At 44.1% G+C, this 144,179-nt stretch overlaps 1 protein-coding gene across 14 annotated transcripts; it reads left to right on the top strand.

Moving 5' to 3' along the window:
• Positions 1-4,373: 4,373 nt before the first annotated feature.
• Positions 4,374-117,889, top strand: ZNF462 (zinc finger protein 462). 14 transcript variants are annotated; one of them, XM_042861038.2, is made up of 14 exons: positions 6,097-6,327; positions 6,500-6,740; positions 53,862-54,113; positions 54,584-60,060; positions 61,703-61,867; positions 63,513-63,784; positions 66,734-66,852; positions 71,231-71,422; positions 90,975-91,242; positions 94,008-94,144; positions 100,470-100,693; positions 103,237-103,369; positions 112,432-112,546; positions 115,425-117,889. In XM_042861038.2, the coding sequence occupies exons 3-14, from the start codon at positions 53,894-53,896 to the stop codon at positions 115,624-115,626; spliced, it is 7,524 nt and encodes a 2,507-aa protein (XP_042716972.2). In that variant the 5' UTR covers positions 6,097-6,327; positions 6,500-6,740; positions 53,862-53,893; the 3' UTR covers positions 115,627-117,889. The 14 variants fall into 14 exon arrangements, 11 of the variants coding, with proteins under 11 accessions (XP_005283546.2, XP_005283539.2, XP_008170118.2 ...); XM_005283489.5 differs by lacking the exons at positions 6,097-6,327; positions 6,500-6,740 and adding an exon at positions 4,374-5,089; XM_005283482.4 differs by lacking the exons at positions 6,097-6,327; positions 6,500-6,740 and adding an exon at positions 5,371-5,623.
• The last annotated feature ends 26,290 nt before the right edge of the window (positions 117,890-144,179 follow it).

Below are 144,179 nucleotides of genomic sequence, written 5' to 3' on the forward strand. Positions count from 1 at the left end.
TCAAGGGAATTATGATATTTCTGGAATTACAAGTTCTAAAATGTCATTCCACTTTCTTGACTGGGATACATTACTATGGATTCAGAGATAGTGGCAATATTCCTTCTTTGTCTTCCACTCAGTTCCCTCCTGTTACTTGTTTAAAAGGTTTTTGGAATGTCTCTGTGCTCCCAGATGGTCTTTCATCTGTAGATTTGTCTCTTCTATAAAGTTCCTGGGCTTGGAGTACCAAGCAGACTAATGGAACATCCTAATACTTGTTTTGCTTCTACTGCATAGCAAGATGAGTGGGTCATATTGGTATGTTACTGTAGTTTTACATATGTATTACCTTACGTAAATAGATCAATAATCCCAATCTATCCTGTCTACAACAGTAGCCAGCACCAGACATTTCAGAGGAAAATGTAAAACATCTCATATGGACACCTATGCCATAAAAGGCCTTGGGAGATCTGTGTCCCAAAGCAGGAATGTTTATTTTATCCTATTGATGAAAGTACTGACATTCTTGTAAATGTCTAATCCTTTCTAAAATTCAACCAAACCCTTTGCATTGATGATATCTTGTGGCAGTGAATTCCACAGATTGACTATGCACTAGGTTTTGAAATGCCCTTTTCTCAGTTTCAAATGTGTTGTCTTCTAACTGAATGCCCCTTTCCTTCCTATTATGAGAGAGGAAAATAGACAGTCACCATTCATTAACAGTCACCGTTCATTACTCAACTCCTCCAAATGTAATAGTCCTAAACGTTTTAAGATCTCTTTACTATGAAAGTTTTTGTAAGAATCTAAATACTTTTTTTTGTCCTTTCCTTGACTTCTCCCATTTCTGCTCCAATAATGTTGAGATGGGGTAATGAGAAATAAACATAGCATTGAAGGTGATGGTGTATCGTGGATTTATATATGTGTAATTCCAATATCATCCTTTACCCCTTTCTTAATATCCCCATACATCTTATTTGCACATTTGTTGTTGTTTACTGGTTCTCATGAGCCATTACAGTTAATTTAGAAAAAAGAACAGGAGTAATTGTGGCACCTTAGAGACTAACAAATCAGTGGCTAAGGTGCCACAAATACTCCTGTTCTTTTTGCAGATACAGACTAACACGGCTGCTACTCTGAAACCAGTTAATTTAGACTTCATCAACGTGCATGAGTGGTTGAAAAACTGGAAGAACAATGTATGGTACCTTGAATTTCCTCTGGTGTTGTGCTTCTTAGCCACCTATCTTGGCCAGGTCTTTGTAGTTCTCATTATTCCTTTATACCAAAAATGAAAAGTTTATTATTTTAATCGGACCTGAACCAATTCCCATCATAGTCCACAGGAAAACTTCCATTGGCTTCAAGAGGAACAAGAGTAATGCTGTAGTGTTAGATAGTAACCGTTCTGGTGAAACAAGATTTCCATTTTAAAAACAAACAAAAACTGAACTAGGTCTGAGCTCCTATGTGGAATGATGGGACAACAAAAATATTACAGGGACAGAAGATGCACATCTACAGAGGATTTAGGTTCTTGTAATAGATTTTGCTGGTTTCCTACAGATTCAGTGCTTTCATTTTTAAAAATTATGCTTCTAGGCCCTTTGGTTGTGAAGGTAACCTTCAGAATGTAAACAAAGCATTGTTGTCTTGGTGAGTCATCAGAGACCGAAATGCCAGCACCAAGAGAAGTGCAAACTTTCCTCCTTCCTCTTAATGGGCTGATAATTTGAGAGGCTAATTAGGATCACTTACGTGTCAACACAGTTAACCTTTTTATTGCTGATCACCATACCTGAGACTCTCCGTTTATGTGGTCATCTCGGGTGGATGGACCCACCTGTCACATCTTGACACTTCATCCCTTTTACATTCCTAAGAAGAGGGCTGTAAGTTTTGACAGTCAGACACACTTTCATTTACTGTATTGGGCTAGTTGATGAACTTGCTATTTTCCTTCTGTAGGTAAACTGCTGCCTCATTAGCTAAAATCTTGGGTCTCCTGACTGCAGTTTGTGTAATTGTGTAATTGTGTACATTTCCTATAGAGCAGCAGTGGAGAGAGCTCACTTGAACAGTCAATATTTGTGTAATAAGGCTAAGCAGAACAGATAATAGAAACACAGATATCTGTAGATAACTAAAAATTTGGGGGCATGGCAGTACCTACAGATGTTTATAAAATTCCTCCAGATTTCTATTTTTCATGATTCATTGTTTTCAGGAACATAGGAATTGTCATACAGAACCAGACCAGTGGGTCCATCTAGTCCAGGAGCCTCTCTCCGCAAGTGGCCAGCACCAGTTGCTTCAAAGAAAGATGGGAAGAAACTCTGCAGAAGGAAGTTATGGATTAACCTGTCCACAGGGACAATGTCTTCCTAACCCCCATTAGCCAGGGTTTAGTTTGTGCCTTGAAGCAGGAGGGTTTTATATCCCTTCCACCTCAAGAAACCTTCTGCTAAACTTGACTTCCATTAGTACACGTGTCATCTCTTGTCTTAAAGGGGAACTGATGGGTGGCTCATTCATTTATTTGAGAGGGGATATTTTAGCAAACGCTTCCCCTTTTTAGTCCCCTGAGACATCTGAGGGGGAAACAGCTGCATCTTCCTTGTGTCTTATAGTCAAGACTCGTGCTCTTTGTGGGGAGAGGCCACAAGAAAATGACGGCAGCCCTCTGCCCTGGCGATTGAACTGGATTCTAGGACCGAGAGGCCAGATCCGTTCAAGGACTGAGATTTTGAGGGGCACCCCAGTGAAAAGAAGCAATCGAGAAACTACCTCACTGAAGATTTTTGTCCCAGGCTTGATGCCGAGCCTCCATCCTGATGTACGGTTGTTATTTTCCTGGAGTGGAGCCTGACAGAGGAGTCAGGGGTTCTTTTCAACCCATTAAAGACAAAGAGGTACATTATCCGCTCCGCCGCCGAAGGGACGTCAAAGATCCTGGAAAAGTCCCGGCGTTCTCTTCAAGCCGAGGGCTGATTTATAGAAACTTGCTGCCAGAACACATGCACATCCTGGCAGCCGGAAAGCCAGTCCCTCCCTTCCCTAATGTTCTTTTATCAGCTTCCTAGGAGGTGTCCGCTTCATTTGTCTGCGTGAAACCACCAGAGTCCGTGTGAATTCCCATGGGTTTTTCAGAAAGCGGCTGAGTCCCACAGCGCTCCTTCTGCCCAGCAATTCTCCTTCCTCCCATTTCTACAGCACTTGGTGGGAATTCTCGCTTTCGTGGTTTAAGTGGGAGGAAGAGTTAATGGGAGAATTCTGCTTTTTGCTTTAACTGAGAACGCTGTGAGGGATGAATGAGCTCATGGGAGACGCTATCTTGTTTTCTTATCGGATGGTTACATGGCATGATCTGATTAGCCTTTGTCTCCATTTCTCGCTTGTTCTTTAGCTGTTGAGTTGGGATATTAAAGAGGACGGAGCTGTAATAAACCACCTCCATATCTCGAATAAAACCCTGGCACCTTTAAGATCCTCTCCGTCCCGCCCTCCAACCACAAAAGGGTTCTTCCTGTTCGCCCAAACTAAAGCCCGATCAAAAGAACCTTTAATTACAGTTCTACTTCCTCTCCTAGCCATAGGAAGCACAACACAGCTTGAGGACTAGAGAAATGCCAATGATGAATGGTCATGTCCTTGCACTTAGATTGCTGTGGCATCACTACAATGTATTGATTTTGCGAGACGGTACCCCTCCCAGCCCTAGATTACAGCCGGAGGGGTTTCTGATTTGGAATGGAAAGAAGGAGTGGGGGTGGGGTTGGAATTATTTGCAAAAGAGGTGGCTCGGAACGATTTTTTGGAAAATTACACTAAACAAAAAATCAGGGTATAGCAACTTCATCTTCGCTTTCATGCCTTCAACATCATGACACCTGATCATTATGAACCTTGATTGTTACTTTCCAAGGTTTAAAATGTTCAGCGACAGACGTGCAGACAACTTGGGGTTGGAAGGTGTAAAAGTTATTTTAAGTAGGGGATTTTTCCCAGTCAAAACATTTCAGATCTAGAAAGTAATGTTGGTGCTCGGTATTACAAGCTCTCTTTTTCCTACATGCTTATGAGTAATGAAAAACTAGCAATGGCAGAGTCTTTATTTCCGGGAGAAGACTTCAAAATACGTGCCAGCAATGGACAATTCGAGTCTCTTTCCTCCACATCAAATGCAGGCTGGAAGGGGGATTAAAAACCAACCACGTGGTGAATCTGGTTTTATACTTTGCAACCTCCAGCTCCATTATGTTCTTTACCCAGCTCAGGAAAGATTAGCCTCTAGATGGATGTGTCTGAGGGAATCAGCTCAGGGGCACATCTGCATGCAGGAACCGGTTTTTGCCAGGGCTGGTAGAAAGCTATGACCCAGCAGGCGAGATCCATGCGAGCGGGCTGTCTCAGCACCGCCAGGGCTAATGAGCGCTTCTGTGCAGGAGGCGGTGTGAAGGCACCAGCTTGGAATGGGAAGCTCTTTAGATCGCTTCTCCCCCCCTCCACGTCCTCGCGCTGGCCTCTCAGTGACTCCATGTCCCAAACCTTAACTTTGTAACCACCTTCCCTCCTCTTAATCTCCTCCAGCTTCACCACCTCCTCTATCAGCATCATCTTCTCCTCCTCCTCCATCTCTTTCTTTTCCTCTCTCCTCCCTCCCTTTCCCCCCTCTTCTTGCCTTTTCCTCCTCTCTCTTTCTCCTTCTCTTTTTTCCTCCTCTTCCCCTCCACGTTGTTGTTGTTGTTAGAAAGGCTTCGTGCACCCCCTGGTGCTCTTGCGTTTTGTGTGGTAGGAGAGGAGATTGTCTTCTTTCTCTCTCTCCCTCTGGTTGCTCATTATTCAGAGAGAGACACAGAGGGTGAGAGAGAGAGGGAGAGAGAGACGGATATCTCAGGTCATCTGCAGCTGCGGCAGCAAGCCAGTGAAGGAGAGGGGGAAAAAGCAGGGAAAGATGGCGATCCTCCATTGCTGAGACCTGGCAAGGAGCACATGAGACTCACATAACAACTTCCACAACAAACACAAGAAGAAGAGCTAGACACAGAGGAGGAGGAGAAGAAGAAAGCAGCAGCAGCAGCTTCGGGACGCTACTGTAAGTTCTTGCAATTAAAATCCATCTCCGGTTTGGCTTTGGAGAGATCATCTCTCTCTCTCTCGCCCGTATTTTTCTTTCTTTCTTTCTTTCTACCACCCCTTCTTCCTCTGAAATCCATTCATTCGACCAAGGGAGGAAGGCGAGGAGGAAAAGAAAAAAAGGGGGGGTGTTTTGTTGGAAAGAGAGAGAGAAGTCTCCTGCATGGAGAAGGAGGAGGAGGTGCTGGTGGTGGTGGGAGGAGGAAGGCGGTTAATTAATTTTTTGTTGTTGTTGTTGTTGCATTAAGGGGGGGGGATATGGGGCGATAAGTGAGAGATCAGCAGAGCTGGGGGGATGGATGGATGTGTGTGTGTGTTAGGACTGGATGGTGCCTGGGTGTGTGGACTTGGATCAGAGACGGGAGAGACACAGAGGAGAGAAAAGCTCCGTGCTGGCACGACCCAGGCAATCGGGTGACCTCTTTCTTTTTCTTTCTCTCCTTCCTTCTCTCCTCTTCCTCCTCCCCTGGTGCAACGCTGGTCCCTCGCCCAGGTATTTGCCTCGCCCCCCCTTCCCTCCGCCTCTCCTGAAGTTGGGATGTGGGGGTCTCCGGCTGGGTCTCCGGGGGGGCTGGTGGTTTCTGAAGGGGGTTGCTTGGAGGAGGACAGCGTTAGCTGGAGAGGAGAAGCCATTACACACGCTCCTGCTCTCCTCTGAGAGGGAGAGAGAGAAAGGAGGAGGAAAGAGCCTCACTTCTTGCTCAGTTCCCCGGGTGTCTCTGTCTTCCAGTCACACAGGGAAGAAAGAGCCTCCCCCCGGCAGCTTTCCCTCCTCTCCCTTTCCCTTCCTTTATCTCCCTGTCCTCCATTTGCAAGCTGTCTGCTTTGGTCCCAGTCCAGACTCCACAACACAAAGCTCCCCCCCCCCCCCCCCCATGCAGACACAGTCTCCAAGCTTTTTATGTCTCCTGGAGTAACCTTTCTTTTCCTCTTAGCATTGTAGTTTCTACCCTACACAGAGTGAGATCCTCCTGAAGCTCCCTATAGATGAGATATGATAGGATCCCTCCCTCCTCTCCTCCTTTTTAAACAAAACAAAAAAAAAGTTTCATTTGTTTTAATGTCAGCAACTGGAAAGACCTTCAAGTTTGGGGGCTTTCTGCTGCTGCTTTTCGTGTGTGTCTGTTTGTCTCATGAAGCGGCTTGCATGTCTAAGAGGAAGTGACTAGTTTGGCAGAGAGCTGTGATCTGAGTCAGGTAAGCCATGTCATGTTCTGTAGCTCCACCAGAAAATGGAGGAGAGAGAGAGAGAGAGCAGGCTCCCAGTAGACAAAGCTGAGATGGGAAGTGCTCATTATGGATGTCTCTCCATTTTTTGAAGCTTTGCTGGCAATGGCTGGCTTAATCCTAGTTTATTTTTTCCCTTAAGGGTTCTTCAGTTTTTCAGTGTGCAACATTTTGATGGTTCTTCTCTGTGACTTCATTCTATAAGGAAATGGAAGAAATTTCTTAGGCTCTCACCCACACAGAGAAACACATCCTGAGGTTTTTTTCTCTCCAATTTTTCATATTGAAGTCAACCTTTTAGATTTTTCTTCTGGTTGAACTTCATGGGATTTGAGATGTTGATTCAGTTGGCCAAAGACCTAATTTTTCTTAAGTATTTGGAGGTAAGTGTCTATCACTTGAGGCTGATCAGGTTCTTCTGCAGAACACCATGAAATGTCAGTCATTAAGGTGCTAAGGGGATGTTGGTAGCCTTGTATTGAGCATTTTCACTTCTGAGGCTCACCAACATTCCTTCTTTTGGATACATTATACATTAAAATGAAACATTTTTGCCAACTAATTTGGTTACATGTTTACAATGTCACAAGCCTTGGGGCAGGCTAGGAAGGTGAAGGTTCTTAAGGTACCATAAAAGATACGGTTTCTCATTGAGGTTTCTCTTTTTCTTCATGTTGTCTGACTTAAAAACATCCAACAACTTTAATGTTTTCAGTGTCTTAAAAATGCTTATTTCTGAAACTGTCTAGCAACATTGGTGTTCTGGTTTATTTTTAATGTCATTATGGAAACCTAAGATCTTAAAAAAATATGATGGCATATTTCCTCAAAGCTTATTTCTTTTCACCTTTTTATATGGAATAGTTTAGGATAGCCTTAAAAAGAGGATGGCAGGTGTCCCATCACCCTCTGCCCACCAACCTCTGCAGATTGGTTGCAGAGTTTATGCAGTTCTTCAAAAGTGCAAACTGGAATCCTAAAACATTGCAGCATTTAAAGGAGCTACAATATACAGTTTGAAAGCATGGGTCAGTAGAGAGGTGTGAGTAATGTGCTTTGTACTGCGTTCAGAATATTTGGAAGAGCTCAAGAAAGCAATATGGTGGTCGTAGGATAAAATACACACAAAAGTAGAAATACTTGGAGATGGTAGTTGTTGGAGTAGAACTTGGTGATTGTAGCTGCTAGAAGGTTTTAAAAAACATGTTCCTGATCACTTCCAATTTTTTTGACATGGTAGTACCCGTGCAATATGTTCTACATGTAACATTTTAGGTGGTGTGGTTCCAGAGTTTTGGTTGCCAGTGTGTCTGGTTCAGTTTCTGAAAGGCTGCAAACATGTGTGTCTTTCTTTGAAACACCATTTTTGTGGGATGAACTTTGGAACACTAATTTCAGATGTGTTTAAGGTTACACTGAAACTGAATAAAAAACAAGGAAAATCCATTTACTGTCTGAACAGTGGTATGGGCCTGAATCAGTGACCACTGAAGTAAATGAAAAGGCCCTCATTTAATTCCATAAGTTTGGTTTTGGTTCTCATTGTCCTTCTTCCATCCCTATAACTGTGAAACTATTTTTAGATAGATACATTCCATAGCCAAAAAAGCAGTGAATTTCTAAAATGAGAGAAACCAAAGGGTTTGTTCTGAGCTTAAGTTCATTGCTATAGAATAGTAGTTCTCAAACTTTTGTACTGGTGACCCCTTTCACATAGCAAGCCTCTGAGTGCGACCCCCCCTTATAAATTAAAAACACTTTGCCTCCAGCATTTATAATGGTATTAAAGTGGAGTTTGGGGTGGAGGCTGACAACTCATGACCCCCCATGTAATAACCTCGTGACCCCGAGTTTGAGAACCATTGCTATAGAACATGAAAAGTGTTATCCTGCAGTAGATATGAGATTTAAGATGAAGTACCTTAAGGGAGGGCTGACTATACATGTTGTAGAGAGGGCAATGTAGAAAATCCTAAATTAGTCACTATGAATGTAAAATACCACACAACACTTCATGTTTGGAGGGACATGGCCTTATTCTCACAAGAATGTTCCTTCTAGTGAAGATACTTACCTTGGATATTTCCAAGCAGGAACTGAAATTCACATCACAATAAATGGACTTGATAAGTATTGAAAAGGTGGTAAACCTTAAAGTAACTTCAGAAAGAATGTCTTATTTTCTAATAGGGGTAGAAAATACACAGTTGTTCTCTTGACTTTGATGCTCTGTTCCTTGGTTTACACAATAATTAATTACAAACCTAATAAAAGCACATATCACCATGAGCTGTGCTGTTGAAGAACATGGAATGTAAAAAAAGCACTATTGAATATTTCAAGTTGGTAGAGAGAAGAGATGCTGTTTCACTATCCAGAAAAAATGGAAAAGTATTAATGTGTATATATAATGAGTTCAGAATGTGAACAATCTGATGTGAGTTGGTTGGTTGATATGGAAACTAGAACAATCACAAGCAGAAGTGTAAGATTTTTGGGGGGTGGATTTATTGTTGTAACTCAATAAAGCTAAAAAGAGATTTAATCATGTTACTGCATTGGTTTGTGACTTAAAGGAAGACTGGTATTTGGAAGCCATTAACTGATTGTGAGGATGGCTGATAAGTATTAGGAGAAAATGCTCCACATAGATACTTAGACATCTGGCAGATGTTATGCTGGGCCCTAAGGAATGGACAGTTTAATTTTAGCTCTAGAAAGGAAATAGGAAGTACTAAAATCTTATTATAGGTCAAGCTACAGTTTGAGGAAGGTTATTCCAAAAAACAAAGATACTTCTTGAAATGCCGAACTCTCAGAAACAGAGTAGTGAGCAAAAAGCTACTCCCATGATAGTTGTGTGGACTTTCTATAAGCGCATGTAGGTTTACAATAAGAATTAAGATTGTTCTATTCTGCTCTAATACTATCTATGTATGTTGTTGCAGGTAATTTCTCAAATTAAGCTAAAGAACACTGCTTTGTAGTTTTTAAACTGTGAAAGAAGGACGTAATCTGTAAAATTGGTAAATAACTATGTAATATTCCTTAACCAGCTTTGTCCTATTATAAAACTATAATTGACCAAACTCAGGGAAGAAAAATACACACCTAGTTGTATACTAACCAAGAATAACAACACTTTGTTAAGCTAAAATGCTGCAAAGAGTAATTTGGGGAGGTGGACTAGTTGTAGGGAAGAAAAGTTTGTAGAGCGCATCAAGTTTTTGTGTAATTTTAAGTTAATTTGTTTTAGTGAACTTGTGCTATCATTCTGTCACACCAGGGAGGAAGCCTTATAGCAATATTTATCTGGAAGGTTCCAGTAGTCTCTCTTGGACTGAAAGAATACATTTTATAAACTGTTCCAAGTCTTCTACCAGTGACAGAATTCTATAATTTTCATTAATAATGAAGAGAGTGGATTTGTTCTGAACTTCTAGTTGGTGGCTTCCAAAAAGATATCTGTTCCCATTAGTCTAAACATCAGTGTTTCTTCAAACACAGTGGAGTATTGAACTATCCTGCTGGTGACAGGAAATGATTCTTATGGAAATCTTTCAGATAATAGTAAATGTAATATGAGCCCCTGGGATTTGAAGACCAAACCTTGAAAGTATTAACTAAAGAATGTTGGGGGGGGGAGAGAGGGGAGCCCACTTTACACTTCAATCTGCTAAAGTAATTCTGAAGAAAAAACAGGGCTGAGATAGGAGTTAAGACTGTTTAAATGTTCTAAAATGTTTAAGACCAAGGAACACAAATTCTTTAATCTAAGAGGGTCTGAAGAAGGTGGTGTGATGCAAGTCTTCAGTTGCTGGCAGAGACATAGTTAACATTGTAAACGGTTGAACTTCAGCATGGCACTTCTCCAAACGAGTTGACTGTTGAAAATAAAATGTTCCAGAAGAACTGGGAGAACAGGAAAGAAGTTAAAATAGCATGGTTTGTATGCCAGTGCTGAAAGAAGAAAAAGGGGGAGGAAGGGAGATAGCTTGACTTATGATAATTATCTTGTTGGTTGTAGTGAAAAGGGTTTAGTAGAAGCTTCCAAATGAGGAGACTTGATTTATAAGAATTCAGACTTCCTTTATGCCTTGTATTTTGGAAGCATTCTTTTGTCTACTCAGCTTATTTTTGGGAGGTTGAAAACACTGGGGGGGAAAAGTCAAATGAGGTTCTTTTTTCTTTTTCTTTTTTTTCTTTTAACTTTGGAAAGAAGACCACAAGATTTAACATTTTGCCATTGTTGTCTTAGAGTTCTGTGAAGCTTCGTGTTGCAGTACAAACACAGCATTAGAGAAGCTTTGAGATACGGCAAAAGTGGATCTTCATTTTCCAGGTACTTGCAAGTACCCAGGCTCATTTGTGGTTTTTATTTTTACTGTATTCTATCTTCAGCAAGAATACTTTCATTGGTAGAATTGCTTTGTTCAGCTTGGGGCACTGTCTTATTATTGCAATATTCTCAAACCATTCTTGACTAATTGCTAATTGAAGAAACTTTTCTTAAGCTATATTTGGAAAGAACTCTCCCCCCCCCCCCCCCCCATGGTCATGGTGGAAGGTCAGGACCACTTGGTATTTATTCTCTAGACATAACCCACTCTCTTTTTTCAATTAATTGAATGTCAATGCCGGATAGAGCAACAAAAAGCTGTGTCTTCTGACCTCCCTTTTTCTCCTTGTGCTGAAAACCCCAATGTTTTTGGACAATCTGCATGCAGTTGGTGAAACCATGGAAGATGAACATGCACAGTTGGCCCCTGAAGGGGGTTCATGATGTAACTGGGTGAGGCTGGTGTTGTAAAGGCTTAGTATTTTGTGATAAGGGTGGGCTAGGAAGATCCCTCAAGGAAGCCGAGCTGTTGGGACTATTTTGTGCTAAAAGAGAGTACAGGCAAGAGATCCTGAGGCACATAGCTATTCTCTCAGATGGGGAGTCACATACTTTCCTTCTAAGAATAAAAGCTTGATGATGGAGTCTGGGCAAAGAGCTGTCGTCACAGCAACAATGTCATCCGTGATTAGAAAGGACTTACAGAAAACTTAACTGGGTAATGACTGAGGGTACGTCTTCACTTACCAGAGGGTCCGGCGGCAGGCAATCGATGTTCTGGGATCGATTCCGGAAGTGCTTGCCGTCGACGCCGGTACTCCAGCTCGCCGAGAGGAGTACGCGGCATCGACGGGGGAGCCTTCCTGCCGCGTCTGGACCCGCGGTAAGTTTGGACTAAGGTACTTCGAATTCAGCTACGTTATTAACGTAGCTGAATTTGCGTATCTTAGTCCGAAGTAGGGGCTTAGTGGGGACCAGGCCTATTTCAAGGCTAATGTAGTGAAAGCCAAATAACTCTAGAAGCACTTGATTGACCTGCGTCACCACAAGGGAGTAGGCCTGTCAATTTAAGAATCCAGTTTTCACTGTGGATGATGCTTATATTTTTAATTGGGAAGAAGATAAAACTGAATTGTTAGGTTTGTGCTGAAGTCTATGGGACTCTCCCAGGATCTTGTGGGTATGGGGAACAATTAACCTTCACCCCATACATTGTGGGTCTGCCTTTTCCCTTCTCCGATGAATGCTATATGTTTGCAGTTTAATAATTTACCAATTGTTAAGAAAAGGAATGGGTACCAGCATAATATGGCATGTTTGCAAGAGATCTTACAAGCACATCTTCGATCTTGATCTGAAGATTAAGAAATAGGATATTTAAACCATTGCATTGCTATTGCTAATGAAAAGCTTTGGAAGGGACCTGAGAATTAGAATCCCAGCTGCTGTCAAGGTAGAGGAAATAAGGCCTTCAAAGGATGCAAGGATTAGAGTGTCAGGAAAAGCAAACAGTAGCATAAGCACAAGTAGAAAATAGGCAGGGCTGTGCAGCCAACAGAAAGGTAGGCTAAGGCATGCCGTAATTATGTGTAGTGGAAACTTGCTGGTAATAGAGCAATTGCGTGGGGTAGAGAGGCATTAAAATGATTTGTGAGACAAAACAAAGCAGATGTTAAGAGGCAGAATGATATAGGAAGACTGAGAGAAATCTGTGCTCATGATAAATGAGGGAGAAGACTTTACTGAAATATACTAAAAATGGAATTTTCTAATATATATATATATATATATATAGAGAGAGAGAGAGAGAGAGAATCTCTTTCCATGATCTACTGGACAATAAGGGCTTCACTGCACCAGCTGAACGAGCAAACTCTCCTCTCCCCCTCCCCTGGTGTCTTTTCGGGTCAAACTGTGTTACTTTGGGATGACATCACTGGTCGTCGGATGAATTACCTTCCGGAACATTCTGGATGGAGATTAAATGGGCCAAAACTGCTGGACTACAACAAAGTGGACATTGATTGCAATGCTAATGGATTCAAACCATGATGGTTTGTTGTAGGAGGCCCATAAAAGACTTCCCTTCCACATATTGCCAAAATGTCTCTGATTATTGGCTAAGATAGAAGTGTGTGCGTATTGGAGGTGGGGGGTCTGGGGAAATGGGAAGAAAAATCCTGTACTTTTGTTGCAAATGAAATTTTTTGAATTATTGCTTAAAAAGGGAAACAAAATAGCTAAGATGCAAGAGTTCATGTGCTTGGAGATTCAGATCAAGAGGGCAGTGCCATTTTACTCGTAGAGCATGGTATATTTACCTTTTAACTACTTGAAAGTTAGTTATCTGTTGAAGACTTTAATTTAGTGTTTAGTTGGGAAAGGGATCATTAATAAAGGGCTCACTGCAGTCTGAATGTCAGAGTTCAGCTGTCTGGTGATGAAACTAAAAGAAAAATAAACATTTTTTTCCCTTTCTGCCTCCTTCCTCCTGTAGTTAATTTAAAATTGACAGCTCCAAGAATTCCACATTTCCTAACTTGGGCTAAACAAAAGTTCTAGAATAACTCATGAAGTTGATTAATTCACTGAAGGTTTCTGCTAACCAGTATATGAAGTGGACATTCCAATGTCTGTTTTTTTTTTTTAAAAGTAGATCAGAAACAGGAATCAAATAATCAGTGGGGTCATTGATGATCAAGGTGTTAAAGGAGCACTCACAGAAGACAAGGCCATTGCGGAGAAGCTAAATGAATTCTTTGCATCAGTCCTCACTGCTGAGGAACTGTGCCAGATTAAGGTGTCAAAGGAGGAGGTTTTGGAACAAACTGATAAATTAAACAGTAGTAAGTTCTGAGGTCTGAGGTACTCACCCAAGAGTTCTGAAGGAACTCAAATATGAAATTGCAGAACTACTAACTGTGGTATGTAACCTATCGCTTAAATTACTTCTGTACCAGATGACTGGAGGATAGCTAATGTAACGCCAATTTTTAAAAAAGGCTCCAGAGATGATCCTGGCAATTATAGGCCAGTAAACCTAACTTCAGTACCAGGCAAACTGGTTGAAACTATAGTAAAGAACAGAATTATCAGATACATAGATGAATACAATATGTTGGGAAAGAGTCAACAAGCCTTTTGTAAAGGGAAATCATGCCTCACCAATCAGAGTTCTTTGAGGGGGTCAACAAAGGGTGAACAAGGGTGGATAAAGTGTACTTGGACTTTGAGAAAGCCTTTGACAAGGTTCCTCACCAAAGGATAAGAAGGAAGGTGCTCTCCTGGATCAGTAACTGGTTAAAAGACAGGAAACAAAGAGTTTCCTTTGTCAGTGGTCAGTTTTCACAGTGGAGAGAGTTAATAGCAGGGTCCCCCAAGGTCTGTTCTGGGACCAGTGCTGTTCAACATATTCATAAATGACCTGGGAAAAGGGGTAAACAGTATTGTGTTAAAGTTTGCAGATGATACAAAATTATTCAATACAGTTAAGTCCAAAGCTGACTGTAAAGTGTTACAAAAGGCTCTCACTAAACTGGGTGATAGGGTGACAAAATGGCAGATGAAATTCAATGTTGATATATGGAAAGTAATGCACATCAGAAAACATAGTCTCAACTATACATACAAAGTGATAGGTTCTAAATTATCTGTTACACTCAAGAAAGAAATTTTGGAGTCATTGTGGATAGTTCTCGGAAAACATCTGCCCAATGTGGAGCAGCAATCAAAAAAGTAAACAAAGTTAGGAACCGTTAGGAAATATCATAATGCCATTATATAAATCCATGTTACACCCACATCTTGAATACTGTGTGCAGTTCTGTTTGCCCCATTTCAAAAAAGATATGTTAGAATTGGAAAAAGTATAGGGAAAGGCAACAAAAATGATTAGGGGTATGGAGCAGCTTCCATATGAGGAGAGATTATAAAAACTGGGACTGTTCAGCGCAGAAAAGAGACAACTGAAGGGATATATATTAGAGATCTATAAAAATCATGAATGGTGTGGAGAAAGTGAATAAGGAAGTGTTATTGATCTCATCACATAACACAAGAACCCCAGGGGTCAGCTAATGGAATTAATAGCCAGTAGGTTTAAAGCAAACCAAAGGAGGTCCTTCTTCACACAACACAGTCAACCAGCGGAACTCTGCCATGCGATGTTGTGAAGGCCAGAACTATACCAGGGTTCAAAAAAGAACTGGATAAGTTCATGGAGGCTAGGTCCATCAATGGCTACCAGCCAAGATGTTCGGGGATGCGACTGCATGCTCTGGGTGTCCCTAGGCCTCTGACTGACAGGTCCTGGGACTGGATGACAGGGAATGGATCACTTGGTGTTGCCTGTTCTGTTCATTCCCTTTGAAGCATCTGGGCATTGGCCACTGTCGGAAGACACGATACTGGGCTGGCTGGACCATTGGTCTGATCCTGTATGGCCATTCTTATGTTTTTATAAACTTCTAAGATCGTACGGAGGAATGATGGTTAAGGCACAGAGCAATAAGTCAAACATGAGTTTTTGTTCCCGGCTCTGCCAGACGCTTCCTGTGTGAAGCTGGACAAATCATTTGTGACCAAAATATCAAAAGTAGCCAGACTTTTTTTTTTTTGGTTGAGTGCCTAACTTGAGACCTTTTGGGCCTGGTTTCTTCAGAGGTGCTGAACACTCCTAGCTCTCATCAGCTTCAGCTGGAGTTGTGGTTGCTCAATGCTTCTGAAAATTGGGTTGAAGTGATCTCTGGTGGAACTGAGGAATCCAGTATTAGTGGTTGTTTCTGGAAATTTTGTCCCTAATCACTCTAAAAAACAGGGATAAATAACACTTATCCATGTCAGAAGGGATATTGAGAGGCTAAACTCACAGGGCCAGATTCTGCCATTTTTACTCAGTTTGAAATAGAAATAGTTAGCATCCCCTTCAGAGTAAGGAACTATTCACTGTGTGCAAGAGGAGCAGAATCGGGACCATTGCTTGTGAAGCTCTCTGAGACCCTGGGATGGAAGGGGCTATAGAAGCCCACAAGTTTCATTATTTATCATTTAGCACCACTGGGCTACCACGCAAGTACTCATCCAGTGAACCTTTAGTTGTGCTGACTGATCATCTGTTTTCAGATGTGTATTACTAGCTAGGGTTTGTAAGGAAGAGGAGACTAAAAATATACACACTGTGTCTATGTAACTCTTTATTTGGTAGTGGCTTGGTAGGGCTGAGCAGCTCAGGAAGGGAGCAGCAACAAAGGGGTAGGTGTCAGTAGTCTGCTGTTCTACTAGAATCAGTATTTTCCTCTGTGTTTATTTTGTTTTGCGAAAAGCATGGGGGGAAAATGACAGAGAATTGAAAAACAGAAATACTGATACTGTCTCGTTCTGGTGAACAGAAAGTTCTCATCTTTGCATTTCAGTTTTTCTCTTGCTTGTCTTTGTTTTGGTAATTTGCTCTGGCTACAGGATATAGAGGTACCACTATTGGCAGGTTCTGAAACCCACATGTGTAGTAGGACCAGTTCAGATATTTTGGACAGTCCTCCATTCAGTTTAAGGAAATTAGCGAGTGTTAAATATTACAAGAGTATCCAGAGAATTCTCAGTCTAATTAATTAGCTCCTGACTGCTAAATGGTTGCTATCCTCTTAGTACAGTTCCAAAGGCCAGAGCTTACAATGAAGCAAGGAAGTGCTTCAGTTCCTGGTCAGAAGTGCATCTGAAAGTTAAATCATGTAATATCAAGTCTACTTGTATCAATTCCTTTTGGTCTATTGATCTTTTATCTTCTGTTGGGGGGAGGAAATGGGGAGAAAGGATATCAGCTTTCAGCTTTGTCAGGTCATAGAGAGGTCAAGTTCCCTTGTCTACGATGAAGCATATTGTGTGAAACAGCATTGTGTATGATAGTAGTTATGTAGAGAGACTATAACTTTATCAGGCCCCCTGGAGGTAAATATTACTTACAGCCATTAAGTGAATCAACATATACAGTGCCTCTTCTGGCCTCTTGGCCCAGTGGTTGTAGGATAGGAAAAATAAAAAGCATGCCTCTTTGGAGGTTATAGCTGACTAGCTAAGCAATTTACTGGACACTTTCCGTTAGATAAAGAAAAAGTTCCTTCTCGGAAGTATGTGGACTCTGCCATCAGATGGTCTATTATCAGGTAAGATCTGGTAGACGTTTCATTCAAGGACAGAATATTATTACTTGCTGAAACTGTTGGGAGGAATGAGTCAATATATTGGGGTCTTCCAACTGCATGAATAAATAAGTACACCTGAAATGTTCTTTTAAATTAATGTATCAGATCATAGATTACAGAGCAATAACACAAGTGTTAGCATACCATACACCTTTCTTTCCACTCCCCCTTCCTCAATGTACTCCATAGCTCTCAACAAGGAGGAATATAAGGCTTTCAATGTGCTATGCTATCAGGAGGTCACAAGGAATCATGTTAAAACTGTTAATATTTTAATTATGGTTTCACAACTAGAAAATGCAATCCAACCTAAAGCCTTGAATCAGAAGTTGCAGTGGCAGGGTGGCACTTGACTTGAAATGAGCAAACCAAATCTTATATGCAAATGAACATGACACTTTTTCTGCTTTTTACTTGCACCATTTAAACACTTGGCTGTCCTCCCCTGTTTTCCAGTGCTAAATGGCTCTCCATAGGTTTATTCATGTAGCTTCAGTGATGTACAGTAATGTAGGGTCTGCTTACCCATGTTCCGATCTTCTCTGTGGAGATGTTTATTTTAAGAGTTCATGTCTACTTAGTTTTGCTAATACTGTACTGTAATATCAGATGGGCTGTTGAGACCTCAAGGGGTGAGTAAGCTATTTTTAGTGTGTTTGAAGGGTAGATGATGTTTCAGATTATGGAATGACTTTCTGGAGGGTTCATTACCGTATACTGAAGTTTAGTATGCCATGGCAATGGAGTTCAGTCATATGATTATGATGAGGTAGTATCTTAACTGGGACATAAAAAATGGAGAACATTTACTTTCTTCTGTCTGGGAAATTTTAAAGGTAGATGGAGCTAAATTGCTACACTGGATATTCTTACCCTTGCCATCTAAATATAGTGAGAACTTCTAGTCTTCTTTAAAGGTGAAATAAGCAGCCTGTTGACAGCAATGCTTGCTATTCTGTAGCCCACAAGTTTACCCCCAAAATCAGAGGAAGCTTCATATCCAGATGGCTTTTTAATTGGTCAGACCCCTTTGCTACCTTTCCATGTTCTGGTTACTAGAGTATGATGGAAAACAGCAGATGAGGACTTATCCTGCAAAAGCTTATTTGTGTGTAGCTAATTCATGTGAGCTGTCCCAGTGATTTGATTGAATTTCAGTATGATTACTCATGTGAGTAAATGTGTGGCGGACCAGACCCTTAGTTCCACACAGTGTGACTCTTGGGGTTTGCAGTGATGCACTTGGAAATGACATCTTAAATGCGAAATGCACTTAATTTTCAACAGCTACCACCTAAATACATAAGTTGTTCATTGGTGCTTGCGGATGGGGATACTGATGGAGTTCATTTACACTCTCTAACAAGTGCTAATGCAATAGATAATTCTTTCACTTCTATTCATACTGCCCTCGTGTTTTGCATTCCCACACTTTGCATTTTGGTTTGGGGGTAGGGGAGTGCAATTTGGCATTTGTCTGATAAATACTTAAGTTGGATTTCATTTAGTGCCTGCATATCCCTGAGGTGTGATTTCATATAAGGATGAAGCTTAATAGAACTTTCCCTTTGTTCTGTTGAGTGTGCACTCAGTAGATGGTGTTCATATACTTCATATCACCTGTATTTATAATGGTGTTTCTGGAAGCTGGGGATTTTGACAAGTTACTTGATAAAGAGCTGGTTTTGAATTATAAGTGATTATGATAGATACTAATGTAGTTGTCAATGAAAATTGATCAGGGAAAATGCTACCAGGGCCCTTTGTAATTAGAGGTGTGTGTATGTACATAATATAAGTTGCTATCCATGTGGTTGTACTGCTATGGTACTTAATCTGGCAGATCATTTAAATATTTACTCCAAAAGATCTTGTTCCCTGTTGGTGTGAAGCAGTATTTCCAGTTATTTTTATCTTAGCAACCCTGTTGGAGATGAACCAGACATTCTGCTGTAAACTGTCCCTGCGTTTTGATAGAATTTAATAAAATAAAGTTTAATGGTTTGATCCCAAGGGGAGAACAGACCATCTGGTTAACAGAAGGTTAGGCCGAGTAATGTATTGCTGAGAGTGGCACAAACCAACCAAGAATATCTGGTAATGTGTCCAGTTGCTGCATGTATTAAGCATTGAAATGGTGCTTTCAGATCTGCAGAGCCAGCAGTCCTGTTACCACTGCTGTGACGCAGGAGATAATTCTGTTGGGCAAGCAGCAGCATGGGGGTGGATCTACAGTACAGGATGTGTAATGTCAACATGAAGCATTGGAGCTGGCAGTAAGAAGGAAAGCAGCCATTTCATGCCAGTGCAGGAAGCCTAAATAGATTTTTCCCTCTGCATCTTCTCCTTTTATGTTGCTTTCATTTCAGTATTACATGATTACCTTGTGCTTTGTCATCTGAAAACTTCAGCCCAGCAGGATTTCATTTCTTTCTCTTTTTGAACCTGTCGTTTTAAACAACTGAAGTATACTCCAAAAGCATGTATGATGGGTAAAAAAGGGGGGGTTGAACAAATCTGGAGAATGAGAAGGGTTTAGTCATGTGAGTCTTGAGCTTCAGATGAAGTTTCATTGTAGATCCTTTTGTCTTTAGTGCAGAGACAGTTTGTTCAAAAGCAGCAATCATTTGAGAACATTGTACTGCAGCTGTGAAGTGAAGAAGGGTACAGAATATTGCAAGTGATACTGCATAGACTTTGCAATTATGTAATTGCTAAGTAACCATAGACAACCGTCACAATTGTCTTTGCTTTCCCTCTTAACAGGGAAGTCCTACAGTTTAAGGGTTCTTTTTCCCTTTTTGTAAAAGCCAGAGGCAAATTAACCCTCTAAAAGCCAAATGCAATCACTGGAGTGAATAAATTTGCAGGAGGAGACTTCATAAATGAACTTGCCCGGCACTCTCTTGACTCAGACTGCAAAAGCCTAGTGGCTTGCAGTGTTGTGGATTCTTCTGTCAGCTGAATAGGAAATGTCTCTTTCTTTTTTTAAACCGGAGACACCTTCCTGTAGTCACAGCATGGAGTATACCAGAGCTTACTCAGTAATGGGCATGGCAGAGCTGTGCTTCATAACCAGAGCCCTCTCAATTTCTGTTGCCTGTTCAGTGGAATTTTGAAGGAATACTATTACAGCCTAACTTGAATGAATACTTGTCTTGGATGCTGTTTTGTGGTAGCCCTGCAAGGTATGACTAGCTTCAGACGTTCCTGAGAGCTGATGACAGAAGTAGTCAACCCACAGGTATGTTTTTCCAGTAGCATTTTGGGGATGGGAGGAGATGTACATAAAATGAGATCTGTCTAGGAAGACTGTTTGTTCTGTGCTCTAATAACTTCATCCCTTCACCCTTCTGCTCACTCCACTGGCTCCATTCAGAAGATTTTTGGTTGAAGTACTGCAAGGCTAGGACTTGTGCTTACAGTATATATTTGTGGTTGTTTTTAAAGCTCAACAAAAAATGACACTGAACAATTTATCTGGAACTGGAATGGCATTTCCCAATGCAGAACTTCTTCTTAGTTATGTAAAATAATCCCAGGTTGCAGTAGTTATTTCTGTACTAGGCAGTTCAAGGATATATCTGAGCCAAGAGAACTTACTTTAATAATAGAAGATACGGTTCCTTCATCGCATCTTGTATAATTCTCACTCTACAAAGCTTTGTTTTCCATTGGCTGGTTGTCTTGTGTTTTCAGTATTATTTGACAACTTCCTAGCACACTTTGGATGAACTCACAATCAGGTGTGTTTTCCCCATCATAAATAAGAAATAATGTTTCATGTTGTTCCCAGATTTTTGCTTGGGATATTTTCCTTCAAACTTCTTTGTGTTGTAGAAATGCTCTAAAGAAATCTTATTTGACTTTTTTTTAAACAAAAAAGTGATTCACTGTGAGAATGGCTGATTATAAATAACTTCTAAAATAATATCTTACCCATAGCAAAGTTGGCAGTCTTCCATTGAGTTAGCCTGTTTCAGCAAGGAGCTCTGGCTTAAGATATAAAGCAATCTGCAGGGACATATGATCGCACATACTGGCTGTTTTCTGTGTTATCATCACTTACTCTAGCTGATGACTGGGAATTACAACCATTGTCCGAAAGACCAGTGGAATCCACAGTACATGACACCAGAGGAATGGGCGTGACCTATAAGTATTGAGTAGGTAGGATGCTAGACAGCTTCTTAAGGATTTTGGAGTTCATAGTGAGTCTTCATGGCACAGTGTTGTGGAGCAGTCATCTAAGTGAATGTTCTTAATAGATATCCTTTTTTGTTTCTGGCATTAAATACACAAAACAGGTAACACTAGGCAAAGGATGTCTTGATGATGACTCTGTGATTGCTTGTAGGAATTGTGATCTGAACATAACGACAACATACCTTCCTGGGAGATCTCTCCTCCCTGTGGTTTCTAATGCCTGTGGTGATGGTGTGGGAGATCAAAGTGAAGATTTGTAATGTAGTGACTTTAGAAAGAAGACATTGTGCAGTTACATAAAAATATTACCCAAAAGAAAATAAGGAACGTAGCATAAAAAGAGTCAGTATGCATTATTCTGAAGATATCACAAGACCAACATTAATGTCCTCATATGTTCCACTTTATGCTTTGATTACACTCACATGGCTTGGTAGTGACTTCATCTAAAGCTCTCAAAGTATAATACTTGTTTGTGGTTTATGGCAATCCGGCAGCCATATTATCTCAGCATTTATCTGAGAAGCTTCAGTAACTACCATGTACAAAATTATTTACAGGTTATATACTAGTACATAGAAACTTGGCAAATGATCTTTTTATTTCCATGAGGAGATTGGACTCCTCAACTCATCTCCTACTTTAGCTGGACTAAGTGCTTATATATAGCTACCTAATATTCATCAAAATTTAAACTCATCCCATGGCACCTTCTGAATGTCTGTTCTGTGGCACTTGTAATAATAACTGTAGGTTTCTGATAAAACAGCCTCTCTTTATTGGCCTCTGTGTTGCATGTGGTGTGGCACACAGTATTCTAGTAGGGTAGCACATGTAAAACAGAAGAGCAAAACCTGTTGGGTGAATACAGGTTGAAGATGCCAACGGTGATGTTGGATGGTGGTTTCCTCTCCCTTCCCTCCCCCCTATTTTCAGAAAATGCAATATTTGACAAGTATCAAAGGGGAAGCCGTGTTAGTCTGGATCTTTAAAAGCAGCAAAGAGTGAATATTCACCCACGAAAGCTCATGCTCCTATACGTCTGTTAGTCTATAAGGTGCCACAGGACTCTTTGTTGCCAATATTTGACAGATCACTAACTTTTGTATCATGCCATTGAGATAGATACATATCACTGAAAAAATAAAACCATGAAGAACTTAGTCAAAAACACTGATCACAAATCCTGAACAAAATTTATATTTTGCAAATGCCGCAATGATTCAGATTCAGAGGTTGTTTATCTGGGCGATAACTTGTGTGCCTATGAAGGAGAAGTATGGACTAAGACAAGATGGTAACACACCTTCCCCATGGTATTCTATTCTACACTGAGAGATGCATGTTTTCAAAGATGAAATTGTGGGAATGTAGACTAATGAGGGATGGATGGTGTTTCTTCACAAACTGCAGGAACTGTTGGAGCCTGTTCTCTACTGTTCTCTGAGCCAGGCTAAAATGCTCAGATGTGAGGGAGTCCATCATCTCTGTTTCTGAACTGGATGCTTTTGCACTTAAAAATGAGTTTAACCATTCTAAATCGGGCATGACCAGAAGCTTTCAAACGTGGGTGACCTTGCAGCTTTAGCGAAATCCACTGGAACTGTTAGCTTCAACCTTACTGAAGGACACATTCTGAAGAGCTAGCTCATTAAGCAAGCTTTTGAAGGGTGTGCTCCGCAGAGCAGCTTCCTGTTATTTGGTTAATGGTTGACCTAGTTCTATTGCCATATGCTTCCTGGAATGGATTCTAATGTAAAGTATGTGCTAAAGCAAGACTGGGATAATAGCAGGAAAGTCAAAGCCTTTATGAAACAGTAATCATGTTACTGCTAGTATATTTTGGAGGATACTGTGGCTACTAAAAATGGCAATGTATTCTCCAGGAACTGTTTACTGATTCTGATTGCAAACTGTTGAGTATTAATCAAGCCCATTTATAATGTTTCATTTTATGTTTTTTTCAGAATCACCTTTGTACAAAAGGTTTGCATCAGTAATTCTCATGTGCATGTGTATATGTGTGAGGCTGAAGTTAGGGACTGAAGCACTCTGATTGAATTTATAGCTGCAAGGAAAGATTAGATTAGATTTGGTTAAAAGCACGTGATTTTTCCTGTGGTGGGATATTTTTTTTCCTTGCAAACCACAGATTAGTAAATCTGTTGTTGTTGTTGTTGTTGAAAATCTGGCTAGAAGCCAGAATCTGAGAGTTAAGACATTTACCTGGATTCAGCTATACTAGAGCACATAATTTAAAGATAAGTAAATATACAGGAAACCATGGTGGATAGCGTTCAGTCTTTGAGCAGAATTTTTAATCTGCAACCAAGTGAGGTTCTGAAGAACCTACAGATCTTGCTTTCTGGTTGAAGTGAAGACTCTTTCCATAATGAGGGGGGGCTGTTTTGTTTTAATGGTATTGGTCACCTTCTGTTGTGCAGACTGGCAGCAACATGGCTGTTAGTGCAACTTGATCAAAACAAAGGAAGATGCCACTGCTGCAAGACTTGAGAGGTCTGAAGCAGCTCCTTCCTGAGGAAATGCAGGCGGAAACAATCTGACTTCTCTTTACCATTGTCTTTAAGGTGCAGAATGGTTAACAAGGAAAGGAGGTTGAGTTCACCTTCTAAAAGGAATTTCCCATCCTCCTCTCCCATGTTAAATGAGGAACTAGAGAGTAAGGAAATAGAGTGGGGGAGAGAGCAAGCAAGCAATAGTTATGAAGTTGTGGAACCTCTCTCTGTTGACACACTTAACTGTATTGTAATGGGGAACTGTGGCAATGGACCAGTAGTATTGAATATGTCCTTGTGTCTCTGTGTATTAATGCTTGTCTAGGACAACAGCTGTCTGGCATTTTGAGAAGTTGGTGGAAAGAACTAAGCGTATCTTGAAAGGTTGGGCAGAAAGTATTATGAGTGAGGAAATCCACTGATCATGACGTGTTACTGAGAAGTGGTTAAGGACTTGCCTACGTGGGGAAAATTGACCGATGTAGTATTCCACTATAATGTATTGATTCTGGAATAACTCCCTCATGTGGACATGCTAGTTCAGACTAAAAGTGACCCTGATTCCAGAATAATTACTCCACTCAAAGAATAAAGTAATTTTTATTTAGGCATGGCAGAATTCAGTTTCTATATTTTGTATAATTTCAGTGGATAATATTGATGTTTGTTTATTTTTAAGCATTTTTTTTTTTACTGATTTTTAAATTTTCACAGTTGCAGGAAATTATGGGTGGGGGTAATCAGAAAATAATTTAATGACAGTAGCTATTAAGATTCAAAAACCTACAGCTTTATAACCATTCAAATCAATGTCACATGTCAAAATATACAAAGTAAATATCGTTAAATCAAACTCAAGTTCTCAAGCAGCATTTTTCTTATTTTGGCTATCTGTAAATTTCTATCATCATCAATGGAAATATTTTTTCATCAGTTTGTATGTGTAAGGTGAAATTGACTTTTACTGATATTTACAGATAAAAATCTAACTCTTCCCAGCCTAGTTTTATTCCAGAATAATGTGTCTACATGGGCAGCTATACGGAAGTAGCTATTGCAGAATAGCTACATAAGTCATTTCTCTCCCCTATAGACAAGTCCTTAGGTTGCTGATTAGAAGAGTGGCTATGAACGTCTACTTTGGTTGTCCCAGCAGAGCTGGCCTTGGTTTAAAGCCTGACTGAGTTTTAGGAGTATGATGTCGTTTATGCTCAAATCCATGCTTTAGAAATAATAATAAAAAATTAAAAGATGAATGTTAAAGTGGGAGTATGTATAGAATTCAGGGCTGCTGCACATTCCAAAGCCACAATGACTGACTCCCAGCCTCAAGGGGGTTTCTGCTGAAAAATTAGGAGGACTACGTAGTAAGCTCTGGCAGCCCTAGAGTTGTTTAGACTTTTGTGTGTTGCCTCATCTAGAAGGATTGTTGCCTTTATCATTATAAAAGTTTCTGAGCGTGGCTTCTCAGACTTAGATGCTTAAGATTATTCTTCCATGGGGAGAACCATTTTCCGTTGGATCCAACTCCACAGACCATTGTGGCTCAAGAAGGCAGAATCAGACTCATCAGTCATGTACTCGGGACTAAGCTCTGTCCCTCCTGAAGAGCTTGCCAGCTTTGCACCAGGGAGCAAGAATCCTTCAAACAAAAATTAAAGACCCTCTTTACCCAAATTTCTAAACTGGACTTTTAAACCAGGCTTCTCTGACCTTGGGGACCTGCAGGAGCATTGCCCCAGGGGATCTTATCCTTATTCTCTCTTTCTCAAGGCCCCTCTGCTTCAGAGGCACTGCTGCAGGGCCTGTCCTCCATCCTACACCATGGCACCAAGTCACCATGGTAAAGGCACCAAAGAAAAGTTCCAAGGCCTTAGATCTAAGAATGTAAGTATGTTGCCTGCCTGTTTCACCTGCTTGAAAACCTGCACTAAGGTCTCAACCCATCGGCACAAGCAGCTACTGGGAGGGTTCAGCTTCAGCTACCTTCCTCCAGTTCTGGAACTGGATTCCCAGCAGAATGTTCCGCAGACTCTGCGGCCTCCCTAGCTGTCCCTGTTGCAAGTGCAGCCAAAAGATGCCAGGCAAACCTTCAGGAGCCAGCAAAGATGCCTACTTCCCCAGACCATGGCTCTGGCAACAGAAGAAAATAAACACATCCACTTGGCTAAAGTTCAAATACTGGTGTGGGGGCAAGAATAATTCTTCCAGATCAGCCCAAATCTCAGAAACTCGGGATTTTTCTCCAAAACAGCCAGGACTTAAACCTGGAGGCAAAAACACTGAAAAGACAAATATCGGTCTTGTGCTAAGTGCAGCCACAGTCAATTGTATCTTCAAGAGACCTTAGTGACCTTCCTATTGACACCTCAGCAAGTATAGAAGCCACCCCAATGTTTTTAAACCATTCACAAAACCATCTTTTTGAGCCAGCACAACGAGTTGTATTTCCTAACAATTGAAGTAGCACTTTTTTAAATAGAAGCTCTCCAGACAGAAGAATATCAGAACTAGTGGTTCTTTTCTGTGGAGTCATAATACAGTACCTTCACACAGAAAAAGGCATACCAAGAAAAGACATAGCTTTTATACCAAAATAAATGCCATATTCCATAAATACCAGGAAGTTGTTGCATTCCTTGCATTTTGTCCAGATTGTATTCATGAAAAAGATAAACAGCATAGCCTAGACAGCTGGAGAGCCATGAAATATCTATGTTGCACAAAGCCATTTACAGAGAGTCCTGTGACACCTTTAAGACTAACAGATGTATTGGAGCATAAGCTTTCGTGGGTGAATGTCCACTTCGTCTGATGAAGGTGCCACAGGACTCTGTTCCTTTTTACAGATCCAGACTAACACGGCTACCCCTCTGATACTTAAAACCATTTACAAGAACAATGGCGTTTTGAGCTCTGATTCATCCTCTCAGTCAGAGGAAAGAAGGCATCCACAGTGTCGATTGCCAAACGGTGCTAAGAGGCCTATAAATGTATCCTTGAAAGATTATGGCAAAATTATCAGAGTGATGACCCAGATGTCTTCTTTAGGTTGTCTCTAGTCCTGTAACAGTTCTATCTTCATTCAGTCTATATCTGAAATAGAAATAAGATTTGTAAATATTCACTGACTCATTCAAGAAATTATTCTGCCTTACCTCTTTACATCCTCCATAGAGCTCCATAGAGCTCCCTTTCTCCCCATTATTCTTGTGTATGAATGTAGGCCAGGAGTATCAATTATTTTTTGACAAGGTATAATCAAGGTCCAGACTCTAGAGAAAATAAAATAATAATAATAACCCAATTATGATAATAAGTAAATAAAAAGATTTTGGAGTCTGTTCAAAAGCATCTGTCAGTCTGGATTTGGCCCCCGGTCCACCTGTTTACTACCTCTGATGTAGGCCATACTTACAAGTAGGGGGGACTGGGAAGCAGTGGCACTGAAAAGAATGCAGAGATAGATAACCAACTAAACATGAAGGCGAAGTGTGAAGCTGTGGCTAAAAGGACTACCATAAGCTTTGGATGTATGAACAGGGAAATATTCAGTGGGAGATGATACTACCTCTACTGATGAAATCACTACTGAAAAAGTGTATTCAGTTCGGGGGTCAACACTAATCTAAACAAAGGCATAACAAGATCCTATGGCTGGAAGCTGAAGCGAGAAGACTTAGAATTAGAATTAAGGCACACATTTTTAATAGTGAGGATAACTAACCATTGGAATAGCTCACAAAGGCACTGGCTCAGGAAAGCATTTTAGCACATGCTTAAGTGCTTTCCAGAATCAAGGTCTAAAGGGTGTGTGTGGTACATTCTTCATCACTTTGAGACTTAATATCTTGATTTTTTTTTTTTAAGGTGCCCATGTCTTTTTCTAAAATAAGTTCTACGTCAGACACGAGTCCTTCATCTCAATGTAGGAATAGCTGGTTGAAATTCTACGGCCAGCGCACTGCAGGGCACAGGCGCTGGTTTCAAACGTTCCCCAGGCGTGCTCAACCTAGGGTTACCATATTTTAATTTTTAAAAAGGAGGACACTCCATGGGGCCCCAGCCCCGCCCCAACTCTGCCCCCTCCCCATAACGCTCCTCCCCCTCCCCTGCTTCCCACGAATCAAATGTTCACGGGAAGCCTGAAACAGGGAGGCAGCAGGTAAGCTGGGGTTGGGGCGGGTTGTGGTGCGGCGCTGCCCAGTCCGGCCCCCCTGGCCGAGCGGCTCCCTCCGGTGGCCGGCCGGCCCAGGCCAAGAGGCTCTGGCCCCGGCATCTCCCGCCCGGCTTGGGCCCTGGGGCGCCGGCCCCCGGCCAAGTGCCCGCGCCCCCGGCCCCGGCCAAGCACCGCGCCCCCGGCCCAGCACCGCGCCCCTGGCCCAGGACCACCAGCCCTGGCCCAGCCCCGCCAGCCCCGGCCGAGCACCGCTGGGCCCTCCCTCCCTATTCTCCCGGACATGTCCGGCTTTTTGGGATTTCCCCCGGACGGGGATTTGAGGCCCAAAAAGCCGGACATGTCCGGGAAAATCCGGACGTATGGTAACCCTAGCTCAATCCCCGCTCCACCCCAGGCCCTGCCCCCACTCCAACCCTTTCCCCAAGACCCCACCCTGCCCCATCTCTTCCCAGACTCTTCCCACCCTGTTCCGCTCCCTCCCCTAAGCGCACCCCGTTCCTGCTCCTCCCCCTCCCTTCCGGCGCCTCCTGCACGCCATGGAACAGCTGATCCGCAGCAGGCGAGGGCACTGGGGGGGAAGGGAGGGAGGGGAGTTTGTCTGCCGGTGGGTGCTAAGCACCCACTATTTTTTTTGGAGCACCCTCTGAGTTGGTTCCTATGCTGCAAGGGGTCAAACTAGATGATACAGTGGCTCATTCATTCAGCAGATTCCCAGGAATCTCTCTGCATTCCTCATCAAGTGACAGCTGATAGCAGTGGGCACAGGTCCGCTGCTTCATAGGAACAAAGGAGACAGATCTGGATTACACAGCCACCAGACTCCTCTCTCACTGGAGAGGCGGTGCTTGCCTGCCAGAGCAGTATACACAGGAGGTAAGCAAATCATCAAGGCTGACTAAGCACTGGAACAGGTTATCTAGGGAGGTTGTGGAATCCCTGTTGTTGGAGGTTTTTAAGAACCTGTTAGACAAACACCTGTCAGGATGGTCTAAGTTTACTTAATCCTGTTTCAGAGTGGGGGTGGGGAGAGACCTCTTGAGATCCCTTCCAACTCTACATTTCTATGATTCTAGATCAGAGGTGGGCAAACTATGGCTCCCAGTCGGGGAGGCTCGTCCCCAGCTCCTCCCCTGTTGTCCCCCCTCTCCCGTAGCCTCAGCTCGCCGTGCTGCCAGCGCTCTGGGCAGCGGGGCTGTGAGCTCCTGCTGGGCAGCGCGGCGGTGTGGCTGGCTCTAGTGAGCAGTGCGGCTTCCAGACATGCTGCTCTGAGCTGCATGGTAAGGGGGCAGGGAGCAGGGAGGTTGGATAAGGGGCAGGGGGTCCTGGGGGGCAGTCGGGACAGGAAGCAGGGGGTGGTTCGATGGGACAGAGGTTTGGGGGGGTTCAGAGGACAGGGAACGGGGGTTGGATAGGTGTGGGAGTCCCGGGGGGCCTGTCGGGGGGGGGTGGATAGGGGTAGGGACAGTCAGGGGACAGGGAGCAAGGGGAGTTGGGTAGGGGGTGGGGTCCTGGGAGGGCAGAGGGTCCCGGGAGGAGATGGTCAGGGGACAAGGAGCGGGGTGTGTGTGTGTGTGTGTGTGAGGGGGGCGGGAAGTGGAAGGGTGCAGATAGGGGGGAGGGGTCAGAATGTTTGGGGAGGCACAGCCTTCCTTACCCCGCCCTCCATACAGTTTTGGAACCCCGATGTGGCCCTCAGGCCAAAAAGTTTGCCCACACCTGTTCTAGATGCCTTTTCCTCCATAGGGACGGATAGTCATGTGTGCTTTGCCCCTGTTTCTCCTAATCACCATGAAAATGTGACAGGAGAATCATAGCCATCTCCCCAAACCAGAAACTTAGTTTCTTCAAGAATCTTCTTCACGAGGAATCCGCTCCGTTACCTGCACTTTTGCAGATTTGATTTTTCAGCCTGAAACTGGAGAGTCTGATGCTTCAGTTATCTCTGTGGTGGCTGCGGCATAAAAACTAGCCTGGAATAGAGTTCAGCAACATGGTTGCTCCTGGAAATTGGCTATTAAAGTCTCGGAAACCTATAATGAGAGCATTTCAAGCAGACTTGAAGGACTTGTTCAGTTTGTTTATAGATCTCAGCCTAAATATGTTCCAAATGTCTGTCCGTCATCCCTTGTTGTCTCATGGATGATCTCAATATTGGATTTAAGCTTCAATTACCTAAAGTTTCAGTCTCTGTCCTTCGTCGTTATGAATCAAAGACTACTAGTATCAGGTTTGGCTTCACATCTTCAGTTTCTTTGTAACTGTTGCTCAATCAAATCTCCCAATGGAAGAATGATGCATCAACCTGATTCCATAAGACATCTTTTAATCATCTAGTGAGGCTTTGCTGTATGTGTCTATCTCCTTTCTTACAGCTGTTACTTGTGCAGCAAGAGTAAATGAGTGGGGATTCTCCAGTTGATAGAGCTTCTATTGTAATTTCAGCTTTGGAATTCATCTTTGGGAACCAAAGTGCAGTCTGCAGCGGTCTAGCTGGCGGAGTCAGAATTCAAAGGGGGAAAGAAGGGGAGGAAAAAAGCCTGAGCTGTCTTTTTGTTTTTGTTTTGGAATGAGCAAATCTAAGCCACGAGTAATATCCTGACCAGTGAATGTCTTTAGTTAAGAAAAGTTAAAATCAAAGGTAGGCGGAAAAACTTTCCACTTGGCTGTGCTTTTAGCACTTCTATGAAAATCCTACTTTCAGATCTGGTTGTGACTGAGAAGATGAAACCTTTGTCTCTTACCTGAATGTTTACTTTCCGATCTTCTACTATTTAGGTCTGCAGATTTAGCTCAACTGAGTTTGTGTGCTAAACAGAAACCTAACTTAAAAAAAAAATTCGATGATCTTGCATTGCAGGTGTCTAGATGTGTAAGATATGAGATAAAGTTAGTTAAATTGTCAGCTCTGGGACAAGGCTCATCAGGAGGGGTGTGGCACCAAGGTTTGGATTACACAGACCTGAAGACCCATTGCAGGCTCTGTGGAGATGGATACTAGACAAATACAGTCAGGTAAGAAATCTTTTTATTTTATTTTCTATTTGCGCCTCTCCTTTCACACACCTCTCCCCTCCCCCACTCTTCCCCCCAGCAACCACCACCACTGTGCCATAAAGGATCTAGTCACTTAAGGTCCGTTCCTTAGCTGGTGTAAATTGGCAGAGCTCCATTGAAGTTTCTAAGCTGCACACTGCCGAAATCTCTAAAGGTGTAACATGCAACATTTCAAGACTTGCACAAAATTCTGCAGTTAATAAAATAGAGAAATGGGGTGAGGGTGATACATGAATTAGTCAAAACTATCTTGCTGTGATCTTTGTTTTACGGGTGAGGCACAGGGGAGGAAAAGCCTCAAAGCATAAGAGAGGACTTTGCTCCTGTTCTGCTTGGTGGCTTGCATGTGGCTTTGATTTTTTTTTTTTTTTTTAACTGATAGCAGAAGAGTATCCAACCTTCAGGAATGAAGCCCTTCAATGCGGACTATGTGACTGGATCCAAAGTTTAAAAATAAAATACCAGGCTGCCTTTCTGAGGATCCAGACATACATGCACACACACACACAATCTTGATTGACCAAAGCTATGTCAGTTACTAAGTACAGAGGAAAGGACAATGAGAACCAAAAGGGAGTCTTGTTCCTTAAAAAGAAAGAGGAAGTAATTTAATACTTCTGTACCTTCAGATGCCAATGCTCCTCCTCTTCAAGTGAACTGAGAGACAGCAGCGACAGTTGCTTGCTAGACTGAGTTCATTGGTGTTGTCTGTCTGGCTTTCCTTCCCCCCTCCATACATACTCCTCCCCCCCCAAACACATTTCCCCCCCTCGAAACCCCCCCCCCCCTCCGTTTCCTTTGTGTTACTGGGTGATAGGTCTGAGTGGAGCAGCTACTTTTCAAAACATGCTCCTTTGCGAAAGTAAAGCCAAACAATTAAAAGGAAAAAGCAGAAGAGGCTTCAACTTTGGCTTGGACCTGGTCCTGATCATAGTGGGGCCAGTGCACTAACCATGTTCAGAGGAAGAAGTAGAAGAAATCAAGGAGCCATCTTACTACTCTATGGCTGCCTTACCTGGTAGGAGGTGGCCAACATTTACCCTTTCCACAGATCTAGGAGATGAGAGCACCTTCAGAAAAGAGGACAGATCTCCCCTTAGGGCAACTCTAAATCAGGGAAACCTAAAACTTATTAAACTAATAACAGATGGGGAGGGTAAGAAGAGGGAAGATATGAGCACTCCTTTAGAACAGAATCAAGATGTTAAAATTAATCAAGGAACCAAGAGAAGAAATAATTTAATTGCTGTGACAAAGTTCCTCCTCTATCTTGGTGGGTCCTGCGCTTATTGGCGGATTTTCTTGCCTCAGAGATTCACCATGTGGGTTGGGGAACAGCCCAGAGACCTTCCCCTCTGGAAGAACCCACAATCCAGGTCAACTGGGAGGTTTGGGGGGAACCCGGGCCCGCCCTCTACTCCAGGTTCCAGCCCAGGGCCCTGTAGACTGCAGCTGTCTATAGTGCCTCCTGTAACAGCTGCATGACAGCTACAACTCCCTGGGCTACTTCCCCATGGCCTCCTCCAAACACCTTCCTTATTCTCACCACAGGACCTTCCTCCTGGTGTCTGATAACGCTTGTGCTCCTCAGTCCTCCAGCAGCACACCCTCTCACTCTCAGCTCCTTGCACCTCTTGCTCCCAACTCCTCACACTCACACCACAAACTGAAGTGAGCTCCTTTTAAAACCCAGGTGCCCTGATTAGCCTGCCTTAATTGATTCTAGCAGCTTCTTCTTAATTGGCTCCAGGAGCCCTAATTAGCCTGCCTGCGTGAACTGGTTCTAGCAGGTTCCTGATTACTCTAGTGCAGCCCCTGCTCTGGTCACTCAGGGAACAGAAAACTACTCATCCAGTGACCAGCATATTTGCCCTCTACCAGATTCCTGTACCCTACTGGTCTGGGTCTGTCACATTGCCTATGGACACCAATGCTAGGAACCTGGGTAACAAATAAGGGGAATTGGAATTGCTCATTTTAAAAGCATAAATTCAATCTAGTTGGTAGTAGTAAAACCTGAAATAGTAGTAGTAGTAGTAAAAACAAAGCCCTGGCTGGGATGATTTAGTTGGAAATTGGTCCTGCTTTGAGCAGGGGGTTGAACTAGATGACCTCCTGAGGTCCCTTCCAACCCTGATATTCTATGATTCTAACCTGGTGGAATGTTAAAATCAACGGTTATAAATTATTTCAGAACGATTGAGTAGGCAAAAGGGGAGGGGGAGTTGCACTCTGTCAAAAATGACTTTACCTATTTCTGAGTCAGAAGAAAATGATTTTGAATGCCTATGGATCAGTGTCGTAACAGGTGAAGCACAAGATGAGGTATTAGTTGGTGACTGCTACAAACACCAAATCACACTAGGGAACAGGATGACCGTATGCACCTATCTATAATGTGTAGGGAAGAAAGCTGCATGATCATGGGGGATTTCAATTTGAGTGAAATATGCTGGAGGTCTCATGCTGTCAGTACTAAAACATCATTGGAATTTCTAAGACTGAGAGATGACAATTTCCTAACTCAAAAAGTATAGCCACCAGCAAAGGGGAATTCTATATGACACCTCATCTTGATAGATAAAGATGAACTTATCACAGAACTAAAAATTAATGGTAGCTTAGGTACAAGTGTTCATGACTTCATCACATTTATAATGTGCAAGCAGAATAAAGTCCAGAACAGTCATTATATATACAGTCGATGCTTTAAAAGGGCCAATTTCACAAAGCTGAAAACAATTATGAGTCAAATCAGCTGGGAGGAAGAATTTAATCAGAAATAGGAGAATGATTATAGAGAATTATTTACTTTATTAGATGCCCAAAAAGCCACTGTCAAGGAAGAAAGCCGTTTAGTTAAAAAACTAACCTGGTTTAGAGGGGAAGTGAAGGCAGCTATAAAAATAATATATAACAAACACAAGAAAGGGGAAGTTATTAGTGATGAATATAAATTAGAAGCTAGGAAATGTAGGGAAGCAAAGGGACACAAGGAGAAAATCTATGGCCAGCAGAGTTAAGGACAAGGAGAAGGACTTTTTAGGTATGTTAGGAACAAAAAGATTCTTGACAACGGTATTGGTCCATTACTAGATTGAAATTGTAAAATTATTAATAATAACACAGGTCTACAATTTTTGAGCAGTCGTCTGCTTCAGAGATAAAATGTGCTATTTATTATGTATTTTGATGTGATGAATTCAAATATGACAATTAAAACAACTGATTGGCTACTGTTTCTAAGATATTTAAGTTTTTACATGTTATGTCTATGTATATTGTGTAGATAGTAAAGTTTTAATCATAAATTGTAAACCTAGGTCTTTTCATGTGTTTATGGTTGCTTTACATGATAATATTTTACCTGTCCTGTTTATGGAACACTTTAAAAATCAGCAAAAAGGTTGTATAAATAAAATTTATTATGAAACAAAAGGCAAAAAACTATTCTGTACATAGTTTAGTCCTATTCAGTGTCTACTCAGCGCTTCTTGGCTTGTCTCTTTTATTCATTAAATGGAGCATCTCTTGTCACTGTCCAGCAATAGTCTGCAAGCATTGATGGGCTCCATTTGCCCTGATAGCGTTTCTCCATTGTTGCAATGTCCTGGTGAAATTGCTCACCGTGCTCGTCGCTCACTGCTCCGCAGTTCGGTGGGAAAAAAATCTAGATGAGAGTGCAAAAAATGTATCTTTAGTGACATGTTGCAACCAAGGCTTTTGTATGCCTTGAGTAGGTTTTCCACCAACAACCTGTAGTTGTCTGCCTTGTTGTTTCCGAGAAAATTTATTGCCACTAACTGGAAGGTTTTCCATGCTGTCTTTTCCTTGCCACACAGTGCATGGTCAAATGCATCATCTCGAAGAAGTTCATGAATCTGAGGACCAACAAAGACACCTTCCTTTATCTTAGCTTCACTTAACCTTGGAAATTTTCCATGGAGGAACTTGAAAGCTGCTTGTGTTTTGTCAATGGCCTTGACAAAGTTCTTCATCAGACCCAGCTTGATGTGTAAGGGTGGTAATAAAATCTTCCTTGATTCAACGAGTGGTGGATGCTGAACACTTTTTTCCTCCCAGGCTCCAATGACTGTCGGAGTGGCCAATCTTTCTTGATGTAGTGGGAATCTCTTGCATGACTATCCCATTCACAGAGAAAACAGCAGTACTTTGTGTATCCAGTCTGCAGACCAAGCAAGAGAGCAACAACCTTCAGATCGCTACAAAGCTGCCACTGATGTTGGTCATAGTTTATGCACCTCAAAAGTTGTTTCATGTTGTCATAGGTTTCCTTCATATGGACTGCATGACCAACTGGAATTGATGGCAAAACATGGCCATTATGCAGTAAAACAGCTTTAAGACTTGTCTTCGATGAATCAATGAACAGTCTCCACTCATCTGGATCGTGAACGATGTTGAGGGCTACCATCACACCATCGATGTTGTTGCCGGCTACAAGATCACCTTCCATGAAGAAGAATGGGACAAGATCCTTTTGACGGTCACGGAACATGGAAACCCTAACATCACCTGCCAGGAGATTCCACTGCTGTAGTCTGGAGCCCAACAGCTCTGCCTTACTCTTGGGTAGTTCCAAATCCCTGACAAGGTCATTCAGTTCACCTTGTGTTATGAGGTGTGGCTCAGAAGAGGAGGATGGGAGAAAATGTGGGTCCTGTGACATTGATGGTTCAGGACCAGAAGTTTCATCCTCTTCCTCTTCCTCATCTGACTCAAGTGAGAATGATTCCGGTGCATCAGGAACCGGCAGTCCTTCTCCGTGGGGTACTGGGCGTATAGCTGATGGAATGTTTGGATAATGCACAGTCCACTTTTTCTTCTTTGATACACCTTTCCCAACTGGAGGCACCATGCGGAAGTAACAATTGCTGGTATGATCTGTTGGCTCTCTCCAAATCATTGGCACTGCAAAAGGCATAGATTTCCTTTTCCTGTTCAAACACTGGCGAAGATTTGTTGCACAAGTGTTGCAGCATATGTGTGGGGCCCACCTCTTGTCCTGATCTCCAATTTTGCAGCCAAAATAAAGGTGATACGCTTTCTTAACCATAATGGTTATACTGTGCTTTTGTGATGCAAAAGTCACTTCACCACAAACATAGCAGAAGTTATCTGCACTGTTCACACAAGTACGAGGCATCTCTGCTCACTTTGGCTAAACAGAAATGTGTCCCTTTGCAAAATCAAACACTGACAAATAAGAGAGCACGACACTGTATGATTTCTAGAGCTGATCTAGGGCAATTTGTTCAGCAGAGTGATGTAAGCTTCGTTATGATTGCATCATCCATGACTTTTAGGAATAACATGATGCAATTCATATCATGTATGACGCAATACCAGCTTCAGATTGCATCATTCATTGTTTTGCCTAAAAAGCAAGTACTGTCCAAACCCAGTCATAGATTTATTCATAGATCCAGTCAAAGATGTATTTTAGTCATTTCTGGTTTAAATTGAGATCCCTTCCCTTTATAACTCACTTATCCTCCGCCATTCCCAAGTCAAGGGTCGTATATACTGACCCAATAGCATATCTTGAAAACTAGAGCCAATCAACAATTTTAAGCATCATTTTCGTTCCCAGTGACCCAGAATTAGTAAAGTTTGACTACATTTATTTCAGAAGCATTTTGGCTGTAGAGCAGTGTAATGCAGAAAATGCAGAAGTGTTCAATAAACATTTCTGTTCTGTATTTGGGAAAAAAAGCAGATGTCTCATCATATCATAACAACACTCTTTTTCTTTTCTCCCCCTCCCCCCTTCCATTTGACTAGTATCTCAGAAGGACGTTAAATAGCAACTATGGAAGTTAGACATTTTTAAATTGGCAAGTCCAGATAACTTGTATCCAAGAGTTTGAAAAGAGGAGCTCACTGGCCCATTAATTTTGATATTTCAATAAGTCTTGGAACACTGGGGAAGTTCCAGAAAACTGGAAGAAAGCTAATGTTGTGCAAATATTTAAAAAGGGTAATTATAGGTTTCTCAGTCTGACATTGATCCTGGGCAAAATAATAGAGCAGCTGATATGGGACTTGATTAATAAAGAATTAAAGGAGGGTAATATAATTTAATGCCAATCAACATGGGTTTATGTAAAACAGATCCTGTCAAACTCGGTATCTTTTTTTGATACCTTTATCAACCAAACTTGTAATCGTAATAGTGTTGATGTAAAACACTTTTATATGATGTTTGACTTGGTACTTCATGGCATTTTGATTTAAAAAAATAGAATGATATAAAATTAACATGGCATAGAGTAAATGGATAAAAAGCTGGCTAACAGATAGGTCTCAATGTATCTGTGAATGGGGAATCATAACTGAATGGTGTGTTTCTACTGGGGTCCCACAGATATCTGTTCTTGGCCTGAAACTATTTAATTTTTATATCAGTGACCTGGAAGAAAACATCAAAATCACTGATAAAGTTTGCAGATGACACAAATTAGGGGAGTGATAAATAATGAGGAGGACAGGTTATTAATACTGGGCATGAGCAAACAACATGCATTTTACTATTGCTACATGTAAATGTGTATAGGAACAAAGAATATAGGCCATATTTACAGGATGGGGGACTCAATTATGGGAACAGTGACTCTGAAAAGGATCGTGGTGAATATTCAGCTGAACTGAGCTCCCAGTGTGATGCTGTGGTCAAAAGGGCTAATGCCATCCTTGGATGCATAAAAATGGGAATCTCAAGTACAGGTAGAGAGGTTATTTTATCTCTGTCTTCGGTATTCGACTGCTGCTGGAATACTGTGTCCAGTTCTGGTTTCCACAATACAAGAAGGATGTTGATAAATTGAAGAGGATTTGGAGAAGAGCCACGAGAATGATTTAAGGATTAGAAAACCTGCCTTACAATGATAGACTCAAGGAGCTCAATCTATTTAGCTTAACAAAGAGAAGGCGAAGGGGTGACTTGATGACAGTCTAAGTACCTACATGGGGAACAAATATTTAATAATGGAGTCTTCAATCTAGCAGGGGAAGGAATAACACGATCCAATGGCTGGAAGTTGAAACTAGAGAAATACAGACTCGGAATAAGGCATACATTTTTAACTGTGAAAGGAATTGGAACAATTTACCTAGGGTTGTGGTGGATTCTCCATCATTCACAATTTTAAAATCAAGATGGGATGTTTTTCTAAAAGATCTACTCTAGAATTATTTTGGGGAAGTTCTGTGTTCTGTGTTATAAAGGCCGGATGATCACAATGGTCTCTTCTGGCTTTGGAATTGATGAGTCTAAAAACTAGAAAAATCTCCCTAACACTGGGATGTGTTGTGTTGTGTGAATAGGTTTCTAATGGAAATGGTAACATCTTTAAAACTGGTCTCAAGATAGTGCTAAAAAACTCCAGAGCACAATTCTGTCTTTAGGAGGAAGGCAGGGGAAGAGATGGAAGAGACACAATAGGTCATTGGGATATTCTTAATATCAGATTGAGCCTACAGCTTTGGCTGTGTTGTGGGAGCAATTGTTCTCCTGGTCAATCCTTGGACCACAAGCCTTTAATGATATTTGAGAACTAAAGGTAGCTGTGAGAAAATCCCAGTATCCAAAGAAAGTGGTAGGAGTGCTTCAAAAATGGAAGCCTTTCTTGAAGATATTCTAGCCTACGCTTTCAAGAGACATGGTTCTCTATCTCAATGCAATTTGAACCTTTTTGAATGCACAAACCATAAGGACCTTGCTTTTTGTTTTTGCCACAACAGTGAATGGCAGGTGCAGCCAACAGCGTTTGGAAAAAACGAACTGTTGGATTTGTTCCCACACGTTTTTGAGGGGTGCGGTGGGGGGAAACCCAAGGACATTGGAGATGTCGATGCACAAGCAGCATGGTCTAATGGACAGGGACCTGGAGTAGGAGTCTGGAAACCAGGATTCTGTTGCAGGACCTGCCACTGACCTGCTCTGTGACCTTGGGCAAGTCACTTCCCCGTCTCCATCTATTTAGAGTGCAACATTTTCATGGCATGGACTATCTCTTACTTTGTGTTTTTGGATAGGTCCTACCACAATGGGGCCTCAATCTCTGAGGCCTGTAGGCTACTGTAATACAAATAATTAGCAACAGGGTAGGGGAATATTTGTAGCTGTACAGACATTATTTGATAAATTTAACCCTCTCTTTCCATTTCTGTAGTATCCTCAACAGGGTAGGATTTTTGTGGTTCTGTTCACTATTCCAAAATGTAGGCAAATATTTCAGCCTGTGAGCTAGTTGTGAACTGTTAACATGGACTGCATGGCTCGATCTTCAATGAGTTGTTGGTGGTATACGATTAGTCCCGGAGTATTGTTTCTGCTCCTTGGTTGGAAGCTTTATAAATGAGATTTCAACATGTCCCCGTGAACACTTCCGGCATGAACCGCTGAGTCAGTGAATTCACATGAATATGAAACTTTCACTTTCCACATTCTTGCAGACAAACCCAACCTCCCCCCCCCCCCATATGTGTATGAACGCTTTCAGGAAATGAATGAAAGGAGATGCAAATATGTCTAAGCATATTTGTGGTTTTTATTCACACAAATATTCACCAATTTCTGGAGTATTAGCCCATGTCTAGAATGAACTCTAAATATTTTAGAGTTTCACTTTTGATTATGCTTTACCTTTGGTATAGTGTTACAGGCTGGGTTGGCATGTAAACAAGAGGGCCCACAAAACAGATTGGTATTTACATTTGGGTCTCATACAGTTCACATAACCATCTTTGCAATGAAAGACCAGTGAATGGCAGGCCTGAATAGAAAGTGGTGTTACTGAACATTGTGTCTGACTCGCAGTGCAATCAGTTAAGATCTTATTTGAAATGGATGCCCTTGATAATAACACAGAGAGGTCTATTGTCATTTCCTCTATGGGATCATCCATTGGTCCATTTTCCCTTGTACTTGTAAGCATGCATCCAGAGCCTTAGCTGCTGTAAATAAATAATCATCAGTCCAGTGGAGTGAGGCTGACTTCCACCAATTGAAGCTCTGGCCCACATGGTTTTTTAATTCTTTATTCCTCAGTTCTTAACATGATTTTTTTAGAAATGCAACCCCATCTTAAATCCTGAGAGAGCCTATGCATAATGCATGTTCTACAGCACAATGTCACAACAATATGTGCATTACAAACCATTGCCATCTCCTCATCTGTGGCCAGTGGAGGTGGAGGGTTCCAGTGCTGTGCAGTGCTATTCAGTCTGCCAAGTGCAAGTGGTGAGGAGGAAAGTTCGGGGATTTGTTTTCCCGTGGGTGGAACATTATTTTATTTTCCAACTAGTTGCATAACCATCAATAAAACCCATCTAAGTCATACCCTTTTTGTGTTGGAATACAGTAGTGTAATTTCTGCAGCACATCCTGTTTACCGTCGTGGAACATTCTCTCTTGTTTAACTGCCTAACTCAAGGATTCTCCTCTTTGTTTTCAGAGCATCTCTCCTGAAGGTTTCAGGTACCCTGAATGGTACCGTGATGTATTATGTACTGTATGTATCTCACTGGGCTTGAAACTTCTGTTGGGTGTCCTAGTCATGGGCGTTTGGTTTGGTTTTGTTAAATGAAGAATTGCAAGTGTCATCTTTGCCATCTGACTACTGTGATCACTGTGTGAGACTTTCCTCATCCTTTTGTACCTATCTATTCTGTCTGCATCTGGTGTGCCCCGAAGACCTGAAGACTGAAGAATATTCTAGAAGAGCGTGCCAAGATAAACTACCCAAGACTGCTGCAGGGATTGTAGGTTGTATGAGACCATGCTGAGAGGGAAGGACTGAGAATGAGAGGAGTGGCCATCTTGCTAATACTAAATGGGTGTTACACATGCACATCCTGCAGAGAATTTGTCTTATTTCTGTCTTGGTGAAGGAGTTTGCTAATACTTTTGGCAGCTAAGAGTGTTTTTTTTCCTCTTCCATTGTTGAACAATGTTACAGCAACCCCAGGTAGCTAATAGCGCTGTGGTAACTGCAGCAGTTGTTTCACATGGAGAATTAATATTACAGCAGCTGAAAACGAGAGGGATAACCAGCACCTTGTGACCAGGGCCATGGACCAAGGTGAGTGTTCATGGGCCACTGGTGGTCTGCAGAATGATAGCTGGGAAGGTCTGTTCTATGGTGGTCTATTTCTGATTTGCATTTTTAAACTTATGATGGTGTAAAGAGTCAGACTTTCAGGCCAAAACCTTAGAAAATGCTGCTTCTGTTCTCTTGGCACTTTGCTTCGTGGCTCTTCTCAGACTTATCTTCATCACTTTTAATAATTACATCTGAAAATAAAATGCAAATACAAATCTAGCGTTTTCCCTCACCGCGCCCTGTAGAGTAGTGGAAGGCAGCACTTTTCTTGGATTGATCTGAATGTCTTGGGACATATATCTTCCGGGCATTTTTTTTTTCTTTTGGATAAGTTCCCACTGTTGATTAAGCATATTCATGAGAGCTTTCCAAAGAATCCTCTGAGACCCATCAATGCATTTTCTTTTGTTAGGGGAGGAAAAGTGAAAATCTGTTCCTGTGTTCACCTTGCCTTAAAGAAAGCATTCTCACAGGACAGATTTGTTTTTGTTTTTCCTTAAAAAATAAACATATACATTAAAATTGAGGTTATCTGTATAATCTGAAGATTAACCAGAACACCTAAAATGAAGACAACTGAAATACCTACAGGGCATCTCTCAGATGGGCAGTCCTATAGATTTATTTTCTTTCTTTCTCCCCCCACCCTCCTAGAGAAGACACGCCTATTTATTTTGAATAGGAGATGTGGGCAAAGTCTGAAATTGATGATGGTCCAAGGTGGCTAATAGAATTAATGAACCATTAGTAAATTATTAGCAGCTGTTTGTCTAATTCACTAGTAATGTAGAAAGATCAGCTGTGGGTGAAACATGTAAGAATAAGGAATCCAGAGTACGGTTACTTCATTGGGATCTGTCTTTCAGTTGTGATAAAATCCTAAACTCAAGAAGTTTCAATGCAAGTGAGGTAAATAAAATGTAGATCTAGATAGAGATACATATTTAATTTTTAAATTTGTACTAATTTGCATATTTATTGTTAATGGAGTATGGTTTGGGTATCTGACCTCTAGCTTCATAATGTTTTACCAGCTTCAATCCAGCATCCTGATCATACAAACAAAATTAACCCACTATATTCTCAAAGTAGGAAAAAATTTAAGATGATAGTGGGTCAGCTTTAATCTTGAAATTGATTCTATTTGCTTAATTTTAGGTCCAAAAATTTAATATTCCAATTCATTTACAGTCTCTTTATTTTTCCTGCTTTTGTATCTTATGGGTTTGTACTCCTACTGTACCTCTGTAGTGTCTACAAACTTGTAGTGATTCTGTCTTTTGTAAGGATGCAGTCAGTAATAATCTCTGATTACCTCCCTTAGCTATGGGCCTCATTTACAAAGAAAGTCTTAGGTATTTTTTCCTTTTTATGGCCCATTTCCTTTTTGGATATTTCTTTGAAGAAAGAAAAAGAAATTGGATCTCAGTGACTGACCCTCAAAGAGCTTATTTAAGGCAGAAAGGAATAAACTGGGATAGAACTCCTCCATTAGAGCTCTGGCATCTTACCTTTTTTGATATAAGTCAGTTTAAAGATGTTTCTCTTCTTAACTTGATTGTGCTTGGAGCAGTTAAGGGAGGAGGACAGGTAGCCTCTATTGGAGTATAGTGATTTGACAGATGAGAAGTGAAGTTGATGGAGATGATTTGTTCTGGAGACTGTTCTGAACAATCACCTGTGTAATGGAATGCACACGTCTTTGGCTGAAGACACCCTTTTTATGGGGCCGGGCAAGGCCATGCTGCTTTTACTTACTTTAATGTGTCCAATGCCTCTCTAGTCAAAAGATTTGCTGGCTGGAGATGTTCCATTAACCTCAGTCAATGAGCTAGTATTGTGAGCTATTACTGGCAAGGTTATCATTTTTAATTTTTAAATTTTTTTATTTTAATTTGTTTTAAGTACAGAACAGAGTTTTGTTTAGTTTTGTCTAGACAACATATGGTGCCTGTGTGTTATACAAATTACAAAAGTTGAACCAAAACTTATTGCCCTTTTAAAAACACTTTACGCACAGTCTTCCTATACCGGCTTGCAGAAACTGGTGCTGATTCTCTCCTTTCAGTGAGTGGAGGCAGAAGGAAAAAAACTGAGCTGAAAGAGCCAGCAAGATTCTCATGGAGTATGAGGGTCTGATGTCATCAGAACTTAATTTTTCCCATCTCCAAGAGGTGAAAGCCGCCCCTTTCATTCTAATGCAGATTTCCTTCTCTTGAAGAGTTGAAACTTCTAGTGGGCAGAGAGTAGGGGCCACAAAGAGATCCTGAAGATGCTGTCTTTAGAGTTGGTGGAATGTTCCAACTATAATTGGCATCCACCTCATGGCACTGGGGTCATGAGACGGACCTGTTGCTTTTCACAAAGCCTTTCCTCAAGAGGCAGAGCTTTCTCTTGGACACCAGCAGGGGTTCCTGTTCATGCTAGTTCAATCTACTCAATGGCATTGGTGGTCAGTAGAGTCAAGAGTGAGACTCGATGGCTGTTGGTAACCTCCATCCCCAAAGAGACAAAGGAACAGCCCCTGACTAGATGCAGCAAAGTGGTCTTGAGAGGGCTTTTGTGTAACCCAGTGTTAACACTGGTCCAGGTAAGTGCTAATGGCAGTTTGTCAAATACTCCATCTTTTGAAGTGCACTGGGAAATAAACTGGCTGAACTGTTTTCTCTGATCCTGCCTGAGACTATGACTAGGAAGAGATCCTTGCTGGTATTTTGCCAGAACTCAATGGGCAAATGATATTGCGTCCTGTGATTCATTATAAACTGATCAGCAGTATGTTGCATCGACCTCAGGAAACTTGTTGGCCAGTTGGCAGAAGATTCCACTCTTTGTCCAAGGCATGTGGCATTTCAGGAGACTTTAGGATATCAGGAAATAAGCATTGCATTAAAGTAGTAGTGAGAGGAATGCTTGCTAAGATTGTGGTGAAGAGTAGAGAAATTGCTGTTTCTACCTGAGGACTTGAAGCCTAATCAAAATAGTCATCTTTAGAGACTTCCTGTTCCCTAGGGAAACTTCAGCCACTAACAGTACTCCTAGGCCTTATACATATGACATGGGCTCTGAATCTTAGTGAGATAACACTACACAGCATATAGGCTGCCCCTTACTTGGCTTTGTCAACCAGGTTCCAATTTAATTGGACTTATTGGTGCCTTGGAACATGGCTGGTGGTTGGCAATGCTTAGGTTTTATCACTTGCAATTTGGACAGTTACAGGGTTACTTGCTAGTAACTACCCTTTCTCATCCTCCGTGGAAGGCTTCTAGACAGGTCAACTCTTTTGAAATAGGAGTAATAAGATGATCAATCTTTACAGGCATCTAGAGCTTTTGGAATGCTGATTAAGAAAACCACACCCTCCACTCTAGAGGCCTCACTTAATTGAGTTCATGGGGAAGACACTTAGTTCAGTTCATGCTCATGAAGAAAGGAGTCCGTAGAATGAAGTCTTGATGCTCTCCATGGAACTGATCCATGTGTAGTTCTGAGTTTCAGCCCATGTTTGAACTTCATCCAGCTAGGAGCCTAGTACTCGTACCCAACTGGGCATTGCATAGCACTTGTTAGAAACAACCCCAGGAATTTATTTAGGTGTTCCGGCCACAGTATTAGTTTGTGTCTCTTCCCCTGCCTCACATCCCCCAGTTTAGAAATCCTCTGGTAGCACTGATGCAATATAGCATCAGTGCTATATTGATGGGTCTAGATCTCAAGGTGGCAGATGGAACACTTCTCCAGCAGAACTCCCGTTTGTCTAGTCTTTGAGAGGCATATCTTTTCATTATTCTGTGCTCTTCCTTGTTGAGGATTTTTGTAAGCATCAGGACCAGATTCGAGCTCTGCTTTTTGGCTTGGAATCAGTATGCTGGCTGACCTTGGGGAAATGGAACCTCCTGTTTTATGGCCATCACAAAGTTTCACATCCCTGGGTCCATAAAATAATGTAGTATTTCAGGGACCTTTATTTATCTCACAAATACATGAGCTGGGCCTAGCTGTGTCATCAGTTTGAAGAGTAAAGTCTACATACGGCATGTGGCCTGTGTAAATCGAGCTTCTTGGATACTAAAATCAGACTTTCCTAAAGCACACACGTAGCGTATCAATCATGCATCCTAAGCAGTCAGACCTTTATAACTGTGACTGGGACAAATGGTCAGATGGCTGGGTTAGGAAGTATCTGTGTCTGTCTATTGTAGGGATCGCTAAGACCAGCAGAGTAACCGGCGATGAATGTACAGTTCTTCTGTGTGATGTTTCTGCCCTTCCTTATTCTTTGGACTGTTTTGCAGAGAGCATTATCCTGCCAGCTATAGCCAGTTCACCACAGAGGGAACCTGATTATATAACCTGGTAGTCCTGACTTGGGCTCACTGTTGAGTTTCTTGGCAAGACAGCAACTTTAATGAGGTTCTGCCATGCTGAAGAGTCTTGTAACACATTATGTAATGAGCTGCTAGAGGAAACTATTTGCAGGGCACAACAAGTAGTTTTATTGGTTCTACAAAACCCGGCTTTATGCTGCTGTGTTCCTGAGCACTGTCTCCAGGCACCTTATGTATTAACTATATATACACAGAGTGTGTGCTCTTGTAACAGTTTGCATGGTGCAAATTGGCATTTATGGTGACCCTCCAACTTGCTATTAATAAAAAAGAGCTTTCAGTTGTTTTCTACAATGTGAGAAGTACACTCAGGAGGCTTGTGCAAAAAGCCAAGTCAGTTTAGTTGTTTGGCTCTGGTACCAGAGTGTTCACAGGAGGGCCAATGAACCAGCCTCTTGCAAGAGAATGTCTGTTATTGAGAAGTCAGTCGGGTGCCACTGAGGTAGTCAGTTTTCCTTGAGCACTGAGCATGTGAATAGGACAACTGGCCTAATTTGCCCTCTAGATGTTCTCCATTGTCCTGTTCCTGTCATTGCCCGTTCCTCTTGGGCTCTTACAAAATGTATTAGCTTAATGTTTCCTTTGGAAGATGGTTTTGTCTAATAGCATCTTCCTCTGAAAGGCACTTACTAGAATCTCAAACCTGGCTTAATAGAGTTATTTCCCTGGAGGGTTTTCTCCAGGAAGAGGATTCAGTACTTTTATTTATTCACCTGCTGGGAAGAGGAAGCAAACCCTCCTGTCTGGGCTTGTATAGGAGAACTAAAGGAACCTGCTAGGAAATTACCTTTTCCCCTTCTGAGTAAAGCAGTTGTTGGATCTTCTTGCAATATATGCTCAAGGAAGTATTCTACGTATTGATTCCAGGGAATTTCCTTTTACCTAGAGAGAGAGAGAGAGAGAGTGTCTCCTCCCACCCACCCCCCTCTCCCCAGCTACAGTTATCCAATAACACAGGTAAGGAACTACCTAAATTTTTAGGGAAGAAAAAGTGCATTATATCCACATCTTTCTGGAGGATCAAATTCTTCTCATTCACCTCTCCAGACATAGGTGCTGGAACTAGGTGTGTGGGGGGTGCTGCCGCACCATCTGGCTTCAAGTAGTTTCCATCGTATACAGGATTTACAGTTTGGTTCAATGACTCTTAGCATCCCTATTATGTAAATTGTTCCAGCACCCCTGTCTCCAGACCTTTTTTGGTATTGTAAGGGTAACTGTCTTCCCCAAGGCATTCTTCTGAGGGTCTTCTTTTATCCTTTGAATTACATGGCAGCGATGACTGAGATTGCAACTTTTTGGAGGTCAAACAGGCCTGAGCATCTAATTTTGGGAGACTTGTAAACAATGTTTCTGTGTTTGATCTTGTTATGATGAAGTCTGGTTGCCCAAGGCCCGAGTTTGCACTTGTTTTCTGGCAACTGGACTTCAATAGATGAAGGCTGAGAGAGGTGTCCAGAACCAAACTTTGTAGCTTTTAATAAACTCCCTCAATTTGTTATTTTTTTTAAATTAAGATGTGGCAGCATATCTGCAGTCTGCCTTTAATTTTACAATTTTGAAATATCCTCCAGGAATTCAGACAGGAACTTCAGCTGTTTTTAAAGGAGAAGTCATTCTTCTTATTCATATGTTTGGAATCCTGAGGCAAAAAATCCATTGAATTATTATCATGAAAACTGCCTGTATTAGGGCAGTTCGAACTAGTAAAACCATCTGGTGTTCTCATGGAATTCAAGTAACCTATGTCTAAACACACCCCTACCCACCCACACTCCCCCCTGGTTTCTTTCCAAGTAGCACTTTGGTTCAAAATTATTTTAGATCATTTTGGGCTTTGTCTTCAATGCCAAATTAAAGTGTGTTGACCACCGGATAACTAAGAAATGTGTTAGCTGTCCCACTGTAAAACCCAAGTTGTGACAAAGCACTGTTTGTTTTGACTGCAAGGTAGCTAGGCAAAGTGAACTGTAGGTGTAGGCATGTTGTGGACCTTGCCTGGGTACCTTGCAGTAGAAACAACAGTGGATTATCTCCACTAGGGTTTTAAACTGGGATAGTTAACAAGTGTCAGTTATCCTGTTGTAGCTGAAACCCATCTTTCTTGCAGTGAAGACATAGCCTTGGAGAACAGGTTGAGCCAGTAACACTTTATCTATTGCTCTGACCTGTTTGCAGTAGTGGTTTCTGTATGTGTGAGTGTCAAGGTCTCAAGAAGAAAACACCCTTTTCTGAGAATTTAAGTTCTTGCTCACTGAAAGGTCTAAGTACTTTATGTCCCAACGCTGTTGTTGTGAAGTTTCTCTCTGTCTCATCAAAATACAGTTCTCACATAGGATTTTTTTCCTTTTAAGGATAGAAGGTTTTGCAAGCTGTCTAGTAGCTTGAAAACTCTCTTATTAGCATTGCACTGACCTAATGTTATAAATGATTTGTATGTGACATGGACTCACACACTGTAAAGGGCCAAATTAAGCACGGGTATAAGTGGATGCAACTCCACTGACAAGAAAGAAGATGCAACTCAATTGACCAGAATAGAATTTAGCTGTGTGTCTGTCTCTGTGTGTGAGTGTGCTCACATGCATTTCTTGCTCCTTGTGGAGCTTCATAGTGCCTGGTTTTTATAACAATGTAGTCAACCAGAATTTCAGCATATACTAGGTAGACTTCATTGTGTGAAACCTGGCTTGAAGCTCATGCCACATTCAAAATATTGTCTAAAATGTATATCCAAACACTAGCAGGGGGTGTTTAGGTCTTTTATTGCTGCTATTCAAATTGTGGTTTTATTATTTTTTGTTCCTGGGGTCTAGTGCATCTCTGATCACAATAGTTCCTTTTCCTGAAACCTTTGTTTTGTGACACTTTTGTATCTTGCTGAATTTCTTGATTATTCATGCAATCTTATATGTTATGCTTTTTCAATATGGGTAAATTGAGATCACATAGGAAGCTGGATAAGTACTTAATGGCCAAAATGTGGTGATGCTGCATGTATGACCATCATACACAGTCAATTTGAATTGTGTTTGACTGATGGATGCAGCTATTTTTTATACATTTTGTTTTCAAAACGTAATGCAGAAGACTTAACCATTGGGTTAACATAGAGGGAGTTTGACTGTATAGTCTATACCATGTACTGAAGGCAGAATTTAGCTTTAGAGTCTACACTATATCCAAACTGGAACCCTGAATTAACTAAGGAAGTGGGCTACTGCAACCTATGTAATACCATCAAAACCCATAAAAATGAAAAAGATAAGGAAAGAAAATAGATTTTATTTTTCATTCCTAATACAAAATGGAAGAAAAAAAAATCCGACAAAGGTCCTGAGAGGGTTGAGGTTGCTGCTAAAGAAACCACTTTAGGTTGTCTTTGAAAGAAACCACTGACTCAAGTGAGATTGCATGGATATAACTGAGGGCACAAATTTGGTCTTTCATTTCCTCATTATTTCTATTCTGTGAAGAATATAAATGACAAGACACACCCTTTTTATAGCACCCTTCAGGCTTACATTTCTCAAGCATGTCAGCTTTTCCATTGCTAGAAAGTCCTATCATTTTATTCAATGGGACATTTAATCTTGGTGTTTTGAATGGTTAAATGTAGATAGTGTTTTAAAAAAATCAACTTAAGAAAATAAGATCAGAAGCCACACATGCATGGGCTAAATAAAGCATTTCACTAGTAATCTAATCTATAGTAGGAGACAGTTCTGCAGCTGTAAAATACTGGCATCTTTTAAAATCTAGATTTCTGTGTCAGGAAAAAACGTATACCCTATGGTGTTACTCGTGAGATTTCAAGTTCTATTTCTTGAAGATTTTGTAATGTCTATAATTAGGTGCTGGTGAATCACATTGCTGTAGTGTTTCATAGTTTATTTCTGGGAGGTTAAGCTCCAACAGACCAAAAGAAAAAAAAGACCAATGCTGAGGCCTCCTGCACTTTGTCAGAGGAGAAGTTTGCTCAAACGCACAAATCCAATCTCTACTAAAACCCTTTGTTCATGCTGATCTGTTTGGCCAAGTAAAATGAGTCTCCAAGGAAATTTTGTCAAGTTGTAGCAGGTTTAGCAGCGGTGCGTCTGTAATAAACTGTACAACCCTAGGGTGGCTTTGTATCAGCTTCACCTTGGCAATAAATAAAATTTAAAGTGAACAAAATGAAAACTGTGTTTGCCTTCTGTTTGCTAGGTCTAAAGACGCTTCTGATCTTCCGAATGTTGGAAAACTCAGAAAATTGGAATACTCATTTTTAAATGTGGTGATACTAAAATTGAGCTGGATGGATATTCTGTGTGTGCTCGGCATGACCTTTTCAGTTGTGGTTGTTCATGTACGTATTCTTAACTTGTAGAAGCACTGTTGACTCCATCTCAAAACAGAACAGATGGGTAGTCAACCCTAGAAGCTCAGTTTTGAGGTCATAATACTTTAGGCTTCACAATTATTTTGTATTTTGAAGCCAAAACCACACACTTAAAAAAAAAAATAAGTCCCTCAAAACTATTTGTACTGAAGTTCAGTTGTTGCCAAGCTCTAGGAGAAGAAAGGTAGAGAGAATGGGAGACTTCAGCCTGAAGCTTTAAAACTACAAAAACTTTGGAATCAGTTTGCTCAAGTTTTTTTCCAGTTGGAAAATCAGAATGACTCTTTTTTCATATGAAACAGCCATATAATTTAAGAAAAGGTTGCACTCTATGTAGACCAAACAAACTTAGACAGTGATGTATTTAATTTCAATTTTCCCTAGTTGCATGGGGAGAGTAATCTGACATTAATATGGGTATTTTAGAAGCTATGATATCGTAGTTAGCATGGTCACAAGGCATGGGTTGGAATACTTTAGAGGTCTTGCACTATGTATGGATTCCTTGAATGGTTTGTTATTTTGGGGCTTTTTGATTTTGGTTTGTTTGTTTAAAACTTTGCGTTGGTAGTTCAGAAGCTTCCTGTTCTGCTTTTGATTTTGCTGATTTGGTAACAAAAATAAATAAATCTTGCTGTCACAATATTTGAAAAAAAAAACAGATTGTGTGTTTAGTAAAAAATCAGAATGCAGAAGGCAGTGTTGGTATGTGAACCTACAGAGCAAGATTTGCACAATTGTCCATCATGAGGCAGCAAAGGCAACCTCATGATGGACAATTGTGCAAATCTTGCTTTGTCTCCTTTATTTGGTGCATGTCTTGACAGAGTATCAACATCTGCACTGAAAATGTGCTCTTTTTTGCTTGCTGATAGATGGGTCTCTCTCGGTTCCATATCCCTTGCAGACAAGGAAAACAATAAAGAATGTATCACATTTCAGTTTCTTTGGATAGTTTAGCCCAAACTACAAGTTTCTGGTTTTTTCCTTCACACAGTGCTTGAATTTTAAAGAGAAATGTGTAAATAGTAAGGCAAACTGCCTCACAAAATAAGTTTCATTGTGATTTCAGTACATGCCTTGGTGAAAACATCCGATTGAAGGCCATTCAACTGTACCTGAGGATGTTTGTTCCTTTCATCTGCTGTGAGATTAACCTCTTCTATGACTCAGTGCTGCTTTTGTGGGAGAGGCCCTAGTAACATTAAAGCTAGAACCTATTAGAAAGGCTCTTTCGTCATTTTTTAAAAAAATCAGTAGCTTTTACTGATCTCATAACCCTTTAATTTGCTTTGTAGCAGAACAAGGAGACTGCTGGTTTGAGTTTGTCTAGACAACAGCTAGCTAGCATCCTTGAGAATAACTTCAGAAAGTGGCAGAATATTAAAGAATTGTAACTTTATATAATATAGATGCTCTAACTGTGCACTGCTGAAGCCGTTGCGTTTATCTTGTTCAGAACCTCAATTTGTCTTCCTTCAGGTTTTTATTTTGTAAACTGGTCTAAAAGTTCCCAAAAGAGACACAGTAGCAAGCCTTTTGTTATGTTCTTTCTAAAGTGACTGAAGTTTTAAGGGAAAAGGTTTTTGTTTTTCCTCTCTTCCACACAATGGAGCTTCAGAGAACCTCTTTTAAAAGGAATAGCTACAGCCTTTGTGTTGAAGGGTGTGTCTGCTGGCAGAGTTTGCTGAAGCAGACAGGCTGGCTGGTGATTAACAAAGGTCATTAGACTTTGGAATCTGGCAAGCAGAGTCAGATGGTATGTCTTCTGTGCATAGAAGGACGACTCTCAAGAGGCTGAGGCATTCTGGAGGGTTCCTTCCCCCCATACCCCTCCCCGTTTCAGAGGGCATGCTGTGTGCTGCTTCAGTCTGTAGGACAGTTTGGACAAGTGTCTTGCTTCAGTGATACTGTTGTGCTGGAACTAATTAACACATTTATCATTCATGGGATAAAAGAACCTTCAGAGATCTTTGCAAATGATCAGTTAGGGAGAAAAGGTGCTGTTTCTGACAGGGCATGGGAACAGCTAATTCTCTGTTGAAAAAGGCAAATCATAAGAAGAAGGCAAGCAGTGTTCTTATGATGATGCTTTTTCTAGCATCAACCTAGCCAAAAAAAAAAAAAAATCGTGTGTGCTTGAGATGAAGCTCAGATAAGTGAGGCCATGTTGTGCACAAGCTAGAAGCTCTCAGCCTCTGAGTGCATGAGTTGTCTGAGCTAAAATGGCTGCCCCTAAAGCTCAGAGGACTAGGGCAGCTTAGTGAGTCTTAAAGCTTCAGTGACGCAGGAGCTCATATCTCTTGAAAGTGTGATAAACACATTCAGCAGAGCTGTGGCTTGTTTGGCTGAGATGAAAGGACTAAGCTTTGGGGGATGGGCAGTGAAAACTGGATGATCTGCTTTTCTGTGAAGTGCTCTAAATGCAGGAGTCGTCTGCTCCATGGAAAAAAATTGTTTTCAGGTCTAATGGACTGTGCTAAAGGAGACGTGGGGTGGGGCTTCACTCACTGCTGTAATTTGATCCAGAGCAGAGATAGCAACCTCTTCCACACAATTTGGTCTGGTACTTGCACGAAAAAAACTTGAGAATCTTGATTATTGTGCCTTTGCTAGCTGGAAAGAAGCTGGTGCAGTGTTCCTTTTCTTGATGGGGGACTAAGGAGAAAAAGGACAAAATCCCGTGTGCACAGTAGTGTAGGTAAACATCTGGAGTGTCTGTGTGCTCAGTCTGTCCAGAATTTGACTTGACAGAAGTTTATTTTAGCAGGCTATCAGGAGGAACATTCTTGTATGTAAAATCCTGATGCAATGCCCTCTTTTATTGCATTGACATAATATTATTGGACTTTGATCTTGCTGTAGAAGTAATTTTATATTCTACAATAAATGAATGGAATTTTCATCATAAAATATTTTGGCTGCTGTTCCCTCTATCAGACCTCTGGAAGTCCTAGGTTAATGTAGCCCAGTGGAGCATGTGGGAAACTTAAAGAAGTAATTCATTCATTAAGATAATAAGTTGCTACTGTGCCCAAGAAACATATGAAGTAGGAGGACCTCTGTCTCTGACTTTTTCCCCCTGTGTTTATATATTCTTTCTTCTACAGCAGTCCATAAATTTTGAGCACAGAGGCAAATTCTCCCCCAGAATTATGTCTCACTAGATTAACTGGTCATGTACTGAACTACAGTACTTGACTTCACCAAGATCAGTGTGTCATGTTTTATATCAAATTAGGGTTTGTTGAGGAATCCTAGGAAGTCATGAAACTTTGGGGACTTTTTTATTCTTATTTCCATTGTGCTGTTGCAATGTTTTTATTAAATGAGAGCAGAAATCCCTTCCTCTCCCATCCACCACCCCATCAAAATCCTGATCCCAGAGACAGGGTATAACTCTGAGCATAGTTATGGGAAGTCCAGCCAAGAATGTAGCTCTCTTGTGTGTTTGGTGGAATTGTTTAGGGGTTGTGCAACAATCTATCAAAAGTTAATGTATCCAGATCTTTCACTGCCATAATGTCTCTTTTTTCCATCAAGGTCAAAACTGACTAGATGTTTAAACTAATTGAAAATGCAAGTTTCCAGTGGAGGCTTTTTTGTCTTTGGCAGTGAAGTAGTCAGTAGTGGTTGAATCTACAGGAAGGTTAGTGCTGGTCGAAAAGAGGCAGTAATGTTGTTTTCTAATAGTAAACCTCAATGCGTGAATGGCTGGAAGTAATGGAGCTGCTCAAATCACGTGTGCTTCCCTCGTCTTTATTTGAGACAGACTGTCAATGTAACAATAAGCCCATATAGGAAGACCCTGAGTAAGGGAAAAGCCAAGAAGGCATGGTCTACTGAATCAACATCCATTTGTCAGAAGGCTTGAATGTTTGTAGAGCCCAGCTCAGCAACTCGTGAGCCATTTAGGTAGGACTTTCTGTTAATTTGAATGTCCTTGATGCCTTTCAACATATTGAGTAAAAGTTGAGTTTCTGCTTCTGTAATGTTAGCATTTCTGGAGGTTACTAAATCTTATTGCTGACAAGCTTGATTTTATTTATTAGTCACAGTTCACTGAATGGTGTTTCTGTAACAAGTGCTTCTCCCACATTCCTTTTCTTTCAGAATTTCCTGATGTAAAAGTATTATCCAGGACCATGGAGGTGCTGCAGTGCGATGGCTGCGATTTTCGAGCTCCATCCTATGAAGACCTTAAAGCTCACATTCAAGATGTTCACACTGCTTTTTTGCAGCCAACAGATGTTTCTGAGGAAAGTCCTAGCCAGCCAAGGTCTGGCTCCATGAATGCTAGCAACCAGACAGAGGTCGAATTTTCTTCTGTAAAGGATGAATTTACAATTGCAGATGAAATTGCAGGTAAACATAAACCCCTCTTTCTTGTCGCCTGTCTTGGCATATTTTAATTTGCAATTTTCATTAATTTTATTGTAATGACAGGAAAGTGAGCATTGTCTAGTTACTGCCTTATCAGTTCTGATTACTGCTTTGTATGTAACCACTGAAATGGGGCTTTATCTGGTTTTTTTATCATCAAGAATTTTAGAAGTAGGTTTTTTTTGGTGAACTTCTGAAACTAGTGTGTTTATTTAAAGAAACTTTATTTTAGAAGTAATACATATTCCACGTTATGTCCCACATATCAGAGTTTCGCAGTAGGTACAGAAGAGAATCATAAATGAGATAGTCCAGTGCACTGCATGCATTGGAATACTGATGTACCCAAAGGGATGTGATTTTTGTTGAATATTGTATTATATCATTGAGTGGTAGGTGGGGAAGAAATTGTATGTATTTATTTCTTGTATTTTTTTCTTTTTTTCTTTTAGGGCAAAATGCAGCTCAGATGGGGACTGGAAGTTATTATAGCCATAGCCAGAGTTTTTATAGCCAGCACATGGCCCCAAATCCTAAACCAACAAATAAGTTTTTCCAGTGCAAATTCTGTGTGCGTTACTTCAGATCCAAAAACCTTCTCATAGAACATACCCGAAAAGTGCATGGCACACAAGCTGGAGGGAGCTCGGTAGGGCCGCCTGCTGCTGGATCCTTAAATTACAACATCATGATGCATGAAGGGTTTGGCAAAGTTTTCTCTTGCCAGTTCTGCACCTATAAATCGCCAAGGCGTGCAAGGATTATTAAGCACCAGAAAATGTATCACAAAAATAATCTAAAGGAGAGTTCAACTCCCCCTGCTGCTGCAGCTGCCATATCTGAATCAGCATCTGCATCCGTGCCGGTGCAGGAATCCTGCAAGGAGCTGCCTGCTGAAGTAGTAGAGCGTAGCATCTTGGAATCCATGGTCAAGCCTTTAACAAAGTCCAGGGGAAATTTTTGCTGCGAATGGTGTAGCTATCAGACCCCTCGAAGGGAACGCTGGTGTGACCACATGATGAAGAAGCATCGCAGCATGGTAAAAATACTGTCAAGCCTGAGACAGCAACAGGATGGAACCGGATTGCCTGATGTGCAGAACAAGAGTGCGCCGAACTCTGCCCCAAACTCCAACTATATCTCTATGAATGCTACAGGACGTGAGATGCCGAATGCCAACGTCTCAAACTTCAGAGGCTCTATGAGTAACTCCCTTATCAGACCCAATTCTTCTACATCTTCAAAGTTTTCTTCTGTGTCTTATCCTCAAATGAAGCCTAAGTCACCTCATAACTCTGGTATGGTTAATTTGTCTGACAGATCCCGCTATGGAATAGCTGACATGACAAATTCTTCTGCTGACCTGGAAACTAATAGTATGCTAAATGACTCTAGCTCTGATGAAGAGCTAAATGAAATAGACAGTGAGAACGGCTTGAACTCCATGGATCACCAGACCTCAGGAATGTCTGCAGAGCAGCTGATGGGATCTGATGGTAACAAATTATTGGAAACAAAGGGGATACCCTTTAGAAGATACATGAACAGGTTCCAGTGTCCTTTTTGCCCTTTCCTCACTATGCACCGCCGAAGCATCTCCCGCCATATTGAGAACATCCACTTGTCTGGGAAGACGGCTGTATACAAGTGCGATGAATGTCCTTTCACTTGTAAGAGTTCATTAAAACTTGGAGCTCATAAACAATGTCATACAGGTACAACATCAGATTGGGATGCTGTGAATTCCCAGAGTGAAAGCATAGTCTCCTCTCTGAATGAAAGCACAGTGTCTTATGAAAGTGGAAATATAAATGGCAGGAAGTCAGGTGGAATGATGGAATCCGTGCAGCAGCAACAGCAGCAGTCACCTCAACCCCACTCGCAGCACCCCTATAAATGCACGCTGTGCAACTACTCCACAACTACTTTGAAAGGTCTCCGAGTTCATCAACAACACAAGCATTCTTTTTGTGATAACTTGCCAAAATACGAGGGACCGTCATCCAATGCTCCACAAGAGAGTGAGGTGGATGCCCATGCTGCCTCCAGTACTGTGAAGAAAAGCCAGACCTCAATTCTTGGGTTATCATCTAAAAATAACTTTGTAGCTAAGGCCTCTCGAAAACTGACAAATGACTTTCCCCTCGATCTATCACCGGTGAAGAAGCGAACTAGAATTGATGAAATAGCTAGCAACTTACAGAGCAAAATCAACCAAAACAAGCAACAAGAAGATGCAGTGATTAATGTAGAGGATGACGAAGAGGAGGAGGAAGACAATGAAGTGGAGATAGAAGTAGAATTGGACAAGGAAGAAGAACAAACAGAGCCATTGATGGAGGTGTCTAGTTCTTATGCACCCCAGCAAATGTGGGGAAGAGATACTAATGATTCTCAGAAGGAGACTAATTTCAGGAACATGCCACATGATTATAATTCCACCAATGGGGCAGAAATTGAGCTAACTTTATCTGAAGATGAGGAAGATTATTACTGCTCTTCTGTCAACATGAAGGATCATCAAGGGCCTAATGCATCTCTTTTGGGCAGCCAGTCGAGTATGTATGGATCTGATCAAAACAGTGAAAATGCAGAGTTTAATGATTCTGGACGGCTTTATTATTGCAAACACTGTGACTTTAGCAACAAATCTGCCAGGAGTGTTAGCACCCACTACCAACGGATGCACCCTTACATTAAGTTCAGCTTTAGGTATATCTTGGACCCTAATGATCACAGTGCTGTGTACAGATGCCTTGAATGTTACATTGACTACACCAACTTTGAAGACCTGCAGCAGCATTATGGTGAGCATCATCCTGAAGCTATGAATGTACTCAACTTTGATCATTCCGATCTGATCTACCGCTGCCGCTTTTGCTCTTACACTAGCCCGAATGTTAGAAGCTTGATGCCGCACTACCAAAGAATGCACCCAACTGTTAAAATTAACAATGCAATGATATTTTCAAGCTACGTAGTCGAGCAGCAAGAAGGGTTAAATGCAGAGTCACAAACACTGAGAGAGATCTTGAATTCTGCTCCCAAGACCATGGCAACTTCCACCCCAGTGGCCCGCGGGGCTGGCGTGCCTGCTACATTTAACAAAAATGCTTCGAAGAGTTTTAGTCCAGAATGTGAAAATCAGAAAGAGCCTTCAGTTAATAGCGTTGTGGTGTATGACTGTGATGTGTGTTCGTTTGCAAGTCCTAACATGCATTCTGTTCTGGTGCATTATCAGAAAAAACACCCTGAAGAAAAGGCTTCATATTTCAGGATTCAGAAGACCATGCGGGTGGTGTCTGTCGACAGGGGTTCTGCCTTGGCTCAACTGTCCTTTGAGCTGGGAACTCCCATCTCCCCAAAACTGTCCAACATGGCTTCGCAGCCACCACCTCCCCCACCACCACCACCAGACCTCACCACTGAACTCTACTACTGCAAGCACTGTTCATATAGCAACCGCTCGGTAGTGGGAGTGCTCGTCCACTATCAGAAAAGGCATCCAGAAATAAAGGTCACTGCGAAATACATTAGGCAGACCCCCCCCACAGCAGCAATGATGAGGGGTGGTGAAATGCCACCTGGCATTCAGAGGCCACCAGCATCTATGCAGCTGAACAGGGGCAGCTCTGAGAGCTCTGTGGCTCCCCTCGAGAATGAAATGTTCTTCTGTCAGCATTGTGATTATGGAAATCGGACCGTTAAAGGCGTGCTCATTCATTATCAAAAGAAGCATCGTGACTTCAAAGCCAACGCAGATGTGATCAGGCAGCACACGGCCACAATTAGGAGCCTTTGCGATCGTGGCCAGAAAAAATTGTCCAGCAGCATGCCTGCGCCCACTTCCAATGCAGAGCGGGACAAGGCTAAACTAAGAGCTCTCAAATGCCGGCAGTGTTCCTACACGTCGCCTTATTTTTACGCACTGAGGAAGCATATTAAGAAAGACCACCCAAGCCTGAAGGCCACAGTTACATCCATTTTACGATGGGCATTTTTGGATGGCTTAATAGAAGCTGGTTATCACTGTGAATGGTGTATTTATTCACATACAGAGCCTAGCGGTTTGCTTGTGCATTACCAAAGGAGACATCCTGAGCATTATGTTGACTATACATACATGGCCACTAAACTCTGGGCAGGTCCAGATCCTTCCCCTCCAGCCCTAGTGATGCAATCAGAGGCAAAAACCTATAAATGCAGAGACTGCATTTTTGAAGCATCTTCCATTTGGGATATTACGAATCACTATCAGGCTTTTCATCCTTGGGCCATGAATGGGGATGAATCTGTGTTGCTGGATATCATCAAGGAGAAAGATGCTGCTGAGAAGGCTGGGACCCAGTCCGATGAAGTCGGGACCAGGGTTAATTCTGAAGAGCAGATAACCACATCACAGATGGAACAGGATGTCGATTGTGCAGAAGATTCCAGCCTTCCCCAGGAAAAAAATGTCCAGCTGGCCTCTGCAAACCCTGCAATATCCTCCACGCCGTATCAGTGCACGGTGTGTCAGTCTGAATACAACAACTTGCACGGCCTCCTGACGCATTATGGCAAAAAACATCCTGGCATGAAAGTTAAAGCTGCAGATTTTGCACAGGACATAGACATTAACCCAGGAGCCGTGTACAAGTGCAGGCATTGCCCATACATTAATACACGCATCCACGGTGTCCTTACACACTACCAGAAACGGCATCCGTCAATAAAGGTCACCGCTGAGGATTTTGTGCATGACGTGGAGCAGTCTAATGACATGGCCCAGAATGATGTGGAAGAAACGAGTAGGATTTTCAAGCAAGGGTATGGTGCTTACAGATGCAAATTATGCCCTTATACCCATGGCACTTTGGAAAAGCTTAAAATTCACTATGAAAAATACCACAACCAACCTGAATTTGACGTATTTGCGCAGTCACCGCCGAAGGTGTCTGCATCCATGGAGCTGGAGGGTACCCCCGAAATAAAGGCTTCTCCGGAAATTGCTGCTGAGGACATCGGAGAAGTCACCGTGCCAGCTTCTCATTTCTCCAGCTCTCATCTCGTGTCTCACACGGTGTTCCGCTGCCAGCTGTGCAAATATTTCTGCTCCACCCGGAAGGGGATAGCCAGGCACTACCGCATCAAACACAACAATGTCCGGGCGCAGCCCGAAGGCAAAAACAACCTCTTCAAATGCGCTTTGTGTTCCTACACAAACCCCATCCGCAAAGGGCTTGCAGCACACTACCAGAAACGGCACGACATTGACGCTTATTACACTCATTGTCTGGCAGCCTCCAGGACGGTAAGTGACAAGCCCAGTAAAGTGATCATTCCGTCTCCTCCCAAAGACACCTCTCCTCAATTGAGCGAGGAGCTGAGGAGGGCAGTGGAAAAGAAAAAGTGCTCGCTTTGTTCATTCCAGTCCTTTAGCAAAAAGGGCATTGTGTCCCACTACATGAAGCGTCACCCTGGTGTTTTCCCTAAGAAGCAGCATGCAAGCAAGCTGGGGGGCTACTTTACAGCTGTGTATGCTGATGAGTATGAAAAGCAGACTCTAGGAGAGGAGAGAAATGATTTTGAAAAGCCTGAGGTGGAGAATGAGGCTCAGGAAATCGAGTGGCTTCCTTTCAGGTGCATAAAATGTTTCAAACTGTCCTTCAGCACAGCCGAGCTGCTGTGTATGCATTACACTGACCACCACAGCAAGGATTTGAAGAGAGACTTTACCATACTGGGATGTGGCACCCGTTCTCAGAGCTCTGCCTACCAGTGCAAGCACTGTGATAGTAAACTGCATAGCATGGCAGAACTGACCTCACACTTGAACAGTCACAATGAGGAATTCCAGAAGCGTGCCAAACGTCAAGAGAGGAGGAAACAGCTTTTGAGCAAGCAGAAATATGCAGATGGTGCTTTTGCAGATTTCAAACAAGAGAGGGTAAGAGAGTGTGTGTGTGTTCTCTCAACACCCCCCACCCCTCCCTGGCTGCTTATTATTAGTGTCCACATGCATGTGCTCTTTGGCAGCCAAACCGCTACAGGCAAGCAAGTGACTTAGTGTGCCGATGAGTTCTATAAATCAATGGAACGTTCTAGCTCGATTACAGCCCCCACCCCCTCCCCCCTTCTGTATCCCTTTCTAGAGCTTCCTAGGGGATTTCTGTTTCCTCCTCTCCTCCTGGGAGTAGTCTCCTTATCTGGCACTTAATTATGTGACTTTCTATTACAAGGCCCCTGGCCTCTGTCTTTTTCCCAATCCCCCCAGTCATCATCCCTTGTAATAACACCAATTTCCTTCTCAGGAATAGCCTACTCAATAAGGCTCGGTGTCAGCATAATGTGGGTAATATAGCTGACAAGGGGCCTCAACCAAAGCCTATTAATATCAATGGGCATCTCTCTAGTGACTTCAGGCTTTGGATCAGGCCCCGTATGAACTTTGGACCTAATTTTGTTCTGTTTCACTGGTGTAAATCTGGAGTAACTACTTACCATTGTGAAGGAGTGACTCATAGTTTATATTGGAGTCACCCAATGGCATAATTTGGCCTTGTAATTAAAAATTAATAAAGCTCTGTCATTAGGCAGAAATTCAGAGTTCATACTATGCAAATGTTTTACCTGCATATTTTAAAGGCATTAACAAGGGGTAATTGAAAACTTGAGAGGAGATTTTGCAAAACAGCCTAAGGGATTTAAACACATATTATCCATCTATGTTAATGGATGTGTATGTATCATAAAATCTTAGAATATCAGGGTTGGAAGGGACCTCAGGAGGTCATCTATTCCCACCCCCTGCTCAAAGCAGGACCAGCCCCAACTAAATCATCCCAGCCAGGGCTTTGTCAAGCCTGACCTTAAAAACCTCTAAGGATGGAGATTCCACCACCTCCCTAGGTAACCCATTCCAGTGCTTCACCACCCCGCCTAGTGAAAAAGTTTTTCCTAATATCCAACCTAGACCTCCCCCACTGCAACTTGAGACCATTGCTCCATGTTCTGTCATCTGGTACCACTGAGAACAGTCTAGATCCATCCTCTTTCAGGTAGTTGAAAGCAGCTATCAAATCCCCCCTCATTCTTCTCTTCTGCTGACTAAACAATCCCAGTTCCCTCAGCCTCTCCTCATAAGTCATGTGCTCCAGACCCCTAATCATTTTTGTTGCCCTCCGCTGGACTTTTCCCATTTTTTCCACATCCTTCTTGTAGTGTGGGGCCCAAAACTGATGAGGCCTCACTGGTGCCGAATAGAGGGGAATGATCACGTCCCTCGATCTGGTGGCAATGCCCCTACTTATACAGCCCAAAATGCCATTAGCCTTCTTGGCAACAAGGCTAAGTCATTTAGGGTGCTTTGCAAAATCTGTACCTCTGTTCTTAAAGTGCCAAGAGAGTGGGCTTTTTCTTTTCTATTTGAACAAACAAAAATGGCTTGCCTAATGGTTTTTGTTTTAAAATCCATGCTGTTGCAAGGTATGTTTGTAATCTCTCTCTCTTTCTCTATCTCTTTTTTGGTTAAGTTAGTTCTGGAAGCAAATTTCAGTGTATATGTTGATTATACTGATGTGTTCCAACAGACGTTCGGTCACTTGGAAGATGTATCAAAATTTAAGGAGAGAAAAGTTGTTGGATACAAATGTAAATTTTGCGTGGAAGTTCATCCCACCCTTCGAGCCATCTGTAATCACCTTCGCAAGCATGTTCAGTATGGGAATGTCTCTTCTGTGACAGCTACCGTAAAGGTGAGAATTATAAGAACTGGCCATGTGTTTGTTTGAGGTTAAGGCCTGATCAAAAAGCTCACTGAAGCTGGTGGGCAGACTTTCTCATTAAATTCAATTTGGATTAGGTACTGATGTACTAAGACCATCATCCAAATCTAATGAACAGTTTTCTGTGTTGTCTCTGGATTATTTTAATGCTAGATTTTTCAGATGTTAGTTGCAACTTTCTTCTACCTTTGATTCAGGACATGAAGACTATTTTTTGCCACGGAGTATATCCCATTTCTCTTGCATAAAGGAATGTGTCTTGTCCATGGTAGAAAGCGTAGGCCTCTGAGCAGGAAGCTCTTGTCCAGCTATTCTGGGCTACTTTTTTACTGTCTTTGCCTCTGAAGGCAAAATTTTCAGAAGAGGAAACCTGAAGTGTGTGTACACACAAATGTACATGAAATTGTGTGTTACGTGCTTGCATGCATAGTTACAATGACATAAGCAAACTGGGTGTTTGTATCTGCAAACAGCCATTCCGATGGCTAACTAGTCATTTACCTGAACCATTGGCCCAACTAAAGAGGCTAATTGTAAATTCACTTTATTTTTCATGTGCAAATGGACTTTTGCTTCTAGGAAATCTGGTGTGCAGGGGAGGACTGGGGGTTACTACCTCACAGCCGATTCTTCAGGATATCAACTGGGGAGTGTGCCTGCAATCATGCTGCAGGAGCTGTGAACACATTCCTTTTGCTGCAGTGAGAATTCAGAATGGGTTAAGTAGCAGAGCTGACCCCACAATCCCCTGTTTCATAACCGCTACTGCATACTGCTATAGAGCAACTAAATCCAGAAAGGTCTGAACTGCTCTACCTAAGAGGGCTTTTATTATTTTGTTGTCCTTTCCCTGTCCTCCCCTTTTGCTTACGTGATGCTACAAAAGAGATTGTCCCTTTTCTCCTACCCAGCTATCCTTTTCAAGCGTAGCCTACAGGATCGTCGTCATCTTTTTGAGCAAAAGGAAATTACTTAAGTAGTTGAGCAAGAAAGCTGAAAACCAAGGTCAAATGAATGTGGGGCCACCCTCTCAATCCATTTTAAGCTGTTGATCACAACAAAATATGTGCCATGATGAATAAGATTAAGGGAGGGGAACAAGAAACAGGTAACTGTTTCTGAAGAGGAGTAGTGTTTTCTTAGAGTGCCTGTTGTTTCTCTCTCGTGAATTTAGTGCTGGTGGAAAGTGTCTGCTCAGCAGCCCTTGAAAGGGGAGGTGTGGGTTAGTCCAGAGGCAAGGACAATGCAAGTTTCCTCCATACCACCCTCCTCTGTGTCTCTAACCTGTTTTAGGGGATCCACCTCCAGGGCTTAGATGGTTGTTAGCTCAGTTTCTACTTCAATTCCATGGCTTTTGTGCTGACATTGACAATAGTACTTAGGACCAGTTGTGAGAGTTAGTCTTTTTTTAGAGTAGATTTGAAACTGTGGGACCTTTTCCTGAAGAAAGCCATTGATGATATGGGAACGGTGCAGGGATATCTTTAGAACATAGATGTAGTGGGATTCCAGGAGACATTCTGAAAAGGGAATCTTAGTAAAGTTAACACATGGGGAAGACCCAAGGCAGAAGGGAGAGAGAATTGATGGCTTTGGGGGGGTATGTGTTTTTTAGCAGGAAGCGGAAGATTCTTCAAACACAACTTTGGAGGGTTTTGAGGGAGCAAAAGACCATGGCATGGTGGAATTTACAGAAGCTGAATCTGGAGCATCCTTGGAAGATGAAACCAGGCCTGGGGGCTACCACTGCAGCCAGTGTGACCGGGTTTTGATGTCTATGCAGGGTCTGCGATCTCATGAGAGAAGTCATTTGGCTCTGGCCATGTTTACCCGTGAAGACAAGTACAGCTGCCAGTATTGCTCCTTTGTCTCTGCTTTCAGGCACAAGTAAGTTTTTGCAATAGAAGTACAGACCAGTGATACTGCTTTCATATGTGCTGACATTACAGGGAGCACTGTACACTTGAAAACTGGACACCTTTACTGTTTAATTGCTTCCCCCCCTTTTTCTAGTTTTCGGGTATTCACATTCTTCTGAGTCCCCTTACCAATGTCTCTGATTCTTTTCATATTTTTTTTTTAAATGTTCAGTCTCCTTTTTTCTGTGGGGGAAGAACACACACAAACAAAAGCGGCAAACTTCCTACACAGAGGAAACAATGAAACTGACCACCTTCACAGTGCTGTCAAATTCATGAAATAAACAGGAAAGAAAAGAGGGAAATATTCATAAATAAGGAACCTGGGTGTTACCTGTAGCAACAGTTTTCAGATAGCAGTGTGATATTTTTGTTGTTGGAAGTGGAGTTTTGTTGGATTGATTTAGAGAGATGTAGTCTCTTTAATGCTGAGCAGTTCTCAAGAGCTGAACTTATTGTGGTATGTAAATTGTTCTATGAAAACATTATCCACAAGAGTACAGGGCTCTTCTCTGAATGAGTTCCACAACATACTCCATTTTCTGATGCAACAAATTAGGTGTTAGCAGAACTAAGCAAACTTCTCACAAAGTATGTGGTAAAGGTTTTCTTAGACTGGGGGGAGAGGTAGCTTCTTAATTGGCTTTTTAAACTTACATTTCTTTGCGGTGGGCCTTTAAAAAAGTATTTTGTAGGATTTCTCCCCTCTTCCCCCCCCCCCCCCCCCCAAACCCCCATGGACAGGCTTGAGAACACATGCATGCTTCATCTATCCTCCAAGGAGACACCTACTCATCCAACGAAGGAGGGAAAATCCATGCTCTGTTCTGTCTGAAAAATTTGTGGCATCATCCACAGCATCGTAAGTCAGGATTAAGTGTGTCTGCTCTGCAGCCAAATCCATACCTAGGGAGAGAGCAGGATACAGAAAACAAATCTTGTGTTCTAGACAGGCGACACTTCCACCAGCACCCCAAGCCAGGTTATAACCATAATCTGTTTTACAGGCTCGGAGAGGTAAAAGGACAGGGCATCCCCCAGGGAGTGTGTGTTGGGCACAGGGGCTGCTTCTGAGCAGAGACATTCCCATACTGAACCTGCAGGCCCTGGCAGAACTGCATTGGTGGAATACAGATTGTGCCCCCCCCCCCCCCCCGTTCACACACACAACTCTAGCACTGAGGTTGCCTGCACTCTTCCCTGGCAAGTGTTATACTTGCTCTGGAGTGAAGAAAGTGCTGGGATTAAATAGGGAGGATCAAGGTGGAGTTCTGTGAATTTGTGGTTGCCATAGAAATAGGTGCAATCTACCTCATCTCTCCAACTTGGGTAAAATAGATAATTGGGAGAGAGGAAAATCCGTAGTGCAAGCTTAAAAAAAAAAAAAAAAAAAAACCTAAAGAAAAACTGATTGGAAAAGAATCTTGGAGGTGGGGCCTATGGTTTGAGTTTAATTGTATGCGGTCCTGTATGGACTAGTATTCTATATTATACGTCTTTGGACTGGCAATCTGTTTTCATTGTTAAGCAAGTTTGTTTCCGTGTCAGGTATTTAAAATGGGGTTTTGTTATATGAAGTATCGACACAAACGGATGCTCAGCATATTTTATTCATTGAGCAGATACGTTAATTTCACTGGAATGGCAGTAATTATATCTCCTTACTGAATTTACAATAAAATTATTTTGCTATGAAGTGCTCCTGTAACTAAAGTCGTACTGTATATTTGGTTACTATCCAGTGTTAATTTGAATGGACTAAGTGTGCAGCTTTTGCACCGTCGGACAGGCATTTTCATAGGTCAGGCTCTTTTTTGTGGTAGTACAGGATGAAAAATGCAGCAGGAATCCCTGCATTGTGTGTGAAGCTGCTGATATTTAGTATGAATTTGCCAATTTAAGTGAAATATAAGCAAATTTGAAAATAAAACGGAAGCACTTCTGAGGCTAAAGGCTATTTCCCCCTCCCATTAGTCTATTGCCATGCACCGCATGCGCACGCAGGCTGAAACTAGGATAAGAGTCAAAAGTTTTAACATGCCATGAGAAGAGGCTGTTGTTGGGATGTGTCTAGCCCAGCCTAAAGTGGCGCTTGCTCTCTTGAGATTTGTGGACTCAGGAAGATCGGCTGGTTTAGAGAAGCTTCCACACTCCAGGGTTCTGAGTCAAACGTTATGATGTTCACCTAGTGCTTCATTCTTCTAAATCAAATGTAATTCTGGGTTGAGCTGTTATATAAAGATTGATTAGAAAGAGTCTGGAATCTGAAAGGGTTTCTTACCCCCCTCTCTTGCTTTGACTTCTCACAAAGAAGATCCTAGCATAGATGTTCCCTGCTACCCACCCTTTCTTCTTGGGCTCCATGCACTGTCTCCCAAATCTCTCTCTCAAACCATCTTTTTTTGCTCCTGGAACTCCATGGTTGGCTCCTGCACAGCCTGCTGGCATCTTCCCCAGAACAGACCAACCAGTTTCTGTTCTCTTTGCCAAAAGAAGGCTTCCACAGTAGAGCAGGTTGAAAAATGTCAAAACTTGCTGATTGGAGGGGGAAATGGGGCAAACTTTTCACAAAGACTCTTGCTAAACCCAAAATTGCTGTGTTGTGTTTTTGTTTTTTTTAACCAGCTCGGTTCCATAGCACCTATCCCGTTTAACTCTGGATAAGATTAACACCAGATTTTTCCCAATTATCCTGTTTAAGTGGCTTGCATTCTGCATAACGTTGGGCTCAGTTCTCCCACCCTTCCTCATGCTAGATACTACCTTGCTTTGCAAGTTGCCTCATTGGATTAAGGTGGTACCCAGCATGACGAAGGGTAGCAGAGTCTGGCCCATTAGGCTTTCAGCCTGGCATATGAAGTAGTAGCTGAAGTTATTTAATATTTTGTGTTTCCTTTTTCTGCTCTCCCTTGCCAAGTTTGGATCGCCATATGCAGACTCATCACGGACACCATAAACCATTCCGTTGCAAACTCTGCCCATTCAAGTCCTCCTATAATAGCCGTCTGAAAACTCATATACTCAAAGCTCATGCTGGTAAGTCTCTGTCAATTTTATGATGCAGCAGCTATAACAAATGTCTTACTCTTTGTTGGTCAGTGCCACTGTACCAGTTAAACTTTTCATTGCCAGTTTTGGGTGGGATTTTCAAAGGTGGTTCAGTATTAAATTCCCTGCTCCCATTAAATTCAGTGAGAGTCTTAACATTGACTTCAGAGGGAGCAGAATTAGGCCAACACTGAGCACGTCTGAAAATCCCACACTTTTGTTTCTAAACGTGTGCTCAGTCATTCAGCTTCTAGTATTGGTGGCCAGACAAGTCTGATACTCACATGTTGATGATCTGCTGTTCTGATCTGTTTATATTTTAAATGACTCCTGAAATGAGCTGGGATTTGCATTTTGGACTGTCATGTGTTGGCTTCAATGTGCAAACTGAACGGTGAGCCAGATTCTCAGCTGGCTTAGACTGGCATAGCTCCGTTGGTGGAAATAGAGCTTATGCTGACTTACACAAGTTGAGGAGTGAAGTATTTTATAGCCCTTTGCCCTGTTGTATAGAATATGAACACACAACCAACACACTTGTGATATGGGAATTGGGAAAGTGATACAGGGGAGGGAAAGGATCACAGCAAAATATTACACCTGTGACTGTCTAAAGGTATGAGACACAAGATCGTTCAGAGACTGATCTTGGTTTTCTGGCCTCAGCCATGTGACATATTTCTGCATTAAAAAGGTTATCACAGGACTGGGGTCAATATCTACTTACTCCTTTAGCTACTGTTACAAATTCCTTTTAATAAAAAAAAAAAAAGGCAAATCAAATCAAATGCAGATAAGTAGACTGTCAACCAAAACAAACCACCACACAGTAATCTAGCTAATTACTAAAACCCAACGGTGTTGGACATCTGTCAGTAACTACATCTCTGAACCTCCAGGGATTGCTGATAAATAAATAGAGATCTCCCATCTCCTAGAACTGGAAGGGACCAAAGGTCATCGAGTCCAGCCCCCTGCCTTCACTAGCAGGACCAAGTACTGATTTTGCCCCAGATCCCTAAATGGCCCCCTCAAGGATTGAACTCACAACCCTGGGTTTAGCAGGCCAATGCTCAAACCACTGAGCTATCCATCCCCCCCCCCCCCCCATGATCACATGGTCACATCTTGTTCTCATAGCAGTTCCTTCTGCCTGTTCTGCAATGGCACAATTAATAAAATAAAATTGGTTGTAGTCCACTAACAAGAAGTTAATCTTTCCTGTTAAATTAAAATAGATCAAAATTAACCTTGGATGAAGGGCAGTCAGGAGTCGCCTATAGTTTTGCTGCTGCTCTTCATTCTGTTTCCTATATTGATTGCAGATTTCACACTTGCGTACCTTATCTTCAATGACAGCATTCATGCCAGGCCCTGTTCTTACACCTATCAGTATACGGCTAGGCACTGTGAATTAGTTTTAACGTTTCTGACCTCACGCTGTGTGGTATTATGAGATGGTGTCCTTTGTACAGAATCCCATTTTAAGCAGCTATTTCAGTTTGTATAGTCCCAATAAGTTTTCATGTGTGGAAGTGCCTGGGTGCTTTTTGTTGGCCGTCCATTTAGAATTAATCTCTCAAGCTGTTGTACCGTTGGGCTATTTTGTATTTCTTGTTTGAGCTTGTCAAAATTTTGTTTAAAAATTTGTAAGTGAGCCATATTTCCTCCAAACTCCTTTTTCTGTAGATTCTTGATTTTGCTATATATAGGTGATCTTGAAACCATGTCTGCTCTGAGAAACTCCTTACAGGGCCTGTATCTCACATTATGCAAGTACTTTTGGAATTTCATGGTCACTTTCTGGAGTGTAGGTGGCGCTTTGCACAATGGTTTGTGTAATAGTTTCCAAAGTTTCATGGTCTATTTCTGCCTCAATCCGTGTCTACCAAATAGACATTCATGAAACCGAATAATTATTTTTTTCAATCTAAGAATAGCTTAGTTATGTTTTAGTCAGTCCTCTGGAAACACAAGTAATCACCTTCCGGGAAGGCTACCCCCCAACCCATGTGAGTTTGAATCAACCAAGATCTTAGACTCTTTCTAATCTCAAAATATTCCAGGTTTAGCGCTTCCATGACAACCTTTTTTTTTTTTAATTAAATTCCCAAAACTTTTCTCTCCCTGATCAGACCTGTGCTAATCTGAACAAATTTAGAAGTGAATTTGCTTAGATAAGGAATTCTGGGTCTTTCCATTTGTACAGTTAGTTGCCTCCATCTTTCTGGCTCTGGTCAAACTCCGTTTGTCACGGAGTACGTATTTTACATTCACTCCTATCTGGTATTTGTTCCTGTTCAATGTAAGGTTCTTTCTTTGGCGTGTTACGGAATGTTATGTGGTGCCTCTCGTTGTGTTGTTGTCTTCACCCCAAATCAGCAGATTGTTAAACTATTACTTCCACCCGATCCACATTCTAAATAATCTAGATCATGATGCTTTGGTACATCTCAGGATCTGAGACAGTCCCAAAGGGATATCATTTAAATATATAGATATAGATATCTGCAAAATGGGGAGTTGAAGATAGATCTTTGTAGTTTTTCTATTGTCAGACCTACCAAAAGTCTTGCCTTGCATCCAAAACTGAAAGTACACTTGCATTTTGAAGTCCTAGATAAAACCACCTCAGCTGTTCTCATAGAGTAGTGCTTATGTTTGATAACCTTATTCAAATCTTCTTGATCCATTACAGTACTTAACTTGTTTGAGTTCATTATGATGTCCCTAATGTTAATAAAGTCAGTCGGCGCCTGTATTTATTCAATAACATCTAATTTTACCATATCATGAAGCTCATCCTTCTTGCTCACTGTATTTTGGACAGTATGCTGGTGCCTATGTCAATGGGATGCATTATATCCTTAATGCATCCTGTCCCACTAAGCAACCAATTATATTCTGGAAGAATTACATTTGCATATCGTCTGTAAATGTGTTTTACACCTTTTGTTAATCAGCATTTGCAGATGGGACCACGTGGGAATTCTTGTTCCACTACTTCGTACACTGAGTGGTCTGTCCTTCTCCAGATACACCAGTATGGGTTTGCCAGGTGGTCTTATTTTGTGTCTTACACTAAAGAAGCTTAGTTGTTGTTGTTGTTTAATTTTAGCACAGAGTGGTCACTAATCTTTTTGTGTATGCTTGCTGTGATTATGTTGCACTGAGCTCCAGTATATATTTTCAAATTCTCTTTTTGTTTATTTCCATGTCACAAACCCAATCTGTTCCAGAACCTTGTTTTCTAAATTTATGAAGAGACCCCCCACAGTCAAAAGAATTGTTTCTGCATCTTCATTATCAAAGCTTTGTCCTCCAGCTAATGTTCATAAATATTTTACACTTATTTTTGTTTTGTTTTTTTGTGGTTTGTTTGTAACCCATGCTTACTCGGTGTGGTGCTTTGTTCTCCCTTCCAGATAAGAGCGATACTTGCATATGTAACACCACAACCCTCGTGTTGGACAACTTTGCTTTGTGTTCCAATTGCCTCTGCACTTACTGCAAACAAATCTGGTCTTTGCAATTTGTTTATCCTTGTATTCCATCTTTATGGCTTGGAATGTACTAAGAATTACAAGCACTTCTGTTCTTTCACTTCTTCTTAATGCTTTCCATAACACAGTTTTTGCTAGCCTTACAAATATCCACTTTTCCTAGTATTGTCATGTCCATTTCTTGTAATAACATTACCTTGTTCTGGTTATCACTTATACTAGTGACTTAGCTTTGTTACGTGGTGACCAATGATCTTGCCTGGCAGCAGGTTTCATGTAAGGAAAATGTACCTTTCCCAAATTGCCTGGATCGCCGTATTCTTGAAGATTTTGAAGGATTTTGGCTAGCATCTTGTAATGCCCTTCATGTTCCTTCTGTAATGCTTCTGGACCTGCTACATGTAGCAGTATGGAGGATTCCACCCTCTCCAATTACTGTGAAAGGCCTCTTGCTTCCAAGAAAATTTGGAAGTCCTGTACCCACCTCTTCCAGCTCTCTTTCAGCTTGAGGGATTCAATCAGCTCCATTTCGCCAAAGATTGTTTTCTTCCAACACCATGCAACAAAGTTGTGATGCACGGAAGTGCTGATGAGAGGCTGGTCTTTATTTGCTGGCCTCTAGTCATGTGACAAGGGGGCCAGGGTTTCAAAAGGGCAATATCTTTGTCAGATGGCAGGTGTCACTATCCATAGACTCCAGTACCGACTGTTCCAACAGGAAAACTAAATAGCTGGTTTTCTTTGGAACCAGTCTTGCACCAGAGGAGTCAATGGGAGTTTTGCCATTGAGTTCAGTAGGAGAAGGATGGGGCCCCATTATTTCTTTTGTGAGCTGATGACTTGCCTGTATTTCGCTCACCCAGGTGAACATGCCTACAAATGCTCCTCCTGCTCATTTTCCACCATGACAATCAGCCAGCTGAAAGAGCACTCCTTGAAAGTGCATGGGAAAGCACTGACACTACCAAGACCCCGCATTGTCAGCCTTGTAGCCTCACTCGCCCAACACGCCTCCAAGAACCACACTCCTGCTGAAGAAGTGGAGGACTCTAATGGTAAGAGGTGCCTCAGAGCAAGAACCTAACTGTCTAAAGTGCTGTTTACACACCCACCCACAAACAGATATATTAAGGCAACAGCCTGCCCCAAAGGCAGTTTCTTTGATCACTTTGTAAAGGAAAATCTGAGGTTGCTTCTAAAATGAGAATAAATTTTGTTTGAAGTATGTGATCTACAGAAGCACCTGACTAATTCATGCTCCTCTAACTTGTCCAGCCCATAACTGATACTCAGGGTATGTGAGGGTGTCTTTACTCCTCAGCAAAGATTTATGGGGGAGATTTTTATAGACACAATTAGATTCTCAACTCCCACTGAGAATCAGTGGGAACAGGATATCTAACTCCCTCTCTGTGCCTCTGAAAATCTCCCCCTAAAAGCTACAGGGTGTGTAGAAAAGAAGACCAAAATATTGGCTGTATCAGGATGGTGAGTAAAGATGGTGAGTGAAGTAGAAGAGACATTATTTTCCCACCCTCCCGCCTCCCTTAAGCCCATTGTAAGAGCAGCAGGCTGCTCGGGGCTCTGGGAATTTTGGTCAGTGTGGTTGAATAGAGCAGATGCAGAAGTGGAGTATGGATGCTATAGATGACACAGACCCTAGCAAGCTTACAGGGAGATAATGCCGCTACACGGTCAAGCGCCACATCTTGAACCCCCAGGCCAGCAAGGGAGTTGGTACTTAGGCAAGAAACTACTATGGTTCCTGAGTGAGCCATATTGACAAGGAAAAAAGACGCACAAGGAGCTGGGCAGAAGTCCCAGCTCTCTGGTGATCTTCAAAGGTTGTCTGGGATTTCCTCAGATCAGATTTTCCATGGAAGAGTTAGAAAGGAAGGAATGTAATTATTGTTCCAAATATTCCATAGAATGTTCTGACTATTTTGGGGTTTTTTGTTGAAACAAAAAGTTTCATTTCTAAGGGGGAATGAGAGAGAATGAAAGAGGACTAAACCCAGAGGCACAAACCCCAAAAGACTAAAATAGAAACTAAATTTTTCAAAGAAAACTTGTAAAGATGTGAACAGCACAAACATGTTCCAAAAAGGCTGTTGTTTTCTTTTTTCAAAAACACCTTTTCAATGAGACAGTTTTGACCAGCCCAGTTCAGATCCCTTCCTTTCACAGGGAATACTGACTGAGCTTCTACTAATATCATGTTTGCTAATACTAACTAGTCCAATGAGTAAAGTATCTCTGGTGTGCATTATTGCGTTTTTAAAAAACATTTCTCTGACTCTTCGGATTTGAAAACTCAGTCGTTATCAATGGCTCTACCAATCTTTAATGTGAGTTAGCAAGGTTCGACTAATGATGAAGGAATCAAGAAATGCATAGAGACAATGTTATGGACTTTGGAAGGATGATGCATTTGCTTTCTGTTGCTCATACTCAGAGCTCCAAGTCATGATTACAGGAGCAAGGCATGAATTACAATTATCGTCTGTAGCCTGTTATGTTTTCAGTACTGTAGTCTTTTTATTTTTAAAGAGGAGTGGATATTAGTTAAAGGGTTCTGGTTTAAAAAGTTTTAGGTACACTGAAACTCACTCATTATCGTAGGAGGTCTCTGTTAAACAGTCCAGATTTGTATTGTGACCAGAGGCCAAGACACAGTTTGTCCCAAATAGCTTGATTGTCTTTAAACTAGGTTAATAGTTAAATGACTTTAACTAATAAAATCCACCAGCAGCCAATTAGAAGAGCGCAGGTGAAGTAATAATCCTATGAACAGTCTCAGCGTTGCTTAGGAAAGGAATAACCTGCTTTAAGTAATTTTCTTGACATTGCGGAGTTGGTTACAGACCAAATTAATGATCAATCTGCTTTTGATATGGTTCATTTTGGATTTTTAGAAGTGGCTGAATAGAGTTCCATGTAACTCAGACCTGTAAGCTGCAGGTGATGCGTGGAATAGATAAATGATTGGTCAGAATAATGGAAAGCAGGCAGTCCATGTGAAAGGCGCTATTATGCCCCACTGGGGGAAGTATTAAGTGGGGTTCACACAATACACAGTAGTTGGACCTCCACTGTTCTAACAGATATAAATAACCTTCCCCTGGGCTGGCTATAATCTGGTTAATTTGCTGATGACACAAAATTGGATCAGCGTGAGGGTACGTGGCAAACATGGATACTGTATCAAATGAATTTGGACTTGTATCATGAATCAGTAGCTATATGGCAACAAAGTACAATTGAAAGCTTATAAATCAGGCTCAGTTAGTATGGCATGTCCATTGAAATGAATGGAACAGAACTAGAGCAGGCTGGCTTGAAAGAGACGTTGGAATGGACAATGTGGAGCCTGAAAGAGTAAATTGTAGGAGGGGTGCACAGGCAAAATAGCGAAATGCACATTTGCCGCAGCCTTGCTGGAATAAAATGGTTCTGTGACGAGCGCCCAGTAGAAATGTTGCCTCCAGTTCAGGCAGAAGTTGTTTCCTAAGGCACCACTTTTAAAGGTCCAAAGAAACACATTTAGGCTGGTCCATGCATTACAAGGCAGGAAGGAATTTAAATCTGTACGACTCATTTATTTGAGCTTTTTATTGGGAGCAATGAGCACAGCTTTACAGTGTATGTCCTGGAGCTGGGAACTTGGAGTGAGTAGACTTCTAGGTCGCTTTCGGTGGTCCGGTCCTTGTTGGCTGTGTCGTCAGTAAAAAGAAGTTTTATGCCTCCAATGCTGGTATAAACTGGTCCAGGTCAGCAGTGAGCAGTTGTTTGGAGGTCTGTGGTGAAATGAACTGATGAACTGTGGTGGTGGTGAGGCGAAGGCCTAAACAGGCATAGAGCCAGAACTGCCCTCTCAATTCCTAGAGGTGTAGGCCTTGCAGGTCAGCACTGAGTCTTATTAATGAGACAACATGGGAAGCTGATCCTATTTGTACCATGCCTGGTTAGGGACTTCTATATGTGCACAGTATTTCTGATCTAGAAGGTGATTGTCGCCATGTTATCAGGTGCTTCTTAGATGGGAATCGGTACATTCTGTAAGCAAAAAATCCCCCCCCCCCAACTATTTATTTATTAGGAAGTTTTAACAGCTTGCCATGTAAATATCGGAGACAAAACAATAATCATCGCAGGGCTGAGCTTTTGTTTAGAGAAACATTCTACAGCAGTATGATCATCAGAGCTCTCTATTTAACAGGGTTTTACCATGTTAGTGAGCATCTTTACACTACCCCCAACCTATCAGTGATTTTATTAAACTGAATGACATCTCTGAATACACGCATTGATCTAACTAGGCATGTCTGTCTAATGTTAATATTAAAAAAAAAAATTGGACAGGAAGCACCAAATTCTTTTGAAAAACAAAAATGAAAGGCCTGTGGAAATATTGTACATTAAAGTGCAGTCTTGTGTGTAGCATAATCACGTGTAGTATGTTGCTGTTTTAAACAATAATAATCCAGATAAAGGGCCAAATCCACAGCTGTGACACTACTGAGTGTCAGTGGAGCTACGCTGCTTTACACCTTTCCTTCTGGTTGTTTTGAATTAGAAAGTCAGGTCCTGTCTGGCCTTGAGGAACGGATAGTGACTGGCATGCTTGTAAAATTATGACATCACAAGAATAAGGAGACTCAGAACTAAGCATTTGAGAGTTTGGTTTTTTGTTTTTGTGTTTTGTCAAACTGTTTTTGTGTGTTTGGTGGGTTTCTTCAGACCTCTGTTTCACTTCCAAGTCTAAGGAGCAGTTTGGAGAAAGGATGTCTTTTGGCTCTGTCTCTAGTAAGGCAACCCACACTAGTTTGTTACACCAGCACAAACTCGTCATGAAGACACACCACTCTGGTGCAAAGTGGGGCTTTACATCTGTGCAGTTTAATCCAGTAATACACAGATGTAAGTTACACTGGTGTACCTATAACAGTGCAAATTTCCTTACTGTAGGCAGGGCCTGAATTATAGATTAATTACCCCTTCTTTCAGGGTGAGAGGTCATACTACACATGCTCTGAGATCCTCCAGCAAAACTAGGGAAAGCCTGATTGGACTTCCCAAGGCAGTACCACACCCTGCTCCATCCCTTTTAAAGATGGGAGGAAGCATAAATCTTTCAATTTGCCTGCAAGTAGTTACACTAGACCGGGGCTTAAGTGTTTGCAGGACTGAACCTGAAAATCCTAGATGCCTTCATCCTCCCCAAGAGAAGCTTCTGAGACCTGTAAATCAGGCTGTGTCTTCCATGCAAGTTCCAGTCCTAAACAAATATATTTGGAAGTTGAAGGCAATGTTATTTTATTTTAAAAAGGAGAGAGACAGAGAAGTACATGAGTGGGTCTTATAACATTTAAAAAAAAATACCCAACAGCTTAATAAATGGTTGGCATTTTTATAATTATTTCATGCACATTGTACTTAAAAACAAAGTCATCATGGCTGCTCACCCATGCTCACTTTGAGTGATACTTATTTTTTTGAATAGCCTGATTGGTTTTTGGTGGGACTGCAAAGAAAGATACTATTCTATATGAGTAAGGTTGGCAGAATCTGGAGATACCCTTTGGAAGCAATACAATGCACTTTATGCATTCTCCTGCGACTCAGTGGCCATCCCCTTCCCTCCACGCATGCCAAGAAAAATATTTGCCCATCATAAATACAGGCACACATTACAGAACACGCACAGAGTCAGTAATGTTCAAAACAGAAGCTTTTTTGAGTTTTACTTTATGGTATGCATCAGTGTGTTCACTTTATTTATTTATTTTTTTAAGCAGCAACTCAAAACAGACCCAACACCTCAATGTCAAAAAAATAAAATAAAAAGCAGATGTGATGATAATTAAATTCACTAAGCAGCAGTATCTGAGCTCCATCATTGTCCAAAGCACCCAATCCCATGTATTCCAGCTATTCTTGAACGTTGTTATTTTCCTTTTGATAAAGGCCATTGCCTCATCTGGAGACTGAAATATAAAGACGTGTCTGTCTTGGTTCACCGGAGCCTGGCTGGGCATAGAACTGCTTAACTGAGTCCCCTCTTTTAAGCTGTTGCTTGAAAGGTGCAAATCCATTTTTTCCCCCTCCCATCCCCTTTTCAGAAGTGATGCTGCATAGTCCGGAAAAATACCTATCTCCTGCTCTTTGCCATCTGAAATCCCCTAGGGCTCAGAGGGGCTTCCAACTAGTTATTAAAGGAAGTTGACATGGCAGCAGAACCACGCAAGAAGCCTGGCGAGGAGAGGGGTTCTCAGAAGACCAGCAAGACAAGAACAGATCCATTGAGTTGCACATAGCTAGTGATCCACTTTTCCCACACAAAAAAACAACAACTTGTCCGGGCAGATCCTTCAACATACTCAGAGACTTCAGGTACCCCTTGATTTTTTGTGTAGGCCTTAGTTTCTAGCTCATCTTTAATCTTTTAGGTGCAGTGTTGTCCTCCTTCAAAGTGTTTTAATAGCCTCCCGTCCAGAGGTCTCTAAATCTATCACTCATAAGGCCAGTCGTTTAATTTTCACTTCAGTTATTTCTCTAATTTTGTTTGTTTTTGTTTGTTTGTTTTGCTAGTAGCAGCTAGTGCTTTTTGGATGTCACGCAGTCTTTTTTATATAAGGATTCCATACTTGTAGTCTATTGCATTGTTAAGTTTCAAAAGACTGATATCATAGTATGTTTCATAGGAACATTGTTGCTGTGGGAACATGGAAGTATCCTTTTCGCTGCATGGGCCTCACAGTTTTTGAAAGAAATCCTTTGAAGTTGGCAGTCCTTTATTTGGCTTCCGTTTGATTGGGAAGGCACAGAACCAGTGAGGACAAAAGTGCAAGTTTAAACAAAGCTTAAGGCATAATTGCTTAAATTGCAAGGCGAGTTGGATGTGCAACTGCACAGAATATCTTTGGTGATCAGATAACATGGTGTGATGAATATGCTATTAAAACAAGTGGATGTCTCCATGTGCACACGCACAGTCACATTTGATAGGTATATCTGCACACTTGATACTGAACTCTTGGGGGGGGGGTTGTGTATATTTGTGCTGATTTTAGTGAAAGTGTGAGTCAGAACAGTTACTGCCCTTGCACAGTAAAAGACTGTCAGTTGTTACTAACCTAGGTCCCAGTTCAAGAAAGCACTTAAACATGTCTTTAACTTTACAGACACACACTGAGCATATTGAACTCTAGTAAAGTACTTGCAGTGCATGGAGTTAAGCATATGCATAATTCTTTGCTCAGGTTCTTAATTTTGTTGGTTTAGTGTTGGACTTTTTTTCATCTAAAAAAAACACTTTGGTTTTGATTACTACTCTCCTAAAATTTATCCTTTTTAATGCAAAACACTTTGCATTTATTTAGCATAGAGAAACTCCTAAACTGGAGAATTGCTTATGATTTGTCTTTGCGTTATTACAACTTAAAGATGTCCAGATAGACTTCAAACAACAAAGCAAAAACTTGGAAGGCTGAAATAAATAAAAATATTTCTTTTCGTAATGGTTTCTTGCAAAGATCTGGTCTTACATCAAATGTTTACTACAAAGTCAGAAACCACTGAAGATAGTGGTTTAGTGGCTTGATTAAGATTGACAGACCTTAACTATAGTTTTGATCAAGGGCACTGCTGCAATGTAAAACTCCTTTATGCATTTTTATATTTTATACCCAACCCAAAATTTGAATGAAAAATTGTGTGGCTAATGTATTGCATTATGATTCTGAAAGGAAGTTAGCCTGGAGACTTAAATGAATTTTTTTCAGGGTGGTGACATGTAAAATTGTATATACAAGCCTGAGGTGGTCATAGGAAGCTATTTCCCCAGTAAAATTGGTTGAGGGTTTTTTTGTTTTTTTAATTATTTTTAAACTAATGCTCTGTGGTTCACTTTAAGCCAGCAAGTGCATTTTGACAGTATTATACAGATTTGTAAAGTACACAAGAGGAACACATCTTAGTCACCTTTCAGAGAGCAAGAGAGAGAGAGAAGCTGAAGGGAAAAAAGTAGTCAAAAGATATGGAGAATGACAGTGATTGCTTAAAAATAAAACACTTCGCTTTCACTATCACTTAAAAAAAACCAAACAAACCAGCCTGAAAATAGCGAAGGTGCAGTTTTCAGAATCATTCGGCATTGGTCTAACTTTCCTACCATTGAAGTTAATGAGCGTTTGCTCTGAGGAGCTGCCACACTCTCTCAATCCTTCCTGTGTTTGATGATGGCCCAAAATGCAGTACAAATGATGCCAGTGCTAGAATTCCGATTAGTGCAAAGCCTTTGTATCTATTTGCTTGCCTGAGGTCGCATGGGAAGGAGTGGCTCCAGTATGTCATCCCCCTGTGTTTGGGCTAGGGTTGCCAACTTTGTAATATTTAAAAACCGGACACTTCAGCAGGAGTGCCAGAACCTCCCGAGGCCCCGCCTCTTCCCTCCTGAGGCCCTGCCTCTTCTCCCAAGGCCCCAACCCCATTTGCTCCTCTTCCCTCTCCACCCCCAGTTGCTCGCTGCTTTTCCCCTCTTCATAGAATATCAGGATTGGAAGGGACCTCAGGAGGTCATCTAGTCCAACCCCCTGCTCAAAGCAGGACCAATCCCCAACTAAATTATCCCAGCCAGGGCTTTGTCAAGCCTGACCTTAAAAACCTCTAAGGAAGGAGATTCCACCACCTCCCTAGGGAACCCATTCCAGTGCTTCACCACCCTCCTAGTGAAATTTTTTTTCCTGATATCCAACCTAAACCTCCCACACTGCAACTTGAGACCATTGCTCCTTGTTCTGTCATCTGCTACCACTGAGAACAGTCTAGATCCATCCTCTTTGGAACCCCCTTCAGGTAGCTGAAAGCAGCTATCAAATCCCCCCCCCTCATTCTTCTCTTCTGCAGACTAAATAATCCCAGTTCCCTCAGACTCTCCTCATAAGTCATGTGCTCCAGCCCCCTAATCATTTTTGTTGCCCTCTGCTGGACTCTTTCCAATTTTTCCACATCCTTCTTGTAGGGTGGGGCCCAAAACTAGACACAGTACTTCAGATGAGGCCTGACCAATGTTGAATAGAGGGGAATGATCACATCCTTCGATTTGCTGGCAGTGCCCCTACTTATACAGCCCAAAATGCCGTTAGCCTTCTTGGCAACAAGGGCACACTGTCGACTCATATCCAGCTTCTCGTCCACTGTAACCCCTAGGTCCTTTTCTGCAGAACTGCTGCCTAGCCATTCGGTCCCTAGTCTGTAGCGGAGCATGGGATTCTTCCTTCCTAAGTGCAGGACTCTGCACTTGTCCTTGTTAAACCTCATCAGGTTTCTTTTGGCCCAATCCTCTTCCCCCGTTTCTCTCCCCCTCTGCTCAGGTTGGGAGGGACTCAACGGTGGAGCTGGGGCATGGAGCTGCAGCTGCCCGATGCAGGTGGGCGGTGGCCTGACTGAGTAGGGGCTGGCACGGGTTATGATCTGGTGCCTCCCCGCCTTCTCCACCTGCATTAACCAGACTTTTGGTGTCTGGTCAGTAGATCTGACCAGACACTGTCAGATCCCCTTTTCGACTGGACTTTTGAGTCAAAAAGCAGACACCTGGCCACCTTCGTTAAGGCCCTTCATTACTGCTGCTTTGTACTGCTCTAGCACCTTCCATCAAAGAATCTCGAAGAGCTTTGTAAAGGACGGTCAGCTTTATGTCCGTTTGATGTGTGAGGACATAGGTGCAGAGAGGTTAATATCAACATTTTTGTGCCTGGGTGCCTAAAGTTTTGACACCTATGGCACCTACATACTTATTTAGGCATCTGAATTTGTAGTTTGCTTCTTCAAGTGTCAGTGAAATTTTAGCACTGAAATGTGGCACTTGTGTTTGAAAATATTGACCAAAGTGGCTTGACTAAGGTTGCACAGCAAATCATGGCAAAGTCAGGAATAGAACATGTGTCTCCCGATACGCAATCTATTGACAGTAACCGTGTGGGGATCGAGGTGTGGATGGTAAGACCTAGTGGTCAGAGCCAGAGTTAGACGCTAGGAACCAAAGCCAGAGCCGGAGTTGGAATTAGGATCACACCAAGGGTTGAGACTGGAGTCAGGGTCAGTATTTATGCCAAAGGTTAAGCCAGAATCAGTATCAGGCGTCATGCTGAGGGTCAGGACTTGAGTCAGAGAGCCATGCCAAGGATTGATTCGGAACCAGGGAACAGTGCCCGTGGTCAAGCCAGAGTCGTAGCCTAGTACTGCATCAGGTCAGGAGTTCACTCAGTTGCTCAGACAACTTCCTGTTCCTCTTTCTGGTTTTAGAATTGCACCCAGGCCAATCAGAGGGGCTGAACACCAGGCCAATTGGTGGAGCTGGACATCTGCTCCAATCAGGAGCTTCGTGGACAGTGTCTCTGGTGGTGGAGTTCTGCCAGTCCCCTCCCATGCTGGTTCTGGAGAGCTGTTGAGTGGCAGTCATGGTCTGGGTGCTGCTTGGGGACTTGTGGGACCAAATTCAAGACCCAGGATCCTTCACACCTTGCCCAGGTGTCCACTATTAATCTTGATATTCTCCAGAGCAAGTTTAGTCATAGTAACAGGAATTGCCAGACTGGATCGGACTGGGTGTCCATCTAATCCAGAGGAAGGTGCAAGAAACCATGTAACTGGCAATTAAGGAATAACCTGCTCTTGGGGGAAGTTTCTTTCTAACACCCAATAGTTAGACATTGTGTTAAGCCTTGAAGCACAGGGCTTAAATGTAGGAAATGCAGTTCAGTGACTGTAGGTTGTGTATATGTGTTTGTACAGATACACACACAAACCCAGAACAATGAAGAAACATTTAAATACTTTGTGTTTGATGATCATAGAATATCAGGGTTGGAAGGGACCTCAGGAGGTCATCTAGTCCAACCCCTGCTCAAAGCAGGACCAATCCTGAGACAGATTTTTGCCCCAGATCCCTAGATGGCCCCCTCAAGGATTGAATTCTCAACCCTGGGTTTAGCAGGCCAGTGCTCAAACCACTGAGCTATCCCTCTCCCCCGCCTTGCCTTGCCTTGCCTTGCCTGATCATGCTTATTAAACAGGAAGGGAATCGCAGAGCAGACTAAAATAAGTCTGAGATGGTTACAAGTTCATAAGACACACCTCAGCCCTTTACACTTGGAATGAGGAATGAATGGTAGATGGAAAATTTACATAAATTAAGAAACTAACCATTATTGATCACGCCCAATCATTGAATGGTTAAATCTATATCTCACTAGATCTACTTAGTGTCTAACCTCTCTGCTTTGCTTTTTCCATCTAGTCCCAAGTGGCCCAATTCATCCCTTGTGTAACTTCATTTGCCGTACTGGAGCTGCACCATGAATGCAATTGGCTCAAGAGATTAGAAACAAATGGACAACTTTTATTTTAAAATCTTTGGAGACAGTGTGTGTATTGAGATCTGACATTTGAAATACAAATACATTTTGTTTATTTCTTAGTCCTACCTCAGTTTAGACTGTGGAATTTTTATCACTTGAATAACAAACTGTGTAAATACATGGTTGAAACCTGACCTATGTATTGAACTGTTAAGCCAGTACATCCAGGTGGCAGCATACTCCCAGCCTACTGCAGTGCTCAGACTTTAAACAGCAAGTCTCTGACTAAACATAGGTGCCACACACTCAAGCAGGTAATTCAAATATGTAAAGTTGTTCAGCATGCATCAGTCCTATATAATGAGGAAAATCACAGTGAAGAAAACCCATTCTACGCTAGAATTCCTCTCTGGCCTGAAAAAATACTAAGTAGGGAGCATGTTGCAGAAAAATGATTGGAATAATCTGAGTTTTAAAGAATGGAATTGTGCTTGGCGTAAAATAATAATAAACAATTTTTGAGGTAAAGTTGAAGGATAATAAGCTAAAAATAAAACCAAGAAAGCAGCGTGGGGGGGAGAGGGGATAAAGAAGCAACAGAATTAATGGCCCAAGACTGAATGGATACACAGAGAGCAGTGTCCTTTCCTACCTAGAATTGATCATTCCAAAGCAGCACTTTTGTAGAGCAGCATAGGGATGCAGATAGTGCTGCTGGCCACGTTGTACCTACTCTGTGGATAAATAGAGGCCTTGAATGCCAATGTTAATAGAAATTCCTGGCAGTATAGGAAACTTTATAATAGGAGGGGACAGGAAGCTCTTTGGTTGGTCCCCTCCCTGCAGATAAAAATAATATGGTACAACTTCTTCCTCCAATTACTTTTCTCTCTTCTGAAATGTATATAGTTCCCATTGCTTTTCCTTGTAATTGATTATATAGTGTATTATTACTACTGTATACCTGATCCTGTGCCCAGTGAAAAATCAATTGGAGAACTCCCATAGACTTCAATGGGGAGCAGTATGGGTCCCTCGCTGTGTTAAATAATTTTACCTTCTGAGTTTCACCTTCTAAATTCCTTTTGTTATTTTCCTCTCCTTAAATTAAGTGCATGACCTTTCTAAAAAAGTGATTCTGACAGTAGCACAAGGAGTTGTGCAACATCTATCCCCTCTTTGTTGCGTTCAGAGTTACGTGTGTGTCTATAACTCAAAAGAAAAAAGGAGATTAAAAGTTACAAAGGAGCATGGATATAGTCTCTCCAGCCTTTTTATTTGAAGAACTAAGATCCTACAGTCTGTGTCGCTTTCTGGTTGCCCTCTGCTGTACCTTCTATAAATCTATAATATCCTTTTTAATGTTAAAAAAATGGCCAGAACTGATCAAAGCATTCCAAATGTGGTCTTGATACACAGTGCTGGAATAACTTCCTCCAGTGTATATTCAGTTCTTTTTTTTTTTTAATACATCCTCAAATGTCAATTGTTTTTCTCTGCTGCATAAAGCAGTGTGTGGCAGGGTTTTGTTTTCATCCCCTCAGATCTGTCTCCTGGTTATTTCTTGGCAGTGCCTAAATGTTGAGGGCCTGATTGTCATTTGCACCATGGCCACTTCAATGTTGTTCTGACACCGTAAAGGGGCCCCTTTGTGTAAATGAGAATTAAGCCCAGTGAGTTCAATTTAAAAAAAAAAAATCAATTGGTCATATGAAATTTCCTTGCACTCTCAGTATTTTCCACAAGCACCCATGCTTCAAGTCTGTGTTGAATCCTCAGTCTTCTCACCCTTCTTTTCCTCCCCCACTATGTTTCATCTTCAGAGTGTTTCACTCTCCCACATATTCCTGCTTCAGGTCAGTGATGTGCGGCGTCAAGTGAACAAACGTGTGTCACCTTAGTGATCCTTGTCGAATTCCACTTCCCCACCTTCCCACTTCTCATGCTGTTGCTGCTACATGAGTAGAATATCCTCTCACCGCTGCCTAAGCTGATACTTGGAGTCTGGTTGAGTTTCAGTGGGATTCATATTTTGAAATCACAAAGACTCTTCAAAATCCCACCTCGACGTATTTTTACTTGCTTGGTGTCTGGTATCGGATCTTGACTTGGTTTCTTCCTTAGAGGAGAAGCCATTTGCTTGTATTTTTTCTTCCTCAAAAAAAATCTGACTGTTTCTTTTTACAGTCTTCCCTTTGTGAATAACATTCTAGGGGCTTCCCCGTTATAGGCTCTCCAATATGCCCCCAATGCTGAAGTTGCTGTTCCTGTTCTGTATTGTCTTGGATCTTTCCATGGTATCCCATTTGTTTCTTGATCTAGTTCATCATACCATTTTTGACCAAAGAGACTTTTAAATACATGTTGAAGTGTCCCAATCTCTCACACTTCCTTTGTTCAAAACTCTGGAGCTGGATAAGAGCTTCTCCAACTGCTGATTTCTTGTTTTATTTCATTCCTCAACCCTCCACAAGAAGATGATCAGTGACTTTGTAGTTTCTGTTCTGGTATGAATTTTACAGGGAAATAATGTCTTTATCCATCTCTCTCTCTTTGGTCATTGATCTATCTCTCGCTATCACTTAGAGGCTAGAGTACTCTTGTTCCTCATGTACTCAGTCTATTGCATCTCTTATGCAATATTCTAATCTCCATCTCTGGCCCTGATTCTGGAAGCACTGAATGCTAAACACGTGTAGCCCATTGACTTTGGTGTCTGAAAGACTGGGGCACTCATTTGTATTTTATTTTTACTTATTAGTTTAATTGTTTAATCTTCCTACTGCTTCTCTGTGCCTGACAATTAAATATTTTGCATTCGTATCTCTTAGCCTAAACTGGTGTTTGCTCTGATGTGCTTGTGTCGATTGACAAATTTTGTATGTCAGACTTGTATATGATATTTCAACTTGATTTTCTTGGATTTTCAAGTAAATTATAATATCCTGGGATGAAAAATTAAATTTATTTTTACTTCCTCAAAAATATTCTATTTTTCCTTTTATTAAATAAAAAAACAATTTTTATGCACGTTGGCGCACATACGTTAATTTGCCCAAGACTGGCTATGGAAACTTGGGAATTTTCATTCTTATCTAGTATTTACTGCACTTTTAAATATTTTTTCCTAGTATTTCTCTAGTTTTTCCACAATTCCATGGTATATGTATGAACCTGTTGTTTTCTCTATTGCATCTCTTCCACTTGCTTATTTCAGATATGCTTAATTTCTTTTGGAATAAAGAAATCCTCTTGTACCTTACATATTATATTTATTGTTAATATGTTGTATTAATACAGAAGAGTTTTCTCATTCTCTTGAGTTATGGACGTCCAGGTGTTTCCCCATAGACTCCTGATACCATAATTTTTAACAAACTCTGTAAACAGTTAATGCCATTATGTATGGCTGTACATACCAGGTATGGTATCATCCGCCAACCATGTGTTGCTCTTTCCAGTGTAAAAAGCAGTAACCAGTCACAACACTGTTGTTTTTCTGTGTTGCTAGGACCTCCTAACTGGGATGGCCAATCTTACTCCTTCCTTTCGTAGGCCTCTTTAATAGAGCATCCAGTATGCACTGGCCAAAGTATTGCTGAAATGATCTGATTGCATATCCTCCAGGCACTTTGAGTCAACTTTTCAAAAGTGCCTGAGTTCCACTTAAAGCCAATGAGATTTAAGCTCCAAAGTGACTTAGGTGCTTTTGAAAATTTTATCCTGCAATGGTTAGGAAACGTGGTAGGCATGGATGCACAAATATAGTTAGCACATGGCTGTGTTGAATATCCTCACAGCAACTCTTCCCCATCCCACCCTCCAACTTGTACTGCATATAACCAGTTCAGATGATCACTTCACCATGTGTTACGAGCACATCATTTACTTATAGACGGGATTTTCAGAAGCAATCTGTGCTGACCTAACTGCTCCCTTTGAAGTCAATAGTAAAACTTCCATTGATTTCACTGAGAACAGAATTAGGTCAATGGCGAGCACTTTTGACTATCCCCTCCTATAATATAGGCAGGAACTGAGTTATCTGCTAGTCTTATGGCACTGTCTATGCAGTTGGCCTATTGGAAAATCTTACAGGTTACATTTCAAGTCACAATATTTCTACTGTACCCATTGTTCTTCCAAGTTTCATTGTCTCAGTTACGACCAATTCTTCCTTCACTGAGGGCTATTGCTGCTCTTTTTATGTCTGAAAAGTCTATAGTTTATCTCCAACGTTTTCAGTGGCACAGTGCGGCCTCTGTGTAAAAATCGCTGTTCAAAGCAAATCTCTTTGGGATTTGTTGGACTATTTGACTATTTTGCCCTGGTTGATTTGTTGCCTGCCAGTCGCAGTTTCTGATATCTGTGTACAGAACTGTCCCATATTTTCTTTGTCATGTTAGCCAGTCTCATGTTTTGGTTTGTATTTTAAAAATTGGCTAGTTTTTCTGATCACATGCTCAGCCCTCGTTCCTGATTGTTTTTCCTTTTATGAATCTTCTAGGGGCTCTCTTTTGGCTTTCTGTATTCCATTATTTAATATAATTTTCTAACTACTCCCTGTCTGCTGAATGTCTTTCTTCTTCTTGCTGGGCTTTGATGCAAACTTGGGATACCATTTTTCTTTACTTTCTTCAAACCTGGATTGCAAGACCCTCTGTCTACTCTGGGCTGAGATTGCAAATGCCTTTTGGGAGTTTGTCCAACCCAACTTCTCCTCTGGATGCAACAAAAGGCTGGTGTGTAATCTGCATCATTAGTGGGGTCCTACCAAATTCACAGTCCATTTTGGTCAATTTTATGGCCAAAGGTTTTTTAAAATAGTTCATTTCATTATTTCAGCTATTTAAATCTGAAATTTCACAGTGTTGAAATTGTAGGGGTCCTGACCCAAAAAGGAGTTGTGAGGCAAGGGGGGTTGCGGTATTGCTACCCTTACTTCTGCGCAGCTGCTGGCGGTGCTGCCTTCAGAGCTGGGCACCTGGAGAGCGGCTGCTGGCCGGGAGCCCAGCTCAGAAGGCGGAACTGCCACCAGCAGCAGTGCAGACGTAAGGATGGCCTGGTATGGCATTGCCACCCTTCTGCACTGCTGCCTGCAAAGTGGGCCCTCAGTCAGCAGCCACCACTCTCTGGCCACCCAGCTCTGAAGGCAGCAACGCAGAAGTAAGGATGGCCTGGTGTGCATTGCATGGTAAGCCACCCTTGCTTCTGTGCTGCTGCTGGCGGGGCTCTGCCTTCAGAGCTGGGCACCTGGCCAACAGCTGCTGCTCTCTGGCTGCCCGGCTGTGGAGGCAGCAGAGAAGTAAGGGTACCCCCCCCCAACTCCTTTTTGGGTCAGGACCCCCAATTTGAGAAACGCTCGTCTCCCCCATGAAATCTGTATAGGATAGGGTAAAAGCGCCCACAAGACCAGATTTCACGGTCTGTGGCGCATTTTTCATGGCTGTGAATTTGGTAGGGTCCTAGTCATTCGTTAATAGAACCACCTGCCTATTTACCTTATATCCAGGTCTTTTTGTCTTGCCTCGTTATTATTTAACATTAATATTGTGGTAGTGCTTGGAGGCCTTAATCATGTTGGGACCCTATTGTGCTAGGTGCTGTACAGACATCTAGAGAGAGACAATCCTTGCCCCCAAGTGTAACTCTGGGTGCTTCTAGACCCCCCCCCCCCGCCCCAATTCCATGGGAGTTAAATAAGTTCTTAAATACGTTGCTGACCAGGGATGGAATTTATTACTCACACACATAAATGTTTTGCTGAGTTGAGGCTATACTACCCCTTCTCCTTTGTATTGAATTACCATTCTTTTGCTCAGAATAAAGAACCTACCCAGTCATTATTGCACCACACCACATTTTTTTACCCCTAACTTGGCTTTTACCTACATACAGTGCTTGCTGTACTATGCACTAAAGGCTTGATCCAGAGCCCACTGAAGTCAATTATGAGGCTTTCCATTAACTTCAGTGGGCTTTAGATCAGGTACTAAGGGCTTGGTCTAGAGCAGTGGTCTTCAACCTGTGGTCCATGGACCCCTGGGGGTGTCCAGACTGTCTAAGGGGTCCACAAAAGGTTGTCATTACCATAGAACAGTGGTTTCAACCTGAGGTCCAAGGACCCCAGACTATGTTTAAGTTTTCCAATGGAGGTCCGCACCTTCATTCAAAATTTTTTAGGGGTGCACAAATGAAAAAATTGAAAACCACTGGTCTAGAGCTCATTGAAGTCAATGGAAAGACTCTGTTCCATTCAGTGGCCTTTTGGACTGGGCCCTAAGTGTTCTTGGTAGATTCGTGTCTGTAAACATTCCACCTTTGAACTAGAATATTACATTGTCTGGCAAACTGCTTCTCAGAAATCAACAGAAGCCACATATACACATGTTAATCCTAGTTGTTTTCCTTCAGGAAGAGCTAAATCTTGCACTGCTTAAGGAATCTGAGAGAATTAAAGCATACTGGCAAAGGAAGAGGGGTGAAATATCCATGCAGAGCTGTAGGCATAAATGTTAACATTGTGAGTGTATAATCACAATCTCCAGCGGTGTGTGGATAACTTATTTCTATAAATATTGAAGTGCCGATCAAGTGTAGAATATTTTCATCAAAAGAGCTATAAACCAAAAATAGAAAACAAATGAACACAAATCCAAGTTGAATGAAGAAAATTCAAATACACATTATGTTCCTTTCGGGTATTTCCCATGATAGGAAAGTTGATCTTTGGTTCACCTTTTTCCTCCTGTGGGTTTATAAGAGTGCCTCTTTATTTCTGCAAGTTTCACAGAGCAGATTCCACATAAATATGTAAATACCAGAGTTTAGGGCTTCTTCTCTTTTGTTTTTTTGTTTTTGTTTTTTAAATGAGACAGCTGGAGTAATATGCAGCAGACTCTAGGGAGAAGGAAAATATGTAAAATAAAATAAAGTATAATGGATCTTCCAAAAACCCCCACTTCTGGTTAAAAGATTAGCCACATTTTTACCAATGGATAATATTCAAAACATTGATGGGTGAAAATGTGGGCCAGATTCTCAGCTGCTATAAATACGCCCAGCTCCATTGGAGTGGATGAAAATGCACCTGTTTATTTCTGCTTAGGATCTGGCCCAGAATGCTGAAGATGTGATGGAAATTGTCAGTCTCCTTGTTGCTAAGTAATGGATCAACAAGGTTTTGTTCAATGATTTACAGGAGGCCTGAATGGCGCGCGCACACAACTGCCTGCTGTGACATCAAAATTATTAGGATGCCAAGCCCTTGTATGGGAGGCTATGTCTAGCTGGGACGTTAGAACGGTTGGGTCACATAACCCAGACGTTAGTCGCTTCCCCCCTTTGAAAGAAAATATACAATGAACTCTTATGACTTACTGGCCAAAAGCAATGCAGAGGAGCACGTTGCCTGCTCTCTCTTTAAGGGAGTAATGGCTTTTAGAGAAGGCTGCTTCAGCTCTGAGCTTGCTAGGCCTGTGCTAATGTGGAGGGAATAGGGGGACTGTTTCGAACAAAAGGAAAACAAACCTTGAGGTTTTAAGGGGGTGGGGGGGGGACACTGTAAACCACTAATGAAATGGTAAACTTGCTACAGAAAGAATGAATGCACAGATGCTAAATGCTGCATTCTGATCAGGTCTGGGTTCATGAGACTTGGATAGAAGAATGTAGGAGAGAACTTAATGCATTTTACCAGGATCCTTTATGTCTAGTCCTTTGTCCTCACTCTACACCTGGTGATAAACCAAGGGAGGCGTGAGACATTATTTAACTCTTCTCCGTTTTGTTTTTTGCCTTGTTTTGTTTATCATTTCTAAAGCCTGTATATTCCCCTTTTTGGCAGGGAGAAAGCAAGCAAGCGTTGTACTCTTTTGAAGACAGGTGGGGAGAAGTCCCCACAGTGAGTGCTATGTAGTGCTGCTTGCTTTTTGTTTGTCTTTACTAATTGGTTAGAATGGATGGTATTAAGTTCCATCGAGTATGGGTGTTAGAGAATTCCTACATATCCTGCCTCAGGGAATTATACTTTGGAAAATTAAGTCTCCATCAAAGCAGGAGGTGGTTTGTACAGTTTGTAGTCCCTCTTCTTCTTTCTTTCTTTTCTTTTCTTTTTTTGAAAAGCTTAAGAAAAGAGCCTTTTGTTTTCTTTTCAGGAAAGTTACACTGAAATTCATCTGTGCTGTATTCATCTGCCTTCATTCGTGCCATTCATGGGCAGCTGTCGGTTATATAGGACAAAGCTGATGAATTCCAAACCTCCACATTCAAAACAGTGTATTGGGAAAGGTTCAAGACCTTTTTTTTTTTTTATGTTGGGAGGAAGGAATTCTGGTTTTCAATTTGTGTTCTGAGATTTTTCCCTCCTCTTCTCCTTCCTCCCATGCCCCATCAATCTCATTTCTCTGTCATGATATTTTAATGGCATTTAAAATTCTCTTGGACTCCTTAAGACTTGTCTGTATGACATCGATGTTTTTGTCACTGTAGCCAAACTTTAAAAATATCTTTCAAGGAAACCTGATTGGAAATCTCTTTAGTGGGATTTAAGATGAAATATCCTTTTTAATATTGTCTCACTTTTGAACATCAGCCACTGGAGAATATATCTGATTTTTATATTTTAAAATTAAAATCATTTCTAATGTTAGGATGTGAATAGTTAGATATTATAGTGAATGCTCCATACTGGAACACTTTGTTTTAGCTAGCTTTGCTAAGGGGTTTCTCCAATAATTCCATGAATTTTAGGGGAAATAACTGTAAATGCTTTGAAAAAAAAAATAGGTTACTCATAAACATCAGGGGCTTGATCCTCAGCTGGTGTAAATTAGCATAAATCAATGGAAATGCACCAGTTCACACCAGCTGAAAATCTGTTTTGGATTATGCGTCAAATATAGAAGAATGCACACAGTATATTAACCTGCCTCTATTTCACAGTTTACAGATTTCTTGAAACTAGGCTCCTTTTTATACTGCCTCCATTTTGAAGCCTCTCACTTGATAATTAAAAATAATGATTTCAGTCAACTGCCTTTAATTGTAAAATATAAACTACATTGTAGATTGTAGAGATGAACAAGTACCATTCTTCCCTCCACACCACTTCTGAAAGAAGTGTCTAAATTTTCATGATTTAGGGCTTGATCTAACTCCAATCAAAGTAAACAGGACTTGGATCAGGTCCTTAAAACCTCACATTCTCTGACCAACTGGTATAACTTCCCCTTCACTTTCTCCCCAGATTCTTCGTACTCCGAACCTCCTGATGTTCAGCAACAGCTGAACCACTACCAGTCAGCAGCTCTGGCCAGGAACAACAACAACATTAGCCCCATCCCACTTTCTGGGGCTGCTGCAGGAGCTGAACAGAAAACTGAAGCCATCCTTAACTGTGAATTTTGTGAATTCTCCTCGGGTTACATTCAGAGCATTCGGCGTCACTACCGTGACAAACATGGAGGGAAGAAACTCTTCAAGTGCAAAGATTGTTCCTTTTATACAGGCTTTAAGTAAGTATTGTACAAAACAGATAAACTGAAATCACTTCTAACACTTTAAAAGACAAGCACTCTGGTTCCTGAGATGGCTGACTGGAGCTGAAGAGAAACATAACAATGGATAATTAGGGAGAAATACATAAGAACTGCCTTTCCAGATCACACCAGGGTTAATCTAATCCACTTTCCTGTCTCTGACAGCATTCACTACTTCCTGCTGAAGAGGAAAGGTGCAAGAAATCCCTGCAATAGGTTGTTACAGAATAGTGTGTCCACAGAGAATGATTCTTCCCGATCATCTGTTGTTAGAGTTGGTTTATGCCTTGAAGCATGAGAGTTTATGGCCCATCAGAAAACTCCTGTGTGTGTTTTTGGAGGGCGTTAGAAGCCAGCATGAGACGAGAGGAAGGCAGATGTTCTAGTGAAGTTCCCACTGATTGTCTAAAGAAGTCTTTATCATATAACTTTATAATCTCCTCCCTTTTTCTCCATCTAGTTCAGACAGCAGAAGTGAAACACATAACCAAAAGTGTGTGACGGTATATTTGAATATTTCATCAAATCGGTTAAACACCCCCAAAATAAAAACTCCGTTATTTCCATGTATTTCCAGTTCCATGGTTTTAGACTGTTGTTCATCACTTATTATTATTACTCCTTTCTCCAACCAATAACACTGGACAAAACAATACTGTCTTAAATCAACATATTTAATTATATGTTAACACTTGTTGACATGGACGTTTGCGTTCCTTAATGCAGTGTTTCTCAAGCATTTGGGGATTCGGTCTTTCCTCTCAGGAATGTAGAAAAGTCCCATCCTCTATTCATTATGAACAGTGAAACACAGAAGAACACCCATTGAAGTCAATGAAAAGACTCCTATTGACTTCATTGGCCACTGGACCAGGCCCAAAGCCAGCAGAGTTTGTCATTTTCTTGCTATCATAGAATCATAGAATCTGATAGGAGGTCATCTAGTCCAACCCCCTGCTCAAAGCAGGACCAATCCCCAACTAAATCATCCCAGCCAGGGCTTTGTCAAGCCTGACCTTAAAAACCTCTAAAGAAGGAGATTCCACCACCTCCCTAGGGAACCTATTCTAGTGCTTCACCAGCCTCCTAGTGAAAAAGTTTTTCTTAATACCCAACCTAAGCCTCCCTCACTGCAACTTGAGACCATTACTCCTTGTTCTGTCATCTGGTACCACTGAGAACAGTCTAGATCCAGCCTCTTTGGAACCCCCTTTCAGGTAGTTGAAAGCAGCTAACAAATCCCCCCTCATTCTTCTCTTCTGCAGACTAAACAATCCCAGTTCCCTCAACCTCTCCTCATAAGTCATGTGCTCCAGCCCCCTAATCATTTTTGTTGCCCTCTGCTGGACTCTTTCCAATTTTTCCACATCCTTCTTGTAGTGTGGAGCCCAAAACTGGACACAGTACTCCAGATGAGGCCTGACCAATGTCGAATAGAGGGGAATGATCAGGTCCCTCAATCTGCTGGCAATGCCCCTACTTATACAGCCCAAAATGCCGTTAGCCTTCTTGGCAACAAGGGCACACTGTTGACTCATATCCAGCTTCTCGTCCATGGTAACCCCGAGGTCCTTTTCTGCAGAACTGCTGCCTAGCCACTCGGTCCCTAGTCTGTAGCAGTGCATGGGATTCTTCCGTCCTAAGTGCAGGACTCTGCACTTGTCCTTGTTGAACCTCATCAGGTTTCTTTTGGCCCAATCCTCTAATTTGTCTAGGTCCCCCTGTATCCTGTCCCTATCCTCCAGCATATCTACCATTCCTCCCAGTTTAGTATCATCTGCAAACTTGCCGAGGGTGCAATCCATGCCAATCTCCAGATCATTAATGAAGATATTGAACAAAACCGGCCCCAGGACCAACCCTTGGGGTATTCCGCTTGAAACCGGCTGCCAACTAGACATGGAGCCATTGATCACTACCCGTTGAGCTCGACGATCTAGCCAGCTTTCTATCCACCTTATAGTCCAAAGGTCCTTATATCAAGCCAACAGGGACTGTAAATTCCTTAGTGAAGAGTTAAGCAGCTTGCTGCATTTACAGGCTCCATCACTCCTTAATCCAAAATTATTGAACCACTCAAGTTTACCAACGCCTCCTCCACAGCTGGCCTTGTAGCCACATAGGTACATAGTTAACTCTTAGGTATGAGTGTGCAGTGTATCTGTCTTCTACATGTGCAACTAGTAGTATAACTTGCTGCAAAACATTTTCTGCTAACTAAAGTCTATTTATATACCAAATCTGGAGCATAGTGTTTCAGCTGTTTTTGAGTTAGGCCCACAAAAGAAAGGTGGCGAGAATGTTTCTGTTGTCAGAATGACATTTATCTTCAGCCTTGTGACTCCAGAACTGTTGAAGGAATTTTGCTCAAATTTTCCAAACATGTTTCGCCTTTGGCAGAGACCAGGCGTGGAAGTTTTCAGCCCAAAGACCTCTTTTGAGCATGTGGAATGGAAATTCTTTTGCTGCATTAACTATAGCCCCGTGATCAGTGCAACCACTGCAATAGAATATTTTGTCAGAGTACGTGATGGCTATGTAAGAGTAAATCCTGCAAATACATACACACATGTGTTACTCGTATGAGGAGTCCCACTGAAGTATCGTGTGGTTTTACACAGACAGGAGTAAGTGGCATCTGTAGCACTTTAAATAACATTTCAGTGATAGAGCTGTGGCACTTGACGTGTAGACCTATGAAATACTGATTTTTATCTCTTCTGCTTCTCCTTACTTTATAGATCTGCTTTTACTATGCATGTGGAAGCTGGGCATTCCGCAGTTCCTGAGGAAGGACCCAAAGACCTTCGCTGTCCTCTTTGCCTGTACCACACCAAATACAAACGTAACATGATTGACCATATAGTCCTGCACAGAGGTAAAGACATCCCTTGTAGTATTTGTGTCTGACAAAGAAAACCTTGAACGATACCTGTTTATTTCAGGCCCATGAAATGAAGTTTTCATCTGAATGTGAACATTAAAGTGTTGAGTAGCTCAGAAGCCTTTGCACATATTTTTAGTGATGTATTTTGTTTCTTTTCTATGAAGTACAAAGAATTAGACCAAAGTGGATAGAGGGCAGATTTGAAATTTCTGTTTAGAATTTCCACCAGCAATGTTTACCATCATTTGACATCTGGTTAGCATGTGTTATGCTTCTCCTATCACTCTGTGGGGCAAGATAGCACCCTGCTCACCCAGAAACGTGTTTACCATATGAATGTATTTCTAATGAGTCCATTATCTAAAAATCTCTGTTCCATATACATTGTTAAAGGATGGGTCTATTCCATCTGCACCGTCCTCTACCCTGGACACCCCAGAAGATCCCATTAGGACTTAAAATATCTTTCTTCACCACACCTGCATCAACTATACTTTGGAGCAAAAATGGCCAAAACTTTTTAAAACAATTAAGAGCTGACTTCGAGATTATCCTACTCTATTAACCACAGGCTTGAAAGTCCAGAAGAGACAGCTGTTTGGACACTCTGGGCTGGGATTCCTGCCGAAAGTTATCACACTTGATGCTTAGAGATGGTCTGTTGGCTGCCTAAATCCAAACCCATGTGTGGGATGGCTCCCTGCCTACTCGCAGGTTAAGCAGAATCTCGCAGTACGATATTGATGCTGAGCAAATGTGGGTTTCAAATGCCATCTTTTCCTGGAGGAGAGTCTTCTTGTGTGGCAGCCCTATCATACAACATGCTTCACTATATTCTGGGCTGCTTCAGGTTTAGAAAGGCTCCAAACAATGAAGTAGATCAAGTTGATAAGTACTTCCGGCTGTTGGAAAGACTGTATTGAAGGGGCATCTGGGAAGATCATACAGACCTTCCTAGGACTCAAAAGGCAATTGATAGAGCAGACTTGGGAAAAGTGGCCCGCGGGATCATCCTGTCCGGCCCCTGAGCTCCCGGCCAGAGAGCCTAGTCCCCGGCCCCTCCCCTGTAGCCACATCTCCGGGCAGGCCACACTCTGGCTCGCCGCTCCCTCTGGGCAGGGTAGGGAGTGCAGCTTGCTCTGGCCGGGTTTCGTGGCTGCGAGCTCCCGCTGCTGGTAAGGGGGCGGGGAGCAGGGGGGTTGGGTAAGGGGGCGGGGGTCCTGGGGGGCAGTCAGGGAGGAGGGGACAGTTGGATGGGCAGAGGTTCTGGGGGGATGGTCAGGGGATGGGGAACAGGGAGGGTTGGGAGTGGGAGTCCTGGGGGGCTTGTTGGGGGACGGGGGTGTGGATGGGGTCAGGAGGGCAGTCAGGGGGTGCAGGGGGGGTTGAATAAGGGGGTGGGATCCTGGGGGGCAGTTAGGGGCAGGGAGTCATGGGAGGGGGTGGTCACGGGATGAGGAGCACAGGGTGGGGGTGTGGATAGAGGTTGGGGAAGTCAGGGGACAGGGAGCGGGGGGTTGGATAGGGGGTGGAGGTCCCGGTAGACCGGGAACGGGGGGGCGGGGGTTGGATAAGGGGGTGGGATCCTGGGGGGCAGTTAGGGGCAGGGGGTCCTGGGAGGGGGTGGTCAGGGGATGAGGAGCAGAGGGCGGTTGTATAGGGGGTGGGAGTCCCGGGGGGGCTGTCGGGGCGGGGGTGTGGATAGGGGTCGGGACAGGGAGCAGGGGGGTTGGATAGGGGGTGGGGGTCGTGGGAGGGGCGGTCTGGGGACAAGGAGCGGGGGGTTGGATGGGTCGGGGGTTCTGAGGGTGGCAGTCAGGGGGTGGGAAGTGGGAGGTGGCGGATAGGGGGCGGGGGCCAGGCTGTTTGGGGAGGCACAGCCTTCCCTACCCGCCCTCTATACAGTTGTGCAACCCCAGTGTGGCCCTCGGACCAAAAAGTTTGCCCACCTCTGTGATCGAGCCAGCTCACGGAGTGTAAAAGCTTGGCAGGCAATGGCACTCGGTGCTGAGCTCATCCTCCAAAGGTGTTATCGCACTAGACAGCCCAAGTCTGTTGATCTGCAGGATCCGTCTTCTGTGGCTTTTGAGAAGGAGGTGGGTTAGGCTGTATTTGGGCTGTTAGAGACATCACTGAGGAATGTGTTTATCGGCACTTCTGAGGCATTGATTGGGTCAGAAGAGTTCACTAGGTATAGTTTGTGCAAGTTGTTTTATAGTTTGTGTGAGTTGTTGTTGTCGTCGTTACTTGTGTTACCGCACATAGGCGCCCTAGTGAGGTTGTTCTCTGTCCTGTGTTTGTATCTGGACTGTGCGAGTAGGCACAGCTTTTAAAGTGTGAATAAACAAGCATAGAGAAGAGAATGGGTTGCAGCGCGCTAGACCTGGTTGGAAAACTTCCACTGATGCAAGATTTTTGAGGAAAACTGCAAATGTTCAGTAATCTTTGGTAGCACTTTACATGTTCAAAGCACTGTGCAGACATTAACGAGTTGATCCTCACAACACCCCAAGGGAGCAGGCAGATAACTATTCTGTGAAACTGTGGGTCAGTTCCTTGGCACCACTGCAGCGACTTTGCAACTCTCCAGCCACGCAGAGCAGCCTTGAACCCCTGTCTTGGTGAGTCTTCAGGTAGAGCAGAGCTGCCTGAGTGGCAGCTGTGAAGCATCTCTCTGCCCAGTTGCCAGAACAGTCCCCTAAGAGTTATTGGTGGCTGAAAATAATAGAGACCAGACCATTTGCTAGATGGGACCGTGTGTGCGCGTTAGCACATTTACGCTCCTTGCAGAGCTGCACTTCTGTTTCCATTTTCCAACAAGCTCTATAAGATAGAGCATCTCTCATCTCAGTTCTAATCTGGCCCTGTGAAAAGAGACACATGTTTTGTCTTTTAATTTTATCCAATTTATCCAGTGCTCCTGTCGTAGATCTCTAGACATACAAAATAAAAACTTGAAAACAAATAAATGAACTTGATAGTCAACACTACTGAAAGACCCCTCCAAAAAAGGGAAAAAAGCATCCAAATTTAATCAAGTTCTTCTACCCTCTCCATGCCCCATCCTCCTTAGGCAAAGCTTCATTGTACATAGGCTTTGTGAGTGTTGTTGCAATGAACCTACAGAAAGGCCCTTTTACACCATTCAGGCAGTGTAAAGAGACCTTAGTGAAACTGAGAATTGGGCCTGGGAAGAGTCAGATGATGTCCGCTTTCAAGGGCCCACGAAGAGCGGTTCTTTCATACACATAGCACCCAAACTCTAAAGGACAGCCAGGTCAATACCTGAATCATCCATCCAAGCCCTCCTTCCTGAGAAACATGTGACCAGATCATGTTTGACACTAATAATGGCAGCCTCAGTAGAGCGGTCGAGGGGTTAATGTACTTGGGCACTGAAATACCCTTGCATCTTGAGAGCTAAGCCTTTCTGGACAGGAGTGAGGCATGGGGGGGCTGCCCTGCTGCAGTCTCTTCTGAAGCCATTCCAGAGACGGAAAGAGGGCCTTGGTGTCAGACTGTCTGTCCAAGCACAGATTGTGCAGGGGGTTGAGGGTGAGTAATGGATGCTGTGCATAAAAACAGTGGAGCTATGCTAATTTACACCAGCTGAGGATCTGGTCTTTTATGTTGATTGGTGCCCTTTCTCCCTCCCCAGCAGATAACGAGTTACAGGTGTACAACCTTGTACTGGCTAGTTCTCACTGTGACGTTCGGGTCTTTGCCATGTGGCACTGAAGGATGAAAACACACTGTAAATCTTGTTTCTGTTGAGATGATGTCCAGAGGCCCCAGTCAGAATGAAAGGTCCCTGATTTCACAGGATGTGGCTGACATTTGGCAGCACATCACCCTCTCTTTAGCCACAGTTAATGGGCGGTGATAGAAGTTGACCATTCACTGGGCTCAAGCCATTATCAGCTAGAGCATGGAATGGCTTGTTAGAGAACTTTAAGCAAGGAGTATGTTTCCCATTAAAAGTTATGGGCGCAGGATATCGTTAGTCTGCCTCTGAGAGCCTTCTGCCATGTGTCACCTACTCAGCTCAATCAGTTACACATCATCAGTGTGGTTTAACTTCCCTTTTATGGGCACAGAGGAGCAGTGATTCTGTGCCCTTTCCTAGTCTGAAGGGGGAGGGAATTTATAGGACCGGAGCCTGCGTTGCAGGCATACAGTGGTGAGGAGACTTTTGAGTCACTCTTGGGCTTCATGGCAGTCCGATTTGGAGAGCCCTTGGAAGTTCTGTAACTGGAACCGGGGAACTCCAGATCTGTGCCCAGCTCAGCCATTAGCCTGTAATTTAGCCCAGACGATGCCGTTACATTTTACTGGCCATTCTCTGATGTGCTTTCCTATCCAGCATAGGATGAAAGGCTCTGGTATTTTTCCAGTGCTGAAAGCAGCTTTCAAGCCGGATGCCTTGGTTCCACAAGTCCAAATTCACAGAACTCGGAGGGAGCCTTCTAAAATAGTTTTCCTATGCCCCCAAATGTCACAACTTTAAATCCTGTTATCTTGTAGCCTCCCCAACACCACCACCACCACTGGGTTTTTTTCTTCCCCTGAAGGGCCATGAGTTGACATTTTTACAGATGGAACAACTGTCACTGGTGCAGGAGCAAATCTTACTTGTTCCGAGCCTTTAGCAAGAATAGCTTTGGGGGAAGTTCCACCTTTTGGAGTGGTGTGAGGAGAAGGAAATATTTTGAAATCAGGTTGGTTTTTTTTGTTTTGTTTTGTTTTAATAAACAGATGCTTGAAGCAGGTGAGGGGTTTGGAATATTTAAATATTTGAAAAATAGATTACTTGGCAGAGAGGGCACATGAAATGGTCAGAGATGCATGATAAATGCATTTATTATATGCATATCATTCCTGTATGGGTGGGGGTGGGGTTGGGGGTGTGTGTAGGAATTCTATCAGTACAATAAATTACTAGAAACCAGGATTACTTTAATGTCTCCAAATGGGAGGCAAGAGACCCCACATTTCCACTTTACCAAAGAAACTGATACATTGGTCTGGATCCACCTCGTGTGGCAGAGCTCCGTTGAAATTCAGAGAGCTGCACCAGTTTACATCAGCTGAGAATCGGGCCTACTTCTTTAAAATAAGTCGTTAGTGATTCGCTATGTTAGAAACATTGAACTGCCTCTTAACCTGCAGTCCTTAAGGAATAACAGTCTTAAATTCCTGTGCCCTAGTTCAAAAGGGCAGTTAAGTAATGAAGACCTTTTGGTGACCCTATATTGAATGGGGGATTTCCCCGGTGTGCACACAATACTCAGTGGCCCATAGTGGATGAAGGAACCAAATTGCAGGATTCTAGCTCAGTGGAAATGTGGAAAACTTCTTGTCGGTCATGCTGTTACATGAGTGTGATTGTGTGTTACATACAATATAGACACCTGTCTGTGTGTGAGTAATATTAAAATTCAATAGAATAATTTTTCACTATATATTTAAACTAAAGCCTGAAATGTATATTAACACATTGGGCAGATTGGGATGAAAAACTGAATTGGTAGAATCGAGCCCATGGGTGGGAAATGAAATGGGTGTTCATCTCTAGTCTTAGTCACAGTATTTAAAAGCTAATCTGTACAGCATTTAGCACAGTGGAGTATTGGTCTGTGACTAGAGTACTACAGTAATATTTAAAGGCTCTTATAGAATCATAGAATATCAGGGTTGGAAGGGACCTCAGGAGGTCATCTAATCCAACCCCCTGCTCAAAGCAGGACCAACCCCAACTAAATCATCCCAGCCGGGGCTTTGTCAAGCCTGACCTTAAAAACCTCTAAGGAAGGAGATTCCACCACCTCCCTAGGGAACCCATTCCAGTGCTTCACCGCCCTCCTAGTGAAATAGTGTTTGCTAATATCCAACTTAAACCTCCACTTGCTATGCTCAGCTCAGCCATCAACAGAAAGACCCCATCCTGTCAACTGTGTCCTACCCAGCAACTCCCAGACTCTGCGGCCCTGAGTCCTGGCTGCACCGCTTCCTCTCTTCCTTCCCTTTCTCCCACCTAATTAGTGGTAGTTTTCAGGATGACCTCTGCATTCACCGTCTTGAAGAGGATTGACCCTACCTTTGTGGAGGGAATGTAGTTGCATTTCTTTGGTCAGTCCAGTTTAGCTCCCCCCATCTTATCCCATCCTCAAGAAAATGTTTCAAACTACTTGCTGCTAAATGGATTGTATACATACATAGCAAATCTTGTTTCTCGAGGGGAAAGAGGGGGAAGGCTGTTGATACTGACTTTTTTTTTAAAATGAAAATGCTCTTCTCATCACATTTATCTCAACAGAAGAGCGAGTTGTTCCCATTGAAGTCTGCCGATCCAAACTGTCAAAATACTTGCAGGGAGTAGTTTTCCGCTGTGATAAGTGTACCTTCACCTGCTCCAGTGATGAGAGCTTACAGCAGCACATAGAGAAGCACAATGAACTGAAACCTTACAAATGCCAACTGTGCTACTATGAGACCAAACACACGGAGGAGCTGGACACTCATCTTCGAGATGAGCATAAAGTAAGTTCTTAGCAGGATTTTCTTTGGGACTATGTACACATTGCAAGTGGTAAATTGACTTGACTTTTAGTAAAGGTAAGTGAGTCAAGATTTGGAAATGACCCCCAGGATGGAATAATTTTTTTGTGAAATTCCTATTTTCCAAAATCTTGTTTGTTTGCAGGGGTTTTTCCTGAATTTTGGGTACCCCTCCTGAGCCATTCAGATACCTGAATGTCTATGTGGAGAATTTTACCTTTTTTAATAGTTGTGAAGCAACAATTAAGGCAGTGTGATCCAGTCCCATAAAAGTTGGGAGATTTCAAAAGTTGAAATTGCTCTGGCAATAAATAACATCGACAACATTGCATGTAGTACATATTTTAATAACCGTGTAATACATTTTGGTTTACACTTAAGGAAAAGATAAATAAAAAATACATCATGTGTACATCATGCTAAGTTAAGGGTGCTTTGGCAATATTAATTTTTAGAATTACCTGACTATGGGTGTGACCCAAACCCATTGAAGTTATTAAGTATATGTCCAGTAATATCACTTGGTTTTGGATCAGACCCTATAATTCTAACTCAAGATGTTCTTCGAGGGATGATCCTCTCCAGCATTGAGGCTTTGCATTGCTTCAGCTCAGAATTTTAGGAATACATATTTTTTGTCAGAGTTTGTAGGGAGATAATCACTTAGCTGCTTACTTCCTGTTCCATGCTGGAAATTTACTCCCACTACTTTTGCTAAACAAACCAAAAATGTTATTGACAAAATGAGCACCAAAAGTATCCGCAGAATCTGTTTTGCCCTAAAAGTTATTCCACTGCATTTTAAAAACTAGCTCTGTGAGCTGAACTGCAATGTGTTTATTTTCCTTATGTCAGCTTGTTAACAATTGGCATGCTTCTCTCCTCTTCTCTTTACTGCTGCTTTAGAATCTTTCTACTCGTCTGCAATATACAATTTTTAGCTCTCCCATTTCCCCCACTGACCACAGCCCAGGTGCTGGGCCAGGATTCACTATTCCCCATGCCATTGATTGGGTGCTTCATTATGGGAAGATTTTACCCCTGTCCTGGCTCTTACCAGAGATGTATTCTTGTATCTAGTCATAGCCTAAATAACCCAGCAGTTACTTTGTTCATGCTCTCTCACACTTTTTAAAAATTAGTTATTTCAGACTATTTTGTGCACAGTACTTGTATTTAGCAGTGCTCCTTAGTTGTAGGTAAAAAGAACGAGGAGTACTTGTGGCACCTTAGAGACTAACAAATGTATTTGGGCATAAGCTTTCGTGGGCTAAAACCCACTTCATCGGATGCATGGAGTGGAAAATACAGTAGGGTAGATAGATAGATAGATATACACAGAGAACATGAAAAAATGGGTGTTGCCATACCAACTCTAACGAGACTAATCAATTAAGGTGGGCTATTATCAGCAGGAGAAAAAAAAACTTTTGTTTGTTAGTTGTAGGTGCTGCTGTCATGCTATTGTGTTTATTGTCATTTCTCTGTGGGAAAGCACTTCACTTTGTAAAAGTTTCTCAGATGTAAAGTGACTTGCGCTTTAAATTCATTCCAATTCCCCTCCCAGAAAAGAGTCGTGTCAAGCTGTTACTTCATCCAAGGTGCTGCAGGAAATGTTGTCAGTACTGGATCAGAGCCTTGGCATAATGCTGGTGCTACTGGAGGTGCTGTCGTTTCAGATCAATCTGAATCCAAAGTCATGACCACTAGTGGTCATTAAAAATCCCAGGGCGCTGTTCACATAAAAGGTATTAACCCCAGCGTCCTGGTCGTGTTTCATCTTGGGTAATTGTATCTGCGCCTCTGTTGTAAATCTTTGTCCACCGTTTCAGTTGGATACACGAGTTCTTCACTTTCCATCCTGAGCTGTTATGTACTATTGCTGTAAGCTGTTAAATAGCTGGCGCATTTCACGTAAGGGTTAGCTGAATTTGACTGCTGGGTGAAGTGTTCCCTTTATGGTTTGTAAATCAGTTTGTGAAGCACTTAGCAACCCTTTGTAATTAAAATTAATCTGTTATTAATGAGTGAAAATGTACTCACTCGGACAGCAGACATGTATAGTTAAAGGACCCATCTCTCCATGCATTAAACTGAATGAATCATTCACAAAGGATTCTGCTGCACTAGCATGGGGCTATATTAATATGATACCACATCAGATTAGTAATCCCCTGCAATGATGATGACTATAGAATGCTTGGGGGTTAATAGTGATACCTGTATTATTATTATTATTATTAAAGTTTAAAACCTGCACATAGGGGAAAAACAAGGAAGGTTCCTCAGCTGACAAGAGGGTTGCAAGGTGAAGCATGGAGAAATGCTTTATAAAAAAACATAAGTGAAACAATTAGAGGAGTGTCTAATTGTGTTTCAAGGGAATGGGTATTAACTTGACAGAGTGTTGGTAAAAATGGCCTCTGGCAAATTTTACTCATCAGACATTACTCTGCAAATAGAGGTGTTGTATTTTTTTTTAATAGACATGAATATTAATTAATGTTTATATTGTTTCTTTTAAGGTGAGTCGTAATTTTGAGCTGGTTGGGCGGGTTAACTTGGATCAGCTGGAACAAATGAAAGGGAAAACTGAGAGCTCCAGCAGTGATGAGGAGGAAAAGGAAGAGGAGATGAGCCCCAAGACCGAAGAGAGAGGTCAGTATTGCTTCCTTTTCTCCCAGGCTGGGCATAGGAATGTCTCTGACAGCCCCATAGAACAAGATGAGCCATTGACTCAACAACAGATTTTTCAGAAACCATGGACAGGATGCATGTCGAGAAAAAGCAGATCACATCTAGGCAACTGCGGTCTTTTGTACATGTCAGTAAATTGTTCTGTAGCATGGTAGTCCAGAGGGCTATCAAATTTGTATGTCGGTAACCCATATGCAACCTTGAAGAAGTGAGGTTCTTACCAACGAAAGCTTATGCTCCCAGTACTTCTGTTAGTCTCAAAGGTGCCACAGGACCCTCTGATGTTAATCCAGTGTGATTGTGATATCAAAGTTAGTGGAGAAATTTATTTTTGGGCCATCATGGTTCTGTTGTCTTGCTCTTCTTTAGCTTTTTGTCCTCCCCCTCCTTTATGCGTGACTCTCCTTTTTAGAAAAAAGAACAGGAGTACTTGTGGCACCTTAGAAACTAACAAATTTATTAGAGCATAAGCTTTCGTGGGCTACAGCCCACTTCTTCGGATGCATATAGAATGGAACATATATTGAGGAGATATATATATATATATATACACACACATACAGAGAGCATGAACAGGTGGGAGTTGTCTTACCAACTCTGAGAGGCCAATTAAGTAAGAGAAAAAAAACTTTTGAAGTGATAATCAAGCTAGCCCAATACAGACAGTTTGATAAGAAGTGTGAGAATACTTACAAGGGGAGATAGATTCAATGTTTGTAATGGCTCAGCCATTCCCAGTCCTTATTCAATCCTAAATTGATTGTATCTAGTTTGCATATCCATTCCAGCTCAGCAGTCTCTCGTTGGAGTCTGTTTTTCTGTTGTAAGATAGCCACCCGCAGGTCTGTCATTGAATGACCAGACAGGTTATAGTGTTCTCCCACTGGTTTTTGAGTATTATGATTCCTGATGTCAGATTTGTGTCCATTAATTCTTTTGCATAGAGACTGTCCGGTTTGGCCAATGTACATGGCAGAGGGGCATTGCTGGCACATGATGGCATATATCACATTGGTAGATGTGCAGGTGAACGAGCCCCTGATGGTATGGCTGATGTGATTAGGTCCTATGATGATGTCACTTGAATAGATATGTGGACAGAGTTGGCATCAGGCTTTGTTACAAGGATAGGTTCCTGAGTCAGTGTTTTTGTTCAGTGATGTGTGGTTGCTGGTGAGTATTTGCTTTAGGTTGGGGAGTTGTCTGTAAGCGAGGACAGGTCTGTCTCCCAAGATCTGTGAGAGTGAGGGATCATCTTTCAGGATCGGTTGTAGATCTTTGATGATGCGCTGGAGAGGTTTTAGTTGGGGGCTGAAGGTGACAGCTAGTGGTGTTCTGTTATTTTCTTTGTTGGGCCTGTCTTGTAGGAGGTGACTTCTGGGTACTCATCTGGCTCTGTCAATCTGTTTTTTCACTTCAGCAGGTGGGTATTGTAGTTTTAAGAATGCTTGATAGAGATCTTGTAGGTGCTTGTCTCTGTCTGAGGGATTGGAGCAAATGCGGTTATATCTTAGAGCTTGGCTGTAGACAATGGGTCGTGTGGTGTGTTCTGGTTGGAAGCTGGAGGCATGTAGGTAAGTGTAGCGGTCAGTAGGTTTCTGGTATAGGGTGATATTTATGTGACCATCGCTTATTAGCACAGTAGTGTCCAGGAAATGGACCGCTTGTGTGGATTGATCTAGGCTGAGGTTGATGGTGGGATGGAAATTATTGAAATCATGGTGGAATTCCTCAAGGTCTTCTTTTCCATGGGTCCAGATGATGAAGATGTCATCAATGTAGTGCAAGTAGAGTAGGGGCGTTAGGGCATGAGAGCTAAGGAAGCGTTGTTCTAAGTCAGCCATAAAAATTTTGGCATACTGTGGGACCATGCGGGTACCCATAGCAGTGCCGCTGACTTGAAGGTATATATTGTCCCCAAATGTGAAATAGTTGTGGGTGAGGACAAAGTCACAAAGTTCAGCCACCAGGTTAGCTGTGACATTATCGGGGATACTGTTCCTGATAGCTTGTAGTCCATCTTTGTGTGGAATACTGGTGTAGAGGGCTTCTACATCCATAGTGGCCAGAATGGTGTTTTCTGGAAGATCACCGGTGGATTGTAGTTTCCTCAGGAAGTCAGTGGTGTCTAGCTGGGATAGATAGCTGGGAGTGCTGGTAGCATAGGGCCTGAGGAGAGAGTCCACATAACCAGACAAGCCTGATGTTAGGGTGCCAATGCCTGAGATGATGGGGCGTCCAGGATTTCCAGGTTTATGGATCTTGGGTAGCAAATAGAATACCCCTGGTCGGGGTTCTAGGCATGTGTCTGTACAGATTTGTTCCTGTGCTTTGTCAGGGAGTTTTTTTAGCAGATGGTGTAGTTTCTTTAGGTAATCCTCAGTGGGATCAGAGGATAATGGCCTGTAGAATGTGGTGTTAGAGAGCTGTCTAGCAGCCTCTTGGTCATATTCCAATTTATTCATGATGACGACAGCACCTCCTTTGTCAGCCTTTTTGATTTATGATGTCAGAGTTGTTTCTGAGGCTGTAGATGGCGTTGTGTTCAGCATGGCTGAGGTTATGGGGCAAGTGATGTTGCTTTTCCACAATTTCAGCCTTTGCACGTTAGCGGAAGCAATCTATGTAGAAGTCCAGTCTGTTTTTTCGACCGTCCGGAGGAACCCTTTTTAGATTCAGGCTGGCTGGCAGCTTTGAAGCAAGAATAACAAAGTGCTCCATTTTGGAAGCACATTACCTATTAAGACCCCAGTTCAGCCACATACTTAAGGATGCGTCTAACCTTTAGGATGGGAGTACTCCCATTGGTTGCAATCAGACAATTCACTTGCTTAAAGCTGGGCACTTGGTTAAGTGCGTGGCTGAATCAGAGCCCGAATCAGCTATCAATTTCAGATTACAAGGGCTGTACAGTTAGAGCTAGGCAACCTGAAACTGAAATTTTTCACATTTTCTGCCAGTGAAATTGACAAAACCTTTCCCAAAAGAGGTGTGTAGTGGGTTTGGGCCGAGGTTCGGCCTTCAGCGGGGCTGTGGGGTGTCCCACCGCCTCGCTCTGGTCCGGCGGCAGTCTGGGACAACAGGCACACAGTTAGGGGCTCAGGCCCATAAGCAGGGGCTGAGTCAAGAGGTCCGAAACCCAGTCCCTTAAGCAAGGGCCGAGGCAAAGTCTATAGCAGCCCAGGCCCCAAGTCAGGGCGGGCAGCAAGCAAACAGTCTGTCAGAGGCCCAGGCCCTTAAGCAGAGTCTGGGTCAGTTTGTGATAGCCCAGGCCCTAGGTCAGGGCGGGGCAGCAAACAAATAGTCAATCTGGTACCCAGCCTCTCTAGGCCAGGGGAAACAGGGGGAGTCTGCCACCCAAGGAGTGGGTGGCAGGGGGGATGCAGGCCCTCCCACTCCACTGCGTCCCAGCCCGGGGCCCTAGCAGCGGTGGAAACTCGCTGCTGTCAGTGGGGATCCTGGCACACACTGACATCGGCTCTGGCAGTGCTGCAGCCAGACTGGGGTCGGCTGCCCCCGGGCTACTTCCACACTCCCCCTCGGGTAGTACCTGGGCCGTCTTAGTGTCCTCGGTGCTCTCCACCAGCACTGGCTCCTCTGGGTAGGTAGCGGAGGGTCAGGATCGGCTCTTCCTCGGGGTAGCTGGCACGGGGCAGGCTTGTCCAGTCCCCCTCGGGGTACCTGGCACGGGGCAGGCTTGGCCAGTCCTCCTCGGGGTACCGGGCGAGAGGTAGGCTCAACCGGCCCGGTGAGTCAGCAGGCCGGTCGCGGCCTGCGGCTGTTTCCCAAGCGGGAGCTCGGCCACGGACGTCTGCTCTCTCCGCCGGCCTGGGCTCCACTGAGCTCTGCAGGCGGGCTTTTATACTTCCGGGTCGGGGCCGTGACCTCGGAAGGGCAGGCGCTGGACCTGGTGGCTCTGCCCACGTTGGGATTAGGGGAGGTTCGGCTCTCAGCGGGGCTGTGGGGTGTCCCACCGCCACCCCCCTACAGGGTGCCAAGGCTGTACACCCTCAGCCTCTTCTCTCTCTGCCCCAGCTCTGGGGCTGGAGTGGCTGAGTACCCCAACTCTGCTTCTCTAGCTCCCAGAGCTGGAGGAGAAGACAAATGTCCTAGCTCTCCGCCTCTTGGGCAAGCAAGTTAGAAGGCTCTTATCAGTTCCACAAATGAAATTCGCAAGAGCCTTCTTGGCAGGCAGGCAGAAAATTCCATATTCATTCTCCCAAAACGGAATTGTTCTCAACCCTTCCTCTGAAAATTCTCACTGTTTTGATGCTTCGTCCTGGTTCGGGAAAACTTTTTTTTTAAAATGAGAAATTTTCTTGGGAAGTGATTTTTCCATTTTCTGGCCAGCTCTTCTGTGCAGTCCTGGTCTGTTTTACTCAGTAGCACACTCTGTTCATAAAGCGCTTATCAGAAGGAGAATGGCATTATTCTTTTCTGCAGCTGCTGATCCTGGTAATTTAACCAACATTAGTAGGGGAGGGAATACGAAAGAGAAATCTTCTATCCATAATACTGGGCTTTTTCCTTTAATATTTCTAAGTCGATTTAGTGCTTATGTAATTTGCCAGACCAATAGCCCCAGGAACTGAAGTACTCTGTGTATTCTCAGAACCCACCCTATATTGCGTATTTCTATCAACCAGACATAATATGGCAGCCACCGCTAGCCAGGGTTCATTTTGAACTCAAAGGTGAATGCCATTACCAGTTCCCTGTGCCGTCCAGTTCCCACGTCCCATCATGCTGCTGACTGGCAGGTTACCAATTTCTCTACACATCCAACTAAAGGAATACTGTAAACTTTTTTTTGTGAACTTAAAAAGAATTCAAAATTGCGTTCAAAAGGGATTTCAGAAGGGAAAATACCCACCTCCTTGAAGTTTTTTAAACGTCTTGCTGTTGTCTCACAGGCAGCGTATAGAACAGAATGTGGGTTTAGGTTATGTCTTTCATTCCACTGAAATCTCAACATGTTAGCTATTTTAGTGTCATGGCACAATCAGTAGTTAGGACATTGCTTCTTAACAGTTTCTTGTGCTCAGCGAGAACTCATCCAAAGCTTTTTTTTTTTTTTTTTTTTTTTTTAATGAGGGCAGAGCCATCCCTAGGGGACAGTGAATCAGGGCGACTGCTCCGGGCCCCGTGCTTTGGGGGGGCCCCACATGGGCGGTGGGTGAACTGCTGGCCGGGGGAGACTATCCCCAGCCCCGCCCCTTCCACCCGATGGAGAGCGTGTGGTGCTGCTGCAGCCTCCCCAGCCCCGGGAAGGCAGTCGGCGTGGCCCAGCCCCTTCAAGGCCAGTGGCGATGCCGAAGTGGGGCCCTGGGGGGGGGGCGGAGTGTGGGCAGGGCCAGGCCGGCTGTTTGTGGGGGCACGGCCTCCCCTACCTACTCCCAGCGCGGTCGGTCCCAGAAGTGACATCACTTCAGGCCTGGACCCCGCACCCCCCTAGGGATGGCCCTGAATGAGGGGGAGGAGTGTTGGATAAGAAACTACATAGCTCTTATCTAAAAAATGTTCTGTGAGATCTTTGTTGATGGCCCTAGAGAAATTAAAAAATCAGCAGAAGGGATGTCTTTTCCACAAATACTCAGAAATATGGCATCTGTAAAGGTAAAAGTGTAAGTTAGTGTCAATATAATTAGTCCTGTCAGTTCAACCGTGGGTTTCAGCTGCAGGGCTGAAAGTATCTGCCTATACTGCTATAGCTAGAGGACATATCCCCTAACTTGCAGCTGCAGCAGACCTATTAACTTCTTACGTAGACCAACACAGTAAAACATTTATTTTAACTTGTTTTCAGGATACTTAAATCTCTGGATGCTTTTTGTTATGCAAATACAAGATTAGAACTTTCTGGATTGGGGTTTTAATCATCAGGGACAGTAGAAATATCTACATTTCCCAAAGACACTGGTTATAACATGGAGAGTATTTCACCATTTCATATGTATCTTTTTTCACTTGCAGCTGGGTCTCTGCATCTGTGAGTGGCTAAAAATAATCCATGTTTGATCAAACAATGGGTCCATAAATCATACTTTTTTGAGGATTTTATTTACCTGCCATTCTTCGCTGATTCCTCTTTAGGAAATGACCTCTCTTCTCTCCCTTTTAGCTAGTATCAGCTGCAGTAGTATCCATTTAATATCTGACATGGTACATACATCGTCTGTGAGAGGCACTGTGGGTAAAATTTTCAAAAGTGCCTTTGTCCAATTTTCAAAATAACATTAGGCACTTTAAAAGTCCAAGTTCCATTGACTTTCAATGAGACTTAGTCTCCTATGTCCCTAGGCATTTTTGAAAATTTTACTCTACATCTTGTGCCAGGGACTGGACTTTGCATAAGAGGCCTCTTTCACCTGTAAGTACCATGAATGAAATTTTGCCCAGCTCCCACACAGAGAGAAGTTAGCAAAAACCATAAGTGCTCTTGCTGGAAGTTTGTAGTATAACACTATTTTTATTTCTTAGAATTTAGAACAGTTACACACAAGAACCCAAAAACACACAGAGAGAGAAAGCAGGCTGCTCCCTAAAACAAAGAGGCACAACTCTCCCCATCTTACGGTAGCCTCGCTGTCTGTAGACTGACTGCTGTTAGGCCCAAATCTCATGCTTCCCTATAAAGCCCCCATAGCCTGCAAGCAGGACCAGGAAAATCTCCTAAAATTTGAAGTGACCGCCTGTAATTTTACCCCAGTTTTCAATACACCACCGCCCCACTCAGGTCAGTGACTCGCCATGAGCTAGGTTGTGACTTGGCCTACAAGTCAGCACAGGGGAGTAAGAATCCCTGTCACATCCTTATGTGGGCTACTGGAACCACAGGATCCACGCATGCAGGAGTAAGCAAAGCTGTGCAACCACATATTGCTCCCTGGAGAAGATGGGTGAAGGGTGGCAAAGAATGGATGGAACCCGGGTACAACATCTCAGCACAGATAAGCTGTTGTGTGCGGGGCTGGGGGAAAGGAATAACTTGGTGTAGGACAGTAGAGAATTAACCCCTCCCCCCAGGAGCAACAGGGGGGAAGGGAGGGCTGATGTTCCTTTCCTGGGATGCTTCTGGGATAGAGCAGCGACGTGCCACCCCTTGCTAGAAGTAGTGTCCTAGACGCACAGTCTGCCCCTGTGAACTTCTATCCTTTAATCTTAGAACTCAGATGGTGAAATGATTCATGCAGAGGCAAACAAGCAATGTATGCCCACAAAATAACACGCCGTCAAAGGCAGTCAGGTGTCGTGTGTGTGCAAAATATCCTTTTTCCCTTGGAACCGTGGCATATACCCAGCTTGGTAGATCTGAGATGACCTTACTGCTTTGATTTGTAATTCAGGGAGCCATCCACATTCATAGACCTTAAAACCAAAGTGACAAGGAAGTCATGGGGAGTGGGAGAGGAGAACATGATCTGTTCCGAAAGGGTGGAGGAGTTCCTAAGCTAATGCTCATTAATGTTAATGGGAATTACAAGTCTAAATCCCCTTCACGCAGTTGAACAAAATGCATTTGTCTGCACCTCCTCTGCACAGACCCAGAATAAATTTCCCATTGGCTACTGTACTCTAGGTGCATTCTTGCCTCCAAAACTTCTTACCCTCAGTAGGGTGGTAGACTAATCCTGGTGCAGAGATGAGGTTTTATAGTGGTGCTTATAAATTTGCACCACACACACAAGTGTGTATGACCAAGCTTAGGGGCCAGAGCCTCAACTGGTGTAAACTGGCCTAGTGCCATTGACTCCATGCTGATTCACATCAGCTGAGGATCTGGCCCCATGGAGCTTAGTCATATAATGAAGTGCTGCATCCTATGAAATCTGAAGCCAGTTCTCCTTCCAGGGGAAAAGGATAAAAGCTGCGTAAAGGAACATTCCCTCTACAATTTAAACAACTGATGAAGGTTACAAACTCATCGCAACGCACATCCGTACCAAACACGCACACAGAGAATGGGAGTGAGTGTGTGGGTAATTTTGAGTCATAGCTTGAACTTGAATGGACTAAATTTTAAAGTGAAGAAACCAGACGAGCAGAGATCAAAATGGAACGAAGCAAAATCCCTTTTCTTTCATTATGTAGTTGAGGAGGAGTCAGAAAGGCATTCTGTTGATTTCTTGCTCAAGATAATCCCTGCTAAGGAATTAATGCTCTGAACAGATGGTGCTGTCTCATTTCCAGTGAAAAGAATCAACCGAGATAGTCCGTGCAATTCTTTTTAATGACTTGTGTGGCGATCTTCTTAATTTGTGAGTGAAGGTTTCAGCTTTTGTTAAAGCTGGCGCCATTCATGAAGGGCTGAGTGTCCGCAGCCTCCCCTGACTTCAGCTGAAGTTATAGGTGCTCTGCACTTCTGCAGATCAGGGCAGTGGCATTTTGTGCAAAAGATTAGGGTGGGAGGAAACACCTATCCAATTAACAGGGTTCAGTGGTAGCCGTGTTAGTCTGTATCAGCAAAAACAACAAGGAGTTCTTGTGGCGCCTTAGAGAATAACAAATTTATTTGGGCATAAGCTCTCGTGGGCTAGAATGGTATCAGGTACTGCTTTACACGTGAGATATTATATACATGGGCATGAGGGACTTGTATATGGGGATCAGATGCCTACTATAATGAGACTGCATAGCCCAAAATTTGCTTTGTGACTGAAAAATGTATTTAGACTTGTATTTATTTGCTTTCTTACAAGCTGTTCTACATTAAGCTTCCCTCATAAAATTGATTTTGAACTCTGAGGGAGGTATGCGTGTTCTCTAGCCACTGAAATGTGGAGAAAGGGGATGTACCTGTGGGTGGCAAACTTCATCACATGTTTTGAAGATGAGGAGCAGGAATCTTGAGCTGCAAAGTGCGTGGTGAGAGTTTGAGCCAGTTTTTTTTAAAGGATTCCCCTCCACTCACACACACCCTTTCAGAAGGATAGCGGAGGAGGCCACGCTAGCTTATCGCAATTGTCCCTTCTGGCCATAACATGGATGAATCTGTGAATGACATTTCTTTTACTCTTTCCCAGATTCCATGATGTTCTCTGACAGTGGCGCTCCTGAGAAGCGTTTTCCATGTGAGTTTTGTGGGAGGTCATTTACAGAGGGCTCTGAGTGGGAACGGCACGTACTGAGACATGGCATGTAAGTTTGTTTACAGACTACTTTTCATCACAGCTGAAGGCAACAGTAGATTTTTGTTTCTCCCCACCCCAAGCCTAGTAAAGGCAAACACAGGGAGGTGAACAAATAATTCTGGCAAGTCACCATAGGAGTCATTGTATGAAATTCTCTGGTCTGTGATATAAAGGAGGTCAAACTAGACAATCATAATGGTCCCTTCTGGGCTTAACCTGTATGTATCTAGTGAACCCATAATTCCAAGGTGGCTATGGTACTCAGAATGGGTCAGAACCAAAACCTCAGTCCAACTCTCTCTATTGCCCCATTATTGCGGGGTTGGGGTGGCTGGATTCAAACTCCAGATGTGAGTGTGTTCCCTTGCGACTCCAGGCCTGGATCAGATTCCAGGCTGGAAGGAACCTCTCTTTGCGATATGGCCCAAGATGGCAGAAGTCTCACAAGCACAGCGCATCTTCAGAAACTTCCACCAAATTTGGTTCAGAATTTTGTGTGAACAGCTCCAGGAATACAGTGCCATCTAATCCAAACTTGAATCCTGGAACCAGATTGGCCTTTAACCTGACCTCAGAATCCAATCCTGATCTGAACACCACTTCATTGACCTAATGAAGTTGGATACTACTGTTGCCATTTTCAAGCTCATAGGCCAGCATTGAAGATGCCTACAAATCATTGTGCACTTTCCGCATGGGCTCCACTCTTTTGGTTTCCCTTTCTATTCTTTGTCTTAGAACACTGATATTAAACTAGGGTTACCATATTCAAACATTTAAAAAAGAGGACACTCCATGGGGCCCCGGCCCTGCCCCAACTCCGCCCCTGGTCCCGCCCTAACCCCGCCCCTTCTCCAACTCCTTCCCCAAAGTCCCTGCCCCAACTCTGCCCCCTCCTCTGAGTACCCCGCATTCCCCCTCCTCCCTCCCACTCTGATCTTGGTTGGGGATTGCTAAGTGCTTCCCTGCTCCCCACTCGCCCTGCAGTCCCTGCACCCCCCCACCTGCCCTGCACCCTCTGCCCCTGCAGCCTCTATGCCCCTGCTTGCCCTGCTCCTCCTCGCCCTGCAGCCTCTGTGCCTCCTGCTCCCCATTCACCCTGCATCCTCTGTACCCCCCGACCCCTGCAGCCTCTGTGCCCCCTGCCTGCCCTGCTCCTGCAGCCTCTATGCCCCTGCCTGCCCTGCTCCTCCTCGCCCTGCAGCCTCTGCTCCCCCACTCACCCGGCAGAGGGAGAGCTGCGGGCTCCACGTGGACTCAAACACTGTTCTGTGCTGCTCTGCAGGGGAGGGGGAGGGACTCTGGCTGCTAGAGGCCCCAGTGGCTGCGAGCAGCTTTCAATCAGACCCCGCCATCCAATCAGCCGAGCCGCACTCTGCATGAGGGGAAAGGGGAAATCCCGGACATTTCTACTTGATTAGAAATCCCCCCCGGACGGCCATTTAACGCTGAAAAAGCCGGACATGTCCGGGGAAAGCCGGACGGATGGTAACCCTAATTAAACTTACGGTAAATTATGTGCACAAAAGCTTTGAAATCTTCAGGCAGAGGACATCTTTCTAAAAGTCCTACTCTGAGGTTAATAGCAAATGATTTTAAATTGTGCACTCATTCATAGCAGTCCACACTGTTGCACGTGGATGGTGCAGTCAGCTGTGGGGTTTGGTACACTCGTTTGTCTTTGAGAATATTTTTGTCTGAAATCTCTTAAATGCTCCTTATGCACTCCGAAATGGAGGGTTCTTGCAACATTGCTGTCACTTGGAAGACATGTTAATGTAGTTTTTGTATATCGCTAGACTGACAATCTTTTGGGTAGGGTTACCATATTTTAGGGTCCCCAAAAGAGGTCGCTGCTGGGGGGGAGCTGTAGAGGGGGGACAGTTGGGAGTGCTGGAAGGGGCATTTGGGGGGTACTGAGGCTGTGTGTGTGTACCAGGGGGTGCTAGAAGGGATACCTAGGGTGGGTGTACTAGTAGGGTATTTGGGGGGTGTTTGCAGGGATACTCACAGGAGGTGAGAGGCAGTGTCGCTCCCTGTCAGGGGGGCTGGTGCAAACCCAGGATGCAGTGACAGCCATCAGTCAGCGCCTCCTTGTAGGACCCCTTGCCGCAGGGCTGAGGGCCCGGGGTGGGTGGGATCCAGAAGCTGTGACTGCAGGGAAATGGACCAATTGGGGCTCTTTCTGAGCTGCAATGACTGCTTTGCCAAAATCCCGGACATTGCCTGTTGTTTGAAAACTCTGCCTAGACGTATGATAACCCTGCTTTTGGGGATAACAAACACCTCAGTTTTCTTACCCTGTATCACGTCTATTTAGATAGTCTCTGCCCTAAAGTGCTTACACTGTGTTTGACAGCACCTATCGCAGTGGGGCTTTACAATCGTAATGATGAGTGTACCGAGTTTAAAGATTGCAGCTCATAAGGCACTTCACTGGTTGAAAAGCCATTAGCCTTTTTAGATTGTTCACTCTTCAGGGAAGGACTGTCTTCACACTCCCAGACCTAGCACACTTTGGGACCAATTCTAATACAAATGATGAGTACAAGGGAAAAGGGGAAGGGGGATGACCTTTCAGTGACCTCTAATGAAAAGGTCAAACATCAAATTTGGGATTGTTCCTGGCCCTTATGTTCAGCAGCCCATAATGAATAAGTACCAAATGTCAAACTCTGTGAATACACAGAAATTAGTGTTTCATTCTGTCACTTGTCCTGTTGCAAGCATATGTATCATATTAGATGTTGGAGGTTTGACTAGTTGTATTCTCTCTGAATGTCGTTAGAGGAGAAGCGAGTTGTTTTTCCCTGCTGCAGTAAGTAAAGGAGGGCTTTGTGGGTCTCACTGTAAAGTTCTCCACTTTCTGTTGCTCGAATTTCCAGGGCCTTGAATGAAAGTAAGCGAGGGATCAGTGAGGATGACCAGCCGAAGGAGAACACAGAGGAAGACGTTAAGGTACCCTCAGCAGAAGAAAAGGAAAGCAGTGAGGAAATGGTGGACTTTTCCCACAAGAATGAAACTGCAGTCCTTGGTGTGGCTGCCGATAAATCTCTCCAAGAGAACACAGAGGCCAAAAACGAATAAGCATTTGGTGTGATTTTTAATTAACCTACTTGAACAGTGATGAAAGGGGTGGGGGGTGGGCTGAAGGAAGAAACAAAGCTGCTTTTAGGACTGAATGATCTATTTTCAAAGCACTGGTACCTGTGTGAGTGTGTGTATATTAAAGTTATTTAAATGATGGAATAAGTGGCTCCATTACATCACTGCATCTTTTCTTCTGGATTTTGACAATGGGAAGTTACATTCATCTTGGACTAACGAAGCAACTTCCCGGGTTCCTACATTACACAATGTGCTTTGCAATGGAGACTTGGATTGTTTGAGAACGGAAGCGTCGTGAGCGTGGAAGAAGGGGGGACAACTTTTTGACGCACAAATTTCAGTGCGTTTTTCTAGTTTTAATACATTACACTTTTCCAGACAGAATGCAACTGCTTTAGAAAAGAAAAGAAAGGATTAAAAAAAAAACTGCTTTGCATAAAACAGTCACCTGTTTCTTAGTACCTCAAAATTAACCAAGGGAAATCTCTGCATTTGTCAGTACTACCTGTTGTCGTTGTGGTTAAATGTAGAGACTGCTGGCTGAGATGGTGAATGGAGGAAGAAAAAAAAAGAAGTTTTAAAGAAAGGAAAACAAATTGTGCTTAAAATCCCAGTGTGGGTTTTATTTCTTAAAATACTGTGATTTTTTAATTATTTTAGTAAAAAAAAAATACAAAAAAAAAAGAGAGAGAGACTTTAATTCCTAGATAACTGTTTGTGAATTGTCATCCTTTATTCCAGGTAAGCTGTTTGTTAGTATTCAACTATAATTTTAGGGTTTGATAGATTCATGTGACTGATTGTGCGGTTTTGTTTGCCACATGTTTGTTTTCTATCTGCCTGAGGTGTTACAAATACAGCACAATTAAGTTTCTCATGTAAAATTATTTCTTTTTCAGTGGGGGGGGGGGGGAAGGAGACTTGTTCTTGCGAACAAATTTTTTTTTAAAACATATGGAAATAACAAAGAAGTTTAACTTTTTTTAAAAATTTAAACTAAAGAACCAAACTTACGGCACAGCTATGCAGCTTGCGGACCAGCCACTTAGGTCCTCATAACCATTCTGTTGCTTGTCAAATTAACATTGATCAGTCTCACGCCAGTAACTTTTCGTTAAGATTGGCTGCCTTTTTGTATGTGGTGTGTGGTTTTTTGTTTTTGTGCGGTGGGGAGGTGGGAGGGGGTCTCCTGATAACACAGGTTTTTGCAAGGGGAGGTGAAATAGTTACATACTACATGGAGCTTGAATCTAACTCGAGTCAAGATGGGAGTTGCTATTTTTCCCTCCTCCTTAGCATGAGGGGAGCAGCATAGAATAAATAGGAATCTACACCCATGGGGAAGGATCCTGTACTCTTTTTTTTATTTTTTTTCCCCTTTGGTGAAACACCCACTGAAGTCTATGGGAGTTTAGCCTGAGTAAGGAGTGCAGAATCCAGGCCCATGGTATGTTCTGACCGTGAACAAAAAAAGAGTTTCTTTCCAAAAAGTAGAAAGTACTTGACTGAAACCTAGTTTTAGAAATGCATGTGTCTCTTTGTTTGTTTTTTTGTTTGGGGGGATGTATTGGGAGGGAGGGAGAAAGACAGGAAGCTGGTTAGAAGACGGCATCCCACAGAGCTTCACATAAAATTGATGGCAAAAATGTTGCATTTGTGGAATAAGTGCTACTTGAAAAGCATGGTGGTTTTGCTTTTAAGGGTTCATCTTTTGGGGGGTTTCTTTGGAGGTGGGAGGGAGCATCGTGTGGAAAACACAGCAGAGGGACAAGTATAAATACACATTTTGTGTCTGTATTTGTTTTTTTAATTGGCCTCATTTCAAATGTATTTAAACAGTTCCATACCTGGATTGGGTGTTTGTAATGGTTACCAAAAACGAAAAAGAAAAAAAAAATGAAATAAATGATTGTGACATGCTTTTATCACTACTTTATTTTTCAAATAACATGTAAATATTGTAATCCATTGGATTTTGTTTTGCTAACCTGTTAATAAAAATATGGGACCATTATCCTTTTAACAAGCCTAGAATGTCATATATTTCTTTTTTCTCTCCTCCCCCTCCTCCCCCCAATGTATACCTGATATATTGTGGACACCACATTTTAGATGCATTATTATGAATTCTGTTAACTGTAATGATGACATAGAATTGAAAATAACATTTTTTTTCATTGTTTAATTTATACAGAGGACTTTTTCAAAGTTTGACAGAAGGAAATAAATAGCAAAATGCTAACCCATTGCCTCCAGCACTCAGTATTTCCTGATTTTAAATTACCGCTTACTGATGGGGGAGGCGGAGGATTGTTGCACTGATGGGTTTGGGTGGTTTTTTTTTTTTTTTTTTTTAAAGGCAATGAAAATGAATAAAGACTTTTTAAAAATGTGTGTGTGTGTGTATATAGTTCTATCATAAGTACTTTTAATGGCCCCCATTACTGTAGTATTTGTCCCTTTCAACATTCTGGGGGGGAGGGATAGCTCAGTGGTTTGGCATTGGCCTGCTAAACCCAGCATTGTGAGTTCAATCCTTGAGGGGGCCATTTAGAGATCTGGGGCAAAAATCTGTTTGGGGATTGGTCCTGCTTTGAGCAGGGGGTTGGACTAGATGATCTTCTGAGGTCCCTTCCAACCCTGATATTTTATGATCTGAGGATCTCTTTGATGCTTAATTGATTTTGCACTTTACCTTGGGCAAAGATGTTTTCAGCCAACTGTGGCTGGCGTTTTTACTCTTGTCTTGCTTCTGAGGGTACGTCTTCACTTACCGGAGGGTCTGGCAGTAAGCAATCGATGTTCTGGGATCAATCCCGGAAGTGCTCGCCGTCGACGCCGGTACTCCAGCTTGCCGAGAGGAGTACACGGCATCGACGGGGGAGCCTTCCTGCCGCTTCTGGACCCGCGGTAAGTTCGGACTAAGGTACTTCGAACGTAGCTGAATTTGCGTACCTTAGTCCGAAGTGGGGGCTTAGTGGGGACCAGGCCTTAGAATCTAGAAAGGACTTTGTGTTTGTGACTGACGATCGATCTGGAATCTTTTCCTCGGCAACCACAGATATTTCAATGCATTGGAAATACGTGGCAAGCGTTCATTTTTGGGATGTCGGTGTGTCAGGCTGATCCTGCTCCTCCTATAATGCCAGAAGTTCCTTTGATTCATTGGGAGCAGAATTGGGCTGATTGCCTGGGTGCTAAATAGCACCAAAACTCTGATAATCAAATCACATTATATGTACCCTTCTCTTTAGGCATTTATACCACCAAGATCAAAATAATTTGGGGGCTGAAATACATATTCCCTTGAACTACAGAAAACAAAACAATATGTCTAAAAGTTTCGGTCACTGTCTTTCTAGATGCTTTTTGGAAACCTCTCATCATTTTATTTATATATTTTATTGATTTACAACATTCTGTAAACTCTTATCTATTCCATCCCAGAGCTAACCTGAATTTGTAAAAGTAATTGTTTAATACTAACAGCAGTTACATTGCTAATGTAGTAACAAGACTAGAATTTGTCCCACAGTCTCTATTACACTGGTATAAAGCTCCCAGGAAGTTACAATAGTGAACTCCATTGACTTCAGTCGCATGACCCCCGATTCATACTGCTGGAAATGAAAGAAAAGTCTGATCCTTGAGCTTCTGCTCTGAGTTCCGTATTTGCACTGGGGAGCAGAGTGTGTCTCCAAGTTCAACTGGTTCAAGTGCCTGCATTGAATTAAAGCGCAGTTTAGGAAACTGTAAGTACAGACAGAACATTCAAAGTCCATCTTTCTTCACTTGGGGGAAATTCACTGGTTTTCTGGAGAGCAGTTAGACCTCTGAGAACTCATATGTTTTGTGCTGGTCTTCTGTTCACTTATGCTGTGTTCTCCAGGACTGGTTCCCTTTCTGCCTTCTTAGGAGATATATGTAAGCATTTGTGCCTTTATGTCAACTTATTGCCAATTGACTTGTTCTTTGATTTTGATTTTGTTCTTTTTGTGCTTACAGTTACAATCTGCATCCCCTCCATGCGCTGCTCTCACTGGTCTTGCACCATTGTAAATCCTAGTGAGTTACATGTACACCAGTGTGAAGGGAGATGGTCATCTGGCCCAATACATTTAAGCTCCCTCACTCACTGTCTCTCTTCATGCAACCTTATCTGAGGAAAGCCAGAGCCGCAGGAGCACGTCATTCAGCCTGGGCCTGGAAAATTGAACGTCTGGATCCCACAACTGGTAGGAATACTACGTGATCATTTGGGGAAATTTAAATAGAAACTGAACTCTGTTGGCCCAGCCACAGAAATACTTTTACTGAACACTTGTGGGCTGATGCCATTTCACTTTCTGGTGAGAAAGAAGAAGAGCTATTCTCTCTGCCAGTTGTGTGCATCAGGCTAACTGAAAGTGGCTGAGGGAGGGCGTGTCAGAATAATGAACTTCAAGAGGTTCAGCTAAGGCCTGTTGTGTCAAGGGAAAGTCCCTGGCCTAACGAGAGACAAAGCATTAATAAAATCCTGGTTCTCTGCAAACTCATTAGTTTTTGTGTCACGTTATCGCTGGCCATGCCCATTGTAACAAGCATCATTACAAGTTGGGTGTTTGTTAGCTTGCACGGTGCTCTGGACAACAGGCTACAATGCTCTAGGGCAGATACTCAGACCTATGCTCGTGAGCTGCAAGTGGCTCTTTAATGTGTCTCCTGCGGCTCTTCGCAGCACATGATATTAAAACACCGAGTGATTTAATTATTAACCAATCTAAGCTATTAATCATCAGGACGCTTTTACTTTGTTATTAACCAATTGTAGTTGATAAAGTAATAATACTTGGTCAGTCAATTTGCTGTGAGAATTTTATTTCCCCGTCATATTGTTTAAATGTGAATATAGAGTACTGTAGTAAATGAAACAATGAATTCATCTGACTGGCTCCTTTGGGGAATGTTGATCGCTAATTTGGCTCCTGAACGGAGGTCTGAGTATCACTGCTCTTAAGCTTGATCTTTTGATGCCTTTTCACTTTTCTCTTCCCAAACTTCACTCACTCAAGCAGGCGGATCTTCTGAAAAGTGGAAATGGATTTAGCAGAATAATCCAAGGTAGCTGTCCATGGAGGAAAGAAAGGAAGTCCACTTCTTTGAATCAAGCTGGGTTTTGGATTTAGGTGGTGGTTCAGGGCACATCTCACTCTTGATTAGTTTGCGCTTCTGAGACGGAGATATGGGACTGTTACTTTCCTTGTGGAAACTAAGCATAAGAGACTGAAATACAAAAATCAGAATCTGGAACAGCTCGAGCAGAGTGTGAATTACTGTGAGGCCATGCCAGCTAATTCATAGATTTATAAGGGACCATTAGATCATCTAGCCTGACATCCTGTATATAACAGAGTATCACCCAGTTACCCCTGCATTAAGCCTGATGTCTTTGAAGCATTCCTCCATTCAGATGTATTCTTGCCAACACACAATGCACATCAAACCTGATGGCGTTCTCTTCGTATAATCTCTGAACAAATTTTAAACATGAACATTTTCTCTGCAGGTTTATTTGCTTCATTAGCGGATGAGTAACGTTGAATATTTTAAAATCTGCAAATTGGCTTCAATGGGAATGGATTTGTTGTGATAGGATTGTACAGGAGAGGATAGTGAACTGAATCACTTGATTTCATCTTGGACAAAACCTCTTGATTAGATTTGTCATGAACCACACGCACATGATATGCCCTCCCCTCCCCCACTCCATATCTGTTTCAACGACTTGCCTCAAATCAATTGAAATTCAAAGTTTTGCCAACGTTGTTAGTTTTTGCTTAGCTGGTGTTCACACTTGTTATAGATGGAGGAATCCAGGCCCAAGTTATGTAAAATTTGGATAAAAAAAGAACAGGATGCAGGTGAGTTTTTCCTAGTGTCATTGATTATGACATTTATTTTTCATTTTAGAACTGTTTTGCTCCTGAAGTACATGGGGATTGCCAGCTGGATCAGACTCATAGTCCATCTAGCCCAAGTATCATTTTCTCCCAAGAGGGGCAAGCACCAGTTGCAAAATGCAAGAAACCCTGCAGTGGGCACATGTGGGATAACCTGTCCCCAGGAAAGTATCATCCTACTCCAGAATAGTTAGTTTGACTGAAGCCCTGGAGCATGAGGTTTCAGATTCCTTCCAATATGTATGTCTTTTCTTACCATTAATTATTCAGAATATTCTTGCCAATTCAAATCTCCCTAAATTCTTGGCCTCAATGATAAAACTTGACAAAAAAAAATCATTCTCATCTTTTTTGCCTTTTAGAAATATTTTGCTATTTTGTTCCCCTAAAAGGAAAAATCCTCCTATAACTTAGTTGCATTGTGTCTTTCCCATAGTGTTCATAAAATAAGTGCTGTGACAGAGATCTGCTCTGCTCACTGCTTTGCAGCACCTTCTTGTGGCCCATCTGGGGAATTATCTCTGAGGCCCCTCCCTGTGGTTACTTAGTCTATCATTCCATTCACTCCGTGGCCTCTCATGTGCCTGGAGCTGCACTGCTTTCCTCTTTATGGCTCAGCCCTCCGACTAAGTCACATTAAAGTTTGATGATACCTCAGAAGGGAGAAGTCTGCTTCCAGCTGTCCCCAAATGGGCTCTCCTGAGTGTGTCACTCCAGCAGGGAACCTGGGCCCATCCTCTACACTGGGTTCCAATCCAAGGATCCTCAACCCAACAGCTCTGGGCTTTTACTCTCCCAGCCCTCACTGCTCCTTCCCTGGACTGCTTCCTAACCTGTCCTTACAGCTTCCTGCTCTTGCCCCTTCTATACGGGGGTGTGACGTTATCTGATTAGAGTATGACCATGCAAATCATTGTTGCTGCCACTGTTATATAATTGCAATGAATCTTATACAAAGTGTGACACATAGCTAGAAAGGGTTAAGCAGCTTGCAGGCTAAATAACCCAAAGCCAACCTTTAGAGATATGGTAGAAAAGTATGTGAATGGTCATTAGGGCCATTCTATGGTAGATCGGCTAGAACTTTGAAATGCAAACCTATACTGTTAGAAATTAGAGGTGATACTAATTGTATGTGTGTACTTATATCTTGTTAAATGTTAGCCATGTAAACAGACAGTTCCTGTCTGTCACTATAGCTATTGATTCAGAGATCAAAAGGGAGTATTAACATTTAGATGAATCTTGGGTGCAATAATGTCATTGTCTATATGTCTCTTTAAAGTTTGTGATAAACTGCTTAATGGATAAATTGCCTTATGTAAATCCATGTAGCTAATTACCGGTGATGCTTAGGAAATAGGTCTACTTCAAAGTATCCGTGATTGCCGAATGTTCACCTAAGGACTCCGAACTGTATAAAGATGCCTTGGTTCCCAATCCTTTTTATCTCAGATCTGCTTGATGCTTCATGTAGGGAAAGCTTAAACCCAAGATTGAGATCTCCAGTCCTAATCTGGAATTACCATGAATATGAACATTGGACTATAACCTATGAACCAATTCTAAAAGAACTCTTTGCAACTACAAAGCTCACCATCTCTACTATGAATTTAATCTCAAGAACTGTACTCATGTCTGTAAAAAGCAACAGAGGGTCCTGTGGCACCTTAGAGACTAACAGAAGTATTGGGAGCATAAGCTTTTGTGGGTAAGAACCTCACTTCTTCAGATGCAAGTTCTTACCCACGAAAGCTTATGCTCCCAATACTTCTGTTAGTCTCTAAGGTGCCACAGGACCCTCTGTTGCTTTTTACAGATTCAGACTAACACGGCTACCCCTCTGATACTGTACTCATGTCTGTATGTATAGTGATCTTTTAGCCAATACTCTCTTTTCTTTTTTAATAAATTTTAGTTTAGTTAATAAGAATTGCTGTATGTATGTATTTGGGTAAGATCTGAAAAATTCATTAACCTGGGAGGTAATGTGTTGGATCCTTTGGGATTGGCATAACTTTTTTATATGATGAATAAGATTTTCAGTAATCCTCATCATATTTGATGTGGGTGTCTGGGTGGAGGCCTGAGCTTGGGTTAATATAGAAGCTGTTTTGTGCTGTCTTGGTAAATCTAAGCTTTGGGGATTGTCTGCCACATTCTTTGCAGTTCACCCTAATTGAGTGATCTCGGTTAGCTTCCCTGGGACTCTGATCACAGGAGGTATGACTGCAGGTTTCCTCCCTGCAGCCTATCAACATCCTTTCTTCATAGATCCCATCCAGCTCCTCCCCAACCTGGACCATAGCAGCAATTAGGCCCTGGCATTCCCTGGGTTCCTTCCAGGTGCAGCCCAAGGTTAACTGGCCTAATTTACCCATTTAGGCCTTGTGGGGGTGGACACCCCATCACAACTGTCCATATATTAGGTCGGGGGATAATATGTATGTACATAACAGTCCATGGAGAACTCAGAGTGATTTCTTTTCAGTTGGGGTGCTCAGAAGAAAATAAAGTCAGCTGTTGGAATGAGAAGGGAGACACTTTATCACCTCTGCTTCTCCAGTTATTTGGCTCTTTGAATAGTTGGTATAAAAGCCAGTATGCCTCCCCTTGATTGCCCTCTCACTGGTGTCTAACCAAGAACCTTATTTACCAGGCATGTCTCAGAAATCAATGTTGCTGGAGTGGAAATGGTAGATTGAAATTTTCACTTTTCTCTGCAGCTGGAAGAAACCACGTTGAGTTACTGGGCCAAACTGTGCTCTCAGTTACACTGGAGTCATTCCAGAACAAACCCACTGAATAGCACTGCAGACTTGCACTGATGGCAAGTTGGCTCATTGTTTCTAGCTGAGGACTGTAAATCACTAGAAGAGAAGAACCCTAAAATACTTGGGTCCTTGGTATATTACCTTGGAGAGTTTTTCTTTCTGCTTGAATGCTCTCTAGAATCTCAGTTATGAGATGTTAGAAACCAGGTACCTGTTATTTTTAAGTCTCATGCAAAATTATGAGGGATTCAGTTTGAAAAAGCCACTACATGTGCAAAGAGGGGCTATTTCTGAGCCCTTTGGAGATACACCCTGCTACTACTTCAAGGGGTGTCTTCCTGCTGCTGGCACTTCACATCTCTTCCCAAAGAAATGATTGCATCACAAAAAGCAGTTAGTGGAAATGTTGAGAATACCTCAAAAGCGAATGTGAGAGGGGCCTGCTATAGTGCTCTGGAACGGACAGGCAGGATCACCTGCCCTGCTGAGGAAAAGATTCTGGCACTCCCCAGCGCTGAGACCACTTGGCTGGCCAAGCCGTGGATGGCAGTGATCATTGGGCACCCTGGGCACTCCATTTTCTAAAATGTCCATGGTGAGTTTTGAGCAGAAAGGGCCGAGCACCAGCCCTTGGAAATCAGCCTCCTGAAAGTGTCCGAAATTGAGCAGCCAAAAGCACTAGTCGTTTCGGAAAGTGTAGGCCTAAATGTGCAGCTGTCGGTTGTTGTAATCCCTTCTGTGAGGAAGTCTCTCTCAGGAGCTGAAGGGAAAAGTCCCCCTTTACTGTTTCTCTCACCCATACCCTGTGGCCTTTCCAGTCGGCCACATCTTTGTGTCCCTCCTTAGGTATCTTCTTGTCTTACTGCTGTTAACCTGTGATAAAATCCCGGCCCACTGAAGTCAATGGGAGTTTTGCCAGTGGGGCCAGGCCCATTTACCTACACATTTTGTTTTCTGCGACTGAGTCAAGATTGCGCAGACACCGACCTAAGAGGAATTTGATTCTTGGCTGGATAGGGGGAGATGCGTTTTCCACCAAGGCAGGAAGATAGAGTAATTGGATTTATTACAGAGCAGAGCAAATCAACCTAGCAAGTGAAAAAGATTTCCTGGAGGTGCCTTCACTCTGGTCACTGGTCCTGCCTCTCTGCTCCAGGGAGCCGGGATAAACCAGGGTCTGTGCTGCTTTGACCCAGTCACAGCCAAGGAAAATTTCAGGTGAATGAGATTAAAATTTGTCTTCCTGTGAGCCTGCTCCCATAGTTATGAATCAACAGATGTCTACTCCGACACCCAGAAGCCAGAGGTAAAGAGATGCTCAGATGTGCATATCAGAGACTATTCAATTAATTTCCCGATATCAGCAAAAATATAATTACATTCTTATCAATGGATTACATTTCCATTGTTTCTTAAGCCATTTAACATATGTGCTTAGCAATTAGGACTTCTTTCTGGAGAAATCTGTGCTGTAACTCAGATTTATTTCTGTGTCACTGAACTGGAAAACTGACAGGAAAACACTGCGCTCCCACCTAATTTATACCACGTTGATGTCATCCCTGGGGCTGTGCAGAGAGACATTCTGCAGGAGAGCAAGTACTAGAGGACTCACGGAAAGGGGAAATACAGAATAACTGCTTTGCACTACTACACTTCACAAATTCACATTTGCAAAATTAAGTGTGCCCATTTATAGGTGCAGATGATAATTTTGAGATTATCCTTTCCATTTGCAAGTCAGATTCTGCAAAAGCCTGTCACATCAATGGCACTGACAGGAGGGTAAAAATGTCAGGTTCGTCATTTAAAAAAAAAAACGAAACCCCAACTTGATAGAAGTTAAATCCTACCACTTACTCAGCAGCTATTGCGGGGGGGGGGCTGGCTGCACAGCTGGGTGTGGTTCTGTGTGTGTGGGGGGACTTTGCATAGGGGGCTCACCCATTACAACCTGCAAAGCCCATTCGTCTGAAAAGGAAGGATGGGCTCAGCGTCAATCCATTGCCTGGAGACTCAGGAGAGGGGGTTCAATTCTGGCTCTGCAAGGCACTGTGTGTGACTTTGGACAGTTGCTTAGGGCCAGATTTTCAAAGGGATTTAGGCACCTAAAGTGTAGATTGGCACTTACCAGGATTTTTCCAAAGTGCCTGGACGCCTGCGTCTGACTGATTTCAATGGGATTTAGGCACCAAGATGCTTTTGATAATCCTAATAGTTGCCTATCTGCATCCCTAGGTGGCTAAATACCTTTAAAAATCTGGCCCTTAGTCTCTGTGGCCCAGAACCTCAAAGGTATTTAGTCACTTAATCAAAATGAATGGGGGTTAGGTGCTGAAATATCTTTGAGGATCTAGGCCTCTGTACTTCAGGTCCCCATATCTGAAATGAGCATCACTTTCCTTCTTCCACCCTTTGCCTGCTTGGAGCTTTGGATTGTTACTCTGTGCTCATGCTCAGGTCCTTCATCCGTTGCAGTACAAAATAACTATGGATGCTCATAAGGAAGCAGTGGTTGTTTGGGGCCAGGGTAAGTATGGGCTGGCATATATAGTGAGGGCTGGAAAATCACCGTTGTCTTCACAAGAAGAGAGGAGTAGTGCAAGAAACACATGCCAATTTACTGAAATCAATGGGACTATTTGGGGGCACAGAGTTAAGTCAGTGCTTAGCAGCCTGGCTGGAGCCATAGAATCTTCCAGATCTTCCTCTTGCTTCCAGACAGGTCAAAGTAATTCCACACAGTGACTCCAGCCCTGTCTCGCAGCCCAGAGAGCAGGAATCCAGCTGCTTCCTGCCATGGAGATCGTTGGTGCTCAGCCAGAATCCTCAGTTTGGTGCTTGAACGTGTCCCTCAGGGTAAGTAAATTACTCACTCATCTGTGTGGTGCCTGGGAGGCAAATGCTGCTAAGACGTACATAGAATTGGAGGAGTAATACAGGCTTATGTCAGGCATCAATCAGCAATGGCAAACGCTCTGTGACCGGGCAGTTAATTTGCCCTGGAAAAGAGATGGTGATTTTGATTCTCATGCAAAGGGTGCCCGGCAAAATGAGCCTCAAAGTTTCTCCAATTCGAATGATCATATTAAATATTTAAGAGTTCAGTTCCATTCAGGATATTAGCAAGATGGTAAGTGAAATAGTAGGGATGCCATACCAGTGAGTCAGCATCCAGGTGATTTCTCACTTTGCTTGAGTTTACGGACTGAATTTGCTGTGCTCTCTGCAAATAACAAGGAAATGCATTTCATGGTACGGGCTTGTGCATATGCAGGTGGTTTGTCTTGTTAGCATGATAACTAATGTATTGGGATCCAGCCAGGCTGTTTACATTTTCCAGATGTCTGAGGTCATTGCTATTGAACATACATTTGTGGGAGTGTTTTCTTTTCTTAGTGCTAGCCTTAGGAAATAACCAAACACACTGGGTCAGGGTCCACATTCATTTTTTAAACATTATTGTAGGTCACTGTGGTTTCCTGTAAATAATAGTGATTCTTAGCTCTGATAAAATGCTTTTAATCTGCTGATATCAAACCACTTTACAAAGCGAGGTAAGTATTGTTGCGTGCCTTTTTCAGATGGGAAAAATGAGGCATGAGGTGGTTGACTTGCCCAAGGCCCTGAGGATCAGTGGTAGAACGCAGGTCTCTTGATTCCCAGTTCAGTCCAGTGCCTTCTTCACTAGATCAGACTGTGTCCTCAATGGCTACTTAAAAACAATCCATTCTCCATCCCTAGTCTCCTGCTCAGAAAAGACAGTCACCTTTTCCATAACTGGTGTTCTTTGAGAGGTGTGCCTCCTGTCTATTCCACAGTAGGTGTGTGTGCTCGCCACGTGCACCGGTGCCGGAAGTTTTTCCCCTAGTAGTACCCGTAGGGGAGTGCCCCAGCGACCCCTGGAGTGGCGCCTCCATGGCGTGGTATAAGGGTGCACGCTTCCTCCACCCTCAGATCTTTCTTGTCAGACAACTCCGATAGAAGGGAAGGATGGCGGGATGTGGCATAGACAGGAGGCACACCTCTCAAAGAACACCAGTTACAGAAAAGGTAACTGTCTTTTCTTCTTCGAGTGATTGCTCATGTGCATTCCACAGTAGGTGATTCCAAGCTGTATCTGTTGGAGGTGGGTAGGAGTTCACAAACTGTTGGGACGGAGCACAGCCCTGCCAAACCCAGCATCTTCCCTGGTCTGGGAGACGATTGCATAGTGCGAGGTGAATGTGTGAACTGAAGACCATGTGGCAGCCCTGCAAATGTCCTGAATGGGGACATGGGATAAAAAGGCAGCCGACAAGGCCTGCACCCTAGTTGAGTATGCCTTCACAATTGATGGTGGAGGGATTCCTGCCAGGTCGTAACAGGTACGGATACACGAGGTGATCCATTTGGAGAGCCACTGAGTGGAGATCGGCCGACCCCTCATGCATTCGGCCAAGGCGATGAACAGCTGCGAAGACTTCCAGAACGGCTTAGTCTGCTCCAGGTAAAAACCCAGAGCCTGTCTCACATCCAGCGTGTGGAGGCGGCGCTCCTCCCTGGATGCACAGGGCTTGGGTCAGAGGACCGGCAGGAAAATGTCCTGACCCATGTGGTAGCTAGAGACCACCTTTGGGAGGAACGAAGGATGTGGGCAGAACTGGACCTTATCCTTATGGAATACTGTGTATGGGGGCTCGGAGGTCAGGGCCCTGAGTTCCGAGACCTGCCTAGCTGACATAATCGCCACTAGGAAGACTACCTTCCACGAGAGGTGTGACCAGGAGCATGTAGCTAACGGCTCAAAGGGGGGACCCATCAACCAGGCCAACACCAAGTTCAGGTCCCACTGTGGGACTGGGGGCCTAACATATGGGAAGAGGTGATCCAATCCTTTAAGGAATCGGCCAGTCAGAGCATGGGAGAAAACCGTGTGCCCCTGCATCGGCGGGTGGAAGGCCAATATGGCCACCAAGTGCACCTTGACAGACAAGGGTGCCAGGCCCTGGGCTCTAAGGTGAAGGAGATAGTTTAAAATGAGCTGGATCGGGGCAGCCACAGAGGAAACGCCCGCTCATCCGCCCATCGGGAAAACCAAGATCACTTTGCCAAGTAGGCTCGGTGCGTGGAGGGCTGCCTGCTTTCTAGGACGCTGCGCTGAACCCCTTCTGAGCACGTCCTTTCCTCCCGGCCTAACCATTGAGCAGCCACGTCAAGGGCCGGCTCTAACTTCTTTGCTGCCCCAAGCAGCAAAAAACAGTGCTGCCCCGCCGAGTCCCCCTTCACCCCCCACCCCCGCCAAGCACCGCGCCGCCCGAAACCCCCCCCCGCACCCCACGCCGCCCCCCCCGCTGAGCGCCATGCCGCCAGAGCGCCCTCCCCCCCCCGGGGGAATGCCGCGCCGCGCTGCCCTCCACCACCCCAAGATTGGCCGCCCCAAGCATGTGCTTGGTTGCCTGGTGCCTGGAGCCGGCCCTGGTCGTGAGGTGGAGCGCCACTAGGTCAGGGTGGAGGAGGTGGCCCTGGCCCTGGTCCTGGGAGAGCAGGTCCCGGCAGGACAGCAACGGCCATGGCGGGACAACGGCCAGGCTCGTGAGAGTTCCGTACTAATGTTGTCTAGGCCACAATGGGGCAATCAGGAGGATCCGGGCCCTATCCGTCTTTATCTTTTCCAGGACCTTGCCAATCAGCGGGATTGGGGGGAAGGTATAGAGAACCTGACCTGACCAGGATAGGAGGAAGGCATCGGAGATAGCGCCCATCCCCAGCCCGGAGCAGAACCGGGAACACCGGTGGTTCTGCCGAGTCGTGAACAGGTTCACCTGGGGAGTTTCTGACTCTTGGAAAAGTCTGTTCACCACCTCTGGGTGCCCGGTAGGTGGTAGGCTTGTAGGCAAATGTTGTGGACTATACAGAAGTCCCACAGCCTGAGGGCTTCCGGGCAGAGGAGCGGGCCCCACCTTGCCTGTTGATATAAAACATTGAAGCCGTGTTGTCCATGAGAACTCTGCCCTCCTGGTGTGAGCAGAAGGCCATGCATGCCAGATGGACCGCCCTGAGTTCCTTGACATTTATATGCAGGGCAAGGTCCTGCGCAGACCACAGACCTTGGGTCTGAACGTCCCCCACATGGGCTCCCCACCCTGTCCGAAGCGTTGGATACCAGCTCCACTGACGGGGGCCTGCCCCTGAACGGGACCCCATGAAGCATGTTCCCTGAGGAGGACCACCATTGTAGGGAGGTGATCACTCCTCGAATTTGGATAGAGAGCCCCACAAATTGAACTCATACCGACCCAGGAGAGCCTGATGGTTCGCCACCCTTAACTGGAAACTCGAGGATGAATAAACCTTTCTCCCAAATAAGTCCAGCATCCTTGAGTCTTTATTTTTCAGAGTAGGGGCTGGTTGGCCCTGCCGCTCCCTGTGGCTGACCGACTCAACCACTAGGGAGTTGGGGGCAGGGTGGGTGTATAGGTATTCATGCCCCTTGGCGGGCACAAAGTACTTCCATTCAGCCCTCTTAGAGATGGGGGGCAAGGAAGCCGGGGTTTGCCACAAGGCATTTGAAATTTTTGCCACCCCTTCGTGGAGTGGGAGAGCCACCCTGCCCGGTTCCATCTCCTCAGCCTGAAGGTTGAGGCTTGATGCCACCCTTTTCAATATATCCTGGTGGGCTTTAGAGTCCTCCTGCGGGACCAAGGGAGGAGGGGCCGTAATCACCTCATCGGGGAGGGTAAGGATGCAGGCGCGGTGCTCTGCGTGCCCACCGGTACTGGGGGTTCCACCACTTGGTCGCCCTCCGGACACGGAGCCGAAGATGCACGTCCCACCGACTCCTTCCCTGGAGGCTGGAAAGAGAGGCTGACGGCCGTTCCGAGGCTCCAGCCACCAAGCGAGCCCCCACCGGGGGCTGCGTCGGGGGCCACGGGGCCCATTGGTACCACAGTGCTGGCCAAGGAGCCCGGTGTCACTGCACCTGCTGTGGCACCGGCAGAGCAGGCTGTTTGGCCTGAGTGGCCTGTCCCATCGATCGATGGCTACAGAGGGAGGCTGGGCTGGCGTACAACCTGTCGCTGTCCCTGGACTGGGAGGAGCAGTGGCGTTGGGAACAGTGCCAACCACGAGATCCCAACGTAGAGGAACGGTACCGCCAGTAGCAGCTGCTCCACGATTGGCGGATCCACGATGGCGAGGTGCTGGCGATTGATGCCCTGGGCTGTGGGAGCAGTGCTGTGGCGGGGTCCTGGAGCGAGACGACGAATGGGAACGGTAGCCCCTCAGAGAAAAGGACTTTCGGTGCTGTCTGTCTCGGTCTTGACGGGGCCCGCTCCTCGAGACGGAGCGGTGCCTCGAGCCCCTGTCAGTTGGAACCCAGCCAGACAACCTGGTGGGGGTCGACGGTGACCGGCGTGGACTATGCACGGGGCGGTCGCTGAGCGGTGAACTGCGTCTGGAAAATTCCCTCGACCGCGAACAGTACCGAGCGGGGGGTGACTACGGAGATCCCAGTGGTGGCTTGCCTCTGGACCGGGGAGCCAGCATTGGCGGTGCCCCTGGTACCGGCAGGGACATAATGTCCTGGGTTGCAGTGCCTCCGGCGTGGAGGGCATCCGGACATCTGGTGAAGCCTGCTCCGAATGGGCCGGGCTACTCCACTCGACCTGAGTCGGAGGCCTGGAGGCCAATGGAGACCAATGTATTAGGATATAGATATTCAGGCCTGTCTGTAAAGGCCTAGACTTTAAGACTTTACGTGTATTCTTATCACGTAGCTAGTTATAGAGGTATAAAAGAATCAAAATCACTGTCTGTCTGTGTAAGGGCCTTGTCGTACTGTGACAGTCTGAGGCCCTGTTCTTAGGCTAAGTAAGGCCTTTGGCAGAGGCAGCCGTAAGCTGAGAAGTGAACGGTCACATCCTCACATCCCAAACTAGTCACATGGAAATAAGGGGCTATTGGGCTGTTAGGAATCCAATCCTGTCCTGATATTCCTATCACCTCCAGAGAAAGGGAAGACCCTAGAAGATGTAAAAGGAAACTTAGTTTGATAGCATCCTGTCTGGTAAGAACTCACTTATCAATAGACACAACTGGAAACCCTTATGTCTGTCTAGATGTAGTTATGAAATCCTCACTTCTGTATTGTTTTGTATGGTTATTTGCATGGTCTCTGTCTGGTTCTCTGATTGTTTCTGTCTGCTGTATAATTAAATTTGTTGGGTATAAACCAATTAAGGTGGTGGGATATAATTGGTTAAATAATCATGTTACAATGTGTCAGGATTGGTTAGTTAAATTTCAGTAAAATGATTGGTTAAGGTATAGCTAAGCAGAACTCAAGTTTTACTACATAGTCTGCAGTCAATCAGGAAGTTGGGGGGGGGGGAAATGGGAACAGGGACTGGGACTGGGGGAACTGGAATCATGCTTTGCTAAGGGGAGGGGAATGGGAACAGAGAGACCGGCAGGACTCTGTGGTGTCAGAGCTGGGAAGGGGGACAGTGAGGAAGAAAACTGGAATCATGCTTGCTGGAAGTTCACCCCAATAAACATCGAATTGTTTGCACCTTTGGACTTCAGGTCTTGTTGCTCTCTGTTCATGCGAGAAGGACCAGGGAAGTGAGAGAGTGAAGGAATAAGCCCCCTAAGCCTGGCCAACATGGATCTAGCCTCTCCCCCGGTCTTGCTCTGGTGCCGCGGCGGAGAATGCCTCATCTTAGCCTTCTTGGCGTGCCCCGCGGATGGGGAGTGGTGCCGACTGGTAGATGGCACCAAGGGGTTGCTGCGCACCAACTCCACAGTACCCGGTGCCGAGTCGGAGCGGCGCACCAGAGTCGGGGTCAACGCCGACTCCATCAGGATGGCCTGAGCTGAATGTCCCTTTCTCTCTTGGTCCGAGGCTTGAAAGACCTGCAAATCTTGCAGCGATCGCTACGATGGGTTTCCCCCAGACAGCATAAACAGTCCGCGGCGTGTGGATCACTCACTGGCATCGGCCGCCTACAAGTGTCGCATGACTTAAAGCCCCGGGCACAGGACATGCCCCGACCCGGGCGCACTAAACTAAACTAATCTAACTACTTCAACTACCAGTACTACTACACTGAATGAACAAGAGTTCTGTAGGAAAGCTGCAGACAAGCTGGAGCAGAGCAGTTCCGAAGCACCTTCACTGGTGACAAGAAGGAACTGAGGGTGGGGGGAGCATGCAGCTCCCCTTATACCGCGCAATAGAAGCGCTACTCCAGGGGTTGCGGGGGGCGCTCTCCCCCTACGGGTACTGCTAGGGGAAAAACTTCCGGTACCGGTGCACGTGGCGAGCACGCACACCTATTGTGGAATACACATGAGCAATCACTCGAAGAAGAATACTAGGAAATCTTAGTAGTTACAGCAGAAGAGCCATCGTATCCAACCCATTTCAACTAGTGTAACTGATTTCCCGCGGTATTCCAGTCTGAGTGCCCTGATGTCCTTGCAATGGAAATCAGTCTGAACCAGAAACCCCAGATCCAGACACTCTGAACATTTTGGAGAAGTCTGGATCTGAACATGGACCAGCTGACTTGTTGAAAGTTAAACCAAAACCTCAGTGCTGAGCATCTCTGAATTTTGGAAAAGTTTTAATCTTGAACAAAACGTTGTGGCTCGAATCCATCTCTAAATTGAACATTTAAATTGATGGTGTCTCACAATGACCTCTCAATGCAGCTGTTCCGTTGTTGAACTGCTTTCATCCTTAGAAAGTTTTCCAGACATCTTTAGCTGTCTACAAATGGTGAAGAATCTTGCTTGCTTCAACGATGCTCAGTAACAGTTTTCCGGCATTGTTTTAGCTAGCACAGTTTGCATCCAAGGACAGGCTCTGGTTTTTAGAGAAAACAGCTATGCCAGAAGAAACAGCACTATAGACTAACTCCTCACAAGCCTTAGAAAATCTTACTGAAATCTGTAATATTCATGTTCTGTGTTTTCCTGAAGATCTTGTAGAGTAGGGGTGGCCAACCTGAGCGTGAGAAGGAGCCAGAATTTACCAATGTACATTGCCAAAGAGCCACAGTAATATATCCGCAGCCCCTCGCACTCCCAGCGCCTCCCAACCACCAGCAGCCCCGCCGATCAGCGCCCTCTCTGCACCTCCCAATCAGCTGTTTTGTGGCATGCAGGAGGCTCGAGGGGGAGGGGGAGGAGTGAGGGCATGGCAGGCTTGGGGAGGGGGCGGGAAGGGGTGGAGTGGGCGTAGGGCCTGTGGCAGAGCCAGGGCATATTGGAAAGTTGGCGCCTGTAGCTCCAGCCCTGGAGTTGGTGCCTAGACAAGGAGCCGCAAAATAACTTCTGAAGAGCCGCATGTGGCTCCGGAGCCACAGGTCGGCCACCCCTGTTGTAGAGGAAGATTTACACAATTCTGAGTCAAAATTCTTAGCATTTGATTCTCATTTACACCACTCCGGCAGTGTAAAGGGGCTTCCAAATGGTTATAAATATTATCTCGCCCCACCCCCAGGTCTCTTTGAACTGCTAGAGTGAGGTAAAGGGGCCTTCATGTAAATGGAAGACCCTGGTAACTGCCTTTGGGATGTCAATCCTCCCCTTTTAATATCTACCCCCTTTTGGACTCATAACAGGGATTCTTCAGCTACGATTTCAGCAAAAGCTAGTAAGTATGTGATTGTTTTATCCTCTTTTTGATCATGAAAAGCTTATAAATCAGGTCCACAGGTGAGGAAATGGCTAATATTTTATTTGTATTACAGTAGCACCTTGAGATTGGGTCCTCATTGTGCTAGGTTCTGTACATACACATAGTAATAGGAACCCCCCCTCCCCCAAAGAGCTTACAATCTAAAGGCCACACAGACTGTACATAGACAAGCCCAAGTGTAGAAGAGAGGAAGGTTTCTTATCCCCATTGCATAGATGGGGAATTGAGGAAAAGGGGAGATTTAGTGACTTACCCAAGGTCATATAAGAAGTCAGTGGCAGAGCAGGGAAATAAACCGAGATACGCTGACTCCCAGCTGAGTGCCTTAACCACTAGACCAGTCTTTCTCTCTTTATCAGAACAAAAATATCCATATTATCCCAGATAGTTGCAAAACCTGTGCAGGTCTGGGGGTAAAAACATCGTTTCTCTGATCTGAATTTTTTTCTTTAAGTCTTGTGTCTCATTTCTCTCTAAACTTTTGGTAAGGAAACAAAATATTTGCTTTATAGGTTCAATGATGCCAAGACTTTTCTTTCTACACTATCTTCACTAGTCAGCTTGCCATTGAATTGAAGCTACCAATGCCCTGTCCTACATCTGGGTGCATTTTCTATCCAGTCTGGTAATAACGTATTAAGAACATAAGAACGGCCATACTAGGTCAGATCAATGGTCTAGCTAGCTCAGTATCCTGTCTGCCAATGGTGGCCGGTGCCAGATGCTTCAGAGGGAATGATCTGAACAGGGCAATTCCGAGTGCTCCATCCCCTCTTGGCCAGTCCCGGCCTCTGGGAAGTTGACTAACTTCTCCACGTTGTCACTTCCCATTGCCAAATCTTCATGGTCCAGATTCTCAGCTGGTGCAAACCAGCACTGACTTCAAGGGAGCTACACCAGTTTGCATCAGCTGAGGATCTAGCCCATGTGTGGTTTTGTCCTTTCCGGCCCATATTAAGCCCTGCCCGCCTCCTCCCATGCCTGGCTGGAACATTTCCATTGTTGTGCCTGCAGTGCTTCTTGACAGATAGTTACACTGAACAATATATTATTGTAACCTCTGATGAAAGGCGTCTGGGACAGGACTCACATTGAACGGTAATACAAGGCACCTGTTCGCTATGAGGACCTTTGCACCTCATGCTAGAGGTCCGTTAACACGCTGATTAAAGAGATCAACAAGTATTTTGGCAATAATTTGATGTTTAACTTTCCGCCTGCTATTTAAATGCTAATGAAATGTTTTAACGTGTCATACATGGTTTTATGGATTAATAAGCAATAAGTGTACAAGTTACACTTTTTATGTGATTTAGAATTAATTGCAGGGTGGTGAGATTTTCTCCTTTATATACCTATTAAACCCGCGTAACTGCTCTTTTTACAGTTGATTGGTGTTCATTTAACATACAGTAATTGCTCTTTAAAGGCTTTAGTAATAGCATATTTGAGACAATTTACAGCGTTAGCAATTTCCTGGCGGTATTCCACAGAGGTATAGGAAAGCAAATTGTTTTCAGCTCTGGGATTCTCCTGGAGTATGGCATACCTTTCCCCCGCCGATTGTGTGCAGAGCGGTTGGCCACTGGGACTCTACCTTGAATGATGGTAAACACATAGGGAGGCTCTTCTTATTAGCAACGAGTGATACCGTAGCATGCCTGGCCGTAGCTAATTGAGCAAAGAGGATATTGGGATGTATCACTAGAAAACAAACCGGAAGGGACTAAGGAAAGGGCCATGGGACTTAGTGGGGCATCAGGAGACTTGGGTTCTGTGGCTGACCTGCAGCACCTAGCACAATGGAGTCGCACTCTTGACTGCACTTTTAGGCCCCACTGTAATGTAAATGATAGCGTCAGAAAACAGCTGAGGCAACGGAAACCTTCTTTCTATCCAGTATTCAGACTCAACCACAGTCTCTGGTAAAAGTTCAGAGCAATAAGGATAACAATAGAAAAAATGTGTTTCTTTCCTTTCCCACCTAACCAGCTGTGGGAGATCTCTGCCTTGTTAATCTAGAGGACACTGAGGGGTTGCTGCCAATGCTTTTGAGCTGTGGGCACAAGACTAATTTGCACTGTGGAGAAATGGGAACCTGACGTGGGGCGAGAGGTTAAAGGCGTAAGCAATCCTACAGTGGGACTAGTTGCATGCACAAGAGTGTTTGCAAGACCGGGGCCTTGCACTAAAACAGAAGCAGTTGGGAAGAAGGACGATGGAGAAGGCCTAGAACACTTCACTTCAGGAAATGGAGGAATAAATATGTGTTTTCAGTCAGACACTTTTTTTTGGATGCTCAAATTCCAGGACTCTTACAGCAATGAACAGCTGAGTCTATTATTTACCTATTTCCTTTCCCCGACCGACTGAAATGCTTGGATGTAAAATATAGTTATATTTGCTGTGGAGTCTGATTTGCTGTAATAGCAAAATGGGGGTAGGTTCATTCTAAGTGTTTGTGAAATGTGTTTAATATGGACTTAGGTCCTGATCCTCCAAACACTTATGTACGTTCTTAACTTTACTCATGTGCATAAAATTAAGCATGTGTTTAAGTTTTTTGCAAGCTCTGAGCCTTATTTTTGCCCTCCTTCTAACTAGAAATTTCTACTTCTAATTACTCCACAACTCAGACACATTCCACCTAGTGACCTAAAAGGAACTGATTCAGATCATGTATTAAAAATGCTTCATCTTTCATACAGTTCCCATTTAAAACAAAAATCCATCATTTTCGGCCTCAGTCCAACTACACATTTAAGTACGTGCCTAACTTTAAACACATAGAGCATGACTGTCAATGGAACCACTTAGATCTTGTGTCAAGTATCAGAGGGGTAACCATGTTAGTCTTGATCTGTAAAAAGCGACAGAGTCCTATAGCACCTTATAGACTAATAGATGTATTGGAGCATAAGCTTTCATGGGTGAATACCCACTTGGTCAGATGCATAGATCTTGTGCTTCCTCTTAAGCACATATTTAAGTGCTTTGCTGAGTAGGGATGGACTGTCTGATGCTTATTGAAGTGAACGGGAGTCTTTCCACTGACTTCAATGGACTTTGATCTGCCCCTTCATACCTAACTTGTCATCAGGTTATTGAGACTTGTTGCCATATTGGACATTTTAGCCCACACTGACTCTAGCTTGGTGGAAGAGGCCATGGTTTTTGCTGGGATTCCAATTTACCAAATATCAATGCAGGGTGAGTGTCTAAATTGCTTTCTAGGGTTCCCAAGTTGGCCACAGATGTCTGTGTATCTTCAGGTTTATGTTGTGCAGTCACACAGAAAAGGCATTTGGTTAGTTTTTATCTCTTTATTCTCCTTTTCAGGGCACACGCACTCACATATGCTGAGTCTCCCTGGAGGATGGTCTAGTGGACATTAACGTAGTACTTGGAAGACCTGCGTTCAAGTCCTTGCTCTGTCACCGACTTCCTGTGTGATTTTCATAGAATCATAGAATATCAGGGTTGGAAGGGACCTCAGGAGGTATCTAGTCCAACCCAGTGGTGAGCTGGAGCCAGTTCGAACCGGTTCTTAAATTCTGAAGTGGTTTTAGAAGCGCTTGTTAACTGGCTTCCCTGCGAGGGAAGCGTTGATGGGCTCCTGCCGGGAGGTGTGTAATTCCTCCTCGCGGCCGCCGGGGGGCGCTGCGCTGAGGGAGCCATGTGGGCCGCCTCCTGGCCCTGTTGCTGCTGCTGCTCCTGGGACCTCTGGCCCTGGGGCTCCTGCTGCTCCCTGGTGGGTCCCGGGCTGCTCAGCTGGGTCTGGGCTGCGTCCGGCTGCTCCGAGCTGCTGTCCCGTGTGAGTACCCACCACGCTGCCCACAGCCACCTCTTGCTGCACCTGCACCCTCTGCCCGCAGCCACCCCCTGCTGCACCTGCACCCCCTGCCCGCAGCCACCCCCTGCTGCACCTGCACCCCCTGCCCACAGCCACCCCCTGCTGCACCTGCACTCCCTGCCGCACCCCCTGCCCACACCCACCCCCTGCTGCACCTGCACCCCCTGCCGCACCCCCTGCCCGCAGCCAGCCCCTGCTGCACCTGCACCCCCTGCCGCACCCCCTGCCCGCAGCCAGCCCCTGCTGCACCTGCACCCCCTGCCGCACCCCCTGCCCGCAGCCAGCCCCTGCTGCACCTGCACCCCCTGCCGCACCCCCTGCCCGCAGCCAGCCCCTGCTGCACCTGCACCCTCTGCCGCACCCCCTGCCCACAGCCAGCCCCTTCTGCACCCCCTGCCCGCAGCCAGCCCCTGCTGCACCTGCACCCCTTGCCCACAGCCACCCTCTAATGCACCCCCTGCCCGCAGCCACCCCCTGCTGCACCTGCACCCCCTGCCCACAGCCACCCCCTGCTGCACCTGCACTCCCTGCCGCACCCCCTGCCCACACCCACCCCCTGCTGCACCTGCACCCCCTGCCGCACCCCCTGCCCGCAGCCAGCCCCTGCTGCACCTGCACCCCCTGCCGCACCCCCTGCCCGCAGCCAGCCCCTTCTGCACCCCCTGCCCGCAGCCAGCCCCTGCTGCACCCCCTGCCCGCAGCCAGCCCCTGCTGCACCTGCACCCCTTGCCCACAGCCACCCTCTAATGCACCCCCTGCCCGCAGCCAGCCCCTGCTGCACCCCCTGCCTGCAGCCACCTCCTGATGTACCTGCCCCTCTGCTGCACCTGCACCCCCGCCGCACCCCCTGCCCGCAGCCAGCCCCTTCTGCACCCCCTGCCCGCAGCCAGCCCCTGCTGCACCTGCACCCCCTGCCGCACCCCCTGCCCACAGCCAGCCCCTTCTGCACCCCCTGCCCGCAGCCAGCCCCTGCTGCACCTGCACCCCTTGCCCACAGCCACCCTCTAATGCACCCCCTGCCCGCAGCCAGCCCCTGCTGCACCCCCTGCCTGCAGCCACCTCCTGATGTACCTGCCCCTCTGCTGCACCTGCACCCCCTGCCCACAGCCAGCCCCTGCTGCACCTGCACCCCCGCCGCTCCCCCTGCCCGCAGCCAGCCCCTTCTGCACCTGCATCCACTGCCCGCAGCCACCCCCTGCTGCACCTGCACCCCCTGCCGCACCCTCTGCCCACAGCCAGCCCCTTCTGCACCCCCTGCCCGCAGCCACCCCTGATGCACCCCCTGCCCGCAGCCGGCTCCTTCTGCACCTGCACCCCCTGCCCGCAGCCACCCCTGATGCACCCCCTGCCCGCAGCCACCCCCTGCCCGCAGCCAGCCCCTGCTGCACCTGCACCCCCACCCGCAGCCACCCTCTTCCCGCAGCCAGCCCCTGCTGCACCTGCACCCCCTGCCCCCAGCCACCCCCTGCTGCACCTGCACCCCCGCCGCACCCCCTGCCCGCAGCCAGCCCCTTCTGCACCTGCATCCACTGCCCGCAGCCACCCCCTGCTGCACCCCCTGCCCACAGCCACCCCCTGCCCACAGCCAGCCCCTTCTGCACCTGCACCCCCTGCCACAACCCCTGCCCACAGCCACCCCCTTCTGCACCTGCACCCTCTGCCCGCAGCCAGCCCCTGCTGCACCTGCACCCCCTGCCGCACCCCCTGCCCGCAGCCAGCCCCTGCTGCACCTGCACCCCCTGCCGCACCCCCTGCCCGCAGCCAGCCCCTGCTGCACCTGCACCCTCTGCCGCACCCCCTGCCCACAGCCAGCCCCTTCTGCACCCCCTGCCCGCAGCCAGCCCCTGCTGCACCTGCACCCCTTGCCCACAGCCACCCTCTAATGCACCCCCTGCCCGCAGCCACCCCCTGCTGCACCTGCACCCCCTGCCCACAGCCACCCCCTGCTGCACCTGCACTCCCTGCCGCACCCCCTGCCCACACCCACCCCCTGCTGCACCTGCACCCCCTGCCGCACCCCCTGCCCGCAGCCAGCCCCTGCTGCACCTGCACCCCCTGCCGCACCCCCTGCCCACAGCCAGCCCCTTCTGCACCCCCTGCCCGCAGCCAGCCCCTGCTGCACCTGCACCCCTTGCCCACAGCCACCCTCTAATGCACCCCCTGCCCGCAGCCAGCCCATGCTGCACCCCCTGCCTGCAGCCACCTCCTGATGTACCTGCCCCTCTGCTGCACCTGCACCCCCTGCCCACAGCCAGCCCCTGCTGCACCTGCACCCCCGCCGCTCCCCCTGCCCGCAGCCAGCCCCTTCTGCACCTGCATCCACTGCCCGCAGCCACCCCCTGCTGCACCTGCACCCCCTGCCGCACCCTCTGCCCACAGCCAGCCCCTTCTGCACCCCCTGCCCGCAGCCACCCCCGATGCACCCCCTGCCCGCAGCCGGCTCCTTCTGCACCTGCACCCCCTGCCCGCAGCCACCCCTGATGCACCCCCTGCCCGCAGCCACCCCCTGCCCGCAGCCAGCCCCTGCTGCACCTGCACCCCCACCCGCAGCCACCCTCTTCCCGCAGCCAGCCCCTGCTGCACCTGCACCCCCTGCCCCCAGCCACCCCCTGCTGCACCTGCACCCCCGCCGCACCCCCTGCCCGCAGCCAGCCCCTTCTGCACCTGCATCCACTGCCCGCAGCCACCCCCTGCTGCACCCCCTGCCCACAGCCACCCCCTGCCCACAGCCAGCCCCTTCTGCACCTGCACCCCCTGCCACAACCCCTGCCCACAGCCACCCCCTTCTGCACCTGCACCCCCTGCCACAACCCCTGCCCACAGCCACCCCCTTCTGCACCTGCACCCTCTGCCCGCAGCCACCCCCTGCTGCACCTGCACCCCCTGCCGCACCCTCTGCCCGCAGCCACCCCCTGCCCGCAGCCACCCCCTGCTGCACCTGCACCCCCTGCCCGCAGCCACCCCCTGCTGCACCCCCTGCCCGCAGCCACTCCCGATGCACCCCCTGCCCGCAGCCGGCTCCTTCTGCACCTGCACCCCCTGCCCGCAGCCACCCCTGATGCACCTGCACCCCCTGTCCACAGCCACCCCAATGCACCTGCACCCCCTGTCCACAGCCACCCCCTGATGCACCCCCTGCCCACAGCCAGCCCCTGCCCGCAGCCAGCCCCTGCCCGCAGCCCCTGCCCGCAGCCACCCCCTGCTGTACCTGCCCCCCCGCTGCACCTGCACCCACACCCGCAGCCACCCCCTGCCCGCAGCCAGCCCCTGCTACACCTGCACCCCCTGCCCGCAGCCACCCCCTGCCCGCAGCCAGCCCCTGCTGCACCTGCACCCCCTGCCCGCAGCCAGCCCCTGCTGCACCTGCACCCCCTGCCCGCAGCCACCCCCTGCTGCACCTGCACCCCCTGCCCGCAGCCACCCCCTGCTACACCTGCACCCCCACCCGCAGCCACCCTCTGCCCGCAGCCAGCCCCTGCTGCACCTGCACTCACTGCCAGCCCCTGCTGCACCTGCACCCCCTGCCCGCAGCCAGCCCCTGCTGCCCGCAGCCACCCCCTGCCCGCAGCCACCTCCTGCCCGCAGCCAGCCCCTGCTGCACCCCCTGCCTGCAGCAGCCCCTGCCCACAGGCACCCGCTGCCTGCAGCCAGCTCCTGCTGCAGCCCCCTGCCTGCAGCCAGCCCGTGTCGCACCCCCTGCCTCCAGCTAGCCCTGCCCCACGCCCCTGTCTGCATCTAGCCCCATGTCCACTGGTGCCCTGCAGTTCCCTGGACAGTAACCCTGCACATCTGCTTCAATGAGGGGGGCAGGGAGCAGCTGGGACCCACACATGTACACACCCTAGGGTGACTAGACAGCAAGTGTGAAAAATCGGGACGGGGGTGGAGGGTAATAGGAGCCTATATAAGTGAAAGACCCCAAAATCAAGACTGTTCCTATAAAATCGGGACATCTGGTCACCCTAGCACACCCCCAGGGAGAGGCGGGGACCCACACATGTGAAACAGAGCTTATTTCTAGTTCAGGCCCATCTTTTTAAAAAAGAACTTTTAGGTAGGGTTAACATACATCCGTATTTTCCTGGAGATGTTAGGCTTTTTGGTCCTTAAATCACCGTCGGGGAAAATATGGATGTATGGTAACCCCATTGGTACAAAAAATACATACTGTGGCACATCCCTTAAATCAGAACTTTTTATAGGGAACCGGTTGTTAAGCAGCTTATCACTGGTCCAACCCCCTGCTCAAAGCAGGACCTAATCCCCACTAAATCATCCCAGCCAGGGCTTTGTCAAGCCTGACCTTAAAAACCTCTAAGGACGGAGATTCCACCGCCTCCCTAGGTAACCCATTCCAGTGCTTCACCACCCTCCTAGTGAAATAGTTTTTCCTAATATCCAACCTAGACCTCCCCCACTGCAACTTGAGACCATTACTCCTTCTTCTGTCATCAGGTACCACTGAGAACAGTCTAGATCCAGCCTCTTTGGAACCCCCTTTCAGGTAGTTGAAAGGGGTTTGGGGCAAGTCTCTTAGACATCTGCATTGCAATCGGAGTTGTGATTGCAGCTCAGGTAAGTAAACCCATCTTAGCTTGAATTTAGCTAGCACGGCTAAAAAATAGCAGTGAAGATGCAATGGCAGATGTGTACTAGTGCTCTCAACCCAGGCCACGGTCTGCATTGCCTTGTCGTCACTGCTACTTTTAGCCATGCTAGTTAGATTAAAGCTAGGCAGCTATGTAAGATGCAATCACAGCTCCGATAGCAGCACAGACCTCCCTTCGTCTCTCTGTACCTCAGTTCCCCATCTGTAAAATGGCTCTGCCTCACAAGGTGTTGTGAGGATAAATACATTAAAGTCATGCCTGACCAACCTGATTGCCTTCTATGATGAGATCACCGCTATCCTCTCATCCACAGAGCCAGTTGACATGTTATTCCTTGACTTTAGCAAAGTTTTTGATATGGTCTCCCACAGTATTCTTACCGGCAAGTTAAAGAAGTATGGGCTGGATGAATGGACTATAAGGTGGATAGAAAGCTGGCTAGATCGTCGGGCTCAACGGGTAATGATCAATGGCTCCAAGTTTAATTGGCAGCTGGTATCAAGCGGAGTGCCCCAAGTGTCGGTCCTGGGGCCGGTTTTGTTCCATATCTTTATTAATGATCTGGAGGATGGTGTGGACTGCACCCTCAGCAAGTTTGCAGATGACACTAAACTGGGAGGAGTGGTAAATACAGTGGAGGGTAGGGATAGGATACAGAGGGATCTAGAC

Source organism: Chrysemys picta, chromosome 6 (assembly GCF_011386835.1).
Source record: "Chrysemys picta bellii isolate R12L10 chromosome 6, ASM1138683v2, whole genome shotgun sequence".
NCBI classification, from domain to species: domain Eukaryota; kingdom Metazoa; phylum Chordata; order Testudines; family Emydidae; genus Chrysemys; species Chrysemys picta.

Coding starts and splice junctions, on each gene's coding strand:
- ZNF462 (XM_005283482.4), top strand. CDS start 5,434: ATGTGTGTGTGTGTTAGGACTGGATGGTGCCTGGGTGTGTGGACTTGG. Junction 54,114..54,583: donor AATTGCAGATGAAATTGCAG/GTAAACATAAAC, acceptor TTTTTCTTTTAG/GGCAAAATGCAGCTCAGATG. Junction 61,868..63,512: donor CTGTGACAGCTACCGTAAAG/GTGAGAATTATA, acceptor TGTGTTTTTTAG/CAGGAAGCGGAAGATTCTTC.